We start from the raw sequence: 144,179 nt of genomic DNA, 5'->3' as shown, positions 1-144,179 counted from the left end.
AAGGTGGTAAGGGTTTTATTAAAAAAAAAAATAGAATAAGTAGTTTATTCTCCATTTATACTTTTTAATGATAAAAGAATTAGAAGTTTCTAGACACAGAGAGAATCAAATAACATTCACAAAATGAAAATGGTTATTTTAAAAAGGTTTTATCAGAGGCAGCTAAGTGGCTTGGTGGATAGAAAGCCAGGCCTGGTTATGGGAGGTGCTGGGTTCAAATCTTAATTCACATACTTCCCTAACTGTGTGACCTTGTGCAAGTCACTTAGCTCTAATTGCCTAATCATTATCACTCTTCTGCCTTGGAACCAATAGTTAGTATTAATTCCAAGAGTTTTTAAAATTAAAAGCTTTAAAAAAATAAAAACAAAAAGATAGCCATAAGTTAATTGACGGCTCTGCCCTCCTTCAAAGGCTTCAAGACTGGCAACAGGCTCTGGTTTCTTTTTGAGGGCCATCCTAACTAAAGATGGAGAGGTTTCTCCTCAGGAAAACGGTGAATTCTTTGGCCACAGCAACCCATAAAACAAAGAAACATACGAAATGTGAAACTAAGTCCCATATTTTAGAAATTCAGCTTCTATAGAGAGGGTGACAAAATATGTTGAATGCAACCTGAATCCCAAAGCCCACAGGCGCTATACTCTCTCCTCGGTGGTGGACATCAATGTCTGGCACCTGGGTGAAAGGCAGGGCAGAGTTACTGAGTAGTTTTGAGGTGACCTTTTGAGTTTTCTTTAAGTTTCAAATCTCTTTGATTTTGTTCAGTAGCCATTTTGGATATGTCTGTCTTCCTGTTTCAAGAAAGAAGAGGGAAGAACCCATTTCAAGTTGCTAGAGAAAAAGACTCTGGGAAAACATTATGTCCCGTGCCCGGATTATTGCATGACATTTTGGAGAACTTCTCCTTGGTTGATATTTGGGACTCTCTCTTTTGGTTGAGCCGAGTTACCTCTCTCCCAAAAAGGAAAGCCTCTTAATTCTGAATTGTCTGGCAAATATTCTCCTATGTATACCTTCTTCAATTTCTGATTTTGCTATTGACGTGGAGAAATGTCTTGATTTCTTCTTATGCTAAGAATCAACTTTTAGATTATCTGTAAATATTAACTTAGGTACTGATACTCTAAGTCAAAATTATTAAATCATGGCATTTTAGAGTTGTAAAGGACCTCAGTGACCATTTGTAGAAAAAAAAAAAACTAGACTTGATAAGGAATCCCCATTATCCAGCCTCTGCTTGAAAACTTCCAAGGAGGGGCATCTTCTGCTTCTTCTTATTTTTTATTTTAAACCCTTACCTTCTGTCTTGGTTCCAAGGCAGAGTCAAGTGACTTGCCCAGGGTCACACAGCTGGGAAAGCCTGAGTGTCTGAGGCCAGATTTGAACCCAGGACATCCCATCTGTGGGCCTGGCTCTCAATCCATTAAGCTACCCAGCTGCCTCCTCTTCTGCTTCTTAAAGACAGCCTATTCAACTATTCAACCTCTAATTCTTAACTTGAAGTTAATTAAAACTCTTAGCCTTCCCCATCTTTTATCTACAACGTTGATTTCTTTTATATTTAAATATAAAACTATTGAATTTCATCTTACTAGATTTAGTTTAATACTATAGCTTGTCAAAATATTTTTGGATCCTATCTTCTAATGTTTTAGCAGTCCCTCCTTTATCCTTCAAAAGGTAAAGGATACAAAAAGAGGAAATTGTGTTCTAGATCTGACTCTTACCAACAGAGAGGAACTGGTAAAAATGATGGAAACCGAAGTGAGAGGCAAAGTCTTTCTCTCTCTCTCTCCTCACAAGTCAGTGTAGGAACTAATTTTATTTAACTATTCATATTCGTAACAGGAAACTTCTTTTTGTTGCTTTTATTAATGGGGATGGGGGAGAGAAGGTAGACCCTTGTTTTTAGAAAAATCATTAAAATATATATATATATATACGTGTCCATGCATATATGTATTTTAATTTAATGCTGAATTCTGAGTTCACCTCTCCACTGGGAGGTGGGTAACATTGTTGATCATCAGAATTATGATTGGTTCTTGCATTCAGAGTTGTTTGTCTTTTCATGTTGTATAAATTGTTCTGGTTCTGCTCACTTCCCTCTATATCATACAGGACCTTCCAGCTTTCTCTGAAACTATGTCTTTCACCATTTCTTAAGGAACAATGATGCTCTGATACATTCACTTAGAATGTGTTCAGTCATTCTCCAATTGATAGGTGCTCCCTTTCCTTTCTTTTTTAAAAAATACATAACAAAGAGAAGTGCTGAAAATATATTTTGCATTATTAGTCTTTTTCACCTTTTTAAAAAAATTTCTTTGGAATATAGACCTAGTTGTGGTATTACAATGTCTGAGGACATGACTAGTTCGGTAAATTTCTGGGTCTAGTTCCAAATTACTTTTGAAAATAGCTGAGTCAATTCATATTTCTATTGACAATACATTACTATAACTGTTTTCCCATTGCCCCTTAGATATCTGTCATCTTCCTTTTTGTCAATTTTGCCAATCTGAAAGGCATGAAATGGAATTTGCATTTCTCTAATTATAAGTGATTTTGGTGGGGCAGCTGAGTGGTTCAGTGGGTTGAGAGCTAAACCTAGAGACAGGAGATCCTAGGTTCAAATGTGACCTCAAACACTTTCTAGCTGGACCCTGGGCAAGTCACTTAACCTCCATTGCCTAGCCCTTACCACTCTTCTGCCTTAGAACCAATACACAGTATTGATTCTAAGATGGAAGGTAAGGGTTTAAAAAAAATGATTTGGAACATTTCTTCACATGGCTATTAATAGCATGGATTTCTTCTTTTTAAAATTGACTGTATTACTTTTACTACTACTAATTGGGGAATAGATCTTATTCTTATAAATTTGAATCAGTTCCTTATATATCTTAGAAATAAGATTTTTATGATAGATATCTACTATAAAATTTTTTCTAGCTAAGTATTTCCTTCTAATCTTAGCATCATTTGACCTAGACTATCTTTTTTTAACTTTATTTTTTAGTAAATAAAAATTAATCTCTCCCTTCCCCCTTCTCTCCACCCTCAAAGAAAAAAAAAGGAAAAACAAGATCCTTGCAATAAATATAGTCAAATGCAATAAGTTCCTGTATCAGTCATGTAAAAAAAAAAAAGGTTTTAATATACATTCCAAATCCATCACCTCTCAAGAAATGAGTAGTTTGTTTCATCCTGAGTCCCCTGGAATCATGGTGGGCATGTGCTAATGAGAATTGCCTATTCTTTCTTCATGAAGAGTTTGTGAGAGGAGTATGCTCAGCACTAACTAGTACCTCAGGATTGATGCAATCTGCTTCTGTTTCCCTGCCCTTCTTCACGTTCCCTCACCCAGGACCCAATCACAGGTTTTATCTTTTCTTTCCTTTTAAACTTGTCTTCTCATCCAACTTCTATGATTAGTTTGCTTTGCTTAGGATTAGTCTTTCCTTTAATTTGCCCTCCCCTTCTTATTCCCCCATTTCCTTTTCCCTCCTATTTCCATGTTCCATTCCTGCACCAAGCTGTATTTATATTCTCTCTTTTACCAGTTCAGATGAAAATGAGGTTCAAATATTGTCTGCTCCCCCTACTCCTTCCACCTTGTTTTTATCTTTTATTTGCCCACTCAAATTAATTTTTCTCCCCTTCTTTCTTTCCCCGATTATAGTATGTCTTTCCCCACTTTCCTTTCATTTTTAAAGACCTTCTAGAGCCTCTTTTTCTGCCTTTTACTTTTCCAACATCTCCCATCCAACACCTAACCCTTCTCTTGCCTCACAAACTCTGCCCCACTGGAATACGTGCCCCCAGAATCCACCATCAGTGAGTTGCAATGAAAGGAATGACAAAATCAACCGACTAGCAACAAGAAAGATGAAGACTCAAGAATTCCCTATGTGGATAGATGTCCAGGCAGGGGAAAGTAAGGTATTGGCTGCTTAAAAATAACCAATTACAGTTTCAGTTGCTTATTCTTTATATCAAAATAACATGCAGCAAAATTAATAATTATGCATACCAATAGCTATGCCAGAAAATTTTAAATTTAGTTATAATTCCAATCTTCATATATGTTTATCCTTCATTGTTTATTATTCATGATACATGACTGTGATCACTTTAAAAAATTAGATGGAACATTTCATGAAGTGCTCATTCATTCATGTGCTAACATTTATTTCCTAAAGAGGTTGTAGAAAACGAATAACTCTTATAGAAGACATTGCTGCCTCATTTGTTTGTAGGTAAAGAAGATGCTTTTTCCCCTCCAAGAGCATATTGTCTCTACCTTATATAAACTAATGGTGGGATCTGAGTCTCTATTGTCTGCCTTTTCAAGTAACAACAGACCTTAGGATATATTTCCTGGGAAGTTAAAAGGTGTCTATATGAAAACAATATCCTCAGAATCAAGATATGGGACCTATATATAACATATGGTCGAGTATGAGTCATAATTGCTTTTTTTAAGTGAAAAACAAACTTCTCCAGCTGTGTCTTCTACAGAGCAAGTACAATCACAGAAGGGTGATATGCTACAGAAACAGAAAAAAGTTTCACTTAGAGGCTTTGTTATTGATGCAAAAGTCAGAGATACTAGTACTTGGTGTCAAGTTCTAAGGGGAAAAATAAATCATATTTCCTATAATTTTAAGAAAATCTGATATGGAAATCATGAGAGAAATAAGTAGTTTGGTCACTTTTAATTTTTTTCATAGTAAGCCCTTATACTTGCCTTCTTTCCAAGGTGATTCAACAAGTTTTTATATTTCACCTTTGAACAGATAAGGAGTTATCACAACTAATAATTTTTTAAAAAAGTAACAACTTCGTAATTTTTCAAATAGGCTTTCAAAAGATGAGATTACTGACTTATTATCACTAGTAATTTGGCATCATTTTTCTAGTTGTGATGAAAGATTTGGATTGAGGACCAAACCCTAAAATTATTCTCTAACATGCTCATTGGTAGTGGGAATAAGTAATTATCGAAAATGGCTTATATTCACATAGAACTTCATGGTGTCAGAAAGTTTTCACATCCATTATTTTATTAGATGGTTATGACTCTAAACTACAAATAGTGTAAATAATATTATACTCATTTTATAAGTGAGGGACCTGAGGTTTGGAGTTGGTGACCTGACTCAAGTTACCCAACTAATAAATAAAGGTAGAGCCAGAATCCCAACCAAGATTTTCTGACTGCAAGGCTAGTAGTCTTCTCTTTACTCTCCATCACAGGATTCTTATTAATGAAATAAGCTTATACTTTTTATGGAAATATTCTATGGCTATATTAATGTGGGTACAACTATACAACCAGGACAGTTCAAGTCCATCCTTGCCTTTGTATTCTATATTGTCTATGCCCTTTCATAGATTCTTTGTGAAGGAACCAATTCCAACGATTCTCCTAAAGAATCTGCCCCACAAGGTGTAGACAATCTTTTTTTTTTTTAAACCCTTACCTTCTGTCTTGGAGTCAATAAGGCAGAAGATTGGTAAGGGCTAGGCAATTGGGGTCAAGTGACTTGCCCAGGGTCACACAGCTAGGAAGTGTCTGAGACCAGATTTGAACCCAGGACCTCTCATTTCTAGGCCTGGCTCTCAATCCACTGAGCTACCCAGCTGCCCCCGGAGACAATCTTCTTGAATATGATGGATACCAAGACATGTCCATCTGTTATTTCTCATTCTTACTAAATAATGGGTCTGTCTTGTTTCCTTGTTATAGGAAAGGCAGTATGGTATAGTTAAAAAAAAAAAAAGCCCTGGCTGGTGAGAGAGGGCCGTTAGGTGACTCAGTGGATTGAGATGGGAGGTGCTGGGTTCAAATTTCACCCCTGACACTTTTTAGCTGTGTGACCCTGGGCAAGTTATTTAATTCCCATTGCCTAACTTTTACTGCTCTTCTCTCTGTCTTGGAACCAAAACTCAACATGGATTCTAAGACAAAAGGTAAGGGTTAAAAAAAAAAAGTACTGGCTGTGGAATCTAGAACCTGAGTTCAAATCCTGCTTTTAGTGCTTACTCTTTATGTCACATCAAAGAAGTCACTTACTAAACCTAGTCCTCAGTTTCTTTATCAGTAAGATTAAGAGGTTGGACTGAATAGTTCCTTATGGCTCTTGAACTGTGAGCATCTTTTAGTGCTATATTTTATAATTATACTTCATGTTTACATAATATTGTAAGGCTTCATTTATGTATTATCTCATTTGACTCACAACTCTTGTGAGGTAGGTAGTAATATTATCCTTGTTTTTCAGAAGATGAAACTTAATGTGACAGAGGGTCAAGTGATTTGCCCAGGATCACACAGGATCTGAGGAAGGATTTAAATTCAGGTCTTCCTGAAGACTTCCGGTTAAGATGGCGGCTTAGAGAAAGCTAAAGCTCAGATCTCCTGAAAACCCTTCCCGACCCATCTCAAACGATAAGCTCCTAAGGCGCCGAAATTCAAAACGATCAACAGCACAGACCCTGGGAACCCTCCTCCTGGACCTGGACCCGGATCAAAAGGTACGGCTCCCCTCAAAAGCCAGAACCCGAGATCACTCGGACCTCAGGGGTAGGAGCGCAGAGTCCAAGGCTCCCGGAAGCCGCAGCCAGGCCGGGCTCAGAGAGCAGAACCCTCAGGGCCTTCTACAGTCCCGGTGAAAGTTACTGCCTGGGGCTTCCGCTGCAGAGAGCTGGTGGAAACAACAGCAACCCTCAGGGCGAGCAAGACAGCCTCACATCCTGCTATCCAAGTCGCAGTGAAAGTCCTTGCCCTAGAGCTTGGGAAAGCTGCAGCCCATCCCCCCGCAGGCCTACGAAACAGCCTCACGGCCAGCGATTCTGAAGGCAACTTCCTGAAAGCGAGCTAGGGGGAGAGTGTGGCCTCGTGGTCTGACCCTTCCATTCCAGTTCCAGTGAGGCATATTCAGTTTAACCCAGGGAAAACTCATAGAACCAACATCTGCCCAGGACTAAAGCCTCGGATCACCAGAGATAAGAAAAGCTAATCCTCCACATTCAGAAATGGCAAACTCCACAGAACCACAGAAGCCCCAAAATACCAAGAAAAATAAGAAGAAAGGGGCGACTTTGGACACATTCTATGGAGCCAAAATACAAAATACAGACAGAAGATAATATAAAAGAAAATGCTCCAAAACCTTCCAAAGGAAATGGAAACTCTCCACAAACCTATGAAGAATTTGAATCAGAAATGACCAAAAAGATGGAAGCCTTCTGGGAGGAAAAGTTGGAAATAATGCAAAAGAAATTCACGCATCTACAAAACCAGTTTGACCAAACTGTAAAAGAAAACCAGGCTTTAAAGGCCAGAATCAGGCAGCTGGAAGACAACGATCGTGTAAAAGAGCAAGAATCAATAAAGCAAAGCCAAAATACCAAGAAATTAGAAGAGAACATAAAATATCTCACCGACAAGGTGATAGATCTGGAAAATAGGGGGAGAAGGGATAATTTAAGAATAATTGGACTCCCAGAAAAGCCAGAAATAAACACCAAACTGGACATGGTGATACAAGATATAATCAAAGAAAATTGCCCAGAGATTCTAGAACAAGGGGGCAATACAGCCACTGACAGAGCTCACAGAACACCTTCTACACTAAACCCCCAAAAGACAACTCCCAGGAATGTAATTGCCAAATTCCAAAGCTATCAAACAAAAGAAAAAATCCTACAGGAAGCCAGAAAAAGACAATTTAGATATAAAGGAATGCCAATCAGGGTCACACAAGACCTTGCAAGTTCTACGCTGAATGATCGTAAGGCATGGAACATGATCTTCAGAAAGGCAAGAGAGCTGGGTCTCCAACCAAGAATCAGCTACCCAGCAAAACTGACTATATACTTCCAAGGGAAAGTATGGGCATTCAACAAAATAGAAGACTTCCAACTTTTTGCAAAGAAAAGACCAGAGCTCTGTGGAAAGTTTGATACCGAAAATCAAAGAGCAAGGAATACCTGAAAAGGTAAATATTAAGGAAAGGGGAAAATGTTATCTTCTTCTTTTACTCAAACTCTCTTCTATAAGGACTACATTTATATCAACCTATGTATACTAACATGTGGGGAAAATGTAATGTATAAATAGGGGGTAAAGAAAGACCAAATAGAATAATCATTCTCACACAAAGATTCACATGGGAAGGGGAGGGGAAGAAAACTCCTATAAGAAGGAGAGGAAGAGGGGGGGGGGGTTACTTAAACCTCAATCTCAGGGAAATCAGCTCTGAGAGGGAAAAACATCCAGATCCATTGGGATCTTGAATTCTATCTTACCCAACAAGGGTAAGTAGAAGGGAAAACCAAGGGGGGGAGGGGGAGAGGGAGAACAAAAAGGGAGGGAAAGAGAGGGGGGAGGGGGAGGGAACAAAAAGGGAGGGACTAAAAAGGGAAACATCAAGGGAGGGGACAAGGGGGACTGTTTCAAAGTAAATCACTGGACTAAAAGGTAGAGCCGAAGAAGAAAAGGTTAGAATTAGGGAAGGCAATCAAAATGCCAGGGAGTCCACAAATGACAATCATAACTTTGAACGTGAATGGGATGAACTCACCCATAAAACGTAGACGAATAGCAGAATGGATTAGAATCCAAAACCCTACCATATGTTGTCTTCAAGAAACACACATGAGGCGGGTTGACACCCACAAGGTCAGAATTAAAGGATGGAGTAAGACCTTCTGGGCTTCAACTGATAGAAAGAAGGCAGGAGTGGTAATCATGATATCTGATAAAGCCAATGCAAAAATAGACCTGATCAAAAGGGATAGGGAAGGTAATTATATTTTGTTAAAAGGGACTATAGACAATGAGGAAATATCATTAATCAATATGTATGCACCAAATAATATAGCACCCAAATTTCTAATGGAGAAACTAGGAGAATTGAAGGAAGAAATAGACAATAAAACCATACTAGTGGGAGACTTAAACCAACCATTATCAAATTTAGATAAATCAAATCAAAAAATAAATAAGAAAGAGGTAAAAGAAGTGAATGAAATCTTAGAAAAATTAGAATTAATAGACATATGGAGAAAATTAATAGGGATAAAAAGGAATACACCTTCTTCTCAGCACCACATGGCACATTCACAAAAATTGACCATACATTAGGTCACAGAAACATAGCACACAAATGCAGAAAAGCAGAAATAATGAATGCAGTCTTCTCAGATCACAAGGCAATAAAAATAATGATTAGTAATGGTACATGGAAAACCAAATCTAAAACCAATTGGAAATTAAACAATATGATACTCCAAAACCGTTTAGTTAAAGAAGAAATCATAGAAACAATTAATAATTTCATCGAGGAAAATGACAATGGCGAAACATCCTTTCAAACCTTTTGGGATGCAGCCAAAGCGGTAATCAGAGGTAAATTCATATCCCTGAATGCTTATATTAACAAACAAGGGAGAGCAGAGATCAATCAATTGGAAATGCAAATGAAAAAACTGGAAAGCGATCAAATTAAAAACCCCCAGCAGAAAACCAAATTAGAAATCCTAAAAATTAAGGGAGAAATTAATAAAATCGAAAGTGATAGAACTATTGATTTAATAAATGAGACAAGAAGCTGGTACTTTGAAAAAACAAACAAAATAGACAAGGTACTGGTCAATCTAGTTAAAAAAAGGAAGGAAGAAAAGCAAATTCACAGCATTAAAGATGAAAAGGGGGACAGCACCTCCAATGAGGAGGAAATTAAGGCAATCATTAGAAATTACTTTGCCCAATTATATGGCAATAAATACACCAATTTAGGAGAAATGGATGAATATATACAAAAATACAAACTGCCTAGACTAACAGAAGAGGAAATAGAATTCCTAAATAATCCCATATCAGAAATTGAAATCCAACAAGCCATCAAAGAACTTCCTAAGAAAAAGTCCCCAGGGCCTGATGGATTCACCTGTGAATTCTATCAAACATTCAGAGAACAGTTAATCCCAATACTATACAAACTATTTGACATAATAAGCAAAGAGGGAGTTCTACCAAACTCCTTTTACGACACAAACATGGTACTGATTCCAAAACCAGGCAGGTCAAAAACAGAGAAAGAAAACTATAGGCCAATCTCCCTAATGAATATAGATGCAAAAATCTTAAATAGGATACTAGCAAAAAGACTCCAGCAAGTGATCAGAAGGATCATTCACCATGATCAAGTAGGATTCATACCAGGGATGCAGGGCTGGTTCAACATTAGGAAAACCATCCACATAATTGACCACATCAACAAGCAAACTAGCAAGAATCACATGATTATTTCAATAGATGCAGAAAAAGCCTTTGATAAAATACAACACCCATTCCTATTAAAAACACTAGAAAGCATAGGAATAGAAGGGTCATTCCTAAAAATAATAAACAGTATTTATCTAAAACCAACAGCTAATATCATCTGCAATGGGGATAAACTAGATGCATTCCCAATAAGATCAGGAGTGAAACAAGGATGCCCATTATCACCTCTACTATTTGACATTGTACTAGAAACACTAGCAGTAGCAATTAGAGAAGATAAAGGAATTGAAGGCATCAAAATAGGCAAGGAGGAGACCAAGTTATCACTCTTTGCAGATGACATGATGGTCTACTTAAAGAATCCTAGAGATTCAACCAAAAAGCTAATTGAAATAATCAACAACTTTAGCAAAGTTGCAGGATACAAAATAAACCCACATAAATCATCAGCTTTTCTATATATCTCCAACACAGCTCAGCAGCAAGAACTAGAAAGAGAAATCCCATTCAAAATCACCTTAGACAAAATAAAATACCTAGGAATCTACCTCCCAAGACAAACACAGGAACTATATGAACACAACTACAAAACACTCGCCACACAACTAAAACTAGACTTGAACAAATGGAAAAACATTAACTGCTCATGGATAGGACGAGCCAATATAATAAAAATGACCATCCTACCCAAACTTATTTATCTATTTAGTGCCATACCCATTGAACTACCAAAATACTTCTTCACTGATTTAGAAAAAACCATAACAAAGTTCATTTGGAAGAACAAAAGATCAAGGATATCCAGGGAAATAATGAAAAAAAACACATATGATGGGGGCCTTGCAGTCCCTGACCTAAAACTATATTACAAAGCAGCAGTCATCAAAACAATTTGGTACTGGCTAAGAAACAGAAAGGAAGATCAGTGGAATAGACTGGGGGAAAGCGACCTGAGCAAGACAGTATACGATAAACCCAAAGATCCCAGCTTTTGGGACAAAAATCCACTATTCGATAAAAACTGTTGGGAAAATTGGAAGACAGTGTGGGAGAGACTAGGAATAGATCAACACCTCACACCCTACACCAAGATAAATTCAAAATGGGTGAGTGACTTAAACATAAAGAAGGAAACCATAAGTAAATTGGGTAAACACAGAATAGTATACATGTCAGACCTTTGGGAGGGGAAAGGCTTTAAAACCAAGCAAGATATAGAAAGAATCACAAAATGTAAAATAAGTAATTTTGACTACATCAAACTAAAAAGCTTTTGTACAAACAAAACCAATATAACTAAAATCAGAAGGGAAACAACAAATTGGGAAAAAATCTTCATAGAAACCTCTGACAAAGGTTTAATTACTCATATTTATAAAGAGCTAAATCAATTGTACAAAAAATCAAGCCATTCTCCAATTGATAAATGGGCAAGGGACATGGATAGGCAGTTCTCAGATAAAGAAATCAAAACTATTAACAAGCACATGAAGAAGTGTTCTACATCTCTTATAATCAGAGAGATGCAAATCAAAACAACTCTGAGGTATCACCTCACACCTAGCAGATTGGCTAACATAACAGCAAAGGAAAGTAATGAATGCTGGAGGGGATGTGGCAAAGTAGGGACATTAATTCATTGCTGGTGGAGCTGTGAACTGATCCAACCATTCTGGAGGGCAATTTGGAACTATGCCCAAAGGGCGATAAAAGAATATCTACCCTTTGACCCAGCCATAGCACTGCTGGGTCTGTACCCCAAAGAGATAATGGACACAAAGACTTGTACAAAAATATTCATAGCCGCGCTCTTTGTGGTGGCCCAAAACTGGAAAACGAGGGGATGCCCATCAATTGGGGAATGGCTGAACAAACTGTGGTATATGTTGGTGATGGAGTACTATTGTGCTAAAAGGAATAATAAAGTGGAGAAGTTCCATGGAGACTGGAACAACCTCCAGGAAGTGATGCAGAGCGAGAGGAGCAGAACCAGGAGAACATTGTACACAGAGACAAACACACTGTGGTATCATCGAACGTAATGGACTTCTCCATTAGGGGCGGTGTAATGTCCCTGAACAACTTGCAGGGACCCAGGAGAAAAAAACACCATTCATAAGCAAAGGATAAACTATGGGAGTGGAAACACCGAGAAAAAGCAACTGCCTGAATACAGAGGTTGAGGGGACATGACAGAGGATAGACTCTAAATGAACACTCTAATGCAAATACTATCAACAAAGCAATGGGTTCAAATCAAGAAAACATCTAATGCCCAGTGGACTTACGCGTCGGCTATGGGGGGTGGGGGGGGGGGGAGGAAAAGAAAATGATCTATGTCTTTAACGAATAATGCTTGGAAATGATCAAATAAAATATATTTTAAAAAAATAATAAATTCAGGTCTTCCTGACTCCAGGTTCAAGCACTTTATTCACTAAGTCACCAAGTTGCAGTTTCTGGAATGTAAGTCTTTGTTATTAACATCCTGCAGTCTATCTGTACCTTCTGTGCATTTCTCCATTGTCCTGAGACTGCTAAGTAGTCTTTCTGCCTAGAATGTAGAGAAGATGGGGATGGGTTAGGGTTGGGTAATTACTTAATTCAGACCCACAAAATACTTGGGGACACGGCGTTTATAGTGTTCTGAGATTCACAAAACTTTTTACATGTGTTAACTTGTTTGAATCTCACAATAACCCTGTAAGGTAAATTCTATTATCGTTCCCATTTTGTAGAAACTGAGACACAGACAAGTTAAATGACTTGTTCAGAGTTACAGCAGTATATCTGAAGCAAAATTCAAACTCGGATCTTTATACATAGTAGAATGTACTTCAGAGTATCCAACCCACACATTTATAGTTGAGGAAACTCCAGATCATGAATATATGTTGACTTGTCCAAGATTATACAGATAGTAAACATTGCTCAAGATTTGAAAGCAGGTCTCCTAACTTCAGGGCCATTGTCCTTTCCATTGTACCAAGCTGTCCAAATGAAGGAGGTACTTGTTTTGGTTATCTTAACCAACACTTTCAAATTTTTCCATTTTAATTTCTGGATTTAGATATTGCCCTGGCCACAAAACTAATCAATAGATATGACTGGGACTGATAATAGGAGTTGGTTTCTTCCTATCCAAAATAAACTTGTACTATTGCATATTTTTATGAATCTGAGATGGTGTCAAAACATCTACAAAATAAAATCCTATAATATTTAAACACATTCTATAGGTAGTCAATTCATATTACTAAATGTATTTCAGCTGCTCTTCCTGACATACAGGATTATTTTACGAACAATCAAAATATTACTAGCAGTGGTGCAGTGGACAGGGCACTGAGCCTGGAGTCAGGCAGAAATTTAATTCAAATTTGGTTTCAGACATTCATTAGCTGTGTGAGCCAGAGCCAGTCACTTAACTTCTCACAGTTTCAGTTTTGTCATTTGTAAAATGTAAAATGTTGTAATGAGGTAATACCTACCTCAACTCAATGGAGTATTATGGAGATAAAATGAAGTATTTATAAAGTATTTTACAAATCCTAAACCACTATATAAATGCTAATTGTTATAGTTAGTCTTATCCATGAAGAATTAAATTGCAGATATCTGAAACTCTATATTTGGATTCTGACCCACTTCTATATTTTATTGATGAATATTTATCTGCTTCTGTTTCTAATTGGGCACTTATTCTGAAATAAGACTTTTATTTTCTTGTACTTTCTATTTCTTCTTGACACTAGATGATGGTGAAATAATCATAATATTGCATATCACATTTTGTGGAACATCTAGAATAGATTATATATATATATTGGCTTCAGGCTTTGTTATCTATATCAAACAAAATGAAATGTGTGCAGAACACAAAATTTTGCATTTGCTATTCTAAAATTCTAAAACCAAGAAAATTTAAATTTAAGAAGACTCCCAAAAATTTAACCTGTAAATATAATCTACTATCTTACTTTCATGTGTTCTTTTCAATTCCAAGATTATTGTTAAAACTGACAAATAAGAGTTTTAGAACTTTCAGCCAGCTTGTTTCAGGTCTTTTTCCAAGTCTTAGATTATACTGTCCCCTAGTGGATGTTATCCTTTAATCTCTTTAAACGACTACATTAGTAAAAATTTTAAATTTACAGGTGGCTTTTTTTCTTAAGGGAAGAAGTCTGGAACACAGTAGGAAAATGCAATTGAATCTGAAACATTTTAAAAAACTTCTTTGATCTCCCTGATCTAGAATTTATTTATATTCAGTTGTTAGTTATTTTAAAATCAATATTCTTTAAGACTGGCCTACAAGACTATGTTGATGGCTTTGGATAATTTCTTCAGCTTGGAATAGAAAAGCAAGAAGTGGTATTTTTACGGTCTTTTTTCAGCTTTACTGAGAAACATTTGGTGAATATACTGTGGACTTATGAATTTAATCAAATGAATCTAGGAATTATTCCCAATTCCACAGAAGCATTTTCCTTCTATTCAAAACCTTAGCAAAAGAAGCTTTATGTGAAAGTGGGTAGACCAAGGAATGACCTCGTTAGCTCAGATTATAAAATACTCTCTAAAATAAAGAGACAGCTTGGAGGGGAGGGGGAAGAATTGGAGTTGGTGTCACAGAGAATCATAGGGGGCATAGCTTAAAGTCGTCAGAATTCAGGTGGTACAATCTATTTGTTTTACAGATGAAGAAACAGACAATCCCAGAAGAGGAAAGTGCTTCGGCCAAGGAATTATAGGAAATAAAGGTACAGAGGCCAAATTCGAATTGTCCTAATTCCAAATCCAGAACTTTTTTTACCATACCTCTGGCCTGAGCACTTGTCAAACGAAGGAATTGGATTCGCTGAAACCTACGGCCCCTTAAACTCCAAATAGGGGATTGGTTAGCTTTTAAAAGTGGTTTGCCAAACTTCCTTTCTCTAGCCAGCACTCTTCAGATGCTCGTATTGAGGGTTGGGAGGATTGCGAAAATGAAATGGGGATGAAAGGGGGAAAGGGAAGAATTGAATAGGTCAAAGCCTGTGGCAGGGGCTGGGGAGGGAAGAAGCCTCAGTGACTCACACCAGGGGCCTGCCCATAGTTCTCCCAAGCAGGAAGGATAACGTCAGCAGGGTGATGAAGGTAGCCGGGTTGAAATAGATACAGATGAAAATTACTTCCCTGCACGCCTTCATCGGCAAACAGGTCAGAGGTTACTATCCGGGTGCAAAAGCAGGGACACGCTACTCTCGGAGTTCTCTCCAATAAAAATTAAATCTCCGTGACCTATCATCTGCTAACAGGCTGGAGTTTGTCAAGCCCAGCCCTAGAAATTGGGCCACGCCCCTCCCAGAAAATCTCTCCAATGGAAACAGAATCTCGGTGAACCAACTGGCAGTAGTTTGCTAATCCCTCCCCAGGTAAGGCCACACCCCTATGGGACTGTCTCTCCAACGAAAACAATCCTTGTGGCACGTTTGGAAAGAGGTTGGAGTTTGCTAATCCCTTCCCTTAGAAACAAGAGCCACGCCCCTCAGGGGCGGTCTCTCGCAGAGTAAAGGCTTCTTCCGATTTCTCTTCTCGCGAGAGCACCAGGTGGAGCTCTGAGGAGAGCGGCGCTATGGCGCCGGCCTCCAGCTCTCGCAGCCCGGAGGATAACTCGAGTTCCCGGCGACGGCGTCACGGAGGTAACAGTGGCGGGCCGTCGGCCTCAGCATCTGGAGGCGGCGGTCACCGAAGCTCCTCCGAGAGCCCCCCGACCACAAAAACTGTCCGCTCGCCGCGATGCCGCTCCCGTTCTCGTTCCCGGGAGCGCAACGGCTTCCGGCAGCCATCGTCCTTCTCGGAGCCGGGAGGTTCAGGCCGCAGCCGCCGCAGCCCCAGTCGAACCCACGGCCGCGAGCGAGAGCGGCTCACTGAACTGCGCAGCTCCTCGTCCTCATCTTCCGCCCACTATCATCACCACCACCACTACCATCACCATGGGGGCGACCGGCAGTGGCCCGACTACTACGAGAAGGAGAAGGAGGAGAGCCTGCGCCAGAGAAGGTTAAATGAGCGGGAGCGGATTGGGGAGCTTGGAGCCCCGGAAGTCTGGGGTCTTTCCCCCAAGATCCCTGAGCCTGATTCTGATGAACACACCCCTGTAGAGGAGGAGGAGGCAAAGTCTAAGAAAAGTGCCTCAAGTTCCAGTTCTGAAGAAGAAAAGAAGAAGAGGAAGAAGAAAGTGAGTCGCTCCAAAGAAAATGCGCAGAGGAAAAGAAAGAAAAAAACATCCAAAAAAAAGCATAAAAAATATTCTGAGGATAGTGACAGTGACTCTGATTCTGACTCTGATTCTAGCAGTGAAGAAGAGAGGAAAAAGGCAAAGAAAGCCAAGAAAAAGAAGAAAAAGAAACATAAAGTGAAAAGATCCAAGAAGAAGAAATATAAAAAAGAATCTACTGAGTCAAGCTCTGATGTCTCTGATGAAGAGTTCCCAGAAGATGATCTCTGGATTGAGAGATCAAAGAATGCAGAAGCTATGGATTTAATTGGACCAGAAGCACCAGTGACACATGCTTCTCAAGATGATAGACCTTTGAACTATGGACATGCTCTTTTGCCAGGGGAAGGTGCAGCTATGGCTGAATATGTCAAAGCTGGAAAGCGCATCCCTCGAAGAGGAGAAATTGGCCTGACCAGTGAAGAGATTGCATCGTTTGAATGCTCAGGCTATGTAATGAGTGGTAGTAGACACCGAAGAATGGAAGCTGTGCGACTTCGAAAAGAAAACCAGATCTACAGTGCTGATGAAAAGCGAGCACTAGCATCCTTTAACCAAGAAGAGAGAAGGAAGAGAGAAAACAAGATTCTAGCTAGTTTCAGAGAGATGGTGTATAGAAAGACAAAAGGGAAAGACGATAAATAAGGACTTTATTAGTTGTGCAAAGGAAATATTGAGAAAGTATCTTTACAACCATATCTTTTTTTTTCTATTGAAATATAAACAAAATTTACAATGTGGGTGTGCTTTCTGGTTAATTCAGTGAATTCTTCCAAGAGAATATGTTGTTTATAAAACTAAATTACTTTTATCATTTTATATAGGTATGATTTGCCAATCCATGGATGTTTATGGGTGCAAAGTAATGAAAATTTAGTGTGCTGAATTGAGGGTGTTGGGCATTCAGTGATCCCTGAAATAGTTTATAATTCTATTGTTTTATTCTGGGTAATATTGGGGGGGGGGGGGAAGTAACCATGGTGTACTCCAAAAGATGAGAAAAAAATCTTGCCCTATTAAGAGTAGTGCCTCAAATACTAAGCTAAAGTTAACAAGAAGGCAACAGACAGTCTGCCCTCAAGTAATTCACAGTTTAATGGAGACTAAAAACAAATAGGTACATAAATTATGTGGGTGGGTAAATGGAGAATAAAGGAAAGAGGGAGAACTAAGTTGAGCAAGACTTGTAGATTCTACAAGAATTCCTGGAGGTTCTTAGAAGTTGAGACATTGACTTAAAGGAAGCTAATAGACTCAGAATATTCCAGTCATAGGTGACAGGAAATGCTTGGAACTATGTGTCATTTGCCAGGACACCAAGGTGGCCAATGTTACTGGATCAAAGAGTGCCCAGGAGTTAATGTGTAAGAAGACCAGAAAACTTGGTGTGGAGGGAGGGGGAAAGAGGAAGAAGAAAAAAAGGGGTAGATGCTGGAGGGTGCCTTGTTATGAAAGGGTTTGAACTCAAAACAGCATTTGTATTTGATTCTGGAGGTGATAGAGAGTCACAAGACTTTTTTTGGGGTGTGGGATGATGGTCATTAGAAGCTAGTGTGATTACACCATTTCAGCTTAAATTATGCCTACATAATGGGATAATAAATATAAAATAGGTTTCTAAATGGTCTAGCAGCATAGCAGGTAGAGGATGGATTAGACTATCTCCCTCCCAAATGATATTGTACCCCTTTTTTGTAAGAATGAATCTAAAAATTTCCTATTTTTAACAAGAGGTTTGTTCCTTATGTGGCTGGAAAGTTTCATGGGGAAAAACAACTTTTTAAATATTGGATATAATCTTAAAATGCCATTATATAGATTCAATTTGTTAAAAAATATTATTAGCTGTGATAATAACTTCTTGAGATGGGGAGAAATAGAAGGAAATGTTTGTATATCAACTCAGTTTTTTTCTCCCCCCATTTTTGCCATTTTACCAAAGGAACATGAGTGAGGAAGTAGTTTACTTTTATGTAAATTTGTTGTCTAAAAAGTGATTATTTTTCCCATTGTGGGAGTGTCACATATTAGTTCTATGGAGATGAATACTAATCCATTTTCTTTAACTTATGGTCCCAGTTTCAACTACTTGTTGCTTAAAAGTGATGGACCTCAAGTTCAAAATGCCCCCAAACAAACTTAATATTCCTCCTAAATTTGTCCCCTCTAACTTTAGTTATTAATGGTACCAGTTATTAGTACAATTATATAACCTTGGGATTTTGAATCTTTCCTGTTACTCTTTCTCCTCAATTCAAGAAGGTAGTCTGGCATATTGGAAAGATTGAGAACCTGAGTAAGAATCTGGACTTTGCTTTTTACCTTTTAAAATGTTAGGCAAGTCACTTAAATCTCTTGAGATTTTGGTTTCATATGTAAAATGAGGTAAGATTATCTCTTAAATTCCTTTCAACTCAGAGATTCCCCTGATGCTATAATTAAATTCAGTTTTAAAAAAAATTATTAAGCATGTACAACACTATATAAGACACTGGTAAGAGGGATACAAAGATGAAAATAACCCTTGCCTTCAGAGAAAATAAAACTAACAAGAGTTATATAACATGATAAAAGGTAGAAGGTAAAAGGTAAAAGTTATATGACTGATAAAAGGTAGAATTTAATGGGGTAAATAAAAGAGCCAGATAGTGTTCAAAATGGGAGAGATTATTAGGTAGACAGTAAAGGCAAGTGTCATCAAAGGAGATAGCACTTGTGCTAATACAAATCTAAGGAGGGCAGGGACCATGTCTTACTAAACAGTTTTCTAATAACTAGGACAACTAGCTTCCTGTCTGCGTTGATTGAATAGGCAAAGATAAAAGAAGTGTGATCCAGACTGTGTGTGGAGAGGGAGGGGTGTTTGTAAATGCAATAAAGTAGGACCTTGCAAATTAAGATTAGAGAACACTTGCTAGTTCTGTCTGGCTAGAAATGTAGGATACTTTGAGAACATTTTTGTTGTGTTCAGTCATTTCAGTGGTGTTCAACTCTTCATGAACTCATTTGGGGTTTTCTTGGCAAAGGTATTTGTGACAAGGAAATCACTTTAAAAGACTGATATATATTAATTTAAGGTCGCCAAGGAATAAGGTTTACATATTGGAATAGTTTGCTATTTCCTTCTCCAGCTCATTTTACAGAAGAAGAAACTGAGGCCAACTGGGTAAAGCAACTTGCCCTCGGTTGCAATGCTACCAGGTGTCCAAGGCCAGATTTGAACTTGGGAAGACTCATCTTTTTGATTCCAGGCCTGCCACTCTACTATGCTACCTAGCAGTCCATTGAGAACAATAATATGAACTATAATTAGAAAGGTAAGTTGAAGTCAGATTGTGGAGAGCCTTAAATATTGGATTGAGGTATTCATATTGATACAGCATTTTTTAATCATATGACAGGTACTGTACTTTGAACTGGGATATAAATACAATATTAGCATTAATATAGTGCTTTTAGGTTTATAAAATGCTTTATATGTGTCACCTGATATGATCTTCACAACAACCTTGTGAGGTAAGCAATTATCTCCATTATGAGGAAACAGTCTGAGTTAAATAATTTCACCAAGGTCACAGAGTGATTCAAAGTCACATCTTCTTGACTTTATGCTTTGTGCCACTTATATGCCTAAATATAAGCAAGTATTACTGTCTTTACCCCCTAGGAACTTACATTTTAAATTGGAAAGATAGCACACAGAGGGAACAAGAAAGCTGAGGGAGGGGTATACTTGACCCCTGGCATGGTTTGGAAATGATGGCTAGGTATTACCATGGGGGTCAGTTAGCCTAGGAGCAGCAGGGAGTATTAAAGATTTCTGAATGGTAGTGATAGGAAAATAAAGGTGATGGGCTAGTTGGAAGGAAGAGATTGTGACTGGGATAGAGATTACTTCTGAATATTGGTGGAATAGTTTTAGAGGGAGATGTTAGATGGCACTATCTTTGGATAACTGAGGGAGACTAGAGATGGAGGTGATTGAGTTGAGATTGATAAAATGGAAGTCTCCACCTTTCCCCAAAATCCTGGGAAATGGGCATGGCCAAATTCAGGTGGAAGTGTGTTTTGGGATTTGACATGTACATCATAGAGAATAAGGAGGATGTGCAGGTTTGGGGGATTCTTCTAGAATTCCAGTCCCCAGTGAGCAAGTCCCATTGTTTCCCATTGTCCACCTTGTCATCATTTGTCAATGTGGGAGAGGAATGAGAAAATGGCAGAGATGCAATACATTGGACAACCACTCTAAGAAATTAATTATATTTCACAATTCTGAACTAAAATAAATATAGAACAGTATGAGTAATTAATAAAACAGATCAGCCAAAAGCTGATGCCCAGTATAGAAAATTTCAGATCCAGTACAGCTGATTAATGATAAATAACTACAGATTTTGCAGTTCACGCTTGACTAATGCTGCAGTTTAACTAGTAAGAGATGCAAGATTTCATCATCATAGGTCCTGTTCCTGTTACTACCCCTCACAGATCATTGTCTGCCCCAATCAAGGCCATCTCGCGCCCAATCAAGGCCATCCATGAGAGTATTAAAATAACCAAAAATAATAGTGATTTGAGGGGACAGAAAGATTGAGCTAAGGGCTAAAGTCATGATGCAAATGGTAGTCCTAAACACTGGCACATGACAATGACATTTTTAGCTAGGTAGACTAGGAAGACTCAAACTTCAAAGTAGGAGAGCTTGTTGAATGAAATTGACAGAGCAAGGGTTTGGAAATATCAAAAATCAGAAGTATTACAACTGCATGAGAAATCGACATTCTCTGACATTAATTCGGGATCTTATATCTTATCTAAACTACTGAAATGTCTCCTATGAAGTTTCCCCAACTTTATTCTTTTCCTCACTTCAATTCATCCTGTATATTAATCTTCCTAGTTCAGAACTCATCCCACACACTTCTTAGTGTCACAGATTTAGAGCTATACCAGAAGCCATCTAATCTAATTTTACAGATGAGGCAAATGAGGCCCAGGGAGATTTTGACCTATTCAAGATCATATAGTATTCAGCAGTGATACCTTCAATACCACTGCTGCTTGTGTAAACTTGGTTCGGCAAAATTATAGAATCATAAAAACTTAAAAGTTGGAAGGGACTTCAGTGGTCATCTATTATAAAATTTACACAAATAAAAATACCTTTTACAACATACTCAACAAGTGGTCATCCAGTATTTGCTTAATGCTCTCCACTGATAAAGAATCCTCTACTTCCTAGATTACCTATTGCACTTTTAGATAGCTCTAATTTCTAGGAAGTTTATTTCTTTTATCAATCCTAAATTCACCTCTTCAATTTCAATATAATTTTCAATTCACTTGTTGCTCCTAGATCTTCCTTTTGAGGCCCACAGGATCTAGTCCTTCCACATGCCAATTCCTCAAATACTAGACATTTTTTTGCAGTTCTTTTCTCTAGACTAAGACTATTTCCTTCACTTGTCTTTCCTATGTTATGAATTTCATAGCCTTTAACCAGAGTGCCTTCTGAATGTTCTTCAACTTCACAATGCTCTTCCTATAAAGTGGGGTACACAGAAATGAATATAGTACTTCAGATGAGTTCTGACTAGGGTAAAGACCAGGCAGCCTTAAAATGCCATCCTGTAGCTGATTGGTATTTGCATTAAGATTTGCATAAGACAGCTTTAGTGCTGTCACGAAGCACTGTTGGCTCACTCATGTTGACTTTTCAGTCTCCTAAAATCCCCAAATGAACTGCTAGTCATCTTGTATTTGTGAGGTTGATTTTATTTTTTATTTAATTAAAAAAAAAAAAAAACCTTACCTTCTGTCTTAGAATTAATACTGTGTATTGGTTCTAAGGTAGGTCAGTAAGGGCTAGGCAATGGGGGGTCATGACTTGCTCAGGGTTACACAGCTAGGAAGTGATGTGAAGTCAAATTTGAACCTCCAAAACTCCCATCTTTAGGCCTGACTTTCAATCCACAGAGTCACCTAGCTGCCCCCCAGTGGGTGACTTTTAAAAACCTTATGTAAGATAACATTTAAATCTTTCAAATTTCATCTTAGTAGATTCAATCTAAAGTTTGATCTTGTCAAGATCTTTAAAAATCCTGATTCTCTTTCTCATATATAAATTTGGTAAATGTGCCATCTTTGCCTATATCCAAGTAATTGTTAAAATGACTAATTAATGTTAAGCAGCAAAGGGGTCAAGCACAGATCCTTTTTGGTCACAACACTGAAGACCTCCTTCCAGGATGATAGTTATTAATGACTGCCAGAAAGCAGTCATTAATAAATGATAAATAATTAATAAAAATTGATAAATTAATAAAACAATTTTCAAATATGCCTAATTATACCATTATTCACTACATCTTTCTTCCAAAATAACATATGCTTTATGAAATACTTTGTTAAAATCTAGGTAAATTATATTTTTATCATTCCCCTGATATAGATATAAACTTAACAGTTTAGCAACTCTGTAGGAAAAGAAAATGAGGTTAGCCTAGCCTAATCTGTTCTTGACAAAGCAATGCTGCTTTTGTGTGTGTGTGTGTGATCACAGCTTCCTTGACATTCTTAACTATCCCTTTAGTAATACATTTTAGAATTTTTTGAAGAAATGGAGTCAAGCTCCAAGATGACCTATTGTTTGCAGACTTTATTCTCTTCTCCTTTTTGAAATTTGAAACATTTAACTTTTTTCCAGTCTTGTAGAAACTCATTTTCAATGATCATTGACATTGGTTCAACAATCACCTAACAGTTCTTTCAGATTCATTCCCTTCACAACCTGTTCCATATATGTCTTCTCAATCATGTACTATATACCACTTGTTTTAATTTTACTCTCCTAGTCAAACTTGGATAAACTATATGATAAACTTACCCACTCATTTCTCACTTGTATAATTTTGCTATTTGTTTGCTCTTTACCTGGAATGTGTTTATCCCTTGCAGGTTTAACTATTCTAATTCTTCCCATCTTCAAGCTCTAGTTTTAAGTACTATTTCCTGCATAAGATCTTCACTGGTCTCCTTAAGAGAAATAATCATTCTATTTCTGAAGGCCTAGAATTCTTTCCTTATACTTCTATTATGCATTTAATAATTTATTTTGCATTACTATTATTTATGTAATGAATTTATTATATGTAATTTATATTATTATATTATTGTCTATCAAATTGTAAACTCCATTACACTTTTACATATCTACTGAATGAACCAATAGTTCATTTTACAGATGAGGAAAACTGAGGACTGAAGAGGCAATGACTTGCTCAAAGTCACACTAGTAGGGACTAAGGTATAATTTGAACCCAGGTCTTCCTGACTCCAAATCTAGCTGAACACAACACCTGAAAGCACTGTTAAAAAAAAAGTTTGATTTAATAATAATAATAATAAAGTGAAGTGGGACACTACATGAAATGAGTCTGGACACCCAGAGAATCAATTATTGGAACCCATATGTATTTTTTTCCCCTTTTAAACATTATTTTATTTGGTCCTTTACAAATGACCAATTCATTGGAAATTCAAATGACCATTCATTGGAAACAAAGATCATTTTCTTTTCCTCCCCTACCCCACCCCTCCCATAGCCTACGCGCAATTCCACTGGATATCACATATGTTCTTGATTAGAAACCATTTCCCTATTGTTGGTATTTGCATTAGGGTGTTCATTTAGAGTCTCTCCTCAATCATATCCCCTCAACCCCTGTAGTCAAGCAGTTGCTTTTCCTCGGTGTTTTTACTCCCACAGTTTGTCCTCTGCTTGTGGATAGTGTTTTTCTCCTTGATCCGTGCAGATTGGGAGAATGGAGAAGTCCATTATGTTGGATTGTACCACAGTGTATCTGTCTCTGTGTATAATGATTTCCTGGTTCCGCTCCTCTCACTCTGCATCACTTCCTGGAGGTTGTTCCAGTCTCCATGGAATTCCTCCACTTTATTATTCCTTTTTGCACAATAGTATTCCATCACCAACATATACCACAATTTGTTCAGCCATTCCCCAATTGAAGGGCATCCCCTCATTTTCCAATTTTTGGCCACCACAAAGAGAGCAGCTATGAATATTCTTGTACAAGTCTTTTTCCTTATTATCTCTTTGGGGTACAAACCCAGCAGTGCTATAGCTGGATCAAAGGGCAGACAGTCTTTTATCGTCCTTTGGGCATAGTTCCAAATTGCCCTCCAGAATGATTGGATCAGTTCACAACCCCACTATCAGTGAATTAATGTCCTTACTTTGCCACACCCCCTCCAGCATTCATTACTTTCCTTTGCTGTCATGTTAGCCAATCTGCTAGGTGTGAGGTGATACCTCAGAGTTGTTTTGATTTGCAGTTCTCTGATTATAAGAGATTTAGAACACTATTTATTTATTTATTGATCAATAAATGTATCTACCAGCCAGGACAGACTTCCCTCGTGGAAGCTGCACCAGACTGAAGTTACAGGCAGTTTTTATAAGGTTACATATGTGAAAAATGGAGTGTCAGCTTAATTAGCAGTGACAAGTGAATGATATATTTGCTTTCACATAATTTCACCTTGAAGTTACTGAAGCGAGTCTTATCTAGCCCGATGTGTTAACATTTAACTAGGGACATTCCTTATCATATCTTTCTCTATGCCAGATTTATCCTCTTCTCATTAGGGCAGGATCATATTCCCCCAGCAGTGTCATATGTTGCTGACTAACTTTCCCATGAAAAAGTACATTTTCAGTGTCCATAAGGAAAGTCGGGTCTTTCTGACTAATGTTAAGTGCCTCAGTTTACTCTATTTCAAAAGCTGTGTATATGCGTGTGCAGAAGAAATGTAAGACAGTTTATAAAAAAAAATTTTTTTTAAGACGCTAATTTGCTGGGGGAATTAGAAGAGGATAATTATGCCTCAGATGCTACAAGGCCTTGGGACACAGGAAATGGCCTTGATCTTTGAAACATCCCCACTTCCTGGGTCCTCTAGGGAGTGAAGGAAAGCTCAGCCTGCGCAGCTCCCACGTTCTGGCCCCGCCTCTGCGGCAAGTGCGGAGGAAGGGGGCGGATCCCTGGAAGTGGGCGAGGCAGGCACCACCCTAAAGACAGGAATCCATTTTTAAACTTAAATTAACTGGAGACAGACCACTTAGACACACAACAGATGCACTTCAGCGTCGCAAGCTGCCAGAAACCACCGTTTCTTCGTGCCCTCCAGCCGGATACCGGGCTGAATTCGTTACAGTAACCCCACCACTCACCTAGCCCACCCTGATCCCCTCCGCTCCCGGGGAAATGACGTAGTTCTTGTGGGGCAGGGGCGGGGCCTGGGCCGGATGTGCCTGGAAGATGGTAAATAAGCAGTGAGAGGAAAAAGAACCTGGCTCCATCTTTGCGGCCCCTGGAGCTCCTGCCGTCTCTTGGAGATGGGGGGTGTTCTGGGATTGTGCTCCATGGCGAGCTGGGTAAGTTACCCTCCAGTGTTTCTCAGGGGTGTTGGAGAACTTACTGCAGGACGGAAAGGACCCTCGGGAGGGAGGCGCGCGGCGCGGAGCCCTCTTCCTTCCCCCGCCCCACGATGATTCCCTACTGGGGCTTCTGGGCTTGGTCAAACCCGGATCCCCTTTCTGTCCCATATCACATTGTCCTAGGGCTTGAATGCGTCTTCTAGCCCTGGATCGGGCCGAAGGAGGTGGAGATGTGGGAGACGTGTTTGGAGTCGTCTTTAGCTTGGGAAGAAAGGGAAGAAAAGGGCTGGCGTCATTCGTTTCCCCCTTCTGTCCCTTCCCCTCCCCGCATCCGCCCAGCCTCTTATGGCCTAGAGGCCATGGTCGGCCTTCTGCGGCCGCCCTGAACTGCCGAGTTTATCTTCCCTTATTGCGCCGCGCATCCGGACTCGCCCTGCATTCTTTTGATCCCTGAGGGCATCCAATGGGAATCTTGGTAGTTCTCTAGTGTGGGAGGGGGATTGGGTTGATCTGTAGGACATATGAAAATGTGAAGGAAAAACCGTGGCGTTGCTGAGCTGCTGTTTGGTGAATATGGAGTAACCCTGGATTTAGGAAGACCTCGATTTCAGCCCATGGTGTTAAAAGCAGGGTGACCTTGGGCAAGTCATCCCTCCTCCCAAAGACTAAAATTTTTAATCGGTAAAATCGAAACTAGTAACGCTTGTTCTGTCTAGCTCTTGGCGGTGTTGTTAGGAAAGAATTTTGTAAACTGCTTAAACCTTGAACGGTTGTCAGAATGCTGTTTTGCCTGGTGCTTAAAGCAAACGAGTCATCTTTGCCCAAGTGGTGAGAAAGAGGTAGTACGTCTCCTAAAATGGTGTGGATTTTTTAGACTTAGAATAAACACCCTGTGGGATAACTCTTTTTTCCTTTGGAAAACCCACCCATGACTTGCAGCATTGCTAACAGAAAGCTTAGGCAAAATGAAAGAAATACTATATTTTGGAGTTCTCTGCCACATACCATCAGCTTCCTAATCCTTAAAAGGAAGGGATTGGACTAGACTTCCATTCAGCTGTAAATTGTCATCTTATGATCATTAAAAAAAAAAAAACAGTGGCATAAGACTTATTAGGAATGATTCCCAGACTGTGGTTTTAAAAACGAAAGTAAAAAACAGAAAATTCCAAAACAAACATCAACTTCTATTTATGCAGATATTGGTACTGTCCTTAACTAAAGAGTCAAATTTGGTTGAATTCATTAATTGATAATAATATTCTTTAAAATCCAAGGGAGTTGAGTCCTTCAGCCTTTGATGGAATTATAAGAAGCGTTTTGGCTGTCTACAAAGAGTAATTTTTTATACATAAGGGCTCTTCATGACCCAAATGATTTGGAGAATAAAACTTGGTAGTTCTAGTATTTTTTCCTTTATTTTCCTCATTGTTCATTTAGTCTTCCTCTACTAAGAAGTCTTTCTCTTTTTCAGTGTTTCTGTCCTTTCTCCTTTGTTTTTATTCTTGTCTCTTCCCCCTCCAATATTTTCCCAGTGTTTCCTGGCAAAATTTGAATTTAAGCATACTTAAAATATTGTATTTAGTGATACAGCAATCCATTTATTCTTTTTTAAATCACATTAATTTAATCTGTAATCCCTGTGCCTCCCTTTTTGATGTCTTCTCCACCCACCCCTTCAAAAAAAAAAAAAGCCTGCCTCTTGGGTGGGCAGGGTGGTATAGCTAAAAAAACACTGCACTGACTTTGATCCAAAAGATCTTGTTTTATACCTTAGGTATCACAAAATTTAGATTTGAAAATCCAGTGATTTTTATTTCTAAGTCACACTTTTTGTATTTTTTTAAATTGAGAGATCCTATCTAATATTTTCACAGAAGAAATTGAAGAATAATAGAATTGGCTAATGAGGTTAATAAAAACCAGAGCACCACAAAATCTCTTTAACATCACACAGAAATAATTAATTACACCCTTTCTCTAACATCTTTAGTGTAACTGAATTATATACTGTATAAAATGAAGACATCTGTGATCTTTATCACTAATTCAAATTTTGATAAACAACTTTCTAACTTTAGGTAGTTCTTTCTGGGTAAATGTAGTTTGGTTTTCTATATATGAAAGTATTTCTTGTTTGTAACATTTTTCTCTTCACCAGATACCATGTTTGTGTGGGAGTGCCCCCTGTCTGCTATGCCGTTGCTGCCCCAGTGGTAATAACTCCACAGTAACTAGGCTGATTTATGCCTTCTTTTTGCTTATTGGTGTGGGCATATCCTGTGTGATGTTGATACCAGGAATGGAAGAACAATTAAATAAGGTTTGGTTTCTTTTTGTTTGTTTGCTGTTTGATATTTGTAGTATGTATAAAGTTTCAGTAGAATTACCAGTGCCATCATAGTGGGTAGTGATATAGTTGACTTTATCAATTTTTTCAAATTAAGTAGCACTTTATGCTTAGGTTTTGTAAGGGCTAAAAAAATACCATTTACCTCAAAGAACTCAACTTTGTTGGTGGAAAGTAGCATATGCACATGATGTAATTTATTCTATATGTCCATTAACATTCTTGGGGTCAAAATATATTTGTATGACATGTGTAGTCCTGGCTATGTTGTTAACCTCTCTGCTCTAAATGATAAAAATAAGGTAGATAATTTCTAAGCCTCTTTCCAACTTTATCCTTTTATTTTTAAAGTACTTTGTAGATACTGAACTAGTAGCACTTTCAGGGTCCTTTTTTGGAGAGGTTAGCAAAAAAGGCATTTAATCTGTATTTGAATTAACTAAAAACCTTAAATTCTTATAATTGTTGTTTCCCATTCTGGCTATGAATGATTTTTTAAAAGAATTTGTTGTTCAGTTATGTTAGAATCTTCATGGCCCTGTGGACTATATATTCCATGGAGTTTTCTTGGCAAAGGTCCTGGAGTGTTTTATCATTTCCTTCTCTAATAGATTAAGGCAAACAGAGCTTAAGTGACTTGCCCAAGATCACTGTATCTGAAGGCTGAATTAAACTCAGATTCAGCTCCAGACCCAACACTCTATCCACTCATCCATATAGCTATCTTCTTTTTGATAATGCTTCTCAGTGATAACCACATAAACTTATTTTGTATTGGCTCATCCTAATTGCTTATTACATTTAAAAAGTCATTTTACTTGAGCAGATTGAAATTTAACATGACTAAACTATAGATTACATGTTCAAAAATTAGTTATGAATAATTCTGGTAAAAATAAATCTTAATTCTGAGGAGTTGTGTTAGAAGTTAATTTTATTAATAAATGAAATTTGTAAGCATAATATTCTTATAATTGAGCAGTAAACAGTTAAAAATTGACAAGCCATCTTAACCCTTTGAGAAATGGTATTCTATTAAGTGGATCAAAAAAGCTAAATATTCCTAAATATTCTTGTACAGATTGAGTTATAGGGACCTCATTATTGGTTGTGGGGAGGGCATTGGAGGATAGGAGTGTCTCAAAATAAAATACAGTTTTAAAAAATCCAGACAAATCTATATGATTCATAAGCATCACATTCAAGTAGGCTGTGGGAATTTATCTTTTATAGTTTAGTAATAAGACTTTTGGAATATAGTATCATGAGGTAGTAAATCTGCTTCAAGATTGCTTTTTTCTTAAGGAATCCCTGCATTTTGGAGATTTAGTTCTATAGATTTAATTTATGCACATTTTATATTCTTTCTTATTGGAAGCCTTATTTCTCATGGCATATTGTTTACTGTCCTAGATTCCTGGATTTTGTGATAGTGGGACAGGACTTGTGCCTTGTAATGTATTGGTTGGATACAAAGCTGTCTACCGTTTGTGCTTTGGCATGGCCATGTTTTTCCTTCTGTTTTCCTTATTGATGATCAAAGTGAAGAGTAGCAGTGATCCTAGAGCTGCAGTGCACAATGGGTAAGTTTTAAACTTTTCCTCTGGAAATGAAAAAAAAAATGGATAGTAATTCTTAGCCTATCTAATGAAAAGTAAATGCTTTGATAAATATCGACAATGATTATACTCTTTTAATGTACATTTTATGGTTAGAAAAGCTAGAGTGGCAGTTTCAGTTATTTAAATTTTGCTGAATAGTTTTAGGGAAAATTCTGGTGGTTATAAAATTAAAGATTCTCAGATTGTATTTATTTCTTACCTAAATGGAGGAGAAAATGCTTATAACTTCACTATTCACATTGGATTGTCAGAACATAACCTTCAATTTTGGTAGGAAATTGTATTTTGTATTCTGAAAAGTCAAAGAAAAAAGCCATTAGTTGGCATAAATAGTGACTGTGGCAGATGTGAAGTAAAGAAACGAACTGGGAATTGGGAGAATTGGATGATGTAGCAAGATACACTGGAAAGTGCATTTACTTACAGTTGAAGAATTTGAGTTTAAATCCTGGCCCTGCCTTGTAAGTCACCTAGTTGATTTAAGTATTATGTTCTAAGTTCTTTGTGGTTTTTTATTTCTAATTACAACTAATGCCATTATTCAATTTGTTAGGTGCTTTGACATACCTGGTATGTTGTAGGTACTTAATAAAGGCTTATCACCTTCCTTTAACGCTCCCCTCTCAAAGGGCTAATAATATTATTTTTTTTAAACCCTTACCTTTTGTCTTAGATTCAATACTAGGTATTGTTTCCACAGGAGAAGAGTGGTAAGAGCCAAATAATGGGGTCAGGTGACTTACCCAGGATCATACAGCTGGGAACTGTCTGAGGTCAAATTTGAACCCAAGACCTCCTGTCTCTGGGCCTGGCTCTCAATCCACTGAGCCACCCAGCTGCCTTCTGCTAATATTTTTAGAGAGATATTTCCCAAAAGTATATTTACTAGGTCATAGGATTTGATTATTTTTGTAACTTTGTACTGGCAGTTTGTTTTCAGGAAAAAATAATCTTTCTTGCATTTCCATTAATATTGAATGATTTGTTTCTCTACAGTACTCCTTCTTCCCAACTGAGTTTCAGTTCATCAATTTTAATCATTTTTGGTCATTGGCTTTATCTCAATATCTTAAGTTTTTTTTGTTATTTTTTAAAAATATGTACCTTCTCTCTTTTGGGGGTATAGAAATCTTTTATTAAATTCTTTTTATTGTCATGCAAAATATACTTTTATATTGGTTGTTGTAAGAGCACACTCATACATAACCAAAACCCCAAAATAAAATCATAAATACACTGATGTGAAAGATGACTCCAATAGTTCTTTCTCTTGAGGTGGATTGCCTTCTCCGTCATTGGTCCTTCAGGATTCTTCCATATCATTGCATTGCTGAGAGTAGCCAAATTTTCACAAATAAAGTTGAATTTTTTTTTTTAATTTTGAATTAAAGATAAGTTTGAGATCATTGAGGGGCTGATTTCTCAAAGTGGATATGTAAAGAGCAGAGGAATGATGAACTTGGAGTAAAGAAATCCACAGCCTCTTTAAATTACAATGATCAGAAAGAGCTAAGTGCTATCTTAAGGACATCTTTAAAATCTTCACAGAAAATACTTTAGAAAATAAAATGTGAACTTTGTTCGGTGATTCTTTGGTTATAAATGTACTGCCAAGCATAAAACAGAATGTTGTATGCTTTCTAAAGGCATTTGATAGGAAAGAAAAGCAGAAGAGTCCAAATGAAAGAGACTCCTTGTGGTTTATAAGGTCCTTCAAATGTCCTGCTTTCAGATGATATTTGTATTAGTTGCCCTTAGAACATTGTAGAAACTCCTAAATTGGGTTTCTAATCACTTAAGAATTCAATCTAAATATACTGGAAAAATCAATAGCTGAAGAAGGCATATTGCTGAAACTGTTTGGATTAACAGCACATGGATTTGGCCCATTAGTACATATATCTTAGTGATGAACAGTGAAAAGGATTTAGGATTAGGTTGAATTGCATTTTGGAAGATATGCTATACTGACCAAAATCGTTTATCTGAAATAAAGATCCATCTTTTTTAATCCTAGTAGTTTCCTCACTAATGTTGCATGGCTGTAAACTACCCAAAAAGAGGGTGAAGAGATAAATTCATGGTGGGTGGTGAATAGTTCACAGCATGAGGTAATGAAGAAGTGAGCATAAGAAAGGGTATAAATGATCAGAGAAATTTATATATGACCAGAACAGGTTGGCTAGTTGTTCAGTAAGTTAAGACATGTGGAAAGTATGCTTTTTTTCATCATTTAATTTGTTTAGTGCTTTATATTTTATAGAAGCTCATCCTTATAGTTTTGCAATTGATAGTCTTGTCAAAATGTCATCACTTGTGTAGTTTCCTAAAGTTGCGCAATCATAGATAAAGTTAAGCTACATTTTATAGTAGCCTGTTCAAAAGTATTGTTTCATGACTAACTGGTGTTATTTTGATGTGGTCTTAAATTTTGTATATATGAAATTATACATATTTGAAAATATGAAAACATTTTAATATATCATAAATTAAATTAATTTGAACTTCTAATATAAGAATCTTCATGGTTTTCTGTTTTAGATTCTGGTTCTTTAAATTTGTAGCAGCAGTAGCAATTACTGTTGGAGCTTTCTTTATCCCAGAAGGACCCTTTACTACTGGTAAGAGCATGAAATATTTGTGACTGCGTGTGTACACCATTTTCCATTGACTGCTGTGACATACATACTACATTTGCTTAGTTCTGTCATCAGACTTCTCTTGTTTCTCTTTGTTCTGAATGTAGGTGGCCCCTAAGACTCATTCTTTGGATTTTTTCTTTCTTTATAATACACCAGCATTGTTGATCTTATCTATTTCCACTATTATCTACAGTCTAATGACTTCAACTTTTATCTATTCAGAACCTCTCTTGAACTCTGGATATCCATGATATTTTACTTTTAAAGTGTCAAAATCAAACTCATTTTTCTTCAAAAGTTTAATGACTTGTCTTTATTGAGGTGTGAAATTAGGATAACCTAGTGCTGCAGATTCCTCTTCTTAGCTATGAGTTGTGTAGGGTCAATAAATATGTTCTTGTTATCTCTTATTATATTTATAGCCCTGTCAAATGGATAGGAGAGCTTTGACAAGAAAGTCAACCAGAGCTTTTTTTTTCTCCAGGGTTAATTGTCTCCATATTTTGATGGTGGTTTTTTTTTTTTGTGAATTATCAAATCCATCATGGATCATGAAGGTTATCTATTCCCCTTCCCTAATATTTTTTATTTTACTAACAATATATCTACCCTCTGATGTATTTATACATTAGATCCATTATCTCAAGACTGATATTCCTTTCAATATTGGAGATTGTAATATATCCCTGCTCTTTTTTTTCCCCCCAAAGAAAGGAACACCCAACATGTAGAAAACGAATGTATCCATCAATAAACAAAAGTGTTTGCTATGTGCCAGGCACTGTGCCAAGCTAAATTTATTATTTTTTTTGATGAGTACTCATTTTTCTCTTTCTTTTTTTATTTTAATTTTTTATTATACTTATTATACACCAATACCATTAAAAACATTTAACTAAACAAATGCATTAATGTAGTATTTAAATTGATTCTTTTCCCTAATGTTTAGCCATAGGTTTATCAAACATTAATCATCTATGTATATTTCATCTGTGGGAGATTTCTGCTCTGTTCTATTGATCTTTTTTCCTTTTGGTTCTGTATAAAATAATTTTGATGTTCAAGTATATGGATTACAGCTTTAATGATATTCGTTTAATAAACCTTTTTTTTTTCAATTTATATTTTTGCCTAGAGCACTGAGAGGTTAAATGACTTGTCTAGACTTACACATATAGCATGTTCAGAGGCAGTATTTGAACTTCAAGACAGCCTACCTTTGAAGAAAAATCTCTGTGGCTTTATGTAGTAATAATTTGTACTATAATTTATTTTAAAAGTAATATGGCTAAGATCCCTTTTTTAGCTTTCTAAAAGTTCAAGTTTATATTCTCTACATAAATTCAATATTATACTTATATTAATGTAGGGTAGCTAGGTATCTTAGTGGTTAGAATGCCAGGACTGGAGTTAAGAACATTGCTCTTCCTGAGTTCAAATATGGCCTCAGAAATTTAGTAGCTGTATGGGCAAGTCACTCACCTCTGATGGAAATGACAAACTACTCTGTATCTTTGCCAGGAAAACCCCAAATGGCTTCAACTTTGAAACTGAACAACATGTAAATTTAACTCATTTATCCATTTCTATCATCTTAAGCATTGGGATTACTGTGATTGATTGACATATTTTACCTTGATGATTTGCTTACTTATTAGGTTTCTTATTTATGAACTTGGACAAATCAACTTAACTTTACTTAGCGGTTTCCCCATTTTCATTTATAAAATTAAGGTATTAGTATCAAAAAGTCTTTTTTTAAGGTCACTTCCAGATCTAGATCTATATATGACTTTTCATATATGTAGATTTCCCCTAATATTCAGACCTTTTCCTTATTGCCCAGTGTTATCCTTTTCCATATAAAGGTTATGTGTTTATTCCTTGGTTAAATTACTGCCTAGATTGTGTGTGTGTGCGCGCACACGTGTGTGTGTGTGTGTGTGTGTGTGTGTGTGTGTGTGTGTGTGTGTGTGTGTGTTTTGGTTATTATGCTATGTGACATTAAAAAGAATAGCTTTTTATTTATTGGCATTACAGTGATTTTTGGAGGAGAGTGGTTTATATTGTGTTCCAGTATATTTTTAGATTTTTTTTGTTCTTGTATTTTCTAGATCTTTATGTCATCTGATGTGTATTATCTGCATGAGATTTATTATATTGTCATAACAGGATATTCATTCACTTTCATAATTTTACACATTCTGTTTATTTTATCTCATAATATTACTAATATTTCATTGAAACTATTTGGAATATAACTTTAATATTCTCAAATTCTGTTGTTTATTTGTTTACTATGACACGTTCTTAGACTCTTAGTCCAAGTATCTTGTCTTGGGGCATGCTAGTTTCAGCTTTATATGTTATTATAATTGCTATTCTTTGAGCTTTCATTAAAAACTGTTATTTTTTTAGTCCAGGCTTTCAGTTGTCAATCATGCTGTAGATATTTGCCCTCCCCCCCCCCCCCCCATCGCTAGTCCTTTTTTATTAATTAATTTCTCAAACAGCACTTTTTTTTATTAAGCATTCACTATGTGCCAGGGCTTTTTTTAGATACTGGGTAATCAATGAGGGGGGAGGAAAAAAAGTTTTATTTTAAAGAGCTTCTAAACCTGTCACAAAGACCACATTTATATATCTAAGTATATGCAAAAAAAATACAAAATAGCTTTTATAGTGGGAATTTGTTACTCTTTTTCTCTTTCAGTGTGGTTTTATGTGGGCATGGCAGGGGCATTTTGCTTCATCCTCATTCAGCTGGTTTTACTTATTGACTTTGCCCACTCGTGGAATGAATCATGGGTTGAAAAAATGGAAGAAGGAAACTCAAGATGTTGGTATGCAGGTAAGACCTTGTGGTGCTTCAAGGGCATAAATAAGCATATAATAAGTTAAAAGTTCATTTAAAATAATTGTTTCTTGTTTAATTAGGTGTACAGATGATAGAGATCTGGGGTGCTAGATGGCACAGTGGAGCAAGTGCTGGGCCTGGAGACAGGAAGACTCATCTCCTTAAATTCAAATATGGCCTCAAATAGTTGATAGATGTGTCATCCTGGGCAAATCAATTAACACTGTTTGCCTCAGTTTCCTCATCTATAAAATATGCTGGTGATGGAAATGGCAAACTCCTTTTAGTATCTCTGCCAAGAAAACCACAAGGAATTGAAAATTTCTGAGAAAACTGAACCACAACAGATCACAGGATCAAAGAATTAGGACTAGAAGGGACTGAGTTGCCATATAGCATAGTGCTCTCATTTTATAGGTGAGGAAATGTGCCCAAGAGAAATATTTTTAGTTATAATGTATTTTAATTGTAATGTACCCAAGACTACATTTTCTAGATATGACATTTCTAACAAACAGTTCTATGGAATGTGATAGAACCATAAAACAAGAAAGGGCTCTGAAAAGCAAAACATAAAGAAAAGATACAGTGACTTTAAACTAAAAGTTTTATCATTTGTTCAAGGTGTTATGAGAGTCATTAGTCATCTAATTTTATAGCTTGCTGCCTATTAGAAAAGGGCTTAGAGACACTGCTAAGGGCATAACAAGAGACACCTGCTTGTATAGAGACAAAAGAAACCTAAGAAACTAGAGTCTAGGTCTATTTTAGGTGAAGGATAAATACCACTGTGCCTCTAATTAGTTTTTTTTTAAGCCTCATATTCTTGCAATATAGTACAATATAGTACAATAGTGCATGATGATACTGAGTTGTGAAGAAGTGCTTCATTTATAATACTGTATATTGTTTTGGGAATAGAAAGAAAATACAAAATACCTTTTGAGATATATTTTTGATACTTTTCTGTATCTTGGAAATTTCATTTTTTGATAACGATGAAGATTTTTAAAATAGATTTCTAGTATTGTGCATTTATGCACATTTTATTTTAGGCCATACTGAACCCAGAACTAATAACTATATATGTTGAGAATTATTCAAAAGCAATATAACTTAATTTCTTTAACTATGTGAAGGCTTTCAAATTATTTTATTAGATATATAAAAGTTTATTTTTGAATATTTTGCTCACAAGAAAGTAGTTTTGTGGGCCAAACCATTTGAGAATGAAAATAAGGACTTCATTTTTCAAATGTTGTTTATCCCCCCCAAAAAAATTTTTTTTAAAATATAAAACAACAACCTGAATAAATTTTCCCGTGTGTGTGTGTGTGTGTGTGTGTGTGTGTGTGTGTGTGTGTGTGTGTGTGTGTGTGTTTTCTCTACATTGATACCTTATCATGACGAAGAGGTCACTGTTGGTTGTTGAAAGTTATGCCAGAGAAACCTTTGGCAGACCCTACTGGTTTTGAAAGGACTTCAACTATGGATCCAGTGAAGGACTATCTATCTTTCTTATGCTAAGTTTGGCAAGGCTCTAAACCCAGATGGTAAAGAGTGACAGTTTTTTTCTCTTAGCAATTTCCCCAAACCATATAATAAGATTTAGAGAAGTTTTGCACTCTTTATCAGGAGATATAATACCAACATAAGCAAAATTACAGATTCATTATGTAAAGTTTTTATGGTAATCCCTTTTAAGCACTATCCCATAGGAGCAAAATACATACTAAAACTTAGAATTTCTCTTCTTCTAAAGCTTATATGAAGCCAGCAGCTATATGGAACATGGTTTAATTATTTAGTAAATTTTTTTCTAGTATAAACTGATATTGATTTCTTAACATTTGTAATGAAACTTAGCTCTCCAACCATTTCTTTTCACAGCTTTGTTATCAGCTACAGCAATGAATTACCTGCTGTCTTTAGTTGCTATAGTCCTGTTCTTTGTTTACTACACTCACCCAGATGGTTGCTCAGAAAATAAGGCCTTCATCAGTGTCAACATGCTCCTGTGCATTGGAGCTTCTGTAATGTCTATTCTGCCCAAGATTCAAGTGAGCTATTTATTTGATGATTTCTTTCATTTGACAATCATATTCATTTCTGAGTATTTGTAAATATTGAAACAATTCAGATTGTAAGGGTGGTTTTCTATTTTTTTTAATTGTTATATAGGAATCACAGCCAAGATCTGGTTTGTTGCAGTCTTCAGTAATAACAATCTACACTATGTATTTGACCTGGTCTGCTATGACAAATGAACCAGGTATGTTATATGTTAATTGCCCTTGATATTTTTTTCAACCTAACAGAGACTTTTTTCTTGAAATCCAATCATCTTCTCTTTATAAATGGTTCAATTAGCAGAAATTCCACTTGAAAAGTGTTTCTACGAGAGATCTTATCCATGTGCATATCAAAGTTTTACCAGATTCCTTGAAAGATAAAACAGAGTTAACTTTGACACTATTGGTATCAAGTTAGCTATAAGATAAAAGTTACCGAACATGCCTTTTAACATTTCAGGGTGGACATTCTACTAAAAGAACTAAATATCACTCTTTTCAATCATGCTTTAAATAAAAGTAGAAGCCAGAAATGAAACTGCGAAATGGAAGAATTTCTTTTAGTTTTTCCTTGGAAAGGTAAATAAAAGATGGCTTTATCATGCTTCCAAAAGCAGCAAAAAGTATCTTTTCGAGAACACCATGGATATTTGTAATGTTCAAGGTGAACATTTGCAGAAAGGCCATAATGGAGGCACTATAGTTTTATGTGCCAGAACCTATTTCAAGAGTATGGAGTAGAGGTTTTTTGAGAAACTTGATAGAACCAAAAATTAATTATTTACTTGGTAACTTCAGTACAAAAATGAGCTTGGACAGCAATTGCCAAAAATATTTTGAAGTAGTTGAAGGATAGGAAATGAGAATGGCCAGAGTCCTGTAAAATATACAGTAGTATTATGCCTATAGAACATTAATATTTTCTTGAAGACTAAATGTCTGGAGGTGCAAAACGGAATAAGCACTGAAATAACATCAAAAATTGAATATATTTTCAGAGAGAAAATAACTGGAAACAATATTTTTTTATTTTTTATCAATAACAGTAGATGTATCACATTTGATCTTTTAATACCAAGTCTCTACCCCAAACTTTCCAGGTGACACACAAGAAAGTAAAAATGACACAAAAGAAAACAAATATGGGAAAAATAACTGGAGTATACAAAGTACTCTAATGGAAATATGGGCTGGAGGTAGCAAAATTTTGAAGACAATATGGGATCAACAGCACAGATAATGGCATGGGAAAAAAGTCATAGGACTTATCAAAACAAAAGGAAATCCAAAAAATGTGTACAGTTATTAACCCTTTTCTCATCTTTCTAAAATTCATAAGAATAATTTACCCTTATCAGAGTCATCTTTGATAAAAACTTGAGAAGAGACCAGACAGGGTTTTACAAAAATAATTCTCAACATTGTTATAGTACCATAATCGACTGTGTCTGAAGATTCCACCATGCTTATTTGATTTTTTTTTTTTTAGCATATCACAAAACTTCAGTTTTAGAATTTATTTCACTGGCCACCAAATCTAATAATTACTTATAAAACAAACTCCCTTGTATAATAAATAGATCCAGTAAGTGGACATTCAACCCTTAATTGAAGATCTCTAGGGAGTAGGCATTCACTCCTTCCTGAGGCATTCTGTTTGACTTTTGGGGTAGTTCTAATTGTTAGGGGGTTTTCCTGATGCCAAAAAGAGATTTTTGTCATTGTGTCTTCTACCTGTTGTTTTAAGTTTTCTCCATTTGATTTGATGGAATATTCCAAACTAAAGGCTGTTCTCAGAAAAACCCTATCTATACTTATATACAGGGAAATTTCAATATGCAGTTGGCTAGATAGCCTGTAGAACTGGGCCATCAGTATTTTAGACAGATAATGGAAGTGAAGAGTAAATGGGGCCCAGAATTGAAAAGCAAAACCAGCTGTAATTCTTTATAGTAGTTCAAAAACACCTCACATTTTCCTCAAGCTTCTCTATGAAATGCAGGTTTATCTTTTAATACCCATAATCTATTGATACTGTAGGGCTGTGATGTGATATATCACAATATCTCCCAAAAAATCAGTTGTTGTTCACTCAAAGAACAATGGAGAGTCATGTGATGAGTATTATTAGTAGGCTGCAACAGATTACCAGTGAAGGAGTTCACAGCAGGAACTGTATAAAGCTGGGGTCCCCAAACTTTTTACACAGGGGGCCAGTTCACTGTCCCTCAGACCGTTGGAGGGCTGGACTATTAAAAAAAAAAACTATGAACAAATCTATACTGCTATCTGGGATAGCAGAGGCTACAGCGCTGGCAGTGATGGACCTGTCACACCTTGTGCAGGCCCATCACCTCCATCACTATTCCTGGGCAGCAGTATACACAGTGTGGAATCCCCTCCCCCATCAGGCTGATGTCTTCCATTGTGCAGCCACATAATCCTTTGCGCAGCGCCTCATTCTCAGAACAAGGTGCCATGCAAAGGATTATGTCACCAGAAGTAGTACTGTACATGAGCGACACCGTGCTTTGCAGCACCACCACATACATACAGTATTCTTCTAACTGACAGCCAATTAAAGAGGTGCCCCTTCCGAAAGAGTGGTGGGGGCCGGATAAATGGCCTCAGGGGGCCGCATGGGGCCAGCAAGCCATACGTTTGGGGGCCCTGGTATAAAGGATGTCTATATGACTGGAGAGAGCTAGGCTGATTATGTAGTAAGAGGAAGGGATAGCTGGTAGAAAACTGGTGCACACCATAACTAATCATAAACTTTCTAGAGCAAGAGCTCAAGCACACCAGTTGTACTTTCTAGAGATTTGCAGAAGTACATGGATGAAACTTAGCCAGGGAATACCTTTAGTGGATAGAGAGCCAGACCTAGACATGGTAGGCCTGGGTTCAAATCCAGCCTCAGATACTTCCTTAGCTCTAAGACTCTGAACAAGTCACTTAACCCAGTTATCTAGCTCTTACCACTCTTCTGCCTTGGAACCAATACTAAGTATTGATTCTAAGACAGATGGGTTAAAAAAATGCTAAAGAAAACATGAATAGGTTGGTAAATAATGCTAATTATTCTTATAGTGTAGTGTAAAAAACTGGAAATCAAAACATCTGATATGTAGTTCTGATCTTACCCACTAATTCATTATTATTTTTGGTTAGTCACTTTTGAGTTTCCTTTACCTTTGAAAATAGAAATCTTAACTTCACACATTATAGGATTTTAAAAGGTAATAGATAAAATGTTTTGAAAAGTTTAGTGCTATATTAACTAATAATGTATGTCTTTTATTTAATAATAAAATCTACTTAGGACATAATTTTCTAACTTTTACCTTCTCTCTGGTCACGGTTTTTAAGTCTCTTGAAAGTTATGAATTTAGTTTTTGTAATTATGGGGAAAGTGTCATATTTGAATTTTTTGTTTACTCCACAGACAGAAAGTGCAATCCAAGTTTATTAAGCATAATTGGTTATAATGTCACAACAAGCATTCCAAAGCAAGGGAACTCTGTCCAGTGGTGGGATGCCCAAGGAATTGTGGGACTTATGCTCTTTTTGTGTTGTGTGCTTTATTCAAGGTAAGCAACATTCCTGAAATATTTGTTGATAAACAGTACAGTATTTTTCTGAAACTAATGGCTTTTTCTTTTCTGCCTTCCTCTATAGCATCCGGTCATCTAACAACAGTCAGGTTAATAAACTGACTTTGACCAGTGATGAATCAACACTAATAGAAGATGGCGTAGCGAGACATGATGGATCACTTGATGATGGCGATGATGTTCACCGAGCAATAGACAATGAAAGAGATGGTGTTACTTACAGTTACTCTTTCTTTCATTTCATGCTTTTCTTGGCTTCACTTTATATCATGATGACCCTGACCAACTGGTACAGGTATTTAATGAAATTTTCAACATTTTTGGATTTTAAAGGGACACCAAGGATTTGTAAATTCTGGCAGCTTTGCATTTGTCATAAATTAGGAACTATGTATGATGATCCTAATTCACAAAAATATTAGTATTTTAGAAATTTTTACTTTGAAACAGCACAAAATTAAATGAATCCTGGAGTGGTATCTTTTGCCACTAAAAATTATAGCTATTTTCTACTTTGTTGTGGGTCATTTTTCAAATACTGTGAACTGTTTACAACAGATCTTTTTAAATTTTAGAACCTATAGAAATGCAAATTTTTATCCAAAAGGACATAACTGTATTTAGATCTTGAGTTCTGACATATAAAATTACTTTATATATCTAGAATAACAGGAAAAAACCCTAATCATAAGTATGTATGTATAGTCTAACATAACAATTTCCTATATTAGCTTCACATAGAAATGTTTTTCATCACATTTATCCTCTTATTTTAAGTGTAATATATTGTAATTATGTTTCTTATCTTATTCAGTTGAAAATTAGCTTTTTGCCATGTCCAATTCACCCCATCTCTTTCTCCTTAATTATATGTATTCTTGTTCTTCTCTTATGTGATTAACTTCCTCTTATAGTTCCCTCTCATTTTGTCTTCTTAAAACCACCAAGACAGAACAAACCCATTGATTTTTTTTTTCAAGAACCTCTTTTATGGAAAGTTTGCAAGTCTCTATTTCTGGGTAATTTACAGTATACAGTAAAAATACCTTTATGCAGAGTGAACATACAAGCAGTTTCTCTTTAGATATACCAAGGTGGTCTGCCTCTCCACAAACCCTCACGGCTGCATTCCTACCTTGCTACACACTTAAAAAAATTTTTTTTTAAAAATAAAACAAAAGCAAACAAAAAAGCCAAACCTCCACAGCTTGTTCAGCTTCCTTTGAACAATGAATTTTAAGGTCCTTTTCTAGCTCAAAGAAAACCGAACCAGGGCCCCCAATTTCACAAGTTTTGTTGTAAAAAGATTTAAAAATTTTTTTTTTTTACAAACAAAACCAAAAGAAAAAAAACAAAGCTAAAAACAATAAAGAAAACCACACCTTGGCTCATGACGAATAATCTTTTTTTCTGATTCTTATAGTTATTAAGATTCTGACTTTTATTTTTTATCCTTTTGTGCTCCTTCCATTTATAAAGTACCTGTTCAGTTATGACTTTTTCATTAGGAATTGTTAGAAATTTGTTCAAACTACCATTTTTTTTCTCTGTACAATTGTATTTAGTTTTTCTTGATAAGCTGTCCTTAGTTATATGCCTTACCTTTTTGCTTTTTGAAATCTCTTCTAAACTTCCTTCTTTATAGTAGTAGCTATCACAAATCCTTACTCGGGTTTCTTTGGATTTCTTTGGAACTCTGGATTTTTATGTTTTTTTTCTTTAACCTGAAAGTTTTGTACTTTGGCTATGTAATGTTTTTGGAGTTTTTGAGTTTCAGGAGATAACTGAAGATTCCTTCTTTACTTTGCCCTCTAGTTCTAAGAATTCTAGGTAATTTTCATTTGTAATTTTTTAAAATAATGGGTCCAGGCTTTTTTTGGTTGGGAGCAAGGTAGTGGTGGTCATGAATTTTTGATTATCAAATACTTTTTACTTTATTTACCACAACTTGTTTTCTTGAATTTTTATTTTTCATATACTCTTAGATTTTTTTCTTTATCTTTTTTTTCCAGTTTTTTGAGTTTTAATATTTCTTGTGGTCTAAATTGTTTTCTCTATGGTCCATTTTAGTTTTCAGGATAGTCAGTTCATAGGTGAGGGTTTTTTCCTCTTAAGTTCTCAGTTCTCCTTATTGTTACTTCCTCTATGACTCCCCCCCCCCCCATTTCTTTTTTTCCAGGAATTCTCATAATTCCTGTGACCAGGAAGGTTTTTTTTTTTGTTTTTTTTTTCCTCTTGAGGCTTTCTCTGGAGTTGTGAGGCCATGATCTCCTGGGTTTTCCTATGGGTGTCTTTCAAACCATAACCTACTTCTTTATGACATTTGGAATTTTGCTTGGCTTGCTTATCTCATAAGGGTCAGTATCTAGTTTGGGGGGGCTTATACTTGGGTCAGACTCTATAGGTAGATGGCTTTGGCAGGGCAGGGTCTGTTTGGTCCTGAGTAGGATATTGAGATTTTCCCTCAGTAGAAGGACTCTTCCAATGGGCTGTTAAAATACTGGCTTCTTCCTGGTGGCTTCCTTATGTTACAGGTTTTGTGCTGTATTCTCTTATGATAGACTGCAAAGATGCTTTAGGCTGGTGTTTACTTAAGGCCTTTTTCTTGCCAATGGGCTTGGGCCACTGATGTCAGCCAACCCTTTCCTAAAGCCTTCTGGAATTTTCTATCTCCCTTCTACTTGCCCTAACTTGCTTAGCTCAGAATCTTCACAGTATTCCATTGCTCTTTTTTGATTTCCCAAGGATTCTACAGTTGATTCTTATTCCTTTTTTTTGATTGGTGCATTTCTAGGCCCCATTGGTGTGTTGGTGGAGAGATCTGGGGTCTATTATGTCCTAGAATGCCACCATTTTCCCACCTATATGATATTTATAGTGTGTTTTGTTTTTTTTCCTACTCACTAAACAAATTTGGAGGTATTAGGGATCCAGTTATGTCCTTAGACTTTGCAATCAGTTCTTCAAACACTATTTTTTGTGGTATCACCATTAATGCAAATGTGGAAACGTTTTTTCTTTGCTCTAAGATTCTTATTCTATTTAGTTTGAACTAACAAATGAAATACATTTTTTCTCATTTTGACAGTGATATTTAAAATATTAAATCTTTGACAACTCAATTTTAGTACTCTTAAAAGTTTTTATGACTGGTTTGTATTTCAGACTTTAGTCACTATAACATATTACTATTTTCAAATGTAGCAAAGATGGTAAAGGTTCTTCATTATACTGGGAACACTTTGGACTTGATTATTGTTTATTAAAGACAGTGATTATATTTATATAATGCTTTGAGGTTGTTGTTTTTTTTTTGCTGTTCATAATAATCCTATAAGTATGGTACTGTTATTATCACTATTTTACAAATAAGCAAATTCATATAAAGTGAATGCCCAGGGTCAGAGAGTCAGGCAGGATTTGAACTTATAATTAGCCTTTTATCAATTTCTCCAAGCTTTATTCAACACTGTTTAGAAACCCAGTTAGGATGATGACTCAAAACCCATTTTATGTATGTGTAGGATACATTTTCTGCTAAGTTCTGTAAAAGGGGGAAAAAATTAACATAACCAAATATTTGAGGTAATGTCAGACTAAAGTTGGAGTATAACATCCTACTTCATGCAGAGGTGAGACTGATAGTTGAAAATGCTTAGAATATAGCCATGACATAATAAAAAGTAGGCCTCCTAAAAAAAAGACTTTATTGTAGGGTTTTAAGTTATTACAAAAACTAATGGGATTCTTTATTCCATAAATTAGGAGAAACTTAGGGTTAATATTAAAGCTATTGTATAGTATGTAAAATCAACTGCAAAGATATTCTATAAAAGACTGCTTACCATGAAAATATGAGACAGAAGTATATAAAAGTTTAACATAGCACAGGGTAATAGCCCAAGAGGCCCATAAAACTACATAGTAATCAGAGGCTATGTTTTGCTTTGTTAAAGCATGTGGAATTATCAAGTAATAGTGGTATTCAGAAACAGAATGAAATCATGGAAAAACCACCATTTCAAAGTATGGTTCTACCTCTTTTCTACTTTTGTGACCTTGAACAAATCATTTAACCTTACTAGTTTCAGTTTCTTTATTTGTACAATTGAGATACTCCCTGAATTTTAAGCTTCCTTTCAGCTCTAAATCTAGGGAAATGTATATTTTGCTTTTAAGAAAAAGATAGATCCAAATTGAAAAGTCTTTTCTGTTTTCTGAAAAAATGTATGTAGAGCTATATGTTCCTTAGTTGTAATGACTAAATGAAACAAGGTGTTTTTTAAATCACCCATTTGAATAAGTGCTTCTTTAAAATTTACTTCACTTTATTTAGCAAAAAATGTGCTAGGAAGTCTACTTCCCTGGATTTTTTGTAAATCTTTTTTTAAGGACTCATTTAACCCATCAACAAATCCTCTCATTAAACAGAAACAAAATATTTTTATAATTGTGAATACCATCCAACTTAACAAAAAAAGTTGAGTTTACTTTTTATGGGGTTTCTGAAAAAGAAAGAATGTGAGTGTGTGTTTAACCAATTCTGAAACTCAGAGCTTAAAGATAAACTATTAATATTTTTTTTCTCTTTCTTCCCATCTCCAAATGTTTTAGTTACGAACCTTCTCATGAGATGACCAGTAAATGGACCTCAGTTTGGGTGAAAATCTCTTCAAGCTGGATTGGTATTGTGCTGTATGTTTGGACACTAGTGGCTCCACTTGTCCTCACAAACCGTGATTTTGACTGAACTGGAGTTCTGGAATGAAAGTTCTTTTGCTTCTTGCTCATTTGAATTGACAGTATTCCAGACTTTGATGTAAATATGTGTGTGTGTTAACAAGGTAACCTACCTGGTGTTAGTCTGCATGGCATAGATCGTGTCACTTTCAATTTTACTTGGTATTTTCTTGCTAAGCTCACTGATTTATGTTGGACTTAATAGCTGTGAAATATAGTCAGTATTGTGTGAGGTAATAGGAAAAATAGGGGTTTTAAGGAATACTTCATAGGTATAGAGGAAAAGAGAAATAGTGAAAGCAAAAATGTTTGCTTGAAATTGACATTTTTTAAGTATGTTGGTATTGAAGTAGTTATTTTATCAACTTTATAAATAAGCAAGTTAGGATTGCCTTCCAATAATATATGATGACTTGCTTCAAAAACACGTCCTAGTAAGAAATTTATTATTCTGTAATTCTTTAAAATATGTTACATGGACATTTTTTTCTGACACCTGGTATCTCCCCAGATTTTTCATGATTCTATGAAATGTGGTTTTGGATTATATAAATATGCAAATTTTAATTAGTAGTGTCCAAGTAATACATTTAAAATTTCCCAAAGTTGGAAGATTTTTATAGGCAGGTACAGTTTTATTACTTTTGTTAACTACCCCTCCTTAGAGTCGGTGGCATAGAGTGAGCATTCAGTAATAACCCCAAACCAAGAAATCCATTTTTTTTTAATGTACATGTTATATGTAGAAGAAACTTTTATTAACTTTTCAAAAAGCGAATTTTGAGTTCATAAAATAACAATCATGGCTTAGAGTCACATTATAAGAAGGATTTTGGAAGTCAGCTAAAGGAAAAAATGAAGTAGATTTTTGACCTGGGGAAGAAATTTTAGAGCTGGAATAAGACCGTAAGGGATTACAATCATCTCATATTACAGATGAGAAAATAGATCCAGAGATGGGGAGGTCATTGTCAGTTTTAGAACTAGGTTTCCTGACTAGTTAAGTGCATTTGTCATTACACTGACATGGCACCAAAATTTCTTCCACAAAATGTATTGTTCATAGTATGTGTTGTACCTGCTCTGTTTTGGATTACTCCTTGTAATTCTTGTGGCAAGCTGGCATGCCTACAGTTAATGGCAGAATTATTTGACCCAATGCTAAGGAATGAAACCTGGCTTAAAGTTTGTTATGCAGTTTAAAAGGTGTTATTAAATGCTTTTGTATTTGCTGCTATGTAATTGAAATACATAGGCTTTATTTAAAGCTGTTTCCATCTTGAGTTGAACACTCTGATTATGAACCTAGAAACTTACTTAAGCACTTGTTTTTGTATGCTTGTAACTATTTGATCTTTATCTGTGTGACTTTAAATGGTTATGAATGCAGGTGGAGTATAATAAAGAAATGATTGTCATTCTCCAACCTTATATTTGGAGATTCTAATTCTCTTGTTACTAAATATTCAGACTTCAGCACCTGTATGTTACTTATTAATAAATGTAAATTCATATATGAGTTGTGGGTTTTGTAAAGTTTTGGTCAGAGAGCTTTAAGCAACTCAATCTTTATTTTTTTTTCCCAGTCCAATCTCTTTATTTTGCAAATGAGGAAACAAGCCAAGAAAGCTTATGTGGCTCCCCCAAAGTAGTATAATAACATAGTTGACAAGATTCAAACCCACGTTTTCTGATTGGCAAATCCCACTCCAGTGCCCTTTCCATTATTATATATCATGCGTTTTATCTTTAAATATGATCAAATGACCCAGGAATATTTCAAAAACATACCACTGCATGCTCCATGGTCTCAGTTGAAATCTGCACCCAGGCCCTGTGTAGCATGTTGCTCCCCGCTGGCTACAGTCTCTACTGGGACCTGCTCAAGCAGCCCCGGCCCATTCAGCCACCATCTCTGCTGCTGCCCAACTCAGGTCTAGTTTGCCACAAATGAGATGGGATTCACTCTTGAATCCTGTTCTCAGTCACCCAACCTTTCCCTTATTATGAAATCCAGGCCAAATCCAAAATCTAACTTGGACTAAGATTTTATTTGGAAAAGGAAAAGTAGGGAAGGGAAAAGGGGAGCAGGATGCCCTGACAAGTTAAACCCCCAACAGCTGGGTTTAAAGGTTTGAGTCCCAAGTCCCAAAGGACCCTGCCTCCTTTCCAGCTGTCAGTCTTTATTTCTAAACTATCTCTAGCCTTTAAATCTCAAATTCAATGAAGCCAAAGGCTGGCTCAGATGAAAGTCCAACCCAAATCCTTCCTGAGTCTAGGGCTTTGTTGGCAGATGGAGAAAAGGTAGTAAAGAGGATTTCTTGATAGAAGCAGGTTCACAGATAACCAGGAAACTCTAGTTCTTTTCCCTCTTGTGGCTTCAGATTCCTTCAGCCACCCAGGAAAAGTCCTCTCTGTTTCCCTTCCAAAGATGGACGTGCTGGGACTGGCCAGAATTCTCAGCTCCCAGTTCTCTCCCAGAATCCTTTGCTGACTCAACTGCCACCAAGGCTGCTTGTCCATCAACCACGCAGGATTCTGTTCAGGTCCTTTTGCCATCCTTCACACATCTTAGGTTTGGGGTGAAGGTGGTGGGACTTATGGATCCATATTAAAATAATTTGGGATTTGGAGGAGAGAAGGAATAATTGGAAATATATTGGGCTGTTTGTGGACACAAAAGTGTCATTTTATGTTCCCTATTAGTTCTTCTCTTGTTCTTGGATTAGCCTTCTGGCTTGGAATTTCCTCTTACAAGTGGCTTATTTTTCATGCCTCAGAAATGCAGCAGGAGACTTAAGCATGAAGGTTGACATCCCTTCAAACATCCTAACTTCACAGTCCCTCATTTTCACCACTGTTTATCTCTTCTCTTTCAGTTGTGCCTCGGGATGGTCACACTATTGATGTTGGCATCTCCTATAGATGTTAACACTAAAATCATAAACTCTGAAATCACTAGCAGATCATCACCTTTCATCTTGTCCCCTTCTAAGACTTCCCACCAAGATATCCATTTCTTAGCACTCTTACAAACTCACCACTGCTTTAGCCACACTTCCCTCCTTTCCCATAGTGAATTCAAACTTTGTGCTACCTTCTGAGATCTTCCCTCTTCTTCTATTCCTTACTTCCTGCTGAAGGAAACTGGAGAAAATGCAATTGAACCAAGTTCATTTCAAATTTGTCAGCTGGTCCTCCTGTCAACCAGGAGAGCCTTCTATGCCTTAAACGGTTTTCCCTCTAAATGCCTCCAATGAGCCTCCCAACCATCCCTGTCCCACCTTAGCTGATGATGATACCTCACTGGACCAGGAAAGAGACCATGTTCTTTTGTTTTGTTGCCAAAAGTCTCGGTGGCTCTCATTCACTCAGGGTCTCAGAAGGGAGGGGCCCTTATCCATAGTGCCAAACTCAAGCCTATATCTTGATACTAATCTTTTAGCAAATTGCTGACAGTTACCTCATTAGTTATAACTCCCGTTACCTCGATTTCATTTCCTTTTACTGCTTTGCAATCTAGCTTCCAGCCCCATCACTCCCTTTTAACCATTCTTAGTTATCTCTGATCTCTTAATGCTACCTGATGACCATCCTCTGCAGGTTCTCTTTAACAAATGAGATGTCGGGTGCTTAAAGAGCATTACAAATGCTGGGCAGCTGTGATCTCTGTTCTTGGCGGACCACCCTGGTCCTTACCTGAAGGATGTTCCCTATCTCTACTTGTGTGGTGCCTTCAAGGCTTCATCCCAGGCCATATCCTATGTGTGACCGCCTGGCCTCGTGGATTTCATTGTCGCTGGTGCGCAATGATTGCCATTACCTACCAATACAGCCCGGGCCTCCCCTGCGTTGCAAACGCACAGCTCTGATCTCAAATGCAATACATCCAAAATCAAACGTAAATTTCCCCTCAAACCTAATAATCCACTTCTGAAATGTTCACATTTTTGTTAAAGCACGACCCTTCCAAGCCACGCAGGTTCACAGCCTCAGCATAGCTCGTGTCTCTTTACTCATTGTACGTACCCATCCAGTTGCCAGATCCCGTTTCTTCCTTTGCAGTAATTTACCACAATTCCCCATAGCCTAATCAGTCACCCTGCTGCTCTCGCCCCTCCAGTCTCTCCTCTACATCGCCAATCACACTTGATGAAGTTCAGATCAAACCCATCTCTGCCCCGTATTCAAGAAAACTCAATAGACTGCTATTGCTTCCAAGATCCACTCTAAGCTCCTGTAACAACATGAAGCACTTTTCCAACCTTGTTAATGATCTTTCTGTATTCTACTGTTGAACCCGTCATTTCTGTGCTGCACACGTGGCACTCCGTTTCTGCACTATATAGGTCGGCACTTCAACCTCTCACTTTGGGATTCAGCCCTGGGCCTAGTCAGGAAGGCCGAGTTCAAATTCAGCCCCAGACTTTTAGCTATGTGATCCAGGGCAAGTCACAACCTGCCTGCTTTAGTTTCTTTAATTGTCAAATAGGAATAACAATTTACCTTGCAGGATGATTGTGAGGATCAAATGAGATATTTGTAAAGAGCTTAGCACATAGTAATTGCCTAAATATTCATTCCCTCAACCTTCTCATGTCCTTAAATTTTTGTTTAAGCAATATCTTCCATAATAGCCTTTCATGATCCCTGTCCCCTCATCTTAACCTTTTTTAATATACATTTAATTGGCACATGGCAGGGGTTTAATAAATGCTTCTTGGTTGATGAGAAACATTTAGATTTTGGCCCCAGCTCAACCTTACCTTGAAACTCAATTTTATTCTTTAGGAAGGAATTAATTTCTTTAGGATCACCATCATACAAATCTGGGATGTCAAGGATCCTTCCACAATCAGAAAAACATTTTTCTGAGTGTTGGGAGAAAGTTTCCTCTGTGTGGATCCGCATATTAGCAACGCAACTGAGTCCTGCACCCGTGCCAGCAGAGATCTCCAGAACCTCTGCTGCTGGCTTACTGGGGATATTGCCTGCACTGGCCTGGGCTCTGCTCTGACCCAAGCGTGAAGCGTGACACACCTTTGCTGCCAACCTATGCCCTCTTGGGCTAAAATCTATTTGGTCCCACTCTTCTGTGGCTTCTGCTGCTCCAGAAATCCTTTTGAGATGTTTTAACTTTGGCAAACTATTTGGGAAGAGCTCAGGGGAGTCTTCCTTTCCTCCCTCATCTCGGCTCGGCCTTCAAACTCATTATTTTAGCAACCAGTTTTCAGTCAGTAGGGCAGAGGGCAAATCAGGGCTCATTTGCTAGGGATGAACCTCAGAATGATGCATTGACACCCGCCTTCAGAGGCATGAATTTGAGGACCAGCACTGGCTCTGGAGTCAGAGGGCCTGGGTTTAATGCTGCCTCTGGATCTTATTTCCGGGGGAACCTGGCAAGCCCATTTGCATTCACTAGGCTTGTTTCTTATTTATAGAAGGTGGGTTTGGGGACCCCACGTCCCATGTGATGAATTTTCTCAGGTGAGGTGGCAGAGTACAGATGTGGAATGGGGCCGATGCCATCAGACACGGGCAGTCTACTGGTGTGTATTCATCACTCTGCTGCAAGAAAATCCTAGAGAAAAGGGAGATGGACTTAAAAAGGTCCAGTCCTTTAGTCAGAGGGCAGTGAGCTTTGTATGGCCTGCGTAGAGCAAAGAACACAAGACGAGTCCAAGATGGGCAGCATAGGTGAAAAAACGACAACATACCTGAATTTAGATGGAGGTGATCCATCTGGGCTCAGCGCACAGACCAAAGATGCCGCCCTTCTCCGCTGAGGGATGACTTGCCGGGTCACATAGACAGTTCATGGGTTGGTTTTACCGAATTGTTTTAGAAGGAAGAGTTATGGGAGGGGGTGCCGGGGGGGATTAAGATGGTCTCATTTTTAAAAAGACTTGAATAAACATTTTTAAATGTGTGTAGTGGGGGAAGGCAGAGATGCAGAGATGACACAGTATATTAGAAATACTTCATGATTCCAATGGCCTGACTTCATAGGCTGATTGATATCAGTATCTAACAGCTCCCAAGTTCTGGGTTTACACTAAGCAATAGCAACTCAAGGTGTGAATATTGGTGTTTATTCCATCTTGGAATCAATACTATGTATTGGTTCCAAGGCAGAAGAGTGGTAAGGGCTAGGCAATGGGGGTCAAGTGACTTGCCCAGGGTCACCCCGCTAGGACATGTCTGAGGCTAAATTTGAACTCGGGACCTCCCATCTCTGGGCCTGGCTCTCAATCCACTGAGCCACCCTAAGTGCTTTTATCATAGCACTAAGGAATCAAAGATTTTAACTAAAAGATTTTAACTAAAGCTTGACCAATTTGAAGAAGGGAATCGAGTACTACTCTTGGATTGTATACCTGCTTCATAAAATTGTTTGAGAAGTATTTATGAATTAAGAGTGCACTAAATTCCTTAAGGGTTAGAACCCCGCCTCATTTTTGTCTGGGCAGAGTGCTCGCTCTATGCATGCTTCATTGTATTATTATCAGCCCTTACAAAAGCTCTAGCAAAGTGGGACACACAGTTAACAACAATGCATTCCACAACTACCAACAATATTAATGAAGATGATTACTTTCCAAATTCTTTTGCCCCATTTACACAAGATTAAATTGTAACCTCTAAGTTACTACTCTATGCTGAAATGCAAAAACAGTGCAGGATAGGGGAAAGGCATATACAATTTTTTAAAAGTTCAAGTAGAGAGAATTTTTTAGAATCTACTAGTGTCACAGTTAGCTGTCTTTATAGAAATCATACACAAAAAGACAGAAGAAATGAGACCTCAATAGCCACTGTATTTTACTTGAGCATGACTAAAAGAGAAGGAAAAAAGAAACCCCAAACACAAGCAAACTGAAAAATCTTTTTATTTGACATTCCAGTCCAACTCAGTGGGCAGAAATGATCTCCCCTGCCTAAATGAGACTGGGAAGGTTTTAGGGGCAGGAGAAAATCATGCCCCCTTCACTATTCTTGTGTGGGGTGGAGGAATACAGCTCAGAACCATGGGAGACCAGTGAAATTTGACTAGATCCAGGCACTTTATGTTCCCAGTTTTGAAAAGCCAAGTGTAAAAATTTTAATAAAAGTTAACTGCAACAGAGAAAGCACTCAGAATACCTCTTCAGCACTAGGGAGTTACACTTAACACAATCAGATAGCATCAAACAAGTAAAACAAATTACAACAAATAAACAAATTAAGGTTTAATTAGATCAGGGTAATGGGAGTATACATAAAAACAAAAATCAACAAATTCCACTGCAATTGGGGAAAAAATGGCCATTCGAATCCAAATGAAGGATCTGCCAATAGTATTCAGGAAGTCTTATAGAACTACACAGCTGAGTAACATCTGAAAGCTTTGCAAGAGTGATCAGTGTGTGGTTATAGACTCGGTGGGGAAAGGAAAGGCGCTTTAGATTCCACAGTATCTGAATACACAAAACAAATCCATTTACAAAACAAAAGAGTACCAAATGATACTTTAAATAAATAGTTCATCATTTTGATGAATATATACATATAGTCCACCTTCTTGGGGATTCAGTTGTCTAACAGTGGCATGTCACTGTCCAGAGGTGCAGGGGCAAGTTCACATAAATAGAACAGCGTGGCTTCGCTAGCTTCAGCTTCAGTCAATGGTTCCAGTCGAACAAGTTTACTCTGGGTTGGTTCTGGGTCCAGGCTAGCATCAAGAAGCTCATCGACCCCGAGGGGTTTGTTTGAAGAAGACACAGCTTCTGAGGTTGTGTTCCCATTTTCAACAGTGGAGGATGGGTTCCCATCAAGGAATGCAAGAAGGGGAAAAGCTGTGTACTGGATGAGCTGCTTATCTAAAAGGAGGAACAGAATACGCTCAGATTAATGACTATAAAACCAGTGGGAAAACCAAGTCATAGTTAATACTGTGGCCAATAGAACCCGTCTTCTCCCTCTGCTCAAAAAACCCCACTCCAGTCTTATCTTCCATTCGTCAAAGCAACACTTCTAAAACACACCTCCCTTTTCCCCATTCAATAAATTCTGGTGGCTCCCTGTACCACTCCTGTAATTCCAGTTTCTACAAACCAGAATCCACAGTCTATAGCTCCTGTAACTCCATTTTAAGAGGGAAAAGAGTCTAAGGAAAGAGGAAATTAACTGTTTTTAACATCAGATATAAAGGACTAAAAGGATTTTTCCCACCTAAGACTGAGGGAATTTACTATCTTTGAGAAAGGCTGAAAAAATATTTCCTGAGAGAATGTGCCAGCCTAAGAGAGCTGAAGGATGGGGCTGTTTCCAAGTTTTAGAGGATGCTTAAAGGGGCCACTGGTGGTGATCCCCACTGGGCCTCCCCAAACCCTGACTTCATCCCCAACTTCTCCGTTACTATCAGGGATACTACCATCCAGCCAATCAGCCTGGCTCTCAACCTAGGTGTCCCCCTCAACTTCTCACCCTCCATATTCAAGCAGCTGACAAATCCTGTCATTTCTCCCTTTGTACCATCATCTCTCGTATATATTCCCTTCTCTCCTGACACTGCCACCACTTCATCAGCTCATGCTTGAACTACTGCAATAGTTTGTTGGTTGATTTTCCTGCCTTGAATCTCTCCCCATTCCAATCTATCTTCCAGTCAACTGTCAAGCAATACTTTTAAAATACAAATCTGCCCAAGTCCCACCTCCCTTCCCTCCATTCAATCAATTCTGGTGGCTCCCTGTCACTCTAGGAACAAACATAAGATAGTCTGGCCCCTTCCTACCTCTCCAATCTTCTTATACAGCAACTCCTACCCCCTCTCTGCATTCTCCCAACCACTGACAACATCTCCAGATGCCATGCTTTTCACTCCCTGTCCACCATTCCTGGAATTCTCTCCCTCATCTCTGCTCCTAGATTCCTTGTTCTTTCTAGTCTCAGTCCCAAGTCCCGTCTTCTACAAAGAAGCCTTTCCTGATCCCTCCCTCTATTGATTTCCCCCCACTTATCTGTATATATATATCTTATTTGTACATAGGAGTTTGTATGTTACAAGCTCTTTACAAGCAGGGATGGTCTTTTGCTTTTCTGTATATATCCCTATTGTTGAGCATAGTGTAGGGTACACAGTGATTGTTTAATAACTCCTCTCCACATAATCTAAATTCTGTCTAAACTTCATACTATGTCCTATGCATGGAATACCCTTCTCTAACCCCCAAGCTTGATCTATTCAAATCCTAACAATCTTTTAAATCAGAGTGTACAAAACAGGCCCCTGACAATCCAGATTGCTGCCTGAATTGCAAAATAAGCAAAAATAAACTTGAACTCAGATGTTATATATAGTTTTGTGAGTCAATATGTAGTCAGAAAAACTTATGTACAAGTCAGTGGCTCCCATTTCTATTTGAGTTAATGTGTGGTCAGTTTTTATAAAGGTACCGTGTACCACTCAGAAAAAGGATTATTCCTTTCTATTCCTATATAGTTCTCTCCAGACAACTATTTTATCTAGCTTATCTAAGATTTTATTTATCTACTTGTCTTATTTACTTTTTTGTTAGATTTATCTAGTTCTGAGAGGGAAAGATGCTTAAGTCCCCCCACTATTATAGCTTTTCCTTTAAAAATGTATATGCTATAGCTTTTTGTGCATAAAAGTTTAGTATTGATAATGGTTGATTATCTATGGAACCTTTTAACATAATGTAGTTTCCTTTTTTCTCTTTTAATTAGGTCTATTTTAGTTTTAACTTTCTCTGAGATAATTATTGCTGTCTTTTTTTTTTTATCAGCTGAAGCATAATATATTCTGGCCCTTTATTTTCACTCTATGTGTGTCTCTCATTTTTAAACCTTTCTTAAGAACAAGGTGACAAGGAGGTGGAACCGTAGATGGGTCAGTTGATTTAGAAGTAGGTAAGTGAGGGAAGAAAATAAGGGAGGGAGTTTTAGAAGGGGTTTAGATTGGGAAGGTAGTGTTTAGAAGAAAATTAGGCTTCTAAAGAAGAACAGGTTAAAAGAGAGAGAAGGAAAAATGAAAAAAATGAATAAAAATAGAATGGAGAGAAATTCCACAACTAATAATTATAACTTTGAATGTGAATGGGATGACTTTATCCATAAAATGCAAAGAGAGCAGAATGGATCAACATACCTGATTTGGGCTTAGAATTTCTTCCATCATCTGAAGTTGGTTGAACTTCATTATTCTTATTAGTTTCTAATCCTTTGTTTTCCATCTAGGAAAAACAAAAAACAAAAATCAAACATTACACATGCACATTTTTTTTGGCTCTTGCAAACTTACCTATATTAAGGAGTTGATATAGCACAGTGCAAATATCAGTCTTAGAATGCTAGTGTTGGGAGGGAACCTTATCTAATCAAAGATCTAGTCTAACCTCTTTATTGTACATACAGGTAAGGAATGGTCAGAGAATGAAGTCTTCCAAACAAATGTTTCCACTAACTGTAAGGGAAAAAAAGATGGAGACATAGGTTCTTGCTAATTGAGCTTACAATCTAGTTAAAGAGACACAAACAACCCTACATACATAGTATACTATGATAAAGACCAAAAAAATAAAAGGGAAAGGCTATGGGAATTCAAAGAAAGGAAATATCATTTCTAAATGAGGAAGGGGGATAAGGAGGTAAAACTAGTGAAAGTTTTATAGAAAAGATGACACCTGAACTGGACCTAAAAGGGTAGGTCAGGTTTTTATTAAGTATAGATTTGGAGTAGGGACCATTTTAGGAGAAGAGAACACAATTGTGAGTTGTATTTTTTAACTGGAATTTGGCTATGGGAAGGACAAGCAATAGGCAATAAAAAGAATAAAGATAAGCTGAGGCCAGATAATAAAAGGACATAAATACTATATAATTTATTAGGCAATGATGACCTACTTAAATATTTAGGAATAATAATCAGGACTATGCTTTAGGAAGATTAAACTGTTATGAGAAGCCATGAACTAAGACAACAGCAATGGGACTCTAAAAGAAGTTGAAAGCTTAATCCCCAAGAAAAGAGGAGAAAATGGATCTCTCACTCTTCATTTTTGTTTGTTTTTCAGTGAAGAGGGACAACTATGAGTATAGAACATTATGTAGTTGAGATTCAGCTGATGTGCTAGTTAGTCTTGCTGAAATGCTATTCTTTTCTTCTCTCCTCTAATTTTTTGTTATAAGGGAAGCCAGGGGGAGGGTAAGGGCAAAGTATCTGGAAATTAAGTCAACAGAAAAAAAAACTGTTAACAATTAAAAAAAGAATTAATGGGGATAAAAGATACTGCAAAGAAGGAATAAAACTAGCCAAACTGACTGAACAATGGGGGATTTTAAAGAGGGAAGGAATAAACAATGACAGATTTCTTAATAACTCCAGAAATATAAAGACTAAAATCTTACTAAAATACCTTTGGGGGCAGCTGGGTAGCTCAGTGGATTGAGAGCCAGGCCTAGAGACGGGAAGTCCTGGGTTCAAATCTCACCTCAGACACTTCCCACCAATACACAGTATTGATTCCAAGATGGAAGGTAAGGGTTTAAAAAAAATACCTTAAAACTCTTTTCCTATGGAAATGTTTTCAAAATGCATTATATAATTTTCTGTCTTAAGAGAAATAAAAAGCTAGGGTACTATTTTCACAGACACAGATCCCAATCTCTTCTAGAGCTTGGTAGTCAGCTTAAGAGTTACTGTAGCTTTGAAATTCATCATTGTATAAGGCAGGCAACCTGATGATTAGCACTTCTAAACTGAGTTTCTTACAACCTGGAAGTATCTGCCAGAAACTATACTCCATGGCAAAACGTTTGAGAAATTGGGATGATCTCCATGTCAGGATGAAGCAACAGAAGATTTCCTTTCCTGGTTGAGGTGGAACAGTCATCATTACAAACAATTACTGAACAGAGATTCTTAGTAGCAGAGGTACAACAGAGTTGTCTCCTTCCAGAATGCCCATCATTCTGTCATACAAATGTGTTTCTACCTTCTGGACAGTAAATGACCCTCATCATTAAATATTAACTTCAACTTTTTTTTCTTCATTGAAGTGCTCAAACTTTGAATATGTTTTTGAGTGCTTTTGAGAAAAAAGAACTACCTCAGAGTTCTATGTGCTGGAGAAGTCTGGCATTTATTCTATATAATATATACATAGAATGCCTATTTGTTCATTTATAGAGGAAAAAAATTTTTTTGAACGTATGTGCTCTTATTAAGTATTTGGGACCTTAATTATTTTTACTTAATACTGTTATTTTCCACTAACTGAACAGTTCTAAGTGAAACCCTTAGTAAATCAATGTTCTCCAGCAAAATTATAGGCAATTTTATGACTGCTCAATTTTTAGTTCCTGTCATAGTTTCTCAATCTTAGAAAGATTCTGATGGGGCCAATTCACAACAGAGAAGTAGTAAAGAATTAAAAAGGGCAATACATGTGCTAAATACACAAGTGTAAAGGTCTCTTTCAGAAATAAGATTGTTTGACTAAGTAACATGGGAACATATACCCAATATGGTTGAGGGGCCATGAAAAGTCTCTTACAAATGTAATCGGGTCCTAAAACTGGTTTCTCGGTTTACACTATCTCTAAGTTTGAATTTCCATACCCCTGTATTCAATTGACAAAAAGTGGGTTCTGAAGACACAAGCCAACAACAACAACAACAACAACAACAACAAAAACATAATAGCAATTATGTCAATATGTTTTTCTCTAATCCCTAAATGCTAAAATGAAAAATAAATTTTGGGTATGCAATAATATTCAAGAGAATGGCTTCACTTATTTTAAATCTTAAAAGTTTATGTGCTAGAGCAAATTAAGAGTATAAAAACCAAGATAAGGGGAATTTTTGCCTACCTAAGAGACAGTATGATGTAAAAAACACTAAATTTGGAGTTCAAATATAGACTCTGTTACTTGAGACTTTTGTGACTTTGGGGAAGTCTATACTGCTTTATGGGCCCCAATTTCCTTATCTGCAAAATGAAAAGCTTGACTAGATAGATGATCTTTCTAAGGTACCTTACAAGTTCATATAGTCATCTACCTTGAAATATGATTTGAGATGGGCTTTCACTACTGTTCCCAGTATAAGAATTGTGTAGGAGAGAATTTGCAAGGCTCCTACCCCTATTACCTTATCCTCTACCCTTGTCCTGTTTTCCCCAAATAAACCCTTACTTGAGAAAAGAAGAGAAAGGAGTATTTCCTCTGAAATCTCAAAGCTCACAATGAGTGAGTGAAGAAAGGGGGGGAGGGGAAGCTAAAAGGCTTCTGAAGTGGGAGGAAAAGGGAGGAAGGTAGGCAAACTTGATCCATTAGTCATCTAGAGAATCAATCAACTATACACCATCAGAAATAGTATCTATTACAGACTAGAGGCCACTCATGGGTCTAAGCCTAAAGCTAATCAGCATGGAGATTTTAATCTCTTCCATTCCCTTTTCTCACCCCCTCAACATATTAGTGCTAGACTTAGAGAGAGTACCTAATTGATTTTAGTCTTACTGAAGCTCAGAACTATTTATTTAGTTCAAGTAATCTACCAGTCTCAGCTTCCTTCAGTAGCAGAGACTATGGACAGGTGCCAACATATCTGTTATAAATATGATAGCTAATTATAAATCAACCGAATCTGATTATTAAAGCAGGTCACTCAAAAACCAGTATTTGATACTATTTTTTTTCACCAGAAGTCAATTTCTTTGAAGTACACAATTTTTATTTCATTAATTTAAGCTTACTATACATTCCTATTAGTCCAAATTATTGACATTTTCACATATATTGTTAGGAAATTTAACATATGAATAAAAGAAAAACTACAGTAAAACATTTACTAACAACCTAAACTTACATAGGGCCATAAAGTTACAAAGCACTTCCCTGCCTGTGAAGCGTGTAGTTTTAAGTATTATCAGTTTATAGGTAAGTAAATCGAGGATCAAAATTAAGAAAAAGTATTTGCCAACAGTCACTCAGGTATTAGGTATTTGAACCAAGTCTTCTGACTCAATATAGTGCCTCATGGTAGAACACTATCTTGCTCTACCAAAAAATAATTTAGTAGAAGTTTGAAAGTTACATATTTATATCTGTGATACACTTAATTTTAATGTCATTTATTTTGAAGCTCCTCCTTCAAGGTTCCCATTTTTAATTAGGAGATTGTCCAAAATCCAACTACATTTTTATACTAATTGTTTACCACATGAAGTCCAATAGAATCAAGGAACAATTACCTCATCATTAAAAGTCTTTACCCAGCACTTCAATATCTCCAATTAGACCTATTATGTTTTATTAGGAAAAAATGCTTTTCTTTAGTGATAGATAACATTCTTACTGATTTCTAATTATCTTCAGATTTTTTTTTAACCGATTTTGGTCCTAAGCAATATTAACTAAAACTTACTTTTGTATTACTGGTGTAATCTGTGGGATTCATCTGCACAGAGCTAGTGAAAAGCTGAAAGACCAAATGAGACATTGTAAGTTTAATAAATATTATCTGTTTTCTCATGCTTTTCATAGAGGGTTTTACTGGTCAGGTAGAGAGATGTAACCCAACACCAGAAATTCACAAGAAGAAATATTAACAGAAAATTTGAGATGAGAAAAAAACAAAAAGGTAAAATTAAAAAACAACCCCATAGACCAAATGGAATTTCCTTCCTGTTGTTTCATATTCCTCTTTCTAGTTTTAAGGGTTCTGCTAAGGCACAGGGAGGCAACCTAGTGCACTTCTAGGACAAAATGTACTTATGTTCTACTGCTCTTAAACTTTCTTTTTCCTTTCTTTTCTACTCTGACTTACTCCCTGTCCTTCTGGTTTTCTCCCCTCATTAGTTCAGATATTATCTGGTCTCCACTAGGTGGCAGTCAGTCCTAAAATGGCAGAGAATGGAGCACTTGGTGCTCCCAATAGGTTTTGACAGAAGAAGCTTGAAGATTTCTTCTGGTATAAAGGTCATAATTAAAATGTAATGACAGATATACTCTTACAAGAAGCTCCTATTGCTCTCTCTCCCTTGCTGTCACAATAAGTATTAATATTTCTCATTGAAGAAGACTTTGCTAGTATGCAGCAGTAGTTCACCCACTGGAAATACATATATTTTGCAATTCAAATTTTGCAACTCAAATTTATTAATTTATTTGAGAAATGTTATTATACAAAGAAAAAAGCTGTACATACAAGAGTCCTAGGTACACAAGACAGAGCAAGATCCATGTGGGAGTGAACAAAAAGGGAGGAAAAGTAAGTTCAGATTTGGAAAGAGGCAGAATTGAGAGAAGAGAGTAACATGACAACAGACACACAGAAATGGTAATGGAAGGTTAGAAGAATAGCAAGGAGACCAGTTAGTTGAATCAGAATGTTTGAAGTGCTAATTATGCAAAGGGGGGAGGGAGAGAACTAGGACTTAATTATCTTTGTATGTCCTTAGGGATTAAGCACTTCTGTATAGTACATGCTTAGGAGAGGGCCAGACTATGCCCTCTTGAATGAGGGAGAGAAATTTACATTAATCCATCAAGAACTGTATCTTAGAAGCAATGTGGAGTTAATAGAAGTATCAGGGTAGGCAAATTTGTAGTGAAAATTGGTGCTTTGGGAAGAATGCCATAGTGGTTAGTCAATCAATCAATAAACATTTTTTAAGCACCCACTATGTGACAGGCATTGTTCTAAATAATGGGGATGCAAAGAAAAGTGGAAGACAGATACTGCATTCAAGGAGCTCACAGTGTAAAAGGAAAGACGCCATGCCAATGACTCTGCACAGTTATAACAGACTACACTGGAAATAATTAACAGAGGGAAGGAACTAGAATTACACAAGATTAGGAATGGTTTTCTATAGAAAGTAGGGCTTTTAACTAGGATTTCAAGGAAGCTATTAAGTGATTTTAGGCCTGGGGGACAACCAGTGAAAACACTGGCATCAGGAGATGAAGCGTCTTGCACAAGGAATGGCAGTGTCAGGGCAGAGAAGGCGGTTGGGGGGAGGGTTCTTCTCTTTTTTTGAACTTGAAGGGAGAGGAGCATCTTGCTGAGCTCAACCTTTTGTAATCCCTCATCTATTTGAAAAAAATCAGATTAGCCATCCTTCCTCAGTAGTGGATAGACTTTCCCTTTGGGGAAGATAAGAGACAATACACCCAACAAAATTTTCAGTTGATCTCTTCAGTAACTGTTTATCCCTCTATATCAGGAAAATACACAGCCTGACCCACAATCTCACCAGGGACTCAGGTCCCCAGACCCGAGCCCTCAACCCCTAAGGGGAATTTAGGTTGAAATAGAAATTAGGGATTTCCTAATTTTCCCTCTACCCTAAACCTACCATTCCTAAATACTAGAAAGAATAAATAGATTTTTATTAATCCAGAAGAAACTGAATTATTCATCAAATGTGCTAAGGGGACCAGGATAATATCTAGAAGGGAAGAAACCAGAAACCAGAGACTGAAGGGGATTTCCTCCTTACCTTTCAGCTCTGGACCTTGATCAAATCTCTCACCTTCCCTTGTGTAGCTCTACCTAAGAGAGGAAGTAGTGCTCTTTTTATCTGTCCCCTCTCTTTCTTAGACCTTTCAAACTTTAGTTCCTGATCCCCTGCTAGTACACAATAACCATATGAAACAATGCTCAAAATTACTAATGAAAGTAATAAAGAATTAAAACAACTTGGGCTTCCTCTCATATGTACATTGCAAAAAAAAAAAATATGGGTATCATCAATTCTAGAAAGGCTATGGGAAGACAGGCATCCTAGAATATCACAGGTGAAACTGTGAATTGGTACAAACTATCTCTAAAATAATTTGAAGTTCGTGAACTGTTTATAAATTCTGACTCAAGAACCTCACAAATGGGCATTTGTTCTAAGGAAGTCAATGACAGAAAGGGGCCATATGATACCAAAGTATTCATAAGAACACTGTGTAGTAGTAGACAGAAGCTGAAACAAACTGGGTATCTACTGATTGTAAAACTGTGGCATATCAATGTAAAAAAAATGATAAAAATGAGGAATACAGAGTAACATGGAAAATTCTGTATGTGTGAAAGGGAAAGTTAACAGAGACATGACTGCTTATGATATAAAAAAAAACAAAAAGCATCACTATTTTTTTCTTTTTAAACTCTCAGCTTCTATCCTGGAATTGATACCAAGAATTGGTTCCAAAGCAGAGAATGGTAAGGACTAGGCAACTGGGGTCAAGTGACTTGCCCAGGGGCATACAGTAGGTAGTATTTAAATCCAGATCTGAACCCATGACCTACTATACCTAAGCCAGGCTGTCTATCTACTGAGCCACCTAGCTGTCCTCATCACTATTTTTTTAAGGAGAAGCAGATAACATAAAAGTGCCCATCAAACAAAAAACCGGTATCTTTATCTGACATGTGGATTGTCATGGCCCAAATAATTTATTACCTAACAACCATCCTCCAGGTGGTAAGCATTATACTTAGTTAGGCTGTTCCTTGGTATTTAGTTAAGATTCTTGCTGAATTCATACCCAAGTTTTTATTCCAATGGCACAACCTTCACCCAGGGTCACCTCAACAAAACAACAAGGCACCGGAGGGGAACCTTTTTAGCTGATCAAATTCAATAAATTTAAAGTGATGTATATGGCTTTAAAAACTAACTACCTAAATAAAGGTGATAAGAGTTTGTATGACTAGATGGAGGGTTTATATGAAAAAAGTTTTATGTGTTTTAGAGAAGGGAAAACATATCATAAATCACCAGGGAGACAATGTGGCCCAAAAAGCTCCATGAGGTTACATGAACAAAAGCAGTGCCTACAGAAAGAGGGAAGTAATAATTCTACCACACTATTACACAGAACACATCTTAAAAATTGTGTTTATTTGTGGGTATTATTTTGGGAAACACACTAAAAAACTGGAATGAGTCTAGAAGAAAGAAGAAGAAGAGATGACTCAAAACCATGCCATCTGAGACTGAAGAAACCATGGCTTTTTGGCTAGGCAAAGAAGACTTAAGGAAGATATGATAATTGTGTTCAAATATGGGAAAGGCTGCCAAATATAACAAGAATTAAGCATTCTGCTTAGCCCCATCTAACAGAACTAAAAGAACTAGGTAATCATCATCACAGAAGTTAATAACATATTGGCAGAAATACAGGCACATTCTTGAAATGAAATCATTACCTATTCATGTAGACACATTTCCCTCAAATGTTACAAATAACATTTCCTTCAAATCTGATTTAAATATGATCTGAATAGAGACATGCCAGAAAAAAGAGGTTTACTAAAGAGAATGTAAAAAAGAGAACAAGGAAAAAGACTGGCATAAGGGAATATTAACTGTCAGCTTGAGTCTGAGAACAAAAAAACACCAAAGACAGTAAAGTGATTAGAAAAATAGTAAGAAAACCAGAAAAGAATAGTACCACAAAAGCCAGAGGAGAAAGTGAGCAATAAGACCAAATGCTTCATAGATCAATTAGGAATGAGACAAGTCAATGGGTTTGATAAGAAAATGAATGATCTTACAGAATGGGGTGTAGGGGTTAAATCACACTACAGATAGTTATGGAGTGAAAGACTCTAGACATGAACTTCTGAAACTGGACAGTGCAAAGGAAGCTAAAGGTTATAAAATCAATTTTTTTTTCCAAAAGAAGGGAGATCCATGCCTGTCTGAAGACACAGGGAAACAGTACCAGTATAGAATACTAAGAGGGAAAGAAAAGATGTAGAAGGTTCTTCAGCATTTTAGAAGTTGAAGTCCAAAGGGAAAGAATAACACATAAACCTTAAAAAAATCAAAATATTAGCTATTAGTGCTAGAAAGAATAAAATCTAACCTCATTTTATTTAAGAAAATGAGGCTCAGGGGGCAGCTGGGTAGCTCAGTGAATTGAGAGCCAGGCCTAGAGATGGGAGGTCCTAGGTTCTGGCCTCAGCCACTTCCCAGCTGTGTGACCCTGGGCAAGTCACTTGACCCCCATTGCCTAGCCTTTACCACTCTTCTGCCTTGGAGCCAATACACAGTATTGACTCCAAGATGGAAGGTAAGGGTTTAAAAAAAAAAGAAAAGAAAATGAGGCTCAGTAAGACTGGTTTAGTCACATAACCAATTAGTAGTAGAGAAACAGGAAGGAGTAGAAAAGGAGAGAATGAAGACAAATGCAAAGTAGGTGATGATGCTCATGTAAGAAAGCCCTAATTTTTTTTTAAAAAGAAGCAAAATCATCTGCTAAGAATGGAGATGTTTTGTTTTGAGAGGGAAACAAAACAACTGGGAAACCACTGTGGAGAATGGACCAGATAATCCATTAGAGAGGAACAGAAGTATTGTCAAAGCAGCATCCTGGGACTAATTATATAGAAAGAGTATCTCAGATTTTTGCAAGCTTTATCATTCTCTAGAAGCATTCTAGCATGTGGCCATGTGGATAGGACGCTGACATAAATGGAGACAAAGATTTTTATATCATCCGTAAGAATGCTGACCTAGTATAAGGATGTTAATCTACTAAGGATGACAAGCAGAGGTTGAGGTAAAGAGAAAAAAGTTACATGCAGAAGCCAATCAGAAATAAAAGTGGAACCCTTGGCCTGGCTGCAATGATGCTCTGGAGAAGGTATGCAAGTTAAATATGAGCAACAAAAAGAAAAGAGAAGAGAAGGAGAACAGAAAGGGGAGGGGCTAAGGAAGGGAGAGAAGCAGAAATAGGCAATAAAACAGCTATCTGGAACTAATACTGGAGCAAGAACAGGTCTTGACCTTGCTCTCCCACCGACACCTAAGGTGGATGGAAAACATTGATTAGAAAGGATAGTTGGGGCGGTAGTTTCAATGGAGTAAAGACTAGTTTCATTTGTAGAAAAGAGAAAGGTTAAAGAGATGAGAAAATCTATTTAGGATAAAAGAGGAGTTTGTCCACTGTGATAGAGGAGGTCAAAGGCAGAGGATCAAATCAGAAATAGAAGTGTGGGTAAAAAAGAACAAAGGAATAGAGAAGTTTAGAAAAGGACAGAGAGTTAAAAATAAAGGTTTTAGCAAAAGAAAATGTTAGAAATCAGTCATCCATGGGGAGGAAAGGGGAAGGCAGTGGCCATCAGGATGTTCTGGGGAGTCACATTTAGAAATATGATAGACCTTTAAAGTCACATCTTCATAAGAAAAGTAGCATTTCCATTTTAAAAGGAAGTATATTTTATATATACACTAATAGGAAAAATAAAAACTGCTTCCTTGGTTGGTCAGGACCCCTAATTAATTTTGTTCATATCAGACACAAAACCCAAATTTTTAATAGTACTGCTGATTAAAGTTCAAATGCTGCTACTGAAGAATTTAACTCAACTGCTACCCTAAGAACACTATGATCTGAATGTTCTGAACACACTGATAAAAAGTCTTTAGGCTTTCTTCCAAAGCTTACCATTAGAATTTTTAAAAGATGCCATGTAGGATACAAAAACAAACAAACAAAGTTTTAATTTATGTTCATAGCTTTGAGAAATCAATAAAAATATATGAAGAGGAAAAGGTATTACAAAGCACTTACATCCACCAGTAGGTCTGGGTCTATGCTAAACTGTCTTCCTGAAAGCATGGCTTGGAAGTCTTCTAAACTGCAATCAATACTGTCAAGATAATCCAACAGCTCAACCCTAGAGAGAGAGAATAAGAATGAAATATTATATATTTTGAAATGTGTATGTTTAAAATAATTTTTGAAACCCCACAACAACTTGGCTGGGTAAAAGTAGCATTTCCAGGAGCTTGTCAAACTATAGATTCCCCCCCCCAAGATAAAGTTAAAATATATACCATTTAATTAAATATCAGAGTACTAATTTGGAATGCATTGGTGGCAAAATGTTCTAACTCCTTTTTTCTCTTCCAAATCATTTTTATAAAATGTTGGAAACTTGGTGTCAATTTGATGTTTTATTCTTATCTTTTCTGCAAAATGACAATATCCAGTCTAATAAAGATAATCCCAAGGACCTTATGAATTGTTATATATATATACCCTATTGGCACTCAAAATATTAGTTAATAAACAATTCTGAAGAAATAAGAGAAGCTACTGGCATGGAACAAAACAAAATGATCTGTGTCTTTAGAACGATCATACCACTATGCTTAGAACCAGTTCTGAACACAAAGGAAATTCTTGCTAAGGCTATACCAGAACCCAAGGAAAAGTCATGCTATGGATTTGGATAGAAACAACAGAAATTGAAAATGTATAGTATTTTAACATATATTAACTTGAAAATAAAATTCTAGAATCAATGAGAGATTTCAGAAAAAATTTTAAGCACATCTACATCTCTTCACTTTTATTATACGAAAGCTTCTGTTGCTAAAATTACTAAAATTTGTGTGCTTATGTGCAAAACAAATCCATAAATATTTGGGAATTAAAAAGGAAACTTGAATAAACAAACTTTTTTCTAGCTAAAAGTTAATTGTGCTGTTTTTAAAATCCTTTTCTCTGTACTCTAATGCACCTTCTATCTTCTAAAGAGAGAAGTAGGAAGTCAAGGCCACATCCAAATGGGATAGATCATCAGTTTTATTATAAAGTTTGTTTTCTCTATTTCAGAACTAATATATCATTTGGAAATCCAAAAACAAACTAACTGAAAGAAAATGTATAAAATATTCTTTAAGTAGGAAAAACCCTGATTAGTCAAGACCACAACATGACACAAAAAAGATAGAAAACACTGTTCAACATTTAAGACATATACCTACTTTAACAAAAGAAAAAAACAGGTGAAGTGGCCAAGATTTAGTTAAGTAGAAATTAGAACCATTCTCAAACTTTAAGTATTTTTTTTAGAAGATGTAGGAAACTCAAGCACAAAAATAATGTGTTAGGAAACAGGAAACAAATCACAATACTTAGAATCATAGATTTAAGAGAAAGAAGAAACCTTAGAGATTATCTAGTATAATCTGTTCTTTTTAGATTTGAAACGTATCTTTCCTGAAGTCCACAAATATTAAGAGTCAGAGCCATGATTCCAACCTTGGTCCTCTGACTCCAAATCTAGAACTAATTTCTACCTGTTTTGTGTTGAGGCTAGATAGACATCATACACAAGAAGGGCAGCAAAGACAAAAAAGAAAATGTTTAGTCATTCACAAGCACACCTTCAGAAGAAATCATAAAACAGACCAAAGAATGATTTAACAAACTGGACATATGTTCAGTGAATAAGTCAACTTCCTAAGGATTGAAGAAAGACAGGACTGAAGGGATAGAAATGAAATAGTTTGTAAAAGCAGAGCAGGTAAAAAAAAAGTTAAGTATGTAACTTAATTCATTAAGCTCAAAATTAGTATTCAAAACAAAATCACTCACTTTCCTAAGAGATTGATGTTTTCATTCAGAATGGAATCCATCATGGAAACAGGATCATCTGAAGTCAGAGTAGATGAGTTGTTTAGCTGGACAGCACTAGACATGAAAGGGCTGGCACTCTGGCAAACAGAGCTTATGGGGTCACAGGCTGGAACACTGGCTGGTTCACTGCTTTTGTCCCCACCCTGAATGATGGCAGCATAATCATCCTCATTGTCATCTTCTACAATGACAATATCAGGGTACTGGCTACAGCAATGCCAGAGATAGGAGAAAAGAAAAGAAGCAATTATATTCTCTTCCCTGAAGTTCCTATCCCTAGTTACAAATTTCTGTATATTGAAAATTGATAGAATATAGAATTTAAATTAAAAACAACAACAACAAACAAACAAACACAGAACACAGTGATGTAATATATTATTAGAAAAAGGGCCTATATCTTAGAACTACAGTCTAGAATAAAATGATTAAATCACTCTTATGGCTCTTCCTTCTTATACCAATGTCAACATCTGAGATTTTTGATGGTTCAATAATACCTACTACTAAGGCAGGTCTAAAAGTACACACAATTTAGTAGTAGATAACTACCATTAGCTAGGAAATTATGAGATTTATTCATCATCACCAAACATGGACATGTCAAGCCTAGAGTACAAAGCAATGGTGTTTTATTACCAGAACCTATCAGTGAATCTATGTCAGTTTCACTTTAAATTTTTTTGTGGTTTTTGTTTAAATTAATGTAGCTTTTCCAAACTTAGCTGAGTAGCCTTATAAAGCCGTTATTATAAACTAATAAAAATCTAATATCAGTTATTTGGACATTAATAGGTACTTCTTGAATAACAAGTCATATGAAATTCTTCTCTAACACCTATTTTCAGAATCTTCTTACTTTGAAGTGTCAGATGTAGCATCCTCATTGGTTTCAGGAGTACCTGGAGCATTTTCTTCATCTACATTATCATCAGTGACATCATAAATAATGATGTCCTCTGAAATCTGCTCCCTTGGTTTTAAACCCTCTGTCCTACTATGTGGAACCTATGAAATTGGAAAAAAAAATATGTCTAAGAGCAAGGTTCCAATTTCTAAAACAACTACTGCACCAATAATTGGAAAGTTCCATTACTGTGTAGTAAGAAATGACAATTGTGAGAAAATTCAGAGAAATATGGGAAGATCTATATGAGCTGATGCACAGTGAAGTAAATAAACATAACTAAGAAGACAATATATGCAATTACAATAATGTAATAATTTAAATAAAAAGATCACTAAAAATGAAACTGGACTCTAGAGTAACTAAAAAAGCCATAATGGTCTTAGAGAACAGCAAATGAAATATAATTCCCTCACTGTATACTTTAACAAATAAATCATCATAAAAGGTGTGTTTAACATTTTTTTTAATAAGAGGGGGTTCAATTTGGTGGAAAGGGATTTCCAGAAATGACTGATGGGTGTTTAGTATGTGTATGTAGCATTAAGGTGGCTGAGGCTTGGGTGATGATTATCATTTTATGACTAAATGCAAAAATACCATTAAAATAATTAAGCATAGTCTACCAGAAGAGACAAAGTAAATGAATGAGTAAATATCACAGAATGTTAGCATTAGAATACTCCGCTGTAGTTATTAATACTACATATACATCAAAATTGGGGCTACATGTATAACTACAGTTGAGGACATCTTATTTTAACATTAGAATTTCTAAAATTTAGTATTAAATCATTTCATGTAGTCACTACTGAAAGAGAAGAATCATTCTAAATATTCTAAGGGTTATATTTTAGGCAGTAATTTTAAGGAATGCTACACAATTCAATTTAAAAGATAGTGAAGTAACTGCCCTTAAAGAGCTCATGGCTTCATGATGCTGACTAGCTGGTTAAAAGTGACCATACTAAATCTAACCCAAGGTAAACAAAAAGCAAAAAATAGGTATCTGTTGATTAAGCCATAATTAATTAAAAGAATGAAATGTAGAAACATCAAATAATACTGTTTTTAAAGATGTACTATTACAGGATTTAAATGAAAAGTTACTTTGTGGTGGTGGTTATTCACTGGGTCTTTGACAATCTGCTGAAATCTATTTGTCTTTGGAGATCCGTTAGTATTTAAAAGTAGAGGTCTGAAAAGTCAAAAGAAAAGTAATATATTTAATTAGCAAGCACACAAAAAAATAAGGAATGGGTTACTACAAGTATCTAATATTAATTTAAACAATTAAAAAAAAACATGCTGAGCAGCTAGCTGGCACAGTGAATAGAGTGGTGGGCCTGGATTCAAGAAAACTCATCTTTTTGCCTTCAAATCTGGCTTCAAAAACTTTACTAGCTATGTGACCCTGGGCAGGTCACTTAACCCTATTGGCCTCAGTCTCCTCATCTGTGAAATGAACTAGAGAAAGAAATGGCAAACCATTCCAGTATCTTTGCCAAGAAAATTCTGTGCTCATAAAATATGCTCATAAAGAGTCAGACACAATTGAAATGACTCAGCAACATCAAAATATCTTGGGAACAAATTAGTAGTGATTGAGCCAAATGTTTACAAAGCAATTATAAGTCAAATTCAGGCAAAATTTTGGTTTTTAAAGGAATGACAGCAATGCTTTTTTCCTTTCCTTTCCATTATTTCCATAGTCCTCTTATCTTGTCCTCATCCTGAACCAGCCAAAGGCAGCTAGTGGTAATCATGACTATCACCTAATCTACTCTTAGCAACCAAGGTAAAAGCGGTTGTGAATATCAGTGCTAGCATAAACAATATAGTACATAATAGATTATTCTGTATCTCTAGCACAGACTCTCCTTCTAGTACTCCACTAATTCTGGCCTTTGGTTCCTATATAAACTTTATAGAAAATAGATTTTTCCATTTTTGAGGACGGTGTGAGAAGAATTTACATTAAAGTCACTCCTTGTCCCAACATGAGAACACACCAGGGAGCCACAGCAATAGAAAGACACACTAATTAGTCTGATAAGATAAAGCAGTATTTCTCTAGACATGGTACAGGGAACCCCAGAGGCCTCCAAGAAGGCCCTTTCAGAAGGTACTCAAGTTAAAAACTATTTTCATAATAATACTAAGGTATTATAATCTCTACTACTGTAAATATCAATAGATGTAATCCATATAAAAAAGCTGGGGAGGAGGAGAGGGGGAAGAAAATCCACAATAATTTTTAAAAGCATAAACCAAAAGATTTAAGAGCCAGTAATTTAAAAGGTAGCAGTTATTCACTTGGATCTAAGACACCTCAGTTCCCCCTCAGCAGTAAATGCTCATATTTGGGGCCAACCATTTCCTTTCAAGATTTTATTATAAACAAATAAACTTACCTTTTGCGTTTTAAACTCACAAGCTGGTTATTCTGAACCAATGTAACAATAAACTGGACAATCTAAAAAAGAGTATGAGGGTGGTTGGAAGAAAAAAAAAGATTCTTGAAATTAAGATGCCAATGAAATATTCCTACATGGCTATAATTAACAAATTTTCTTAACTGCTTAAATCATTAAGTAGATTAATGACTCAAAAACATTCTACAAATTACCTGTCATTGAGAAATAAGCACATCGACTCTATTGCTGTTATACAGATACTTTTTGGTGTGAAATTTAACAGCTGTGATCTAAAGGCAACTTCCCCCCCTTTAAAGTCAATGTGATATACTAAACCATAGCACCAAACACTTATACTAACCTTTTGTGAATAAAGCATATTAAACATTAAAACATAACCAACTCTTCTTGTCCTTAGTTTTCTTTCTTAAAAAAAATTTTTTTTTTTAAATTTGAGGCAGCCCAGTAGAGAGAACCATACCAGGTCTGGAGTCAGGAAGACCTGGATTCAAACACCTTCTGGCTGTGTGACCCTAGGCAAGTCACTTAACCTTAATTATCTAAACTCCTTGCTGCTGTTCTATCTTAGATTTGATTTAGAAGGTAAAGATTTTTTTTAAAAAATCATGAAATTCTTACATCATCAGTGAACATTTACAAACTTTCTTCAGAAAAGAATATTTTTATTAAAATCTTAAGAGGAACTATTATAAAGCCATGGCAGTAAAGAATGATCTCTTTAAGATAAATGGTTTCACCATGAGAAAAAACAGATAACAAAAAAAAGATATGAGGGAATAACCACTGTCAGACATGTGGCTAAACTGAATAAATGCTGAAAATTTATTTTGACTCAATGTTCAAAGTGCAACTCTCATGTGCCCAAAATACATGCCTTTAGTAAGGCACAGCTACAAACTTATTTTTAGACTGAAGGGCTCATGATTGAGATCAGAATGGTCCCAACATATAAAAGGGCCTATTATCTAAACGTCCAATCCAATTTGTTCCTGGTCAACATAAAATTAACCTATTTGAATTCTTTAACATGGACTTGAATACAGAGATATTAAATGGTGGTGCCATGTAAAATAACTCTTGAGAGCACTCCCACCATCCCCAGGTAAAATGAAGCATTTAGCCTCCATATCCACTGCTATTGAATAGATTAAAAACTTATCCTGATTAAGCATTTGTAAAATGATCTCTATATCGTAACAGATTACAGCCAACTGATTTTTAAAATTGAGTCTGTTCTCTAAGATAACTGTACCTAAATTTTAATACAACAGATGCAAGATCCACTGAAAACAACTGTGACAATTTATGATTGAATGGCCATTAGAGCTACAATGAAGTATTCTCTATTTAATGGGGAGGTATTTAATCCTTGCCTTCATTTCCTAGTTTATATATAAGCACCCCTACCAAACATCAACTATTACAAGTTTGAAATCAATATGGGACTAAATTTATGTAGCTAATTATATATATATGTAAAACAATGGTAGTTTATAGACACAGGAAAAACACATTACCTTTCGAATTACTTGCTGCTGTTGTGTTTGTTTTGCCCGTAATTCTGCCACTTCTCGCCAAAGGGATTCATTTTCTCTGTCATTTAAAATAAAGATAATCAAAAAAACAATATGTTTCAGTTAAAATTATGAACATATTATTGAATTTAATTACTCATACTTTATTGTAGTTTTTCAAGAGATTGGGCAGCCCTAAAGCCTGGACAGGAGAATAGTAATTAATGGCAGTTATCTTGAAGCAAATCCAATGTTATACTTGATAGCCTCAGACTGATAAAAATCTGCCACCAATGGCAACAGTTATACAAACACATGTGCTGGAAGCTCAGACCTGAATCCCTAAAGTCCTGTGTAATGACCCTCTGTAGATTCAACAACCTGGTATATTATAAGCTTACTAGAATTTTGCTTTGGTAACTGGATAACTTTTGGATCACCAAGCTAATTTTAAAAAAATGATTCCTAAGAAAATAAACATGCATAGGTCAGTCCCAGAGACCTCATTTCTCATAGTTCTCCCAGACTGCAAAGGCAATAGCCATTAATGGATCTGAACCCATGCTGATCATCGTGGATGCTTTTCCCTGCTCCATTTTTGACATGGGCTGGTTCACTCCTGAGATTCATTACTTACAGAATGAAGAGGCCTTAGTTTCCTCCCTACTTAAAGACCAAAATACTTTAAACAGGCACATCCAGAGACACAATCATCCTAGAACTTAGCTAACAACAAACATTTTCTTTCTGTACCAATCAATGCCTCACTTAACTGTACTGTATCTTTCTTCTCAGTGACAAAAGCGATGTTATCAAAGATAAGTCATCTATTAAGTGTTTTAATTTCAACTTTCTTATAATTTGAATGAAAGCCAAATTTCTTAACACAGAGTAAGTACATATGGGGACTAGGAAAAAAATCAAAGTAGAATTGTTGTAGCATCTTCAATTTCCATATAATAATAGAACCTCTAGGTGCCATAATCAGTCCATCCATGTATTAACCAATAAGACAGTTAAGAGACTATTTTCAAGATTTATGGGTTTCAAACGAATACCTGACATTAATTAACCATAAAATCCAAGGTTGGGGTTAAGAGGTACTTCTGTGTCACTACATTCAACAAAATGAATATTACTGAATATGGGAAATAAAAGAACTGTGAAAAATATGTAAACATATAGAAAATCAGATGGATGATAGACTGTAAGTGCAGAATGAGGCATATTTTGGACATTTCCAGTGTGTTAAATTTGTTTTGCTCAACTAGATGTTATAAACAGTCATTGAGAAGAGTCATTGAAAAGAGACAGTGATATTAAAAACAAAAAGAAAATAGCATCAATATTTTAAAAGAAAGACCAATTTAATTGCCCTCTAAAATACAGAGCAGGAACAATCAAAGTAAGGTCAGGAATAATTATTTTTTTGGGGTGATGGTGGGAAGATCTTGTCTCTATCGTGCCAAGGTTGAACCTTCATTGGTTGTAATAAAAGCTATAACCTACTTCATTTCTAATTTGAGCTGGTTCATTCCCAGGAATTACTACTTATACAGCACAGGGGCCTTTAATTTCTTATCTATTTAGATGAGGAAGCCCCATGGTCATTTATGCGTAAGAGGTAAAGTATGCATGTTTATATAGGCTGAATTTTATTTCCACATACAGATTATCTGTGGGATGTTAAGAACATTGACAATACCAGGTATTGTGATGAGATAATTTTTAAAAAGCTACCTAAGAAGTTTAGAGTAATAAATATCTTTCCAAGCTAACCTAAAAATAAACATAAAGTAGGGAAGTTCTCATGGGATTGAGTTCTATTTCATTCTAGATGGCAGGCCAAATTAATAAGTTTTGGAAAATCTTCAATTCTTCACACAGGAAATAAATGGTACCTTAAGTAGGATGTCCACATGTTTGAAAAAGGGATTGTTAATTAACCTTCTGCCTCTTTTAGGGTCTATACAATGAGAAAAATAGTCACATCAATTTTCTTAATGTTAATCTTCATATGTGGCAGTAGGATACCAACTTTTATTTGCTTTCCCAAGAGCAGGAAAAGATTTGTGTCAATTCACTTATCTGTTCATTCATCTCTCTCATGAACACCACAATGAAATTCAAGGCTAAGGATACAGTCTATAAAATCTTTGGAAACTTTATTTACCTTTTTAAAGTAGTCAGCCTGGACTCAATAGTTTCTTGTTTGATTTGAACTTTTTGAGCACTATTTATGATTTTGGATAAGTCTTCCTGACGAATTTTGGTTTCTTCTGGTTTTGAAGATGAAACCTGCTCAAACAAAAGAGTGAGGGAAAACATAAATTTTAAACATCTGAATTACAAGTCTTAGCATTTCTAGTTTAAAAAAGAAAACATATATATCTTAAAGTAAAAAGGACAGGTAAGGTTGAGTAGATTGTCATGGAATGAGCTAAACATTTGGTTCTCCAAAGGAAAAAATAAGATAGGACTTCAAATGGAAAAAAAAAATTCCAAATTTCTCTTATGGTTTATGGCAGGGTTCTTAACCATTTTTGTCATGGTTCCCTTCAACAATTTGGTGAAGCTATGGACACCTACTTAAAATAGTATTTAACATGCATAAAATAGAATGACTACAATTGTTTGGTTCTGAAAGACCTATCCAAATGTTTTAAAAAATATTTACAGGCCCTAGTTTAAAAATCCCAGGTCTACAGATATTCTCTATGTAAGAAATATCTCAAGAATTCCTTTTTTCACTATCTCTTAGAGTTCTATTCCCAAATATTCTTCTGACTTCTCCATTTATTTAGTAAAACCATGTTGTAATAATTATATCATTTCATACTATGTAATGGGGTTCTAATTGCACACTAATCCTTTTTTTTAATTGCTTATAAAAATACTTGTCATTCAAAAATAAAGGTTTTACTAAACTAAATGAGACTGATATCAAAGTCTGTACAGATATTTGTTTTTGTCCAGTCCTACTTCAGTGACAAAATTCTCTTCTATTTCAGGACTTTATGGTAGTGTTGTTTTTTTTTTTACCTCCAAGCCTCTGCATGATATTCAATTGCTTAGAAAGGGCAGACATTACAACCATGATATCTGCCTTTTATATAGAAAGATGATGGTAGTTATAGTATTAGAATAATTTTAGATTCCCAAAGGGAGAGGGAACAGATCACTCTGTACAATGCCTAGCATAGTACTATGTGTAATCAGATATTTAATATTAGCTTTATGACACCAGCAAAGAATTAGGTTTGAACTACAAAGAAAATAAAAGAAACCTAGGACCAAGTCATATGATCTATTACTATATAAATTAAACTAAGAAACTTTGTAGTATCATGTTCTAAAATGACAACATTCCAAAAAAAGATATTTTGCATATCAATTATGGAATGTTTCCTAGAAACAATGTTACAAAGAAATAGCAGTTAGGTTTCCCAGATTGGTCCACAAAAACCGAAGGTGTTCAAATACTATATATTTTCAATTGTTTAAAAGAAATGGAAATGATACTGTTGTGATACTAGTAATTTAGTCATTTTTCAAACTTTTCTTTTAAAATGTAAAATGCTAGGAACTGATAATAATTAAGTATCTTCCTATTTTCATATCTGAAAATACTCCTGTAGGTTAAGCATACTATATTATTCAGTCACTGACATGATTTAGATTTAAAAACAAGGGAGTAACTTACCTTTCTTTTAATGTTCTCCAGCAAATCATCCTGGCCCTGTTTGAAGTATGGGTGCTGAAATTCAACTGGGCCATCTCGTTCTTGCTTTACAATACCAGAGTCAACATGAACTACTTTACGGAAGCCATCTGAGAGAAATTAAACCGTCAAGACAAAGAAAAGTCAGCAAAATCAAAATTCAAATCTACTATATGTAAAGGTTTTTCTTTTCCTTAACCAAACCCAATAAAAAAATATAAATTTAATGTACATTCTCCACTCCCCAAATTAAAAGCTTTCTATACTTACACATGTTTAGCTGCCTCACAAAGCTTGCCATGTTGTTGTGCTTGAAGTACTTGGGAAGAATTTCTTTTGCAAACCTCTGCTCATCCAACACCAGAAAGCTCTGGCCATTCTAAAATGAATACAAAAGCCTATTAAGAAAGAAGATCCCCCACATGATGTGTCCCCACACAATATATCAGACCATACAGAGTCCTCCCAGTATAGTATTCTTTGGCAAAAGTAGACATTGTTGGAAGGTATACAATACTCTTTCTTATTTCAATACTTTCAAAGACTTCTGATTTCTTCTGTGTGAATGTCTCTACCATAAACCCTTCACTGACTCAGATAGAATTCTTCTACAAGCTCTTCTAATTTAGCTAAATCAAGAGGAATACCATCTGTCATTTATTCAATACTCAAAGCATTTCCACCGAGTTCCACTTACCAGAATTTTGCATTCTGGTGTCACATTGTCTGACAACCCAGATCACTTCTAGAACACAATAAGGCATTAGAATAGGGCTTTAGTATGGGCTTTCACTATATGTGCTCTAAATTTTTTAAGTTATAGTCCTAATATCCTAGAATTTGGTGAAATTGTACTATTCATCATTTTAATTATTTTTAATCATACCTGTTCCCTCAGCCTTTGACTTTCCAAACTGAAGAATCAGCCCTCCTACAGAAGTGCCTCCATTCCATTGGTGGAAACACTGTGGTACAGTATGGAAAAATAATGACCTGGGAGACAAAGGACTTTCATTCAAATCCAACTCCTTTTGCTTATTACCTGAATGGCCTGAGGGCTAGTCATTAATCTCCCAGTGCCTCCCCATCCTCATCATTGATAAAGGAACTAGACTAGATAACCTCTACAGTTCCTCCCACCTCTACATCCAGGATTCTATGAACTCGGCCATTTTACATGCTCATCATTGGATTTTTAATCATTTTTTGCATTTTTTGAGGTATAACTTAGAAAAGTACACAACCAGTTTTTTAACATGTTAAAGGATAAAGAATGATATTCTGTTTTGTTTCCACTACTTTTTCCAAATTCAAACATTTTGCTGCTCCTGTCAGTTCAGGCCACTTGGTCAATGTATTTAAAATGGATTCTGAGTTCCTAGATTAATATTTAGCAAGGCATGGACTCAAGTTCAATGAAGGAGTACAAATGATTTTCCCTTAAATTTACTAGTTGGTACTTGTCCACAATCAAGTTTATGGCTACTTTTCTGCCCATCTGCAGTTTCTCAAAGTTTTCCTATCATTTGTGCCCACTATTTTTGCATTTCACTTAAGAGGAGCTTACTATTCCCCACAAATTTAAGATTTTACCATATACTCCTTATAACTGAAATATAAAGTTTATTAATATTAAGTCAACCACAACATTAAATTGGTTTCAGCACTAATCCTACACAGTACATCTCTTCACTATTTATATTTGGTCACTCAGAAGAAGAATTTTGTTTTTACTTTTCTGTTTTTAAGCTAATTTCTGTAGGCTGGCCAAATAGTTCAGTCAATCCTGAGTTTCCCCACTGGCGAAAAACAAAGATTTAAAAAGCCTAAATAGATCATATCCATCCCATGGTTTCAATTTATTCAAACCATGTATACATACCCAAAGAACTTGAACCTGCTTATGACAATGGAAGGATCAGGGCTCTAGGCTCATCCTATTTTGTTGTATTTCTAGAGACATAACATTACAGCAGAGGACTATTAACTGAGAAACAAAGATGCCAAGAAATTTTCTTTCCATAGGAAACTCCTGCCTCTAGGCAGAACGATTAACCACCACTACCATGAATCAACTTTAATAATCAATTATCTATTAATATTTTACTTTTCTCAGATTAACAAAAAACAAAACCTCCCACCTGGCCATCTAACTTCTCACCCTCAGTCTCCTAAATTTGTTATTTTTCATTTGTATTAATCTCATTTGATTATTTTTTGGCATTTTCAAAAAATTGTTTGTTCAGCTATCTTCAGCCCAGAGAAAAAGCTTAGTTTTGAGATATCCAGTTAGTTTTTTATCTATAATCTGGTTCTTAGCTTGCTCAAGAAATTAAAATGCCTTGATTATAAGCAATACTAAATTAATTTTTCAATAATTTTTCATGTTCTTCTTGCACCTTATTCTTCTCTACATACTCTCAAATCAGGGGCAATGGTCTTTCTGTTGCTCCTCAGATCTTTCATTCCAACTCCTGGCTCTGCCTTTTTCTTGGCTGTCCTCCATGTTTGGAATGTTCTCTCCTTCATATAACCTTTGCTGCCTGGCTTCCTTCAAGATTCAGTTCAAATCTCACCTTCTCTAAAGGACCTCATCTTTCTCACTGCTAATGCCTTTGCTTTGAGATTATTTCCCATTTATACTGTACTGTATATATCTTGTATGTACATACTTGTTTGCAAGTTATCTCCCCTCAACAGAACTGTAAGCGCGTTGAAGACTGGGATTATGTTTTTGTCTTTCTTTATATACTTAGCATTTAACACAATACCTGGGCAAAAAGCAAACAAAAAATACTTGTTGATAATGATGATAATCTGCAGCCTTTTGAAGATGACATTCAGTCTCTTTTGGCCCATGTAATTTATATTATAGCTTACCCTAAACTCCCACAAGCAGCTAACTTTTCTATCATTGGATAATATGTTCTCAAAATACTGGTAGCTCAAGGACTTTCTCTGTCCTACTGCAAATGAAATTGCACTAATGATGTGAAAATTGAGAAGGAAGCATGAAAGTACTACTAATGGACTATAATACTGGATCTCAAATTGTTGAGGCTGTGTAGGACCTAAAAGGACAGGATATGCTCATTTTTGTGTGATCTCTCTAACCTGTACATGAAGAAATGGAGAGGACAGACTGCTAAAGACCTACCATTTACAACTTGAGAGCACAGAGCAAAAGCTTTTCACCTATTTTTCCTTCCCTTTGCAAACCATACCCTCCCCCATTTCCCAACTCCTCCCTTCACAAGTTAAATAGTCTAAGACAAGGAGTAAGGAGAGAGCTCAATAAGTTTTGTCTTTATGTTGTTTTTTTTTATAATTATGATGAGTAAAGGAGGTGTCCTGCCAAGATATTTGCCCTCATTTCAGTTAAAGGAAGACCAAAAAGTCTGAGGAAGAAATCAGGTGGGGTTGAGTAATTGTGCAGAAAGGCTACAGCAGATTAGACTGGATTGAAGGAAAGTGAAGGGTAAGTTGACAATGATAAAGCTATGAACCTCTGCTAATAAATGAATAGGTTATGCCTTCAACCAAAGGAAGTTTTTGGGGGAATGACTGAGTTCAGTTTTGGACATGTTGAGCTTGAAATGGCCCCCGAACAAGTAGTTTGAAATGGAAAACAGGAGATTCCACAAAGTGACTCTCTAAATAGGAGGCTGACAGCTAGCCTCCATATTCCCACTCCATTAAGACCCTGAAATTTGCAACAGACAAAATAATAATCAAGAAATCTAAAAAGAATCAACATTAAATGACTCCTTCCACCTCAGAACTACACAAAAAAACTTCCAGAAGCTCCAAGGCATTAGGAAAGATGGAAACCAACAAAGCCAGTATTGAGACCAAAGACTCACAAGAGATGAATGCAGCTCTGTGTCTGTACGTAGCAAGAGTGGAGGGATTCCTAGGAAAGCCCCAGAATGGGGTATTTGAAAGGGCCAAGAAATGGCACTGGGCAGCAATGTGCATGTACAGGTTGGTAATTCTCAGACCAGGACAAGTCAGCTTCAGACTATTCTGAGGCCTTAGCATTATGTCCTAAGACAGCTCTTTAGATCCAGAGTTTTGAACCTCTAGGTTCAAAAGAACCCAGGGAACCTAGCAAGGGTGATATTAAGTAGAGCCAACCCCCCTCAAAAGCACACCAAGTGGTTTTTAGCATAAATCAGTCTCTTCTCATTTCCCCTTATATAACCATACCTGAAACCCATCTGTACCCCTCACTCTGTAATAAAATAACCCTAAGGGTTCCATGGTAAAATCATTTCTGCCCTAGTTAGACAATAGGAATGGAATGAAGAGGGAAATGTTCAATACTTTTTATCTCAACCCCTAACTTTTTTTTAATCATCTAGTTTGGTTAGGGATATAGAAATGTATTGTAATTTGGCTTGAACCTAAAATTATCATGCAAGTATGCAAATATGTAGGCCAGGAAAAAAGTTGAACAGCAAATATTTGAGGTGAAATTGAGGGGGAAGCAGAGAAAATGTCTACAAGGTAAAGGAAGACTACACCAACATCACGACAGGGGTTACACTGTATTCCATATAAATCAACAAATACTAATTCTGTTTGTCTTCTAAACTGCCCCTCCAGACACATTAAAATATCAAACTACTGGGCAACTCATTAAAAACTATTCCTTGGGGCATCTAAGTGGCTCAGTGGATAGAGCGGCAGGCCTGGAGTCAAGAGGACCTAATTCATACCTGACTCAGACACTTCCTAACTATGTGACTGTAGGCAAGGCACCTAATTTCTACCTAGCCCTTGCCCTTTGGTTTTATAGTTATTACTAAGCCAGAAAGCATCAAAATATTATTTTTATTTGAATAATTTTATTATTGAAATGAATTTAGGATGGGAAGCCATTCCCTATAACTAAAGCCAAGGAATGATTTTTAAACAGATCTGCCATTAATTCTATTCATACAATGAGCATCTTCCAAAAAAAATTGCTTAATTTCTGTCACATTTTACTTCAATAGAGTGGTTAGAAGAAAAAGTGTTCTAAGTCATTTTGTAATCCTAATCCTACATATTCCTAAGAAATGTCATTCAATCCCTCAAAATAGATAAGGACATAAATGATAATCATATGACTAATTCAGGAAGATTCTAGAGCTAACAATAAAAAATTCACATAGCAAATGAGGCTGACATAAAAAAAATGAATACTTATTTGATGTATTAATTTTGAGTAACGTTAAATATTTATCCTACCAAATGAAGCAAAACCAAGAACAGCTTCTTAAAGCTTATGTTAGGATGAGCAAATGCAAAGCAATCATTTAAGTAAGTCTTTCCTTGAGCAAAAGCCTTACCATAAGTTAGTAAAAGGTTTGGGGTTTGGTCATCATCATGGCAATGTGCCCAGGCTGACCTCCCCTCTCCTCCCTACTTTATCCCAAGCTATTTTTTGCTCATGAAACTTATCTTGGCAACTAGTTAGCTACAAGTCTTCAACATGGCTCTAGGAGGCTAGAAATAAGCCAGTTTTGGAACAGGTCTCTATTACAAAACACATCCTGTTTGTTTCCTTAAGTCACTAAGAAAAGCTCATGTTATTTGTAACAGAGGAGAAGAAACAGATAAAGGTATGATTAGATTTCCCATTAAAGTTTAGGTGGATAAAAGATATTTTCCACAAGTATAAAAGCTATTTGAATGACTAATTATCTGATTCCAAAAACAGCTGCTACTTCTAAAAGGCCTTAATAAGATTTTTCACTCAACATAAATGCTGAGCTGCCTCAACACTAAACAGGCAACAATGATGAAGGGAATCAGAAATACATAACAAGCAACAGCATTCTCAAATGATAATTTAAAAAAATGTGGTTGTGCCTTGTTTTTGCTTTTCTAGCTATCATTAGCTAACTAAAGTTTCCCCACTAAGTGCTGAGTGCTAACAATATTCTAGTTAGCATATGGAGGATCACACACAGGAGGGGAATTAAGCATGACTGAGTTTTTATTTTCACTCCTTTAGATGCCTTGGGCAAGTTTCAGCTTTGGTCTAAAAAGTTTCCTATTTGAAAGATTACCAGGAGTGGCCATTTGCCAAACTATACTAGTTTAAACAGTAGGATCACATTTTTCATAACTACAGTCTAAGTATCCAATTAGTGTTAACTGATACAGAATTGCACATATAAGAATACCATACTATACAGCAACTAGACTTTTTTCCACTTAAAGGGATATTCTGAGTTGAAGTTTCCACAGGCACTTTTCAGTTTCTATCACTAAGACCATTTAGAGGCTTAATGGGGCATAATATTAATGACCAGGATATCAGTATGAAGTAATACTGATTTATTTTGAAGAGGTATAAATAAGTTTCCGTATATTTCATTCAACCCAAGCAAAAATTCTTAAAAAGTTAAAATGTCAATAAAATTTCATGTTGGTTAACATTTGCCAAGTTAAGAATTTTTAAAAAGATAATTAAATTTAGGCCCTTACATCAAGAGTGTTTAAGATGGCTGATATCCAACAGAAATATCATCGACATTACAGCAGCTCATCAGTACTCTTCCCAACCCAGCAAGCCCCTTGTAAAGATTATAATTAATAATCAATAACTAAGTATTATATTTTAAAAGTTTTGTTAATAATAACTAAAGTAAAAAGAGGTATCAGAACTCAGTCCAGTCACGTGAGAAAGAGAGCGAGAAAGAGAGCAGAGTTACAGCCACTTATATAACGTGATCACACGAGCCACAGGAGAGATTATAGGGAATTTTGGGAAATACTAAGGACTTCTGGGGAATGAAGTCAAAGGTTCAAAATCCCCATTTATACACCCTTCAGGAAAACCCTCCCCATTGGGTGTGAAGTGTTTTTTACCAGGTGTCCTAATTACTAGCTAGAAGACTACAATAATACATCACAAAGTTTACACAATGTGACCAAAAAAGATTTATAATAGGAATGCAGAGATGGTTTAATATAAGGGAAACTATCAACAAAATTAATTATATTACTAACAAAGGTAATAAAAATCACATGACTGTACATGACTATAGCAATAGATGCCAAAAAAGTCTCTGCTAAAATACAACACTCATTCCTATTTAAAAACACTTCAGGGGGCAGCTGAATAGCTTAGTGGATTGAGAGTCAGGACTAGAGACAGACATTCTAAGACAGAAAGTAAGGGCTTAAAAAAAAAACTGGAAAGCATAGATATAAATGGAGTTTTTCTTAAAATGATATGAAACATCTACCTAAAAACCCACCAACAAGTATTATTTGTAATGGAGATAAAATCAAAGTCTTCCTAATGAGCTCAAGAGTGAAAGAAGGATGCCCACTAACCAATATTATTCAACACTCAGTGCTAGAAATACTTAGCAAAAAAAAAGAAGAAAAAGTAACTAAAGGAATCAGAATAAAGAGGTAATAAAATTCTCTTTTTGCAGACATAATGGTATATGTGGAATATCTAGAGATTCAACTAAAAAGTTTGTTGAAACTATTGTTTAGCAAAATATCAGGATAGAAAATAAACCTACATCAATTAGAAACATTTATATATACTGCTAACAAAGGCCTTCAAGAAGAGATAGAAAATCTCCCTTTAAAGTAACCAGATATACCTGCTAACACAAATCCAGTAATTACACAAACAGAATTATAAAATACTTTTTACACAAATATAGTCAGATCTGAACAATTGAGAGAAATTTTAATTGTTCATGGATGGGCAGAGCCAATATAAAATTAAAACAACACTCCTACCCAAACTAATCTACTTATTCAACGTCATCCCAAATTACCAAAAAAAATTGGTTAGGAAAAAATAATAAAATTCATTTGGAAGAACAAAAGTTCAAGAATAGCAAAATAATTGCAAAGGAAGGTGGTCAGTCTAGGGGTGCCAGTACTATATTGGACTATAAACTGTAACTGTAAACTGTACTATAAAGCAGTAATTATCAAAACTATCTGGTACTGGCTAAGAAACAGAATAGGAGACCAGTGGAACAGGTCAGACATATAACAAACAGTAGTAAAACTACGGTAACCCCATATTTAACAAAAGTCTAGATCTAGGTTAATTAACAACTAGAAAGTAGTTTGGCAGAAACTAGGTATAGTGTAGGTATATCTTACACCACTCACTAAGATAAGATCAAAATAGATACATGATCTAGACATAAAAGGAGATCTCACAAGCAAATCAGAACAAGAAGGAAAATATTACCTAAAACATTTATGGATAGGAGATGAATTAATGAGTAATCAAGAAATGGAGAGCACATGAAATATAAAATAGATAATTTTGAGAAATTACATTGTAAAGCTTTTGTACCAATAAGGCAAATGTTGCCAAGATTAGAAGGATAATGGAAGAACTTTTCACAGTCTCTTGGATAAAGGTCTTATATTGAAAACATATAGAGCTTTGACAAATTTATGGGAGCAAGATCCCTGCCCCAATTGATAAATGGGTAAAAGTTAGACAAGTGGGTAAAGAAATCAAAACTCTCTCTGTCTCTGTCTCTGTCTCTCTCTCTCTATATATATATGCACATACCTACACACACACACACTATACATATATACAAAAAAATACACTAAATAATTTCTGATTAGGGAAATGAAAACCAAAAGAATTCTGAAGTACCATCTTACACCCATCAGACTGGCTAAAATGACAAAGGGGCAAAAAGACAAATGTTGGAAGGGATGTGGAAAAGAGGGGACATTAATACATTGTTGGTAGAAGACTTATCCAACCATTTGAAAGCAATTTGGAATTACATTCAGAGAGCTATAAAGCTATGTATACCTGTAGATCCGGCAATACCGTTGACTGGATCAATTTTCCAAAGAGATGAGGGGAAAAAGAAACAGAACTTTTATGTTCCAAAATATTTATAGCAGTTCTTTTTGTGGTGGTAAAGAAATAGAAATTCAGGGGATGCCCATCAACTGGCAAATGGCTAAACAAATTGTGGCATATGATCATGATGGAATACTATTGTGCTATAAGAAAAAAGATGATCAGATTAATTTTTTTAAAACCTGGAAAGAATGAGGAGATAAGTGAAACAAGGAGAACCAAGAGAATATTAGAGCTATAGATTTAATATTTGAAGAATTAACTTATGAATGTTCACCTCCAGAGACTGAAATGAAAAACAGAAATATGAAAGACAAAAATCTATATATGTATATCTATTTGATGGATAGGATGATGCCTTCTATGCTATGTGGAGGGGAGAGAGGCTGAGATATCTGGAAATATATTATATTTTAAAAAGTAAAAAAAAAATAAAAGGGCTAGTGCTAGCAATAGCTCCCATTTATATATTAAATATGCAATTCTTAAAATATTTATGATATAAAGAAAATTTTCCAATACGACAAAAGGCTTCATTTTCTCTATTTTGGGCCCAACTTCCTTTTTAGACTTACTGATCTGCATTTAAGAGTTCTGTTGTGTTCATATAATTCCTGTGTTTGTCTTGGCAAATAGATTCCTAAATATTTTATATGGTCTAGAGTAATTTTAAATGGAACTTCTCTTTCTAACTCTTGCTGCTGAGTTGTGTTGGAAATATATAGAAATGTGGGTTTATTTTGTATCCTGCAACTTTCCTAAAGTTGTTAATTATTTCCACTAGCTTTTTAATTGGTTCTCTGGTATTCTTTAAGTAGACCATCATATCATCTGCAAAGAGTGATACGTTGGTGTCCTCATTGCCTATTTTAATACCTTTAATTTCTTTTTCTTCTCTAATTGCTACTGCTAATGTTTCTAGTACAATGGTAAATAATAGAGGGGATAATGGGCATCCTTGTTTCACTCCTGATCTTATTGGGAAGGCTTCTAACTTCCCCATTGCAGAGGATACTTGTTGATGGTTTTAGATATATACTGTTTATTATTTTTAAGAAAGGCCCTTCTATTCCTATACTTTCTAGTGTTTTCAATAGGAATAAGTGTTGTATTTTGTCAAAGGCTTTTTCTGCGTCTATTGAGAATGCTGTGATGCCTGTTGATTTGGTTGTTGATATGGTCAATTAGGTGGATGGTTTTCCTAATATTAAGCCATCCTTGCATTCCAGGGTATAAATCCCACCTGATCATAGTAGATAATTCTCATGATGACTTGCTGGAATCTATTTGCTATTATTCTATTTAATATTTTTGCATCTATATTCATTAGGGAGACTGGTCTGTAGTTTTCTTTCTCCATTTTTGACCTGCCTGGCTTTGGAATCAGTACCATGTTTGTGTCCTAAAAGGAATCAGGTAAAACTCCTTCTTTGCTTATTTTTCAAATAGTTTGTATAATATTGGGATTAGTTGTTCTTTGAATGTTTGATAGAATTCACTTGTGAATCCATCTGGCCCTGGAGACTTTTTCTTAGGGAGTTCTTTGATAGCTTGTTCAATTTATCTTTCTGATATGGGATTATTTAAGCATTCTATTTCCTCTTCTGTTAATCTAGGCAATTTATATTTTTGTAAATATTCATCCATTTCACCAAGATTACCACATTTATTGCCATATAATTAAGCAAAATAGTTCTTAATTACCTTTATTTCTTCTTCATTGGAGGTGAGGTCACCCTTTTCATCTTTGATACTGTTAATTTGATTTTCTTCTTTCCTTTTATTTTTATTAGATTAACCAGTACTTTGTCTATTTTATTTGTTTTTTCAAAGTACCAGCTCCTAGCCTTATTTATTAATTCAATAGTTCTTTTACTTCCAATTTTATTAATTTCTCCTTTTTAGGGTTCTTTAAGTATACCATCACATTATCTGCAAAGAGCGACAGTTTAGTCTCCTATCAAATGTTTCAACAAAGATGACAACAACAGAATTTCCACATAATAAATAATGGTATGAAAACCCTGGGCAACAGTGGTCTACTGGATAGAAAGCAGATTTTAAGAGTCTTTAAAAACAAACTTTTTCATTCAGATTCAAGAAACTGCTGCTGGGCAAGACTTCACATATGAAAGCACTTAAAATTTTAATATATTTTTAAGAGAAAAATGCTAAAACACTAATAAATGAGACATTACATTTAAATGTTAAAATTTCTCACTTAAATAACTGATGAGATTATTTAGATATTTGGGTAATTGTTTACCCTAAAGAATGAACTGCCAATGTATTTTGTCAAATGGGAATAAAAGACACATTATTTTCATGTTAATACTACATACTACAAGGGCCAGTAAAAGCACTTCTTTTTTCTAATTTGAATACCATATAACCTTGAGAAATTCAGTTAACTCTTTTTTCTTCATTTTTAAAATGAAGAGATGAAAGTATGATTTGCTGTTATAAAGAATTCTCTAATCCTAAGAAGTAGGTAAGAACAGATAATTCCAATATTCATTGTCAGAAAAAAAAAAAAGATAGAAAGGCTGAATTCTATGCTTTTTCTTACAATGTGGGCATTTATCACTGGGGAAACAAAGACAAGAAAAACCAAAACCAAACTCAAAATCCTGACCCTCAAGGAGCCTAACTTTCTGCTGGAGGAAGGAACACAAAAGAAAAGTAAGAGCAAAGTAATACTCCAAAGGTAATTAGTATTGGGGCGAGGGGCATTAAGAACTGATAAAGGATGGTGAAGAAGAAAGTAGTCAGGACAGGATTGATAAAAGAGAAAGTGATCCTGAACAGAGATTTGAAAGAAGTTGGGGATTTTAATGGTCAAGAAAGAAGACAGAATATTCCAGACAGTGACAGCCTGTGCAAAGGTAGAGAAGATAATAAAAGATCTGTAGGAGGAACCCATGTAGCATACAGGCACTGGGCTGTTAAGAATGTGTGAAAAGCAGTCATCTGCAAATAAGCCTGGAAAATAGGGCTGGTGTCAGATAAAGTGCTAATAAAAGCCAAACAGAAAAACTTGCATTTTATTGTAGAGGAAGAAATCACTGATGCTTTTTGAATAGCAGTGGCCATCTAGTCCTCTAAACTTCTCATTTTGCAGAAAAGGCCCATAAAGTTATTTGCTGAGAGTCACACTGGTAGTCAGTGACAGGGTTAGTATCTGAAATGAAGTTTTCTGTTTCTAAAACCACCACTCTTTCCACTGTGCCACACTGCCTCCCATACCATCATTTTCACAGCTATGTAAAGAGAGAAGAAATACTTAAGCCTGGGAGATTAATTTGGAAACCAATGCAATTGTCTAGTTGAGAAATTTCTAGAGTGGTGGCCTTGGAGTGAAGAACAAGACAGATCCAAGAGATAAAGTAGACCCTATGTGGTGAAGTTTGGGGTAACTCCTATAATGTAAACATCAGTGACCAGAAATAGTAGTGTCCTGAATGGAAGTTATGAAAAAGGAAGGATAGAAATGAGCATTTATTAGGCACCAACTATGTTTTGGACATGTTGAGTTTGAGATGATTATGGGGCAGACTAGGCAATACTCAATAGGCAATTGGTGATGCAGACCAGGAGAAAATTTACAGATCAAGAACCTCACCTAGGCACTTAACAGGCTGTAGACTGATATAAAGAAATGCCAATTAAATCAATGCTATCTGCTAAGATCAATGAGAAAGAGGTAGAGAGAGGGCAGACGAAAGAGTCTTCCTTTGCGCGTATATATATATATATGGTATGAAAAATGAGTGATTTAACAAAAGATACTACAGAGGGTCATACAGGCAGGAGAACCAAGAAAGTAGTGTCACAAAAACCCAGAGCATCTCTCTTTGGGTTTTGTGACACTACTTTCTTGGTTCAAGGATTTTGTAGAATAATGAAGAGAGGCCAAAAGAATGGCCTTTAGACTTTAAATCGCCCATGGTCACCTAGTCACCATTCAGCAAACAAGTACTGAGATTTATTCTGTGAAAAATATTATGATATTATGATAGGTTTATAGGTGATACAAAGATATAATCTCTATGAGAATTAAAAAAAAAAAGCCAAAGAATTTAGTCTGAAAGGGACTTTAGTCCCTTCATGGTTCAATTTAAATGCCACCTCCTTCCTATGGGCTGTCTCCAAACCCTTAAATTACTATGTATAAATTTTGTATTTATATTTATCTATGTACCTGCTATTCCCCACAGAATGAAAGCATGCTGGAATAGGGCCTATTTCATTTTTGTTTTGCTATATCCAGTGGCTGGCCTATAGTAAGTCCTTAATAAATGTTTACAGAATGGAATGAATTCTGGATCTCTGCCCCTCCATCAGAATATGCTGTTCCTTTTCCTTGGTCTTGGCTGTCATTCTTCCAAATCAGTTCAAGACTAGTTGTAAAATGATAAACCAATGACAACTTGAATGACACTAAACTTGCATTCCCTATGGTAAAATGGAAAGAGTACTACACTTTACCCAGAGACCACGTTTCTTGTTGTACAATCTTATGTGACAATGGGCAAGTGCTGTTTTTTGGACCTAGACTAAAATCTGTGCTCTCCTACAAAACTGAAATTGTGGGCGAGTCACTAAACTGACTAACCTATTTTGGCCTGAATTTCCTTGCTGTAAAATGAAGGCATTGAACTAGGTGACCTATAAAATTTCTTCCAGTTCTACACCATAGCCTCTAAGTCACTAAACCTTCCAAGGCTTCAGTTTACTCATTTATAAAATAAACAAGATCTACCAGAAGATCTTTAAGGTTCACTTCTAGCTTCAAAATGCTGATTCCACCCTTATTTTCCACCTCAATTCAAAGAGTCGATTACTTAATTAGAATGTGATCACAGGTCTTAATATACTAACATAAAATGATGTCTCTTAAAAGATTTGTTTACTGTTCAACAATACAACTATTTAAGCACCCATGAGCCTGATATTGGGCTAAGCACTTTAATTGCAATCTCTCAACTTAAAGAGATTTCTTAAATTCTATTGTAGTTCCCTCAAGATTCCTCCAAAACCTATACCATTTACTTAAAAATTTTTAAATACTGGCCAAAATAATAAGGTTTGCAGGCCTGCTTGACTGTACTGTTCCTAGGGAATAGAACCTAGTGCTAGCCAGAGTTAAGTTGTTCCTGCCAAGGATCATACAGATTTAAAGCTAAAAGGATCCTCAGAGATCATCTAGTCTAAACCCTTCATTATACAGATGTAGAAATTGAGGTCTAAAGAGGTTACAGAATAACTAGCTGACTCACCCTCTGACTTCCAAATCAGGGCTCTACTTTTTCTCTTTCTTTCTTTTTCTAAAAAATCCTTACCTTCTATCTTAGAATAGATATCAGCTCTAAGGCAGAAGGTTGGTAAAGACTCAGCAGGGGTTAAGCGATTTGCCTAGGGTCTGCTTTTTCTTCTAAGAGCCTCAAGTAAGAATTAACCTGTAAGTGAAGGGCATAATCTATGTAAAAAGCCCCAGAAAAGTCTTATTTTTTAAATACCTCTCTTCATTTCCACTAACCTTCTTTTTTGAAAAATCCTGTATGGTGTTCTTTCATATTGAAATAAATGGGGAAAAACCTCTAGAAAGCCTGAAGTCACCATTTGTTTCTTTAAATAGTAGCTATTAATATTAGCAAATTGAAAAGCATCTTTTTTTGTGTGTGCTAGGTGAACAGGAAAAAAAATCAGTTAAATATGAATAACTAATATAAAAGAAAACCTAAGTATACAAAAGAAATAAAAACAAAATGCTGAGGGTCTATAATAGAGACATTTTGGGATGATGTAGAGACCTCTGGATCAGCACAGTCAGAAGACCTGAATTGGAATCCTGCCTCTGCCTTTGACCAGGTCATTTAGATTAGATTTCAGTCTCTCAACCTATAAAATATAAGTGGGTAGAGGGAATGACATAACTTCTAAGGTTTCTTCCAGCTTTAAATCCATGATCTCTATGAAAGGGAAAATTATTTTTGAAATCAGGTGAATAGATGCTCCTGGGAAATGGGACTTATCTCTTCCATTGAATAACATCTAAAGCACTGGATGTATGCATACTCAATTTAATTTTAAAAAGATATGGTTCTCATTTCCCTTTCACAATTTAGCAAGGATCCAAATGTTTGCACTTTGTTGGTGTAGGATTGAGTTAAAACTATTTATACAGGTTTTAAGTATTTATTTATTTATACAAAGTACTTTACAAATATTAACTAATTGGATGCAACTAAGTGTTGAAATGGACAATGCTGAGCCTGGAGTTAGGAAGACTTGAATTTAAATTCAACCTCAGAAACTTATTAGCTAGCTCTGTGACCCCAGTAAGTCATTTAACCCCATTGCCTCAGTTTCCCCAATTGTAAGAGTTAAGTACCATAAAAAACTGATTCCCTTCTATATCAGAAAACCAAGGCTTAGAGATGTTAAATGAGTTCTCTCCATGGTCACTCCAAACTAGTACTGCTTACTGAATTCAGACACAGTTCTCTTCTTATTCCAAATCCTATCCTTTCAGTTCACTATACAAAGCTTCATTAAGACTGGAAAGTATCCCAGAGATTAGCTAGTCAAATACCTTCGTTTACCTGATGAGAAAACAGAAGGCCTGGGAGATGAAGTGACTTCCTTCAAGTTATTGAACCATTAAAAGGCAGGCAGGGGAAAGGGCACGGGTTCAAATCGTGACTCCAATACATACTATTTGTGTGACCTTGAGAAGGTCTAGATCTATAACCCCGTAACTAGAACCCAGGTCTTTCAATTCTCGGCCCACGTTGGCTCTTTCCATTACACCACTCTTCTGGGTCACTAATTTATGAAATTCAGTCATTATTTCTAAGCCATTGCTTAATTACTGCCTTCCACGATGAAACTAAACAACACTGAAAAACACACATACACAACCTGTTAAGTTGCCCCAAATCTCGAGTTAATTTTCCTTTTTCTGTCCAATGATTTTATTTTTACAATTATCTTGCAGCGATTAGGATCTGTACATTTCCTTGATATCCCCCACCCCCAAAACCCGTACTTCAAAACCATCCCAGAAGCAAACGCCTTTAAAAAAATAAGAAAGGGGCGTGTAGTGATGGACTTCTTCGGAAAGATGGCAGTGTGGAAGATCTCAGCTGAAGGAAAACCGCAGAACCCCAGGATCTGGCCCGCCCCCCTCCCTCCACCCCAGGAACCGGAGGATGAAGGAGAAACAGAGTACAGAAAGCCGCTCTTGACACCAGCCTTCCCTCGTGGAGCGTAGAAGGGGGAGGGACTGGAAGGGGGGGGGCGCCACTGTACCCCTCCCCCCCCAAGGCCAGCCGGGTCGGGGGAGCAGGGCGGCCCTCCCAGCTGATCTGGCCCGTCCGGCAGCAGGTGCGTGCCCAGCTCCCGGAACCGCGGTGCCCTCCTCGTCTCCTTTCCGGGCTGCTAGGAGGAGGAGGCCGCTCCGCCGCTAAGCGCAGCGTGGTCATGCCGGAGCGGTGTCACGGGCTCCCCACACGCGTTTTTACAGGGCCACCGGGGAGAACAATACAGAGAAGATCAAGGGGAGAAAGGGGGAGACCAGTCTTCTAGGAGCGCCCGGAAGGGGACGGCGAGGAAGGGAGGGGAATGCGGCAAGTTTCCACCACCACCCCCCTGCAGGCCTCAGCAGGGGACCGGTGGGGGGGCGACGGGGGAAGGCGGTGCATTAGGGGAAGGGAAGCAGAGGAAGTCGGAGGCCGCCAGCCATGGTACCTGGCTCCAGGTGATGAACTCGTTGGTGTGGGCTTCCTCCACTAGCGTCCAAAGCTTACTGAGGAAAGCTGGCACGTTCGAACTCTGCTTCATTGTTACAACTCCGGGGGATTCTGAAATCTACTCTCGAACGCGATGGCTGTAGAGGCAGCAACAGAGGAGGAGAAGGAGGCGGCAACTGCCCCCCCACACACAGAGCACCCACAACGCAGGCGCGCCACCAGCACTGCCAGCTCCTCCACCCCCCTCCCAGTTCCTCCTCCCCACCCCCAACCCACGAGCTGCACACTCTGGGCACTGCGATTACTCAGGACTGCCGGGGTCGGCCACACTGGATGGACGTCTCTCTCGGCTCCTCCCTCGCCTGTCATTCCCATTCCTAGCCAATAAATTGCCGAGGACTTTTTGTTTGGGGGAAAAGGATTGGACCTTGAGGATGAAGGAGGTGGTCTCTTTCTCCCCTCCTCCTTTGTATAATACAGCTCCCAAAAGGAACTGTCTGTTTTTTCAGTCAATGACACGTGCATTTTGTTCACATGTAACAACAGAGAATCCGTGAAGCTTGAGCCCAGGATTCTGGAGTGTAGAAAAGCATCAGTTAGGGTATAAGGAGTGTCCAGTGGGGGAAAAAATTATGAAAAAGAGTTGTTCATCCAATCCAGAGTCCAAGTGGAATTGGGAAAGATTAACTTCTCTGGTTCCTACAGAGTGTTGTGCCACACTGAAATTAACTCTGAAGACCTGTAAATATCCAGAGGCCTAGAAGCTGAAATTTAAAACGAGTAGACCCTGGAGAAAACTGGGGAGACATTATTTTTTAACATCTGAACATTAAAAAATCTTTTTTTGGGGGGTGGAGCTCCTGATTTCCTTTAAATCACAATTAAAATCCCTCCTCCCACAGGAAACCTTCCCCAGCTCCTTCATTTCACCTCCTTCTCTCTGATAATTTCCTTTATTACATATAATAATTATTTATTAACTTATTATTTATCATGTATATATATCTTGTTTTGCATATATTTGCTCAATTCTCCCTTCCCCTCATTTAAGCTCCTTGAGGGCAGGTTTGCTTCTCCAGCACTTAGCCCACTGCCAGGCAGTGCCAGGCTTTTAATGTTTACTTCATTTTTCTTGAATTAAGTTGAATAAAAAGTCTTGGCCATTCAGAGAAATTTGCAGAATCATAAGAATCTCATTCTGCCCTCTCAACCCCCCTTCATTTTACAGCGTTTGATTTTAAACGCTGAGGGAGGTGGGGGATGTATTCTCAAAAGGGGCAGCTGAACTGTACTAATTCCTCCTTATCTTAAGTGTTACTTCACCCATTCTGCAAAGTGTGGCTAATTATAACTGCTTGACCTAATTAGCCTGGGTGTGGTATAAAGAGACAGTTGTGAAACTTTTCATTCATTAGATCACTGAGCTAAAGCTAGAAGGAATGTCAAGAGGCCTTACAGTTCACCCCCACCCCTTTCTCCAGATGGGGAAAAAAACAAGTCCAAGAAGATTAAGTGATGTACCCAAGGTCACAGTAAACTATGAGATGGGATTTCAGCCCAGGTACTCTGATTCCAGACCAAGTAACTAGCAAATAGATAAATAAGGATTGAACTCTAAAGGAATTTAGGGATTTTATGAATTGGAGAAAAACTGAGACTGCCTTCCAGATATAGGGGAAGGGGAGAAGGCAACATGTAGCTTATCTGTTAAAAAAAAATAGAGAAATCAGAGATAAAATGTTACCTAATATAAAACAGCACTGCTTTAACTAATTGGGCAACATGGACTTCACAAATCTCAGGAATTACAATAATGTTATTTGCAAGTGCTATGGAATCAAAAGTTTTTAGTAGTAGGGGTTCTGATGGTCCAAGTATATTACATGAACCCAGATAAGAGGGCATGGAAATTTGGGCTTCAGGACATAAGATGGTTATGTAGCGGGAGAGAATTTTCAGAAATTTTTGACTCCACCTAAGATGTTTAGGTCTACCCATAATCAGAATTTGGTTTGGGAAACACTTGAAAGTGATAGCCTGGCCAAGGTAATGATTTAACTATTTCTCTCCTTGCCTTTCTCCTCCTCACTTCTTTCAGGCTGATCTACTCTATACTTTGCTTTAATTTTCCTCTAACATTTTCCTACCTTCTTTACCCCTCACTTTCCTCTTCTCCCTTTTTACCTCCTTTTATCTTCCTCTTTATGCATCTGTTGTCTGCCTCCTGTGACCCTGCCAGGAAAGCATTCCCTTAGAATGTGAGTTCCTTGAGAGCAAGGACTGTTTTTACCTTCTTTGTACCTATCACTTAGCACAGTACAGTACCTGTTATATCCTAAACTTAATATGCTTACCAATTGTCATAGCCTGGTATAAAATAGCAGTTCCTTTTATAACATACATATCAATTATATTGGGATAGTTTTGTTGAGGATCTAATGTAATGGAAAAAGTAATAAATGAGGTTATCAATTTCCAAATCACATCTCAGACACTTCCCAGGTATGTCCCTGGGCAAGTCACTTAACCCAAATTGCTTACTCATTACTGATCTTCCACCTTGGAACTGATCTAAGACAGAAGATAAGGAATTTTAAAAAAAAGTGCTGATTAAATTATTTTTTCTTCTAAGGTTAATAACAAAAACATTCAAATAAAATAAAAATAAAATCATGAATAAAACCATAAACTCCAAGCTATAGTTTATGAAAACTAATGTTGCATATTACATTTAACAAACTATTAGTATAATAATATATTATTAACTGTCCTAGTTGCTTCTCAGCTTAAGTTTTTTGGGGTGAGTTTCTATGTATGATAGATTTTTGTTGCTTTGAGTTTTTTAGGCCTTCTGAGTCTGTTTTCTTCACTGTATTGATTGGTAAATCTCTTTTCTCTGCATTCTTCATTTGTCAGTTGTTTTAATGCATTCCTATTTAGTTACATCATTATTCCAGAATTAATTTAGCCTTCAATCATTGAAAATATGGGAGGTGTCTTATTTTGTTTAGCTATTTGAAGTTAAGATGTTATAAGTATTTTTGTGCAAATAGGCTTTTTTCTTTTACATATAATAATGAGAATTATATTTTGTTGCTAAATATGATAGTAATTACTAATTCTTATGTAGCATTCTAATGTTTATAAAGGGTTTTCCTCAGAAAAACTCAGACCATGTGAATATTACCAACCCCATTTTACCAGTGAAGAAAACGAGACCAAAAGAGGTTGTCATTTGTTCGAAGGTCAAACAGATGGTAAGAAGTAGAAGCAGAATTTGAATAAAGGTCTACTGGCTCCTGGTTCAGAAATTTTTCCATTTAACCCTTCTATAGGCCAACATTATATCCATTAGGTGTGTTTGTTTGAGAAAGTAGCCAGGTTAAGGAGACAAAGATAAGTGGGGCAGCTATGGAAATATCATGTCATATATAAATTACAAAAAATTATCAAATAAAAAACCATGCTATATCTAATAGGCGAAAAAGAACTGTATATAGCTGAAGTCCACAGTTCTATAATCCCCTTTTTTGTTATTTTCATTTTGAGATGTTTGTGTTTCTTAATATTTATGATATCAAGTTCATAATAAAAAAGAAAAAAAGATTAAGAATTGAATGCATAGATAACTGAAAGTACAATAAGGAAAGAGAAGATGACCACGACTAGTTGAGGGCCACAAAATAGGCTAAAACTCATTGATTTTCAAAGGAAATATACTCTGGATAGTATCTTTCTCACACAGTAAATTCTCATTCTATATTGAGGATCATCCATATCCAAAGAATACCTTACTCACGCTCTGGTTTCCCTCTGCCACTGGAGAGTACTTCTGGACTTTCTCCACACAAAACAAATATGCAGTTACAGGATATAGGAACTATTCCAAGTCCCTCATTTTACAGTGGAGGACACCAAGGTAGAGAGACAGAATTCCTCTGGTTAATGCATGAAATTGTCTGTGGGACCCTGCATTTTCATCTGTTCTTTAAAAAGTAACCCCTAATAGCCCCCAGAGAGATGGTGGGTAAGAGAGCCAATCATTCCAATCCAGGTTTTCCTAGTTTCAGATCAAGCATAATTGATAAGATTCATGCAATCTGATTTCAGTTACATAATATAGAAGATATCTGTTATCAGAAAGTCTTATAGCAATGTGCAAGAAGTTATATGACTTGGACCCAGTGAATTCCAATACTGGGGCCAAGAATGTTATTGTTTAGTTGACTGGAGTAGTGGAAGAAATACTGATGTGAGATGTGAGAGGGAAATAGGGAGGATTATCAAAGGGTTGGACTGGATTATTCAAGAATAGAGTCACCAGGAATTTTATGAAATTCCAAAGAGATTTTATTTACAATTTGTTTACAAAATATAGAGAGTGAAGTAGGAAATCAGAGATAAGATAGGTAAGATATCTAACCTACGCTCTAAGTATTTTGCTCTGACCCCTGGCTCAACCCAGGCAAGGGAGTTCAATCCTTAGCCGGAGAGGCCTTGGCCTTTGAGTCAGGGACCTGGGGATGCAGGGTACCTCTTTCAAGAGGATAGGTCTCTTCTGAGGCTAGTCTCTTCAGAAAATTCAGGAAAGAAGTGAGCTCCTTTCACTCACCACATGTCAGTCCAAAGGGAGAGATTCAAGGACAGTCTAACCAGGAAAGGTCTCAAGTCCCCTCAGCAAATTCTTCACCAACAGCCATCTTGAAGTCAGAACTCCAGAAATAGCTGAAGTTCTTTCCAAAGATCTCTCCAAAGATCTCTGAAGATATCTCCTCACAGAATGTGGTAACTCCCTTTTAAAAACTCTTTTGTGTCACTTCCTGTGCCTTCCCCTAATTTTATGTCTACCAATCACAGTTGAAGCTTTGCTTAGGACTGCCCAGGGAACAGTCAGTTTGATTCTGATTCATCACCCATTTTTGCACACATGGGTCACAGACCTCTCCCACTTAATGATTAAGTGGGATGTTTATAATTTGGTGATTAAATCTAAAAATGGGCATGGAAGTTAATTTAATCTTCACAATCAGGGGAGAGTTAATTAATTTCATTTTCACAATCAAGAGAGAGTTAATTTAATCTTTACAATCCCCCCTGATGATCATTGGGAGATTAGTCTCCCCATTGATCATTTAACATAATCATCTTATACCCCTAAAAATATTAGCTACAGGTGTATACAATATTGCATCTTCTAAGAGGAAACTACGGTAGTTAGAGATAAGAGGGAAATAGAAGAGAGAAAAAGCAAAACCAATGTTTTGCTAGGCATATTGACAAAAAGCCAATTAGGGGCCTTTGAAATAAAAGTTTACATTTAAAGAAATGTTCAATCCCCTTCAGTTCAATAGATTGTACCCAAAAGTTCATTCTGGATTTTCTTGATGAAGTGTGGGTTTCTATAGGCATCTTTCCCCAAATAGTTTATTCTCTGGGTTCAAGGAGTTAGAAAACTTCCTGAAATTTTTCTCAAACAAAATTTTAAATCTTGAATTTTTTTATGAAAATACAATGCAATCCTCCCTGAAGAGATTGTTCACCAACAGCCAGATCAACTCGGCATACTGTAAAAAATAGACTCGAACTCTGGACTTCAATCCCCAGAAGTCCTTGCTCCACTTCCCCAGAATGCTTTGAATTCTCACATGGGCCGAGATCAAGAAGGTATTTAACCTGATTGCAAGAGCTTTTGGCTCTCTTTTGGACTTCCATTTTGGAGCAGATGTGTCTCTTCCATGATGTGAGGTTATCTTGTCTAGGCCTCTGGCCTAGGCACATGTTTTTTTCTTATCCTGTATTTTCTTTAATCCTTAATCTTCAATAAACCTCATAAAAATATAATACTCCTTGCAGAGAGAAACCAATTTCTACCTGCCTCAGTCTTCCCTAAATTTCAATCTTTACAATACATGGTTGAGTTATGGGGGTATATGAATCAATTATCAGAAGAAAAACCAAAAACACAAAAAGAAAAATAAATAGAAGAAAAAATTAAACTTTGAGAGAAATAAAAAATTCAAAATATCAAAAACTATGTATGTAAAATTTCTGAATAAATGTGAAAGAGGCATGTATACAAAGGACAGAAGCTGGAGATGGATCAGCTGTCAATCAAAGGAAAATTCCATTTGGAATGTTACCAGAAAAGCAGTTTGGAGCCAAGCCAATGGTGACTTTTTTTTTCTGGGATTTGTCTTTGGGGCTGATGGTGAGTGAAGGAAGAAGCTGGGTTTATCTCTGGGACTTGGGGTAATCAAGTTGGAGGTGAACTGGATGATTTGAAGGCAGAAGAAGAAGGACAATAGTTCATATATCTCTCTCTGACTGGCTCTGTTTCATGCTAGTTGACTGAATTGCCATTTCTTTCAATATCCTCCAACCTAACACTCATTGTATATAATAGGGAAATCCCACCCCTCTTACCTTATCCTCCATCTTCTCTGTTTTCTCCAATAAACCCTTACTTGATATTAAGAAGAGAATAGAGTATTTCCTTTGAAACATCATAGCTCACCCTGAGTGACTTAGAAGGAGGCTGAAGAAGAAGGGGGAAGGGGCAACTGAAGGGAAGAAGAAGGGAGGAAGGGAAATTAGAAGAGGGGAGGAAGGGAGGTATAAAGGGAGGAGGGTAGGCAAAAAGAAGATAACTACCTGATCTATTATTTATCTAGTATCCATCAAACATACCCCCTCAAATATCATCTATTACATAAAGAAAGAATAAATTCATAATAAGCCCTTGTATTAGGGTCCAATTGAAGTAAATTTCTATCCCATAAATCTGTAGGGAAAAATTCAGTAATATTGTATTTGCTCATTTTAAGCCAGCGCTACAGGAAGTTACCACACTATAAGAGAGAAAAAAGGACTAGATTTTTGTGTAAAAGGGAAATGTCATTCCCTGGTCTGATTTTTCATCATTTCAAAGGAATAGAGGAGCCAGAACAGCCAATTGTTAGGTACTTTGATAGAAAGTATTTTACAAGGAGTGTGGATCAAGGAGTTCTGCATCTTAACATATATCAAGCACCACAACCTCGAGTTTCACATTAGATTCAAGTTCTTTCGTATTGGCAGAGAAGTTTACCAATCCCACATGAATTGGTTTCTTTTTTGACCTGTGTGCTCTTTTTTCAGCACTATTTGGCTTAAGTCCATGCTTCTATGGCACTGCATAGATGAAGACAGTGCTCCTTTTTTGATCCCATTTCCTAGAATCATACACAAACATTAATCACAGTCCCATAACATTTATCAATAAATGGAAGGTTTCCATAGTCTGAAACTTTGGGGTATGCATTTACATGATAGGCAAATGGACATTTTAGCTTATTCTATTGCAAAATTCAAAAGTAGTTAAAAGAAAATCTTCTCAGTACCAGTGACATGTGGTTCAAATGCAAACAAAAAAAAATGAGAAAAAAATTGAATCCTGTATGGCACAAATAAAGTGCAACAAAATAGTATAGAGCAATCAATAGGGAAGTCTTATCGTAATCAATGATCAAATACAATCAGTATAAGTAATTATTCATTATTAATAGAGGGTACTCGTTTTACATGGCTACAATGAATCCATGAATCCTTCTCCCAAATTTTAATAGGTTAGGGTTAGGGTGTAGTTAATAGGACTTGGAATGGTCCATCATAAGCAGGTTCAGTCGACCCAGTATGTTTGAAATTCTTTAGGTACACACTATCACTTGGGTTTAAATCATGAAGTGAGAAGTCTATGAGGCCTGTTTGAACAGTAGCTCCAGAATCATGGAATTCTTGCAATTTTGTTTGTAATTGTCTGATATATGAGGCAATGGTTGTACCCCCTCCTAACAATAAGGTATCAGCAGGGGTAAATGGTTGTGCCTGAATAGGTAGCATCTCAAATGGTGAGATGTGTAAATCACCTCTGGGTCTGCTTCTGAGATAAAATAGGGCCAGAGGTAGAATTTCAGGCCATTTCAAATGAGTCTCTATGCACAATTTTCCAATCATAGTTTTAAGTTCTTTATTTATCCATTCAACTTGGCTGGGGCTCTGGGGGTGATATGTTGTATGGAATTTAGGAGTTATCCTCAAACATGAATAAATTTGTGATAAGACTGAATCAGTAAAATGAGTTCCTCTAGCCAAGTCAATACATGCTTGCAGGCCAAAACAGGGAATTATTTCTTTTAAAAGGACTTTGGCAAAAAAACAGATGTGGTCTAAGTAGAAAGAAATGCTTCAGGCCACCTGGTCAGCTAATCGACTATGACCAAATAAAATTTATATATGCCAGCATTTGGCATAGAGACAAAATCAATTTGTAGATGTTTAAATGGTGTGTAAGCAAGAGGATGTCCACCACATGCTTTGCCACCAAAGGCATGTTGATTAAAGACCTGGCAGGTAGGGCGGGCTGTACACATTTTAAAGGCTATGGTAGTTATACCAGGGGCTATCCATACTCTTTTAACAGAGTCCATGGTGCCCTGGGTGCCAAAATAACCATTTTTATGAATAGATTGACAGATCTGTTGATGAAAAATTCTAGAGAGCAGGGGTTTTCCTTTGGATGATACCCATACTCCATTAATCTGTTTTGCTTTAAATTTTTGCTTCCATTTTCCCACTTCCTTGTCATTACAGAAAAGGGATAGATACAAATCATCAATAATTGTTAGTGGAAAAATTAATTCAGGTCCTTCTAAGGCTGCTAGTTTGGCTGCAATATCTTCTTGATTATTTCCCCTGGAGACAGAGTCAGTACCACCTGTGTGTGCAGAGGAATGAAGACAGCTATGGCTTCAGGGATCTGGATGGCAGAAAGAAGTTCAGTAATAAGGTTTGCATTGGCAATACATTTTCCAGCTGCTGTTTAGAATCCCTTTTGGAGTCATAATATGCCAACAGTGTGGCCAAAGGTGTAGCGGGTGTCTGTGTAAATAGTGACTCTTTTATCCTTTGCAATGATACAGACATGTTTCAAAGCTGTGAGTCTTGCACCTTGTGTGCTTATATTTGAGGTTAAGGAAGCTGACCAGAGAGTATCAAATTTGGTAACTACTGCAACTGCTGTATAGTGCACGCCATCGCTCATAAATGAAGAACCATCTGTAAATAATATTAAATTGTACTATCATATAAAGGATCTCTGGAAGTTGGCAAATCGGGGAGCAAGGTTGTAGGACTAAGGACTGCACAGTGTTTTAGTGTGATATGTTCATTGTTTACTAGAGTTATCTCATACCTGGTAATCCTTTGGTTGGTAAATGCCTGTGTTCTATGTCTTAATAATAATACCTTGACCTTGTGTGAGCACATTATAGTCAGAGGGCATTCTAATACCAGATTGGCTGATTTGGTTACTAATAAAGCCTTGGCAGCTATTCCTCTAAGGCATGGTGGTGCTCTGGCAGCTACTAGGTCCAGCTTGGCTGAATAATAGGCTAATGGGCATTGAGCAGGTCCCAAAAGTTGAGTTAGAACACCTGAAGCTACTCCTTTCTGCTCATGAACTTATAAAGTAAATGGTTTATTATAATTTGAAATGCCTAAAGCAGGGGCAGACAGGATAGCCTGTTTTAAATTTGAAAGAGCTGTTAGGTGTTCCTTTTCTAATTTAAGTGGTTCAGGGACAGAGTTTTTTGTGAGTGAAACAAGGGGCTTAGTGATTTCCCCATAGCAAGGGATCCACTGCTGACAAGAATCACCTTCAACTGCTTTTTAGTGGTAGGGTCTCTTAATTTTTGGATATTTTTCAATGGGCTTAGGAGAAATAGAAAGGGCACCAGCAGTTAAAATGAACCTCAAATATTCTACTTTAGGGAGGCACCACTGAACCTTTTCCTTCGAGATCTTGTGTTCTTTTTTATGTAGTTCCAAGAGGAGGTGCTTGCTATCCTCTTGGCATGCTTCAGCTTTTGTTGAAGCCAAGAGTAGATCATCTACATATTTAATTAACTTACTGTTTTTAAATTTTATAGTGTGTCTTGGCTCAAAATTTGTGCAAAAGGCTGGGACTTTCCATGTACCCTTGAGCAAATGAACCCATGTTCACTGAGAGCCCTTCCAGGTGAAAGCAAAGATATGCTTGCAATCCTCATGTATAGGTATAGAAAAGATGGCTTTACAAGTCCACTATTGTATAGTATGTAGTTGTGCTAGGAATAGAAGAAATAATAGTATTTATGTTGGAAACTAAAGGGTGTCTCTTTATAACTTGATTGTTCACAGCTCTCAGATCCTGTACAAATCAATAGAGATGCTTGCCATTGGGCCCCAATTTTGACTTTTTAATAGGCAGGATGGGCATATTGTGTTCAGATTTACAGGGAATTATGATGCCATCGTTAATTAATGAATTTATTATAGGGGTAATGCCCTCTATTGCCTCCTTTGAGAGAGGATACTGAGGAATGGAAGGAGATGGGCTAGATTTAGTTTATTTTGGAAAAGGGACAGCCAATTTAATTAGGCCAACATCAGAAGATGATGTGGCCCAGAGAAATTCAGGTATATCAGTTCGGATTTCAAAAGTTTGAGACTCCTTCATCTCATGAGTGTTTGAAAGAAATACAGGGAGCAAAGTTAAGGATTCCTCAGGCAATTCCAGTGATATGGAGCCATCTGGAGAGCAAGTTATTGTGGTTCTGAGCTTGCAAAGAAGATCTCTCTCCAGCAATGTGAGATTTAAAATGGTTGAGGTCTTAAACTGTAGTGATTAAAATAGTGGAAGATATAAATTGTGATAGATATAAGAGAGAGTGAGCAAATTTGACCGCTGAAATATGTTTCACTACAGTGTCTTGGGTTTAAAATCAAATATAAGGTGGTTGCCAGGGAAATATTCCCAATTATTCAAATACCCAAGTCAATTGGGTTTTATAGAGATTTTAAATTAACAATACAATGAGTAATCAAAGAAGGAGAGAGAGAGTAAGAAAAGAATCAGTTTTTTAACACTCACCACAAGGTCTGACTAAACAAGGATTCTAGTAACACCAGGCCATTGTCCTTCCTCAAAGAGTCTTCCAGCCAGAGATTGCTTCAAAGGGTCTCTCTCTCAAGAGCCTCCAGAGCTCCTACCCCAGAGGGACAGAGCCCCTCAGAGGAGCTCCTCAAGGAGCTCTCCTTCAGAATGAAAGTCAGAAATCAAGATCTCTTCCTTGCTCTTCTCTGAGCTCTTATTTTTAAGGGCAAAATCTCCTCTGTCACCTCCCCTAAGTCCTTGCATCTACCAATCACTGTAGATGTTTCTAAAGGACCGCCCATTCTTAGTCCACACCTAAGAAGGTGTGGATTTTTGAGTAATTCACACCAGGAAAGCTCTGAGTAAGTTTTCCAGTTCTTTGTTCCTTGTAAATTCACAAGTTGCTTGACCTTTATAGGTACTTAGCTTAAGAAAAGTATGGGTTTAAGTACTTTTCATTGTTCAGAAAAGAGTTTACAACTTTATCTTCCCCTAGGGCAGACCCAAGTAGGTAAAGTAGAATTCTCACATTCCTGCTTTAAGTAGAGTTCACTGCCCAAATGGGGAATTGTCTTAATCCAATCTTATAAAGTAGGGTCTGGGAAATTTTAAGGTTTACAGCAAATTTATAGGGGAGCCAGGCATCAAGAGGAAAGAATGCTATACTTCTAGGGGTCCTACAGACACCATTCTAAGGAAAGCTTTTTAACCTTTTGAGGTATCCCTGACATCCCCACTACATTCACTGAGCCAATGGAATTGCAATCTGAATCAGGTGTACTTTTTAATACAGACCTGGAATCTCCAGTGTCCAAAAGACAATCATAATAGGTATTACCAAACTTTAAGGTGTTACATGGGCCTCATCAGCATGGGGTGGGGGGAGCAGTGGATAGGGACAATGGGCAGTAAGACATCAGGATCTGGAAAATCAAAGGTTGTATTCTCCTCTGATTTCTGTACCCCAACCACCCCCATAAACCTTCATAATTTTGGGAAGTTCCTTGGGCTCCCCACTGTGGGACATTAGCACCCTGAGTAGTTCAGGGACAAGCTCCACCTAAGATATATACTGTTGTGGGGTTAGTTGGTTTGAGTTATCATTTTCCCAATTTCTATTCCTAGAATTATTATCATTCCTAAAATTGTGATTCCCATAATCATTATTATAGTTATTTCTATCAGTCCTAAAGTTGTGATTACTATAATTATTATTGTAGTTATTTCTATAATTATTATTTCTGTAGAGTATATAAATGTCTGATTCTGATTCATCACCCACTATTGCACACCTGGGTCACAGTCCTTTCCCACTTCATGATTAAGTGGAATGTTTAAACTTTTGGTGATTAAATCTAAAAATGGGCAGGGGAGTTAATTTAATCTTCACAATCAGGGGAGAGTTAATTAATTTCATTTTCACAATCAGGGGAAAGTTAACTTTAATCTTTACAGAGATGAACAAGTCAGGATTAATGAACTGAATTTGCATTTAAAAATTAAACTGTATTATAAAGCAGTTTTATACTATATATTATAATTATTGATTATATTATATATATTATGTATTATATATATAAATTTGACTATAAATCAATAATCATCTAATATTAGTTAAAGAATAGAGAGAGAGAGAGATCTATGGAGTAGACTAGACAAAGGAGAATCAGACAAAAGACAAAATAATATTTGATAAAATGGAAAATATGTTATCTAAGGAAAAAATCTTATTTGGTAAAAAAAAAGGCACAAAATCTGCCTGGCAGAAATTCAACTTCTACCAACATCTTATATTATATTTCATTATATTTTTAAATGAATAAAGAATCTTTAATTATGCTATAAAAATTAGAAGAGAAACAGATAATATACCTCTCAAAGCTATGGGTAGGAGAAGAATTCTTAACAAACAAGAAATAGAGGCAATTACAAAAGATAAAATATAAAACTTTGGTCACTTGAAAGTGAAAACTTATGTACAGACAAAATTAATGTACTTAGTATAAGAAAGGAAGTAATTGAATGGGGTGGTGGTGGGGGAGGGATAAATTCTTTGTATCAAATTTCTCTGATATGGTTTGAAATCTTATATATAAAAATTATTTCATCTATTTGTCTGTCTACCCACTTATCAATCTAATAGCCATTCTTTAATAAAAAAAAATGGTCAAAAGATATGAATAAACAGTTCTCAAAAGAACTGCAAAGAATTCACAGTCACATGAAATACTGCTCCAAATCATTAATCAGAGAAATACAAATCAAAACAACCCTGAGGTTTCACTTCATATCCCACAAAGTATCATTAATGATCAAAAATGGCAACAAGCAATGTTAGAAGATTTTGGAAGGATAGACACATTAATTACATTTTTGGTGGAGCTGTGCAATATAATAACCATTTTGGAAAGCAATTTGGAATTTTGCAAATGAAAAGTTACTAAAATTGCCATATCCTTTGAACCAGAGATTCCATCAATGGGCTTATACCCCAAAGAAACTTTGATGAAAAGGAAGTCCCCCCTTATACTCCAAAATCTTCATATCACTTTTTGTGATAGTTAAGAATTGGAAATAAAATCAATGCCTATCAATTGGGGAATGGCTAAACAAACTGTGGATTATTAATGTGATGGAAAATAACTGTGTTTTAAGAAATTATATGGGTGATGAATACAGAGAATCATGGAAAGATTTATATGAAATGATGCAGAGTGAAGTAAGCAGAACCAAGAAAACAATGCACACAATGACTATGGCAATGTTGGTGATGCAGTGTATTGAGTTCCTGGTCTGGAGTTAAGAAGACCTGAATTTAAATCCAGCTTCAAGACACTTACTGGATGACTAACTTTGAGCAAATCACTTAGCCCTGTTTGCCTTAGATTCCTCATCTGTAAAAAGAGCTGGAGAAGGAAATGCCAAACTGTTCCAAAACCTTGCCAAGAAAACCTCAAATGTATTTCCTTCATTAATTTTTCTCTAGTGTAAATGATGTGTGTCTTGTTTCACAACATGACATACATGGAAATATATATTATGTGTGCAACCTATATCATATTACCTGCCTTCTTGGGGAGGAAAGAGGAGAAAGAAAGTGAGAGGGAGGGAGAGGACATGAATTGTAAAATGTTAGAAAATGAATGTGAAAAATGTATTGATATATAATCTGGAAAAAATAAAAGTTAATTTAAAAAGGTAATTATGATGATATAAGAAACAAGATGTCAATAAAAATGAATTTTAAAAATATCATCTTTTCCATTTTCTATCTTTTTGTCATCCTCCTTGGAATTTTTTCTGTAAGTGCAGACTAAGCAGGTTCTCTTGAAAAGTTTTCTTTAAATTTATTGTTCCATTTATTGCTTTCTGTTAAGGCATGAAGCAACACTACTCATAATCTTTCCCCATTTTCTGTAAGATTTTGCAAACAAGCAGATATTCTACATCAATGTTGTCCTTGAAAGAGATTTTTCTCTACTTGCAAAGAGGGTTTCTAGACCTTTTGAACAACTGACTATGGCATTGACTTATAGCAGAAAGATTTCTTTATAAAATTTCTATTGTTTTTGTTGGTACTATTTTCCATCTATTTCCCATTTTTTGACATCAACAACGAGTTTTAAATGTCAGTTTTGAAGTTATTTTAAATGAGTGCATCTTTTATTCTTCTAGTTTTGCATTAAATTTTATTTTAGTTTTAATACATTTATTTTCTCTGAATGTATTTAGTAATGGCTTTCCTATTAGTATTCAAAACTCATGATTTATTATATGACCAATTTCATTTTTTGTTATGTTATTTGGTATTTATATGTCCAGCACTTTTTCTTTCCTCAATATATTTATGATACATAAGTATAAGGCTTTTGTGTGGCCTATAAATCTTTATTATTTCTAGTGGCTGTACTATCTTTAAAAAATTTTTTTTTCAATACTCTTATCAATACTCACCTTGGAATTTAACTCATCTAATATGAGTTCTTGATAGAATTTCTCTGCTTCCTCATCTGCCAGTGATGTGGGGTTATAAGCTTCCATTACAATTGCTTATCTAGTTCCCTGGAATCTAAGAAAATGAAATGTCCCAGGAAATAATGTTTTGGTTTTTTGTTGTTGTTGTTGTTGTTGCTTTTAGACACATGATAAAACTAACTCTGCTAACTCCTTTATTTGCCTTTCACAGAATAATTTCCAGTCACTTTCCTTTAACTACAGCTTTTTTTGTGTGTCTAGCTTAATTTTAGAGAAAATATCAACTTAATACAAGTTAATTCTCTTAGGATTGTGTCTTCTTATTGGTTGCTCACATTTAAAGTACCAACAGCTATGGCTAATGTTTATAGACAACCAAAGAACTGTGAAATTCTTAGCACTTTCTGTTCCCTTTTATCCTCTTTTGTCACTATCACACCAGGAGTGGAAGGGGGCCACATAAGAACTGAGGACCTATGAGTTGTATTACTTCATATAATAAAGTGAAGAAATGGAAAAAGAAATGGCAGAAAGTTTAGAGGGATACTCAACAAAACAAGATCACTGTAAAGGCATTTAACAACAAAAACAAAAGGGAGATAACCAACAATGAAAAATGGAAAAGATCTGTCAAGATTTCTTTCAAGCATATTTCAAACACTAGGCTTGGAATATAACAGGAACTTAATAAATGTTTGTTGATGGAAATAAATTGAATTTCATTTTATTATTATGAATTTAAAATTTTAAATTATTATGATTTTTAAAAAATAGTTTTCTGATTAAATTTTATTTTATATATGTATTCTTTACCTCTAAATTCCTCCATCCTCATTGAGAAAGGAAGAAAAAAACTAATACCTCTGTTACAAAGAAGTAGTTAAACAACCTGTACTCTGAGTCCATCACCTCTGTATCAGGCGATAGGTAGTGTTTTTCTTCTTGAGTTTTCTGGAATTGTGACTGGTCGTTGGGTTTATCTGAATTTTCAAGTCTTTCAAAGCCATTTGTCTTCATAATATTATTGTTATTATATAAATTGTTCTCTTGGTTCTCCTTATTTCACTCTACAACAGTTCATAACAAATCATCTGAGGTTTCTCTGAAGCTATTATCATCTTCATTGTTTCTTACAATGCAGTAGTATTTTATTATAAATGCATACCATCACTTATTCAGCCATTCCCCAATCGATGGGCACCTTCTCATTTTCCAGTTCTGTGCCTCTATAAGAAGATTTATAATAATATGTTTGTATATATTGGGTCCTTCTCTTGTTTCTTTGATCTCTTTGGAGTATAGATGTAGTATGCCTATCACTGAATCAACAAATATATACAATTCAATGACTTTTGGGACATTGTTCCAAATTACTTCACAGAATTGCTGGACCAATTTCCAGAACTACCAACAGTACTAATATGCTTGTCCATAACCCTTCCTGAATTTGTCATTTTCCACTTTTTGTCAAATTATGAGTAATTATTGGTGATTTAGAGCATTTTGTCGTATCACTATTGATCATCCTCTGAAACCTGCCATTTATCAATTGGGAAATGACTCTTATTCTTATGAATTTGAAAACAATCCCCATATAGCTTAGAAAAGAGAATGTTATCAGAGAAATCTGCTATAAAGAATTTTTTTTTTACCATTCACTTGTTTCTCTTAGAATTTTGGTTGCATTGGTTTTGTTAGTGCAAAACCCTTTTTAATCTTACTTAACCAATATTGTCCATTTTTATTTTCTGCAATCCTATTGTTCCATCATGAACTCTTCTCCTAACCACAGATATTACAGGTAATTTCTTTCTTGCTTTTTAAAATTTGTTTATGGTATCACCTTTTAGTTCTAAATTATGTAACCATTTTGAGCTTGTCTTCATATATAGTGTGAGAAACTGTTGGTCTATAACTAACTGTTGGTCTGCCAGAACTAGTTTCTATTTTTCAATTTTCTCATTACTTTTTTTGTCAAATACTGAATTCTTATCCTACCAGCAGAGATCTTTAGTCATCATTTGCCTCTATATTTTGGGTACCTAATCTTTTCACTGATTAACTGCTCTATTTTTTCATATTCTTTTTTCTGCATATCCTAATTTTGAGAAATAGCAAGTTCTATCCTGTCAAGTTCTATTCGACGAATTACTCATGGGTCAACGAACAGGGATGAAAAAAATGATTTTTGGAATTACAGGAGGGCCAACCACCAGACTGACAGATCAGACACACAGACATCCTTTTGCTGGGCGGTGACAAAATTTATTGATTTGGGGTGCATAATTTATAGGGAAAATGACATAGACCAAAGAACTAGGTAAGCCTTTTGAAGAACAGTGGTTAGTAATGATTTACAAGATGGAAACAATGGATGTAGATTGCTTTAGTCGCTCTAAGCAGTGTTTTCTATAGGATAATAAATCAACATGTCAGCATATGAATGTATGACCCAATACTGTATGTTCTTCTTACAGATCTGGAGCATCAGTAATTTTCTTAGCAGGATATCTAGTATTTGTAGAGTGGGGAAAGTTTGTTTTTGTCATGCTGGAGAGTGAACTACGTGCTTTGCGATTCCTAGCTGATGCTTCTGATTTTTTGGGACCTACTCTCACTATTGGGGGCTATACTATCCCTTTCTTTTTTCATTTATTCCCTAATATATTTCTTTTTCCCCTTCCTTTTTTCTTCTCTCTCAAGATGAGGAACCAGGAAAAAAACATTCCATAACTTTTTGATCATCTTATTTAATCCCCTCCATGACTGGAAACTTAAGATTCTGAAGGGACACTTGTTTCTTCTTCTATTTGACTAGAAATATTTTTCATTATTTAGCCTTTTTCAATTCTCTCAAATGTATTTACCTTTTAAAGGTTATTTTTGCCTCCTTTGCATCTCAATTATTTTACTGTCTGTTTTGCATCAAGAATGCTTCAAACCTCTGTTTTATTTTTCCCACAGAATTATATCCAGTTCTATTATATAAGTGATTGATTCTAAACTTTTTATCTTTTGCATTTTGAAATATGGTGTTTTAAGATATCCTTTTCTTTGTAATTATATCAATCAATTCTCATGTGATCCTGATTGTGATGTACTGATATTTTAACTCTTTCTTTTAGGCTACCTGTAGTATTTTTCATTGACCTGAAAGCTTTGGATTTCACCAATGATACCCCTGGGAGTTTTAATTTGGGGGCTATTTTACTCACAGGTAGTCCGTTAATAAATATTTTTTAAGCCCCTACTAATGTGTCAGGCATCATGCTAAATATTGGGCATAAGAAGAATTGCAAAAAAGCAGCACCTGCTGCCAAGAAACAAGAAGTCTAATGGGGGAGACTGCAAGTAAACAACTGTGTACAAATAAGCTAGATACAAGATAACTAGAAATAATTAACAGAAGAAAAGACTTTCTTTCAAACATGGGATTTTAGCTCGGATTTGAAGGAAGCATCAGGAGGTCCAGATGAGGAGAAAGAGTATTCCAGATATGAGATATAGCCAATGAAAATGAAAGGACTCAGGAAATGGTGTTTTCCTTTGGGGGAAACAGTAAGGAGGTCATGGTCAATTACCATAGAGTATTTTTTTGGGGGAAGATTGTGTAAGGTATAAGAAGCCTGGAAAGTTGGGGTGTTAACTTGGTAAAAAACACAGAACTATTAAATGGTCAGAAAAACCAAGTCTTTAATCAGGAGAGGGATAGTGTTCAATATTTATGCCTCCACACAGAGGCACATGCTCAAAACCACACAGAGCTGAAGGCCCTCTCACTCTGGCAAACTATCTCCCGGAATATCGAGATGATAGCTCTGATGAGCCATAAGTGGGGAACTTATATACGTCTTGGGGAGCTGGGGACAGGGGATTATGATTGATTGACTTTACTATGGCTACAAGGAAATGAAAAGCACAAGACAGGGCTATCAGGGAGGGTCTGATGCTTTACAATAGATGAAAAAGGGAAAGATTCAGCCAAGGACTGAGCTATCTGAGAAAGGACTTTGACATAATGGGAGAAACACCCAGGACAAAAGGGTACTTAACAACTGATAGCCCCAGCTAACTGGAACCACCAAGAACTCTAAGGTCTACTGTTAGTCTGAAACTTGGTTAAGGCTTAGCCAATTCTGTTCTAATTTAGTCTTCCAATTTATGGATAGCATCTGTATTTCACTCAAAATACATTAAAAAAAAAAAACCTCTAGCTTTTCATTTCATCCAGTTATCCTTATTCTCCTGGTTTTCTTTTTCTCTGAAGTTCTGGGGTTGTTTTATTTACTTTCTTTCTCTTGTTTTATTTCTTAAAAAAAAAAAAAAACCTTACCTTCCATCTTGGAGTCAATACTATGTATTGGTTCCAAGGCAGAAGAGTGGTAAGGGCTAGGCAATGGGGGTTAAATGACTTACCCAGGGTCATACAGCTGGGAAGTGTCTGAGGTCAAATTTGAACCTAGGACCTCCTGTCTCTTGGTTTATTTCTTAAGCATCTTTTCACTTAAAGTATTCATACAGGGTGTCCCAAAAGTCTAAGTATCTTAAAAGTCTTAAATTCTAATAGTTTATGAGATTCTAGGTTTGATTGGTAAAATTTCACTTTCTCTGGTCTGCTGTGACATTTTTCTCTGAACACCATTTCCCTATTTGTTTGTTATCTCCTATTAGAATTCAAGCCTTGCGGTCAAGGACTATTTTATTTGCTTTATGTCTCCAGTGCTTAACCTAATGCCTAGAACATAGGAAGTGCTTAATAAATGATTTTTCCTTTGGTATCTTCTATGTATCTATATCTCTAGTCTCAGATCTTGATTTGAGGTTTCATTTGAAATCCAGGTTCTGCATCCTTGTAAACTCTTAAACAGGATGATCAAACATTATCTGCTCCTGACTTCTTTTTCATATTCTTGCACCTGGCATCTATCTCCCCTGATGTGTCTGTGCTCTGAACACTGGCAACTTCCTGTGTCCTTAGAGCTACAAGAAAACCCCGAATGGGGTCAGGAAGAGTTGGACACGAATGAGAAATGATGGAAAAACAACACATTGATGGGGGATTTGATTTGTCCCTTTTGACCCTAGAGGGCAGAACCAGTAGCAGTGAGTGCAAAGAAGTTGCAAAGAAGCTAATTTAGATTGAAAATGAAAAACTTCCTAACAAAAATAGAAGGGTAGAAGAAGGCAGGTTGTAGGAGCTCAGTATAAAAAAAAAAGGAGAAAGAAGAAAGGAAAAAAGAAGTGGAGAAAAAAGGAGGGAAGGCAGACAGAAGTATTATCCTTAGGAATGAGTCCCTCATGATCAGGGACTCTGAGGAAACAAATGTTTGTGATTTAGGGATGGTGGGTGGTAGTGAAGTTTAATAATAACTATTGAATTTAATAAGGGTAGGGACTATAACTGTGATTTCACTAGTATTTTAGGGAATGCCCAGCTAAGGAAACTCCTACCACTGTGCAATTTATAATCTTGGATAGTTGCCTGGGCAATGAGAAGCTAAGTGACTTTCTTAGTATTATGAGTCAGTGTATTAGCCAGTATAGATCAGACTTGAATCCAAGGTGGGGCTTGAATCCAAGTCTTCTTGACTACAAGGTCAGCTCACTCACTATCCATTATTCCACACTACCTCATTTAATTTAATAATAGCTATTTGATAAATAGACCATATTTATAGTATCATAATTCTGAAGCTGGAAAAAACCCCATAGAGAATCTAGTCTGACTCCCTCATTTTAAAGATGAGGAAACTGAGACCCTGAGAGGTGGAATTACTTACTATGGTCACATCTGAAAATTGCTTGTTCAAAGCCTTTGACCATTTATCAGTTGGGGAATGGCTTAGGGCGCATGTATTTTGAATGGTAGTTTGGGAGACTAGATTTGGAGTGGTTAGTATTGTGGACCATGGAAGGAGTCAGGCTGTTCTTGAGAGTGGTTTTGAGTCTATCTGAGAAGCTGCACAATATTTAGGGAGTATGCTGAAAAAGAAAGAATATGTCCTGGATAGGCATACTTCCTCCATTTCCTTACATAGCCCTTTACCAAGATGGAGGGAACTATGGTGAAAAGCTCTAATATATTCTATCTAGTATGGCATAGCTGAGTTATGGATTTTTTGGACCCCTACCTGGTCTCTTTTTCTGATGGAGATTTCATGGCATGGGGTGGGGAGGGTAGGGAAAGAGGGAAAGTAGGTAACACAAGAAATATAGCAGAAAACTTGTGAAAATTCTCCTCCTTCCATGGTGGATTTTTTTTTAAGATTGAATTAAACTGAAAAAGTAGCGAGGTTAAAGAGTGACTTGCTTAAGTGCTTATTGCTAAGTTTTCTGCTCAGCAAATTTCACAGTGCAGATAATGTTAATAATGCCCCACTTTTACCCCACCTCAGGATGAACTGTACAACTGTTTATAGGATAAAATACACCTTTCTTGATCTGATATTTAAATCCCTCTACAATAGGACTCTAACCTACCTTTCCAGTTTTAACTACTCCCTGCCACATATTCTAGACAAACTAGATTATTAGGTTCCCCCACCCCACCGCCAATTTCATCCTTTTGATATGAAGCCCAGTGCCCTAAGTTACCTTGTGCTCACCCCACTCCCTACCCCAGGACACTCTTTGCCTGAGACAGAACCCTTTATCCACTATGCCAGGCTGCTCCTCAGCCACTTCAAAGGAACCAACTATTATAATCTTGATTGTTTTATGAGGAAGTAGGAGTTGACCTCAGATTTTCTGGGGGGGTAATGTCATTTAGTTTTAAGGACACAGCTCCATACATTTTTAGCTAAACATTAAAGGCAGCTTTTGTGATTGGCAAGCTGGGAAGGACTGATTTTGTTAAGCTATGTGGAATTCCAGCTCGTCTAGTATTACTCATCTCTAGTTCAAGGTGAGAACGTGAACCTTTGGATAGGTATGAAGGTTGGAGAAGTGTCCACCAGAGTTTATGGTTGAGTTCACTTCTCTAGGGTGTAGACCATCTAGGCTTGCCTGAATCTATTCCTCCAATGTAGGGAGCTGTGGTAATATTTAGGAACAGACCCTGAAAAGGGAAAAAGAAAACAATGAAGGGGAGAGCAGAGGTCAAGCTACTACTCTTGCCCACCAGGCAATATAGACAGGTATGGAGGAAGCTCTAATGAAGAGTTGTAAATTAGGGGAAAGGAAGTTATATGCTATGGCACCTTCATCTGGAAGTACTCCAACCTCATCTTCAACTCCCACCCCCAAAAGCAGGATTCCCTCTGGTACAAGTTATCTCAATCAGAGACTTCTGAACTTTGGGATTCTGTCCCAGGTGAAGATTGCCCCAGGGGTGAAGGGTAGACTAGTTAGGGTACTGGGTAACCCAGGGCACTGGGATTCATTTTAAAATGATAAGATTGGAGGGAAAAATGATAATCTGTTTGGGCTAGAATGTGGGTCAGGGAGTAGGTCAAACTGGAAAGGTGGATTGGAGTCATATTGTACTGGCTATTAAGTGCCAGGCTAAGAAGTTGGCATTTTATCTGGTAGACAAAGGTTAGTCACTGAAGATTTTTGAGTATGAAAGTACCATCATCAGAGTCAAAAAATTTAGGAAGATCATTTTATCAATTATATGAAGCATGGATTGTAGAAAGAAGTTAGTTGAGGCAGGGAAACTGATTAGGAGGCTATTGTGAGAGTCTATGCAATAAATAATGAGGACTTAAGTCAGACTGACAGCAATTTTAACTAGGAAGAATTCAAAGATGTGAAAAACATTTTTGAAGTTGTGTGGGCAGAACTTGACCTTTGAATATTGGAAGTGAAGGAGAGAGAAGTGTCAAGAAACTCCAAAGTTTTGAGCCTGAGTGACTAGGAATGCAGTGTTATCAAGAGGAAGGAGAAACTTAGTAGGGGAGGCAGGCACAACTTCTTTGTAGGACAATGGGTATGGGGCAATGTATAAACTGTTAAAATTTGTTGATTTAGGGGGCAGCTGGATGGCTTAGTGGATTGAGAGCCAGGCCTAGAGATGGGAGGTCCTAGGTTCAAATCTGGCCTCAGACACTTTCCAGCTGTGTGACCTTGGGCAAGTCACTTGACCCCCCATTGCCTAGCCCTTACCACTCTTCTGCCTTGGAGCCAATACACAGTGTTGACTCCAAGACGGAAGGTAAGGGTTTTTTTAAAAAAAAAATATTGATTTAATAGTTTATTGCAATGCTTTTTTCCTTGTTTTTATTTTCTTTTACATGTAATGGCTCTCTAAGAAACAGAGAAGAGAGAAATATATTTGGATTTTTTCTTTTGTTTGATAGCTTTGGAATTTGGCAATTACATTCCTGGGAGTTGTCTTTTGGGGGTTTAGTGTAGAAGGTGTTCTGTGAGCTCTGTCAGTGGATGTATTGCCCCCTTGTTCTAGAATCTCTGGGCAATTTTCTTTGATTATATCTTGTATCACCATGTCCAGTTTGGTGTTTATTTCTGGCTTTTCTGGGAGTCCAATTATTCTTAAATTTTCTCTTCTCCCCCTGTTTTCCAGATCTATCACCTTGTCGGTGAGATATTTTATGTTCTCTTCTAATTTCTTGGTGTTTTGGCTTTGCTTTATTAGTTCTTGCTTTAAAGCCTGGTTTTCTTTTACAGTTTGGTCAAACTGGTTTTGTAGATGCGTGAATTTCTTTTGCATCATTTCCCACTTTTCCTCCCAGAGGGCTTCCATCTTTTTGGTCCTTTCTGATTCAAATTCTTCATGGGTTTGTGGAGAGTTTCTATTTCCTTTGGAAGATTTTGGAGAATTTTCTTGTATATCTTCTTCTATCTGCTCTGTATTTTGTATTTTGGCTCCATAGAATGTGTCCAGAGTCGCCCCTTTCTTCTTATTTTTCTTGGTATTTTGGGGCTTCTGTGCTTCTGTGGAGTTTGTCATCTCTGAACGTGGAGGATTGGCTTTTCTTGTCTTTGTCTGGTGATCAGAGGCTTTAGTCCTGGGCAGATGTTGGTTCTATGAGCGTTCCCTGGGTTAAACTGAATATGCCTCACTGGAACTGGAATGGAAGGGTCGGACCACGAGGCCACACTCTCCCCCTGGCTCGATTTCCGGAAGTTGCCTTCAGAATCCCTGGCCGTGAGGCTGTTTCGTAGGCCTGCGGGGGGATGGGCTGCCGCTTCCCCAAGCTCCGAGAGCACAGACTTTCACTGAGACTTGGATAGCAGGATCCAGCCCGTGAGGCTGTCTTGCCCGCCCTGAGGGTTGCTGTTGTTTTGACCAGCTTTCTGCAGCGGAGGCCCCAGGCAGTAACTTTCACCCGGACTGGGACTTGGGTAGAAGACCCTGAGGGTTGTTGTTCCTCAGACCCTGCTCTCTGAGCCCGGCGCGGCTGCCGCTTCCGGGAGCCTTGGACTCTGCGCTCCTACCCCTGAGGTCCGAGGGATCTCGGGTTCTGGCTTTTAAGGGGAGCCGTACCTTTTGAACCGGGTCCAGGTCCAGGAGGAGGGTTCCCAGGGTCTGTGCTGTTGATCGTTTTGAATTTCGGCGCCTTAGGAGCTTCTAGTTTGAGATCGGTCGGGAAGGGTTTTCCGGAGATCTGAACTTCAGCTTTCTCTAAGCCGCCATCTTAACCGGAAGTCCCCGAGAGAAATATATTTGGAAGAAAAGGCAATTGAAAAAAAAGACCAAAAGATATTAATAAAAACTAAAACCAAACAAAAGTGCTGCTGTGAATATTTTGGAATATTTTGGCCTTCCTTTCTGTCTTTTGAACTCTTAGGTATATATGGCCAATAATGGGATTGCTGGGTCAAAAACTATGAAAAATCATTAAATTGAGCAACTGAAATGTTATTGGTGACCTTGGAGAGACTCATTCCATCTGAATGGTATATAGAAATGCTAAATTGTAGGGTTTGAGGAATGTATGTGGTAAGGAAATGAACATGCAAAATTAAGCCCAGTTAAGATAAAGAGAGATATTGGATGATAGCTTGAGGGTTTAGCAGTGTAGAAGGAATTTTTTTTTTTTTTAGGATGAGGGAGGCCTCATTTTTGGCAATGGAAAAGAATCTTTAAGTAAAGGAATAGAGATAAAAAATAAAAGGAGAGAATATTGATGATTCTTCTAATAATCTGATAACATAATTCTTTAAACTTTTCAATTCTGTCTTCCTTCATCATCATATCTTAAACTTCATTATTTTGGGGAATTGTACCACCATCAAGATCTCAAATTTTGAAATTCTATTTTCTGATATAACATCTTATATTTCTGCATCTCTCCCCCTCCCCCCCCATTCATAATAAACTTCTTCAGACTTATCATGTCCTTGGCTAGTTCCTTGACCTATCTATTCCTCTAGTCCAGTGATGGTGAATCTTTTAGAGACTGAATGCCCAAACCTCAACCCTTACACCTCTTCACTTTACCCCAGGCAGGGGAGGGAGGAAGAACTCTCATTGGATTTCTGGACAGAGGGGCAGGTCATGTGAGAAATATCCTCAGATGCCCATGGAGAGGGAGAGGGGAGCAGCCTGTCTCTGGCACACATGCCATAGGTTCACCAACATGGCATCCTCCACTCTGGCTTCACTTGCTCTTTATACCTAGACCTTACTATACTCATTTTAATAGCCATTATACCTTAATTTTTTGACTCCATAATTTGCCATTTTTGACTTACTAAATCTCATCCATCAGCCAGTTTTTCTGCTACTACCCCAGAGCTGCTGAATATCACCTGGACAGGGTTGGCTAACCTTTTCCCAGTTCTAGTGCCCAGAGGGCAAATTCAAACTGTCTGTGAGTCCCCAGATTACTGGAGAGAGTTGAGGTAGAAGTGCTTGTTTTGGGATGTGGGACAGAGAGGCATGTAAACAATGTCTTCAGGCAATGGGAAGAGGGGAAATAGAACAGCTCCCTGAGTGCCAACTCTACATGTGTGCTGTGGCTCCAATGCAGCATTAGAGGGAATCAAAATTACCTTGAGTAGATTTTACCTCGTGCATTATGGTGCCTAATGTAAACTGGCTTCTTGCTTACAATTGAATAATCTTCTAATATTATCAATTCCTTATTTTCCTTAGTGACTATTCTAAATCCATTCTTTTCCCCCAAAGTACCAAACTCACTCTTACTATATCCACACTCATATCTTGACATCAGGACTCTAGATCTACTATTTTGTTGTGCTTCTGAATCTAAACTCTTAACATTACTACAAGGAGCTAAAGATTATGTAAGACATTGTTACTCCAAAGGACTATAAGAAATTTCCTTTCCCATGGGAACCCATGTAGCTTTGAGTTAGTGAATGGAAACATTTATGTATCTTGCTGGAATCAGTAATCTATTAACATTTCATCATTTTCTCAGAATATTTTAAACCCTACTCCTACTAAACCTCACTATTTTTTATACTTTTATTAATCTTCTAAACTTATGTAATTACATTTGTCAGCTGACAGTACACACTTCATTTGAATTTTTTTGTTTTCTCAAAATATATTAAAAATATTCAGCTGAATGAACATCTTGGCTATAGTTTCCATTAGTATGTCTTTACAGATAAAAAAAAGACAATGTTTTAGAAGAATAAGAAAATGCAGACTACTTTAGTCTGTGCTTCAGTATAGCAGATCACTTAGTTTTGAACTTCGCAGAGAAAACTAGTCAGCTTTCCTCTTCTATTCCTCAAACTATTTATCACACCTTTCTTCATTATTACCTATCCTCTACTCCATCCTTCTGGTCACACAAGTATCCTTGACTATTACTATTCCTCTAGTTCACACTTGATTCCATTCCTTTCTGCTTTCTTCAGGATCTTGTTGCAATTGTCATATCCTCTTTCATCCATCTTCATATAAATTCTCTGTCTGGTCTCCATTTTAGCTGCCTAGAACTATGCTAAAATCTCCATAATACCAAGATAAAAACAAACCTTCTTTACTATCTAGCTACTGTCAAAGCTCTATCTTCTCCTTTTCTTGCAAAGATTTTGAAGGAGTTGTATGTACTTTATATCTATACTTCCTTACCACCTATTGCAGTCTGAGTTTCTCCCTAATCTTTCTACAGAAATTGTCTTCTCAAAGGTCACCAAATTTATTTTTTAATCATAAAATGCAATGGACTTTTCTGGTCTTCAGTCTCATTGAGCTCTCTGCAGTATCTGATGCTAATAACTATCATTTACTCCTTCTATGGTTTTGGAGGGACCACTCAGTCATGTTTCTCTTTCTTCTTTGTCCCTCTAGCAAATCATTTGACTAAATCTTTCATGCTATTTTTTTTTACAAAAATGCAGAAATATTATGGACAACTCAATATTAGGACAACTAAGTGCATTAAGAAATGATTGATTGATCAGACTCAAAGATTGGTCATTAAGGGATCAATTTCTCATGATAATTCTTTATGGAATGCCCATCCCTTTGCCCTGTGCTATTCAGCATTCTTATCAGTGTGTTGGAGGATGCTCTAAAAGGCATATAATATCAAACAAGGAGCAAACATGTATGAGAGCCAAGATCCAAAATAATCTTAACAAGATAGAAGGCAATAGCAAACCTAATAAGATGAAATTTAATAGAAATAAGGGGGAAATTCTATACTTGGACTGAAAAAAAAACCCACCTTTACAAATAGAGGATAAGGGAGACATGACTAAATATCAGTTTTTATGAAAATATCCTAGGGATTTAGTGGAATGGTAGCTCAATATGAGTCTACCAGGCAAAATAAACTAATGCAGCTCTAGCCTTCATAAAGAAAGCCATATTGTCTAGAATGAGGGAGATTATGGTTTAGTTATATTATTTTCTCACTGGATTTCTTTTTCAGTACTCTGTTCATTCTGGACACTACATTTCAGGAAAAATAGACAAGCTAAAGCATGTCTAGTTAGCAGTAATATGTATGACTTGCCATATGAAGACTGATTGACAGAACTAGAAATATTTAATCTGGAGAAAAGAAGGCTTTAGATGAGGGTGTGAGAGTGGAGGCTTCTAGGGGTGTGGTGGGGGAAAATCATCACCTTAAGTATTTGAAAGCTTACTATAAAGAAGAGGGATCATCCTTGTTTTATTTGGCTCCAAAAAGAAGAACTAAGAATAGTGGACTGAAATTAGAAGGAAATTTCAACATCATTTTAGTAGTACTTCTCAGTAATGAGAGATTTTCAAAAGCAAAATGGTCTGTTTTGAGACATAATGACTTTCTTTTTTTTTTCATAATGACTTCTTTCTTATTAACTGAGACAGACAGAGGTCACAATAGTGAGAAAATTAGGCCAGGGGTCAGGAAGACCTGAGTTTAAATCCAACCTTAGATACTATCTGTGTGACAATGAGATTAATAACCATACCTTACCTCATCGACTTATTAGGAAGATCAAATGAGGTAACATTGGAAGTCATCAGGTAGAAACTGATTACTTGTCAAGAATATTGTAAATAAAATTCCTGTTCAGGCATGAATTAGACTAGAAAACCTTTTTGGAAGTTTGAGAATAGAAGTAGAGAAGTTAGATGGTGGGAGTGAACCTAGATTAGGGTAGCAGAATGTTAAAGTGTGTTTAGATCACATAACTTGGGGGGACCAGCTACTGGGAGAAGATACTCTGCATTTCTCTAGGGGAACAGTCTCTTTCAATTGACTGCATAGCTGGAATAGGTTGCATCATTAAAACCGTCAGGCTGGGACAATCTCCCTTTCTTTCCCGTGGCATCCAGAAAAGGTGAAGGACAAGTTCACCAGCAGTAAAGATACCATGATTTATTGAGTTGGAGGAAGGACTATCTTCCCTTCCTCCCTCTATGGTTACCTCATGGCCTTGAGAAACCAGTTTTGTCTATTTTAATTCTAAATATATGCAGAGAATCCCTGGGAGCCAAGGACTTTGCAGGAAGGATTCCAGACCAGATGTGCAGCCAGCCAGCCATTCAGGAGAGATCTGAGAAGCCAAGGTCCCAAGACTCAAGGCTAAAGGGGCCGTTGGACTCAGAATTTCAGACTGGGGTGTATGGGAACTGAATTAAGCTATGATAAGGGGGTGAATCTCCCCCTCAACCCACACCCAGAATGAGGTGCTGCAGGGGAATTATGTCCCCAGGTGTTAATAGGGTATTTGTATGTTTATTCTTGCCATTTCTTTGAAGCATTTCTCTATATCTATACATGAACATATATATTTAGATAGATAGATGTAGATCTCTATATCTATCTATATTGGTTAAAGAAGGGAAACACCATTGAGGGAGGATGGTGATAATGGTGGAGGTTAGACAACAATCCTCTGGGGGAGAGGGGAAATGTAATACCTGATCTTCAGGCAGTCCGGGCCAGGATAGTCACTATTACATTAGGAATTATCAAGGCAGAAGTAGAAGAAGATAGGGATTTTAACAGGGTTAATTGTGTTTCAAAGACAAGTTATGGAAATAAATCCAGAATAAGGTTATGGACTATGTCAACAGGAATGGATCTTGGGATTGAAGGTCAGAGAACAAGTTTAAGAGGAATTTTAGATACATTTTCTTTTCTATGCACACCCCACCCGAACAATAGCATAGGTGGGGGGTCTCCTTCATTTTTAATCAGGGAAATGGGTAAATTGAGAAATGGAAAAGTGAAGGAAATTTTGACTTTGTGGGACTAGATAATAGAGAGGGTTAGGGAGGTAATTAGAAATTCCTGTTCTCAACTAATTGCTAACTTTTGGTATCTGAATAAGGGAAGATATTTTTTTTTTCTCAAAGAAGATGATATTTATAAAAAGCATTTAGCACAGTGCTTGGCAAAAAGTAGATACTATATATAAACATATAAGCACTTATTCCTTTCTCTCCCTCTCCTCTTTCATTTGTGCAAGGATATTAAATTCGCTAGGTAAAAAGTTCCTTGAGTATTTCAGATATGGAATAAAGGCTATTATTTCCCCACTCTTTTTACCTCCTACTGTTGTAAGTAGAGTGATTGTTCTATATATGACTTTCTTGATATTGATATAGGTAGATTTTTATCTTAGTGATGGATGTGAATGCTATATATAATCTTGTGATATTTCATTTAGATGTTAAAGTAGAACCTGCCAATTTAAATAACTCATAGTGATATCCATCTTTCATCAAAGTTCTGCTATTTTTTAATGATTCCAAATGATTCTTTGAAATAAAGGTCCATCTTTTTAATAGCAATATTTTTTGGTGATGCCGTATGACTCCACCACAAATTTTGAAGAATTGAATTTAAAACTCACCCAAAGGGCAAAAAGAAAGCTGCATGATGGTCTGAACATGCTGCAATAATTCTCATATGAGAAACTGTATTTCACTGATGTAAAGCAGAGGTGTCAAATGTGATGAGGTCCATAATACTCCCAATGAGAATAAAATGTAATTATGAAATATTTAATAAAATTAATAAAAATACAATAGAATTTAGATAATTTTAATATGTGATTTTCTAGCTAATTTGACTGCAGGGATTCTTATATATAGGGCTAAGTGGTCCCTGTTTTTATTTGAATTTGACACCAATGGTATAAAGTATCTAGCATGGTATCTGGCAATCAATCTATTTATTATGACCTATATAGATTGTAATCTATATTTCTATAATCTACTGTATTAAAGAAGATGATCTGTGTAACTATTTCTGGTTGCCAACAACTGGATATTCTGGCTTGTGACTAGAGAGAAACTAGGGGACACTTGTGAGTGCCTAGTTCTAATGGAGATAGATGAGAGATAATAGAGATGCTGCTACAGGGGTTACTTTGGGGTTGCCGATTGATCACTGCTGATGGCTAATAGATCAAGATTATTTCCTACCCTTCCTCCTCCCTTCACCTCCCAGTTTCCACCCACAGTCTTCTGTCTTCCTTTCTCCTCCCCCGGTCTTAGTCAGCCACCTTCTAAGTAACTCAGGGGAACTATGAGATTTCAGAGAAATATTCTTTACTCTTCTTTTCTCAAGTAAAGGGGTTTATTGGTAACAACAGTATGGGAATTGAGGTGAGAGGTATGAGGTTTGCCCCTAATCTACAAGGAAGGGTTATGAAGGTTTTAGGAAATGTCATTCTTGTCACAACTGTGACTCAGGGACAGTCAGAGAGATGGAGGACAACTATTAAGTCTTCTTTCTTCTTCCAATTACACAAAACCACCAACAAAAGTTAATTTCTTCTCAGCCAACTCCAGAAGCCTCCGCAAGGGTCCTTCAGCCTGGGACAGAAGCTAACAGGGATCAGTTCTCAGCTTCTTCCCCCTTCAGCCAGAAGCCAAGGAAGTCTCTCCTTTGGTCAGTAACCCCAGAGAGAAGTTTTTCAGTTCATCTCCTCTGGCCATACCCCCAACTGCCTTTCCTGGGAACATTCTGTTTTGGAATGTTCACCTTGATTGACAAATCAGGTCCTTTACTTTGGTTTGCATGCTTGTCTTGTCTTGTAAATCCTCTCTTTCTTCATGCCTCTTCCACACTACATAATCTATAATGCTAGATTCTGGCAATACAAAGTAAAAAGAGAAACCACCCACACCTTCAAGAATTTTAAATCCTTCCTAAAGAGATAACATATACAGATTTAAGATTATATATGTAGTAGTGAGAATGATAGAGTGGTATGGGAAGTATGAAGGGAGTAGAAATGGAATAGGTCAGCTGTGGTGGGGAATGCAATTAGAGAAGAGTAAAGGGATTGCCTTGAATACAAGATTATTTCGGGAGGGAGAAGCATTTGGGAAGATCAGTGAAGAGGTCATGAAGAAAATGAATTTAGATTGAACTGTGAAGGAAACTAGCAATTTAGGAGGAAGAAGTGAAGAGGGGATGTATTCTAGATTTACCACTGCAAAGGCAGGGATATGTAAGATAGAATAATATATGAGAAACAAGAAGAAGACACATTTGCTCAGTAGAGCTTATGAAGATAAGTAATATACAGGGTGTTCTAAAAGTTTTAGTGCAATTTTTGATTGTTAAAGCTTAAAATTACACTAGGACTTTTGTGACACCCTATATAAAGAGTATGGAAAGTAGTTTGGAATGAAGTCATAAAGGGTGTTAAGTGCCAAAAAAGTTTTATTTTTATTTTTTTTAAATCTTATACTTTAGGAAAACTACTTCAAGCACTGTGGGGAAAGCAATTAAAAAGCTATGACAGTTGTCCAGGTGAGAGGTGATCCAGTACCTGAACTAGCATGGTGGCTCTATAAATAGGACAAAGTAGAGGTAAGAGATGTTATAGAGGAGGAGTTGGCAAACTTTAGTGTGACTGGATAGATGAGGTGAGGGAGAGTGAAGGGATGAGGATAGTATCTAAGTGGCAAATTGGGGTGATTGGATGGATACTAAAGTCCTTGACAGAAATGGGAAGTGAAGAAAAGCTAATGAATTCTTTGTACATATTGAATTTAAGATTCTCCTGAAATATCCAATTTGAAATGGCCAATAAGTAGTTGGTGAAGGCATCTGGAGCCCTGGAGAAGAAAGACCAGTCTGGATGTCTAGACCTGGAAATCATCTTCTTAGAGATAGTAATTGAACCCATGGGAGCCCATAGGTTCACCAAGAAGGATGGTATAGAGAAAGAAGGAGTACTCAGGACAGAACCTTGGAATACACCCACAGTTACAGGGTGGGTTGAGGACAATAATCCAGCAAAGGAGATTGAGAAGGAGCATTTAGTCAGATATGAAGGGAACCAAGAAATGTGTCAAATGTGACACATTTTCATGTGTCATGAAAATCCAGAGAGGAGATAGTGCCTTGGAGGAGAGAATGGTCAGCAATGTCAAATGTTGCAGAATTAAGAAAGAGAGAGACTAAGAAAATAAATCATTATTCTTGTAAATTAAGAGATCATTGGCGACCTTGGAAAAGACAATTTCAGTTGGATGAAGAAGTCAAAAGCTAAATTGCAAGTGGTTGGGTGAAAGAAACTAAAGCAATGAATATTTTTTTCTAGGAGTCTGTCTGGCTGTGAAGGGAATAATAAGGCCAAGTAAAAGGTGATATCTATATCTATATCTATTATGCCAGTGAGTTTGTAGACAGCAGGATAGGAAATAGTAGATTGGGAGAATTTGAAAATTATGGAGATGATGCTAGAGGAAATGGGATCAAAGATTTTTTTTTTCATTTAAATCTCAAGTGATGTGATACCCTCTGCTGAGAAAGTGTTTGTATATTTGTCGATGAGGGAAGCTGGATGGTGAAGGTGGTATGGGAGGTCTGAAGAGAATAAAAGATGGGGGGGGGAATCACCTGTGCTGAGGAATGTTATTGGGGAAGAATAAAAGAATTGCCTTGATGCAGTGAGTGTCCAGTTGAAATTTTATAACATTTCTAGCAGATTTAGTCTTCACCTTTATGTTAATTCTACCAGTGGACACTGAGATCCTTTCTCAAATTGAATTGCCATATATTCAAACTTTACTTCAGAGAGTACAACTCCAATGGACTGGACACATTGGTTGAATGCCAAATAAACATTTGCTTAAAAGACCATTTTACACAATCAAAAGACTAGCTGAAACAATTAACCACTTTGCCAAAGTATCAGGATAAAAAATAAGCCCACATTAGCAAGAGACAGAAAGAGAAATCTCATTTAAAATAACTGTAGACAATATATAAAATACCTGGGAATCTACCTGCAAAGACAAACCTAGGAACTATCTCATCACATTATACAGTATACTATTCACATAAATAAAGTGAGGTCTAAACAACTGGAAAAACATTAATTGCTCAAAGGCCAAGGCAATATAATAAAAATGTCAATTCTTCCTAAATTAATTTACTTATTCAGTGCCAGACCAATCAAAATACCCAAAAATCATCTCATCAAGCTAGAAAAATTATAACAAAATTCATCTAGAAGAATAAAAGACCTAGAATTTCAGGGGAATTGATAGAAAAAAAGTATAAAGGAAGGTGGCTTAGTTGTAATGATCTCAAACTATATCATAAAATGGCAACCATTAAAACAATCTGCTAAAGGCTAAAAAATAGATATAAGACTAAAGAAATAGACTAGGCACTTGGCACACAATAGTAAATAACCATAGTAACCTAGTGTTTGACAAAACCAAAGATCAATGCTTCTGGAAGAAGAATTTACCATTTGTCAAAAACTGCTGGGAAAATTAGAAAACAGTACAGTAGAAATCAGATATAGATTAAGACCTTATGCCATATAGCAAGGCAAAGTAAAAATGGAAATATCATTTAGAAATAAAGGGGGATACCATAAACAAATTATGGGAGTGCAAAATACTTTACCTGTCAGATTCATGCATGTGGGAAGAATTTAGATTAAAACAAGACATAGAGAACAGAAGGGGATATAAAATAGATAACTTTGATTATATTCAATTAAAAAGTTTCTACACAAACCAAATCAATGTAACCAAGATTAAAAGGTAAAAACTGGGAAAAAAAATTTTTTTATGGCACATCTTTCTAACCAAGGCTTCATTTCTCAAATAGAGAACTGAATCAAATTTCTAAGAATACAAAGAATTCTTCAATTTTCAGATGGTCAAAGGGTCTGAAGTCAATTCTCAGATTAAGAAATGAAAACTATCATTAGACATATGAAAAAATGTTCCAAATAACTATTGATTAGAGAAATGCAAATTAAAACATCTCTGGGGTACCACCTCATACCCATCATACTGGCTAACATGACAAAAATAAAAAATGTTAAATTTTGGAGGAGATGTGGAAAAACTGGGACACCAATATACTGCTGATGGAGCTGTGAGATGATGCAACCATTCTGGAGAGCAGTGTGGAACCATCAAGCTATGCATACTCTTTGATTAAGCAATATTAGTACTAGGTCTATATCTGAAAAAGATTAAAGATAGGGGAAAACAATCTATTGGTACAAAAATATATTTTTATGGTGGCAAAGAACTGGAAACTGAAAGATTGTCCATCAATTGGGAAATGGCTGAATAAGTTGTGGTATTTGCTTGTAATAGAATATTATTGTGCCATAAGAAATAGCAAACAAGATGATCACAAAAAAACTTAAGACTTATGTGAAGTGATGCCTGCTGGACCAGGAGAACGTTGTACATAGTAACAACAATAATATATGATGATCAACTGTGAATGACTTCACTATTATCAGCAAGGCAAGGATCCAGGACAACTCCAAGCAATTCATGACACACACACCAAAAAGGATACCCACCACCATAGGAAAACAGATGGAGTCTGAATGCAAATTGAAACATACCATTCTTTATTTTATTTCCTCCATGATTTTTTCTCTAGTTTAAGCAATGTGTCTTGTTTCACAACATAATGAGCATGGAAATATGTATCATATAACAACATATGTACAACATATTACTGGCCATCTTTGGGAGGTGAAAGAGATGAGAGAAAGGGAAAACAAACTGCAAAATATCAAAAAACAAATATGAAAAATTATATTGATATGTAAAAAAAAGACTTATGGAGAGCTCACACAAGGCAAACACTCACACAGAGGTCAAAAGATGCAATATATTGGGGCATGGCTGAACAAATTATGGTATATGATGGTGATGGAATACTATTGTGCTAAAAGGAATAATGAACTGGAGGAATTCTATGTGAACAGGAACGACTTCCAAGAACCAAAAGAACATTGTACACAGAGATTGATACACTGTAGTACAATTGAATGTAATGCACTTCTCTACTATCAGCAATGTAATGATCCAGGACAATTCTGAGGGACTTATGAGAAAGAACACTATCCACATCCAGCGAAAGAACTGTGGGAGTAGAAACACAGGAGAAAAACAACTGCCTGATCACATGTGTCGACAGGGATATGATTGGGGATGGAGACTCTAAATGATGACCCTAATGCAAACATTAATAGTAAGGAAATAAGTCGATCAATGACACATGTAAAACCCAGTGGAGTTGCTTGTTGGCTATGCGCGGGGGGGGGGGGGGGGGGGGGAGGAGGAGGGAGAAAGAACATGAATCATGTAACCATGGAAAAATATTCTAAATCAATTAAATAAAAATTTTCAAATAAAAAAAAGATGCAATATAAGGATACTCTAAAGGTCTCTCTGAAGATCTTTGGTTTTGATGGTGGAACATGGGAGACACTGGTACAGGATCATTCAGCATGGTGTGCTTACTTCAAAGAAGATGTGTTTTAAGAGTAAAACAGAATCTCAATAGCTTAAATGTGAAATCTTCACATTTAGAGATATTGCCATCTCCAATGTCCATATGCATATTTGTGCCCAACCTTCAATGGAACCTTTTAAGCTTGTATTGGTTTGATCAGCTACTTGAATACACTGCACATTGATTCCAACATAGTGATGCCATTTGGTCCTCTTCTGGTAAGAAGAACAGCAATATATTTTTATCAGTATTCTTCTGGAGCAAGTTAGTTGGAGAGGATGGTGGCCTGTGATAGGAAAAGGGGACAAGAGATCTGAGAGCAGATGACCTCTCCTTTTTCAGTTCTAAATCTAGACTTCTATGATAAGACCTTAGAAACTGGCTAATCTAGGGGTTCTTAACCTTTTTTGTATGATGAACCCCTTTGACAGTTTGGTGAAATCCTATGAACTTTTTCACATAATGGCTTTAAATGTATAGAATAAAATACAGAAAATTACAAAAGAAGTCAATGGTATTGAAAGGAAAAGAATCTCACCATGATGGGCCTTTCTCAGAGGTTCACACCTCCAGAAAGTCAGGGAAACTAAGTCTGCCTTTCACTCACCATGGTGATCCTCTAAAAGGAAAGCAATCTGAGATCTCCTGCAGGAGGAGCTCCTCCAGGGATGAGTTCCACAGCCAAGTTGAATTGTCTGTCTTCCAGTCTCTCCTCAAGTATCTGTTTTCCAGTCTCTCCTCTGAGTGACTCTTCTTCACACCAAGCTTGAGAGACTGATCCTCCAGTCCAACTCAGAGTCAGAGTTCTTCGATCTATATCCATTAAATCTCTCTCTTTTGGCCTCTGTGGTCCTCTATTTAAAGATCCTTTTCTCTTGTGTCACCTCCCCTAAATTTCAGGTTTACCATTCACAGCATAAGCTCTCTCCAGGACTGCCTACTCTTTAGTTCACACCTTTTTTGGTTAGATTATACCTTTTGTAGTTAGTTTGCACCTTTTAGTAGTTAGTTACTTTTTTGTAGCTTAAAATGGGTAGATCTATTTTAAATACCCACTTTGGAGATTAAAATCTAAAAATAGACGAGGATTACAATTTTATCTTCACTATCAAGGAAGAGCTAAGTACCTCCATTGTTACAATCAGGAGATAGCCAAATCTTCACAATGCACTTGCACATATATATATTCACAGACCCCAGATTAAGAAACCTAGATCTGGACTAGATCTGTCATTTTCTTAATGAGGAAACATGCTTAGAGAGATTAAATGATTTGCTCAAAATTTCATAAGTAGTAAGTAAGCAGAGGCATGATTCCTTTTCACTTGATTTGAATATAAATCCACAGCTCCTTTCATCAAACCACAAAGCAAAAAGGAAACTTGCCCCTTAATAATAGTCTTGATGGAGAAAGGAAATAATATTTTTTGAAATTGTTTATGGTATATATATGGTTTATTTATTTTTTATGTCTGGCTCCTACCAACTACCAAGTTTATTTTGATGACTAAAAGATCAACTATACCCACTGGTTAATGAGAAAAAAAAATCATCTGTTCCTATAGCACACTCTGCTGCCCAATTTCTGTTACTACTGCTCCTATGTTTAAAGTGTTGTGCTCTGGGACCCTAAGTGAAGACAGGTAGAAAGGCAGTCAATTGATTGACAGCAAGGATTTAGTAAATACTTGCTATGTACCAGGCATAGTGCTAAACAATAGAGATACAAATAAAGGCAAAAATCCAGTCCCTGATCTCAATAATCTTACATTCGAATGCAGGAAAAACTTGAGGAAAAGCCACACATAGGATGCCTTAGGAGGAGGGAAATAAAGGGGAAGTCACTCAGAGAGGAGTCATTGAGAGGAAGAGGAAAGAAGGAAAAGGCCTATACAAGGAGGGATGTGAAAGAAAGAAACCAGGAGGTGAAGGGTGAGGAAGGACATGGGAAGGCACAGAGTTGTGCAATGGGAGCACTGGATTTGAGGAACAACCAAGAAAGTCAATTAATTGACTACCTTTCTGCATCAAAGAACACATGAAAAGGAGTAAATGTATTATTACTGGATAGGAAGGGGAAAGGTTGTGAAGAGTTTTAAATGGCAAAGACAGGGTTTTAATGTTTGATCCTGGAGGTAATGTGAGCCACTGGGGCTAATTGAATGGAGAAGTGACATAGTCAGATCCATGCATTAGGAAAATCACTTAGGCAATTGAATGGAGGATGTATTAGGTTAGGGAGGGACTTGAGGTGAAGAGGACAACCCCAAAACTATTGCCTTGAAAGAAGGAAAAAAATATAAATTTCTATTAAAATAAATGGTACCTTGTTTTCAAAATTCCAAAAAAATGAAATTTCATTTATTGACTTTAGTAAATCACTCCAAAGATTGAGAAGAAAGCTCCCTCAGTTTTGCCTCAACCCGGAATGCTTCAATATCTGCTCTATTTGCCCTATGGGTCGGTAATCTGGGTACAACCTTTTTTCTCTTTGCTGAACTATCACTTTGATTTTGATTAATGATATAATGTAAAGGTGGTCAAAATGCTTAAGTGATTAAAAAATATCTACAATTATGATTTTAAAGATCTATTTTTCTTCAAAAAACTATTTATATTTGCTTTTTTTTTAAAAGGAATATGGTGTCTTTACCACTGTCTGCTAAATGCCAACAAAAGTTCTATATTTTTTTTCTAGCACAAAATGAAGCTAACCCTTGATACCAAAAGTGACCACACCAAGATTGTTTCATTTTCAGGATGGTACATCATTTATATATTACCTTAGGGTTTGCAAAAATTCTCTATAGACACATTATCCTATTTAATCTTCACAACATTTCCACAGGATAGGTAGGGAGTGAAACTATATTTATGTGACATATGAGGAAAGTGAGGCTCAGAGAATTTTATGATTTGCTCACAGTCACATAGCTGGTAAAACGAAGAGCATAGTAATCTGTAACCTTTATTTCCTATACTGAAGTATTACTGTCAACCTTTTATAAAGTCTCTTTGCAGTGGATTTCCTCTTTGAAAATGAATGTTAATTTAAAGCTTGGTGTGTTAAATTATTATTTTTATTTTGCATTTACATTTTTTACCTGGTAATTTTTTTGTATTTATTTTTCCTCCCTTCAATTCAATCCTCAGGATGGCAAATAATTCAGTAAATATGACATGTCATTGAATACGAATGCATTCATTTTGTTTGTGTTTATTAGCAGTAAACTTTTACTTATTGTTTACTTTCTATTTTCTGTGTTTTTGTACAATTAACCTAAACACAAAACAAGTAGGTAAAGTGACTGACCTGGAGACAGAGGGCTCAACTTCTATGTGGTATAGAAGCTTTTCATATTCTATTTCTGTTTCCTGACAAAATCATTTAAATGTGTGATGATTCAGAGACTTACATCTGATGAAGCTATTGATTTTTATGACTGACTGACTCATTTATTGACAAATAGTATGCCCTTTCTAATAAATGTAAAGATATGCCTCAGTTTGCCCCTTTGTTCAAATTTAATTGAAATGCTCAAAATGCTTGTATAATTCTGGTCTTTCTTGATAGAAATCTATCCTTAATTTTAAAATGAGTTTTAGAAACTTTAATTCCATTTCAATGATATATCTTTACTGTAAAAATGGACTGGAATCCAGGACTTCAATCCCCACAAGCCTTTGCCAATGGGAGAGAAATATCTCAATCTTCTGATTTCTTTTCTGATCTTAAATTCAGTTTTAATATCTAATGCCTAGAAATTTTTTTTAAAGCCATGTTTCTCTGGTCAAGGTGAGTTTTTTACCCTCGCAAAGCTGCAGTCCCTGATCCAGACCTGTTGTGTTTGCCGCCCACCTGGCCCCTGGCTGCTAAGTTCTGCCTGCCTGCTTCTCCTGCTTCTGCTCCTGGCCTCTCACCTGGTGCCCGAGCTCCTGGCCCTGTTTGTCTGCTCTCCGGCTCCCGGCCCTGCCCACCCCACCCCGAAGTCTTTCCCTTGCACATCTGGCCTACCTGATTCAACCAAGATTGCAATCACCTGGTGACCTGCCTGCCCAACAAACCCAGTTCCTTGGAGCAGATGGCTTGGGACTCATTTCTATCAGCTGGTAACAAAATGGGGGTATTAGCTCCACGTGGGCGGCCTGGGCTCCACGTGGACTGGGGCAGGAGGAGGGGAGAGAGAAAGGGAGAGGAGAAGAAACAGATTTTTCAAACAGAAACTTAATAGCAATGGGCTGTTTAAAAGGATACCTTTTGACTCTTCTGGTAATTTCATTGACTTCACCTGCCTGTCAGGGAGCAGACTCAGCCCAAAGATTCAACTTTAACTTTGAAGGGGCAAATGGGTGGCCCATCGAACTGGGAGCCAGGCCCAGAGATGGGAGGTCTCTAGTTGAAATCTGGCCTGAGACACTTCATGGCCGTGTGGCCCAGAGCAGATCGCTCAGACCCCATTGCCTAGCCCTTACCACTCTGCCTTCGGACAATAGACATTTAAATGGATAATTAATTAAAAGAAAAAAAAAACATACCTAAAGAACTTCAAAGAGACTAAAGGATAAATTTTGAGGCATTTCAAACTCCAATGGTTTATAAAAATCTTTGTATTCTATTGCATTTTTTCTGATTGTTTTGTTTAAGGTTTAACTTTGTGATGTTAAATTCATATATTACTGGATTGAATATTATTCGATTACACTGAAGGTTGATTGAATTTATTTTAAATGTACTGAGTTTTAAAATTCTGTTGTTTTTCCCCTATAACTGTGCTGAACAAATATTATTGTAATTAAGCCCATATGAAAAAAAACAGCCTTTATATTTTGTAAATTATCACATGGATGGATTTCAGAACTGGTTTCAATTGTATAAAACCTTTGGAAAAATTTAATGTGCTAAATATCTCAAATGATTTTAAGGGTTTTTTAAATAAGATTTTTGTAATTTTTTTTAACAATCTCTGGTTATTTTTGCTTGCCCTACCGTGAGGTAAGGCCAATAGTAGCTGAAATGAAATACATTTTATAACCCCCAACCTTCCTGCATTTCTAAATATGTGAATGAAAGTTGGGGCAGTTAATCTCAGGGCATTTGTACCCCTAAAAAGTCTCCAAAAAGGAGCACCCCTTTATTTATAGTCTTCAGCTCACTATTTTATTTCTACCAGACTGATATATAGATTTCTTGATTATGTTCTTAACCCAAAATGAGTTTTATTTTGTTAAAAAAATATGTTTAAATACCAAGATTGAAAGATTTGCTATGATTGTAAAAATTGTGACATATATCCATCAATTCATAGATTTAAAAATGCCATGCAGCAACTTATGTGAAATATGATAGCATGTTTGTTTGCTATTGTAATTAATTGGGCTATTGAGAATTTTGGGGATATTGATATCTACATATTTGTACTACTGTTCAATTCATTTGCCTTCTACTCACAGTGATCATGCCCAGATATTAAGAGGAAATGGATCTCATTTTTGGTGAGAAAGCCTTGTAATCTTTATTTTCTTAGCTGACACAGAGTGTCAATAATTATAAGCTATATTTAAAAAAAATTTTAAAGCTCTTTTATTATTATATTTTTCTTGCATGTGCAATATACTATTTCAGTTTTTTTCTCTCCTTTTTATATTTAAAGCATAATTCACCAGCATTAAGGTTTTGAATTTTCAGTACTACAAGTTTGAAATACATTGGTCAGAGCATGCCCAAAAAGCTTGTGACTATAAAAATGAGCCAAAGAAAAGCCAATCCAGGATGGATTGATGCACTTCTAGGCCAATACAAAGGTCTTGAACCTAGTGTGAAGACTCGAGGTTACTGTGTTTAACATTGTTAGACATAGGCTTTCCTTGTGTCCACACTCACTCTGAAAATACTCACAGACGAGTATCCCTAAAACCTTGGCTCATAATCTGGTCCCCTTTTCTGCCTCTCATAGTGTGGTACCTTTCTGTAGTCCTGGCTACTGACTGGGTAAATGCATCATTGCTTAGATCATTTTGATTGGGCCCTGATAGAAGGACCTGTTATAGATTAATTTTTCTTTTACTTGGAATTTTTACACATAAGACTTTGATAGTCTATATTTTCATCCAGTATTTTCTTTTTTTATTGGATTTTTCTGATATCTTTTTAATATCTCTAGCCAATCATATACCTCATACCTCAGCCATGCATCCCTAAGTGATCCTGTTTTTTTAATCACCCTCTTAACGGGGGTGGGGGGGATGGGGGGTGGGGTGGGTGGGCGGGGAATGTAAAAAATATCATTATTTAAATTGCAAAGTTTAAATTCCTTTTGAGAAGAATTTTAGGTAAAGAAGATGCTACTTCCAGAACTGAACTGTTGGAGAAGCCATCATGAAGAAGCCTCCAGACCACAAGCTGCACAAAAATGAACTTTGGGTGTAGTTGATTGAACATTTATTTGTATGTATACTTTCATGCCAAAGGGGACTGCCCCCTAACTGGCTTTTTGTCAATGCGTTCAGCAATTATTGTTTTTTTTTCTCTTATCCTCAAATTATTGTAATCTTTAAATCGATTATGTTTTTATGATCCTTTGGGGAAGGACTTCTTCCCAGAGGATCAACCGGCAGAATGTAAAAATGGACTGGAATCCAGGACTTCAATCCCCACAAGCCTTTGCTCCACTTGCCCAGAATGCTTTGTAATCTCACCTGGGCCAAGAACGAGAAGGTATTTAACCTGGTGGCAAAGGTTTTTGGGGCTCTTTTGGACTTCCGTTTTGGAGCAGAGACATGGCTCTTTCCATAATGTAGATGAGGTCTTGTCTAGACCTCTGGCCTAGGCATGTGCTTTTTCTTATTCTGTATTTTCTTTAATCTTTAGCCTTTAATAAACCTCTAAAAATATAATACTCCTTGCAGAGAGAAACTAATTTCAGATGCCTCAGTCTCCCCTAAGTTTTAATCTTTACATTGCGAATTGGGATTTACAATATTTGCAATCATAAAAAAACAGAAACATATAGGATGTTCAACCTGATATTTATATTATCTTGTCAAAGTCTAGCCTGCAGTTTAAAGATCTTATTCAAGTTGAAGCAATACTATTCATGTTTTTTTTTTAATTAAAACTTACTTTTAACACACCTACTTTTTAAATGTAAAGCCATTATTTAAGACATTGTTAAAGAAGCCAATATAGCATCAATTTGTTTTAAAAATGTTTTATCTCTATTTTAATGTAATTTGTTTCTTAGTAATCACATATATTTTATTTTATCAATTAAAAATTAGTATGAAGAGGGGTCCATAAAGGGTCACTATTGCTACTAAAGGGGTCTATATCACAAAAAAGTTAAGAATCCCTAGATTATAAGAACTCCAAGATCCTTTTAGTTGGAAATACATTGCATACTTCAAGTTCATCAGATGATTCAAGCTTGAATATAGAAATCATACTTATAGGTACTATTGGCATGGAAGGTTTAAAGCCTAAGGGGAGAGGAAAAAAACTTGAGGGGAACAAAATGAAGAGGAAGAGAGAAAAAGAAAATCTAAATAGCAGAATGCTAAAAACCAGTCAGCTACTATTTTCAGAGTACCAGAAGCTGCCTGTATTGTCTTTTTAGTTTACAAGAAGGTAAGAACTTTGAAGGGCTATATTTAGGTTAATTGTTCTATCAAGACTTTTATGAGTATATTTTACTATTTTTATGGCAAACACTAAGGCAAGATCAATATGAATAGCTCTCTTTCTCTCTCTCTCTTTATTGGTGTTCCTAAAAATGGATATTACTCTAAATCCATAGGATAAACAAATTTATGCCTCTTCTTATTCTTCAGGACTTTCTGACTTTGGATTTTTAGTTCTAGTCTAACATAAAATGATAGTATAATTAAGCCATTATTATATGCCGTTATATTTGCTGATAAATCATAAAGCATTATATAAACATTTGTTTATAATACTTTATAATTGAGCACTTTGTAATGATAGCTCTAATTTATAAATATATTTATATTTACATTGAAGAAATTTGTATTTCTGTGTTAATATATTTAAAGCCTAGAAAATCTCCTCCTTATCTCCCCCACCTCCAATCCATATTTTTTTCTTGTTACCTATAATTTCAACATTTCAGTGTAGTATTTGGAATTTTAAGCACATAGACTCTGGTATTAAATAAGAATAAACATTTAGCATTTTAAGACAATATCGATTTAGAAAATACATTCTTTCAAAGAGGAAGTCAGAGCAGTGGAACAGAAGGAACCATAGATTTCAAATGAGCAGACCTGGTTTTTGACTCTGTCACTGTTCCACTGCTCTGACTTCCTCTTTGAAAGAATGTATTTTCTAAATTGATATTGTCTTAAAATGCTAAATGTTTATTCTTATTTAATAATAAGTGATCTTGGGCTATGGGAGCCTGTGGTTGGCCATTTGGCACCATAATTATCTTCATCATTGTTCTATCATCTCTACAACCTTAAAACAACAAAATATGGGCCAGATGGATAGTCCTTAAAATTGTGGCAACCAGAAGAGATGACAGAAGCATGTCCAAATAACAGCAAAGTACCAGACTTTCTAAAGTTCCTATTTACCCCAACCATTCTGAGCCAAGTGCACTTGCTGAAAACAACAGGACAAATTGGTTTTTCAATATTCTTCTATAGGGGCCTCCTCAGTTGCCCATCAATGATTTGGTCTGAACCTTTTGTAATCTGGCAACAAGTAAAAGATATTGATCCTTCCCAATAACTAAATGGAAAAGGGAAAACTCTAAGAATGGGAAGAACTGGCAGTGTGGACCCAGTTGGAATGAAAAGGGCTAACTAGCTAGAGGGCAGGGATTCTGTTAGTTCCTGCACTTCCCAACCTAAAGAACCTGAGGCAATCTTGCAGTAGGAGAAAATGTGTCCTCCATAGCAGAGTAAGAAGCAAGGAAGGAACTTGGATAAAAATGACCACAAAAAGCTAGGAAAACATAAATGAACTAAAGGTCAAGAGAGAGAGGCTGGGTATAGCCTTAGTTCCTAAAAAGCTAAACACCTAACCAGATCTCCTTAACAGATCAACCAGCAGTGATTCTAAAAAGAAAAAAAGGAGCAAAAAATCTAGAAAAGACCTTCAAAAATAATACTATGATGTGAAAAATATACTAAATCACCCCAAATGAATAAGAAAGTAGAACAATATTCTGAGGATTCCCCAGGTATAAGGAATAACAATAAGAAATACTAGAATGGGTCAAGAGAGAAATAAAACTTCTACAATGTTTTTGGCAAGACACTATCTCTTTGGACCACAATTTTCTCATTTGTGAAATTAGGATTTTTAAGACTATGTTCCTATGTGGATGTCTCTTGAATCTAACTTGATTAATAGAAATCTGAATAAATTGGTTGTTTAAGAAATTAATATATTTTATGAAATCTAAGTTTAAAGAGCTGAGATATACTTAATGTTCTTCAGACTTATGCTTATTGGTCCTGTAACATCACTAGTAGAGTAACTATAATTTTAATGTTACTTTTAAAAAAGGCATACCCAAACACAAATTGTTTCTATAGAAGTGCAAATGTCCACAGGTGCTTGGGAAAGGTGACAATTCTCTATCTAATATTAAAGGAATCCTTTTGAAGAAGTATAAATCATAGTGCTGATGCTGCCCAGTGGGCAACCTCTTTTTATTTTTTTTTACTTTCCAAACAAAAGTTTTACAGCTCTTTATATGACAAGATGAAAAATTTTTTTTTTGTTAGAAAATTTTATTTAGTCAATTTAGAACATTATTCCTTGGTTACAAGAATCATATTCTTTCCCTTCCCCCCTATCCCCACCCCTTCCTGTAGCTGACGCACAATTCCATTGGGTTTTACATGTGTTACAAGATGAAAATCTTAACTGCTGATAATTCCAGTTTTGAGAGCATGTCTCCTTTGTGTTTGAAGACACAACTGATGGAAGTGTGACTGCAAAGATGACGTGGGAGCCACAGTTATTTTCTCACTCTTTACGGATAAAGGCTGTTTTTTTTTTATTGTGAATTCATCTGTAGCAAGAGCAGTTCTTTGTGGAGCCTGTCAGTCTTTGAGACTTTGTCTGCCTATTTGCTTTACGGCTTGCTTGACCTTTGTAGTCTGCTTACTCAAAAATATACATTTCATAGCTTTAACACATCCTTATAACACATAATTTTTTCTGCCTCCTGGTTTGTAGTTGTCCTTTAGCTTACCATATATACCTCAGTTCCAAGTATATAAACATTTGCATGCTTCCAGAGTTAATGGTGGTGATCCCTTCTTGGGATTTGAAAAGATTGCCATGGGTGGAACTGATGAATTACCTTTTAAAAAAACAACTGTATAGCATAGAGCTGTGTTGGCAAACCTATGGCACGCATGCCCGAGGACATTCCTCACTTCACCCACCCCTCTGCCCAGCAGCTCAATGGGAGCCCTTCTTCCCTCTCCTGTCTGGGGTAAGGCAGGGGGGCTCATATGTGGTGTGAAGGTTGCAGTTTGGGTACCCCATCTTTAAAAGGTTTGCCATCACTGGAATAGAGAATAGAGAATATTCCTCAAGTCAGGAAGACCTCAGTTCCAGACCTATCTCTGACATATCCTGGATATGTGAATCCTTTATTAACCTGCTTGGTGCTATAGATAACTCTCTAGGATCACAATTTTAGACAAAGGGCCTGACTTGCATTTTTATGTCTTATCTCTCCTAAACCTATTATTTACTATGCTGAGAACTCTTAATCTGCTCTTACCACCTTTCCTAGGCCTTCATCCCTTCTGGCCTTATTTTTCTTCTTTCAAAATCTTGACCCCATAATTTATCATTTTAGTTATACTTTGGCCTTTATCCTTGAATCATCTGTTTTCCCTGTCCTGTTGCTGCTTATTCCTTTCTAAACATCAGGTTTGGATTGTCCCTAACCATCTGCTCTTCTCAGGTATTACAACATTCAGCTGGGGGAAGTCTCACACAAGCTGATTTTGTCCACTACAAATTTATTTTATCTAAGCTCAATTAGTCCCTCAGTGTTCCACAGTAATCCTTTTATTTCGTTACTCCTTTATTTCCTATGATAGCCTTCACAGCAGTTATTCAAACTCCTTTCCATGAAGCCATCTTTTTTGTTCTTAGCAGAGAATCTAATACTTTCTTGAAAAAAAATTAGACCATTAGTTATGAGTTCCATCTTCTACCCAAGGAGTTCCCTCTTACACATTAGCTCCAGGGGTATGTTGGAGCCAGCTCAATTTGTTTGAGAGACTATGGTTAAAATATTAGTGTGAATATTTGCATCTCAGAAATAGGCAAACCAAGAGCTGATTGTTTTGTTGATTGTCTAGGCTTAAGAAAATTAGGGAGAAAATGTTAATAATGAAGATTAAACTTAAAACTGGCTTGTGCATACTTTTTTCCCCTTTAGAGACCTGATTGTTAAACACTTACTGGCGCATCATTGCTAGCTCCCTTTAATGTCATTCCTATTTTCCCCTTCTTTGTTCTTATCATGGATGGAAGTGATGAACCTTTTATCTACAAAGGTCAAAACCTTTTCCTGTGTCCTTGATCCCATCAACTGCTATCTCTTTTGGGATCTTTACCATTCAATTATCCCCTATTCTTTTTATTTTTCAAGATCTCTTACCCGCTTATTTCTTAATTTCTGCTTATAATGGTCCCATTTCACAAAGAACTCTGACTGAACTTTCATGGACCCAGATCACCTGTCAGGGCCCAAATAAGGAGGTCAGGTTCTACTATCACTGCCTTGTTATCCTTAATTTGAAGAAAAACTGAGAAATCTCGAAAATGAAGCTTCAGTATGACTCATGATAAGGATCCTCCCAAAAAATAACATTTTTTAAAGGAAAACATCAGAAATAGTACAGCTAATTAGTTCCCCTACCAAAGAAAATATTCCAAATTGGCATGTGTCAATAAATATAAGCATCCAATACCTCAATTAGTCCAATTTGCTCATTATGCTTCCTTTGAAAAGTAAAAGCAATTTTGTGGGACTGCTAAACAGATATCTTGAATTCCTAATCATCCTGGATCTGCATGTCTAAGCAATTCAGAAGAGCCAGATCTCTGGCCAGCCAAGTTTGGCTCTCTTCAGTCTTTTCAGCTATAGATTAGAGTTTAATAGCCCATAATGGGAGTTTGTGAGATACCTTGTAGTTGCTAAAATAATTTTTTTTTCTTAAAGAGGACAATGATAGCATCATTTAAAAATACTGTAACGTTCTAATATCCTAGATATTAAATTAAAGCAAGAGGCTATTTGGTACTATAGAAAGACTATTGGATTTTGGAGTTGAAGGGCATGAATTCCAATCCCTACTAATTTTCTTATAGTATTTTGGGCAAGTTATTTAATTACTATGTCCCTTGATTTCCTTTTTTATTGTTAGGTGATATCTAAGATCACTTTCAACTGAAACTCTGTTCCCATGAAGATTAGATAGCCAATTCTCTCTTTGTTTTAAAATCTTAATGCAGATATTATTTAGTCCAGAAACTTTAACATTCTTTATTTGTAAAGAGGCAGTAAAATATAGTAGAAAGTACCCTGGACTTGGCATCAGGAGAACTTGAGTTCAAATGCTATCTCTTGACCCTTACTAGTCATGTGACTGGTCAAGTCACTTAATTTCTTGAGCCCCAGTTTCATATATTAAAAAAGGAAAAGAAGAAACAATAAAACAAAAAAAGAGGAAAGAAAAAATGAACATAGATTATAAGGTTAAGAGGATCAAATGATATGATGTCTGCAAAGAACTTTGTAAATCTTAAAATACTATATAAATGTCAGCTATTCAGTGACTGACTGAAGTTCTAGCTAGACCAGGCTCTCCCTGTGATTTGGCCATAGAACATATAGAATAAATAACTTTTAAGTTATTTATGAAACTGGTTCTGGGTAGGAAGACAGTAAATATGGGAGACTCTTGAGATAAAAAAGAAGGGAGTAAATGAAATTTTTGAGCAAAATAGGAGAAATTATGTTTATTTTTATGTGGAGAAAATGTTGTAGAAGCATTTTTGAACCATGTATAATTTCTTGTTAAACATTTCAGAGGAAAAAGTTGTCATTAGCACTAAAATTTCCTTAGAGAATTCCCTAGTTGCATTATATGCAACACCATGTTTCCACAGAACAATTTTTGGGAAGCATTCTGAATTAAAGTCCATGTTGTTGCATTTTAATATGCTTTCCCGAGGTGGAAAGGTTACCAGAGATATGACTTATACTCATTTCAAAAAGGAAAAGATTACACTGAATGGTCTTTTGATCTGTTCTAACATTAAAATATTCTTATTCTTAGAAAATGGTTTAAAATAAACTTAAGATGAGAATTGCTATTATATTTCGACTGATATGACATTAAAGAAAAATAGACTTGAATTGTCTCAAATGGCTATATGTATGTTTCCCCCAGGCAGATAGTTAAATGGCTTTGAAGGTCCTTTCCAGTTCTAAATCTATGATCCTATGATATTGCTTCTCAGTAACCTTTGCTACTATTTACCTTACAAAAAATTTTAAAGTTTTTCCTGTAGGTGGTGCACATGCCACGTTGATATTGAAACATTTTTAAGCATGCTACATAAAAGCTTTCTATGCTTTACTTTCAAGATGAATAATTCTAAATTATCACCTATTTTTTTATTTTGATGTAGTAGTTAAAACTGAAAGGGTCAGCACTTGATATAATAACAAAAGAATTGATACAAGGAATTTAAAATTAATATTTGACTCAACTGAACTCTTTCAGAAAGTAATTTTATATTTTCACATGTAAATATTGTCACTATAATAATAATAGCTGACATTTATACAACAATCACTGGGTGCCAGGCACTGTGCTAAGTACTTTACAATTATAATTTCATTTGATCCTGATAAGTTTTTGAGGTAAGGGCCATTTTTATAGATAGGAAACTGAGTGATTTGCCCAAGATTGCACAGTTAATAAACATCTGAGGCTATATTTGAACTCAGGTCTTCCTGACTCTAAGCCTGATGCTTTATCCATTATGCCAACTGCCATAACACTTAGACACAGAGAGTCAATGGGGAAATATACAATCACTGTTTGCATAAGAGTATAGAAAGCAAGTTTCACCTTAAGATGATCCATTCTCAGAGGCCAGAATCATTGTCATGTGCTGTTATCCTTTCATTATCTCCCACTGAATCAAATTCAATTAAAATTTATTAATTAAGATGCCTCAGATGATCTCTTTTCAAAAACACTTTTGCCTTCTGTCTTAGTATGAATTCTTAGAAAAAAGAACAGCAAAGTCTAGGCAATCAGTGTTAAATTACTTTCCCAGAGCCACATAGCTTGGAAGTGTCTGAGGCCAGATTTGTACCCAGCTCTTCCTTCAGACCTGGTGGTCTATCCAATGGGATACCTAGCTATCCCCAGTTTAGTCCTTAAAGACATTATTTAACACTCTCCTTGTGTGAGCCCTAATTTTTGTGATCAGATCCCACAAGGGGCCTTGGGTAATTTTATATCTAAG

The 144,179-nt window shown here is 36.4% G+C and overlaps 3 protein-coding genes across 4 annotated transcripts; 2 read left to right on the top strand and 1 right to left on the bottom strand.

The window, feature by feature from the left end:
- Window positions 1-15,679: 15,679 nt before the first annotated feature.
- LOC100030513 (NF-kappa-B-activating protein-like) lies at window positions 15,680-17,305 on the top strand. The gene has a single exon (XM_016428875.2). It carries the CDS (start codon window positions 15,921-15,923, stop codon window positions 17,208-17,210), a length of 1,290 nt encoding a protein of 429 aa, XP_016284361.1. The 5' UTR covers window positions 15,680-15,920; the 3' UTR covers window positions 17,211-17,305.
- An 8,274-nt stretch (window positions 17,306-25,579) lies between these two features.
- SERINC1 (serine incorporator 1) lies at window positions 25,580-47,444 on the top strand. The gene is made up of 10 exons (XM_001369529.5): window positions 25,580-26,025; window positions 28,190-28,351; window positions 29,792-29,961; window positions 32,542-32,621; window positions 35,356-35,493; window positions 37,390-37,559; window positions 37,681-37,771; window positions 41,017-41,161; window positions 41,250-41,480; window positions 45,800-47,444. Exons 1-10 carry the CDS (start codon window positions 25,987-25,989, stop codon window positions 45,933-45,935), a joined length of 1,362 nt encoding a protein of 453 aa, XP_001369566.1. The 5' UTR covers window positions 25,580-25,986; the 3' UTR covers window positions 45,936-47,444.
- Window positions 47,445-52,798: 5,354 nt separating this feature from the next.
- HSF2 (heat shock transcription factor 2) lies at window positions 52,799-93,941 on the bottom strand. 2 transcript variants are annotated; one of them, XM_007484503.3, is made up of 13 exons: window positions 93,573-93,934; window positions 77,225-77,333; window positions 76,937-77,064; window positions 75,407-75,531; window positions 73,237-73,312; window positions 71,696-71,757; window positions 70,392-70,479; window positions 69,234-69,382; window positions 68,333-68,581; window positions 66,518-66,623; window positions 60,363-60,416; window positions 56,079-56,163; window positions 52,799-53,784 (listed from the first exon to the last, which is right to left on the bottom strand). In XM_007484503.3, exons 1-13 carry the CDS (start codon window positions 93,663-93,665, stop codon window positions 53,495-53,497), a joined length of 1,614 nt encoding a protein of 537 aa, XP_007484565.1. In that variant the 5' UTR covers window positions 93,666-93,934; the 3' UTR covers window positions 52,799-53,494. The 2 variants fall into 2 exon arrangements, with proteins under 2 accessions (XP_007484565.1, XP_001369537.1); XM_001369500.5 differs by lacking the exon at window positions 60,363-60,416 and having other exon boundaries at window positions 93,573-93,941.
- Window positions 93,942-144,179: the final 50,238 nt, after the last annotated feature.

This window comes from Monodelphis domestica, chromosome 2 (genome assembly GCF_027887165.1).
Source record: "Monodelphis domestica isolate mMonDom1 chromosome 2, mMonDom1.pri, whole genome shotgun sequence".
NCBI classification, from domain to species: domain Eukaryota; kingdom Metazoa; phylum Chordata; class Mammalia; order Didelphimorphia; family Didelphidae; genus Monodelphis; species Monodelphis domestica.
The sequence above is the reverse complement of the archived record's forward strand: the minus strand, read 5'-3'. Positions and strand labels throughout refer to the sequence as shown.

Coding starts and splice junctions, on each gene's coding strand:
- LOC100030513 (XM_016428875.2), top strand. CDS start 15,921: ATGGCGCCGGCCTCCAGCTCTCGCAGCCCGGAGGATAACTCGAGTTCC.
- SERINC1 (XM_001369529.5), top strand. CDS start 25,987: ATGGGGGGTGTTCTGGGATTGTGCTCCATGGCGAGCTGG. Junction 28,352..29,791: donor TGGAAGAACAATTAAATAAG/GTTTGGTTTCTT, acceptor TTACTGTCCTAG/ATTCCTGGATTTTGTGATAG. Junction 35,494..37,389: donor CTCAAGATGTTGGTATGCAG/GTAAGACCTTGT, acceptor TTCTTTTCACAG/CTTTGTTATCAGCTACAGCA.
- HSF2 (XM_007484503.3), bottom strand. CDS start 93,665: ATGAAGCAGAGTTCGAACGTGCCAGCTTTCCTCAGTAAGCTTTGGACG. Junction 77,334..93,572: donor AGTTCATCACCTGGAGCCAG/GTACCATGGCTG, acceptor TATTCATTTTAG/AATGGCCAGAGCTTTCTGGT. Junction 70,480..71,695: donor GTGAGTTTAAAACGCAAAAG/GTAAGTTTATTT, acceptor TTGACTTTTCAG/ACCTCTACTTTTAAATACTA.